Here is a 123,943-nt window from a genome sequence, read left to right as displayed (position 1 = left end):
CTAAATTCAAGCTTTTAACTTAAGGCTTTTCAGAGCCTCATTATTTTAGTCAAGATAAACCGTGGAGAACTGCTTTAATGGTAATTTTATGTTAATTCATGTTTTCCGAAAATAAGATTGTCGTCTGTGCCTGCGACTCTTCTGCTTTGCAAGTCTAACCGTTTCCTGTCCTGTCCCGGAAACCGCCCCACAGCTGACTCAGCTGATGAAACCCTCTTGCGCCCTTTTCTGTTCTCGCCTGTTGGGCCTGAGACTCTGTGCTCTCCTCTGCTTAACACATGTAACAAATTAAGCTGTTAACTGTCATAGATTTTGCTGGTAATCTTCGAAGGAGCCAGGCCAGACCCCTCGCCATTATGGTCCTGTGACTCGCCTGGTGGCTGTCCCTGGACCCCCGTGAGCTTCCCTGTCCAGGGTTGACTGTCCTTGCTGGTGAGGCGAGCGTAGCACTTTTCATCGAGCAGGGTTTATTTATCTGTCCAGGTCGCTGGTCTCCCAGAGCCCTTTTTCATTATCCCTCAGATTTGTTCTCGTTTTCCTCTGTGAAGGTCCTGCCCAAGCTTTGCCACTGGCCACCCTGTCTGCCCATCTGCCTCCTATCTGTGTTTCTCTGCGTGTGTAAGAATAGGTCACAGGGCAGGACTTATTTCGGGTTTTCTCATCCTTACCCAGCCACGGGGACTAATGAGTAAAAGGTCTCTTTGAGCAACAGCCCTTCTAGAAACAACTGTCTTGGATTCCTCCTTAAAATATTAGAAGAATTTTTTTTTTAGTTTTATTTATGCATAAGAAATTTGCTGTGGGATAGATTCCTTTTGACAAATTCCACCTGTCAGAGGCGGCTGATTCCTTTTGTCCGCAGGGAGGGGTGGATTTTCCAAGGCCGTGACTATCCCTCAGACTACTTACTTTCCAGTTAATCATTGGCTGAGTCCTTGGAAATTAACTCTGTGTCATATTTCAGTCAGTATTTCAATGGATTTGATTCCCACTCTGAGAACATGGATGAGACAATAAATTTGTCACTTTTCCCCTCTGATATAGACTGCTTTCCTTTGACAGCTATTTATCATCCTTTGCCACCGTAGGCAGGAGCTTGGTTACTTCAGAAACTTCATCAGAGAAAGAAGACACATGAGCCTTGTTCGTAGACCTTGCTAACACCCACCCACCCACCCACCCACACACACACACACACACACACACACACACACACACACACATTTCCTGGCCTTAAGCTCTGCTCTTCTAGCATTTCTCCAGAAGTAAATGGTCCAAAAGACAGGACAGCTCGCAGACAGTGGGTGCAAGTGCCTCGATTTACCAAGTAAACTGCCTCCACTCAAGATGACTGAAACAGAACTACCCCCAACCCCCGCCCGGCTCAGAGCGACAGACACTGTTGGTGGCAATGTGCTCATTTCCTAGGCCCGTTCCTCCCCACTATGCTAGTCCAGAGTTCTCGATTGTTGGTAGACAGTCCTACACACATGGGACCACCAAGGTAAACTCTGAAAATTACTATTGGCATAAGAGGCAAACTCCTAAAAAGACACAAGCTACTGAAATTAACCCAAGAAGAGATAGAACATCTGAATATATCTATAACAATAATTATATAACTTCTACAGAGAAAAGCCCAAGGCCAGGAGACTTTGTTGGTGAATTCTTCTAAATGTTTACTGACACCATCATTGCTTCACAAATCTCTGCCCGCCCCCCCCCACCAAAATATAAGAGCAGAGAATATTTCTCAGCTCATTCTGTAAGGCCAGTTTTAAACAGACACAGAATCAAAGGCATCACACAAAAAAAGGACAACTATAGACCAGCATCTTTTAGAAATACAGATGCAAAAATCTTTTAACAAGATACTAGGAAACTGAATCCAACAACATTTAAAAAGGATTATGCACAATGACCAAGCGAAATTTATCTCAAGAATCTAAGATTTATTTAGGATAAAAAAAATCAATGCAATATACCATATTAATAGAATAAAGGACAAAACCACATGATCATCTCAATAGCTAAATTGAGAAAAAGCATGTAAGTAATTTATCACCCATTATAAAAATATTCAACATAGTAGAAAGAGGAGAGAATGTCCTCAACCAGAAAAAAGTTCTCAGACAACGATCTACTTAAGGGTGAAAGACTAGACGTTTTCTCCCAAAGTACAGAAGAAAAACAAGGATGTCTGTCTGCTCTTGCAACTTCAGTTCAACATTGCGCTGGATGTTCTAGCCGGGCAGTTGAACAGAAAAAGAAAGGAAAGCATCCATATTCGAAGAAAAGGAAAACTATCTGAATTTGCATATGATGACACCACCCTTATGGCAGAAAGTGAAGAACTAAAAAGCCTCTTGTTGAAAGTGAAAGAGGAGAGTGAAAAAGCTGGCTTAAAGCTCAACATTCAGAAAACTAAGATCATGGCATCTGGTCCCATCACTCCATGGGAAATAGATGGGGAACAGTGGAAACAGTGTCAGACTTTATTTTGAGGGGCTCCAAAATCACTGCAGATGGTGATTGCAGCCATGAAATTAAAAGACACTTACTCCTTGGAAGGAAAGTTATGACCAACCTAGATAGCATATTAAGAAGCAGAGGCATTATTTTGCCAACAAATGTCAGTCTAGTCAAGGCTATGGTTTTTCCAGTAGTCATGTATGGATGTGAGAGTTGGACTAGAAAGAAAGCTGAGCGCTGAAGAATTGATGCTTTTGAACTGTGGTGTTGGAGAAGACTCTTGAGAGCCCCTTGGACTGCAAGGAGATCCAACCAGTCCATCCTAAAGGAGATCAGCCCTGGGTGTTCATTGGAAGGACTGATGTTGAAGCTGAAACTCCAATACTTGGGCCACCTGATGCGAAGAGCTGACTCATTGGAAAAGACCCTGATGCTGGGAAAGATTGAAGGCAGGAGGAGAAGGGGACGACAGAGGATGAGATGGCTGGATGGCATCACCGACTCAATGAACATGGGTTTGGGTGGACTCTGAGAGTTGGTGATGGACAAGAGGCCTGGCGTGCTGTGGTTCATGGGGTTGCAAAGAGTCGGACAAGACTGAGCAACTAAACTGAACCGAACTAAACTCATGTTCTTGTATATAAAATAACGTAAGGAATCCTCTAAGAACTATTACAAATACTAAGTTAGAGTGAGAGTATATAGTCTATTAACATAAAGATCAACTGTATTTCCACACAGTAGCAACGAATATCACAAAAATAGAATTTAGAAAGCAATTCCATTTGCGCATGTACGTGTGCTAAATCGCTTCAGCTCTTTGTGACCATGGGCTATAACCTGCCAGGCTCCTCTGCCCATCAAATTCTCCAGCCAAGAATATGAGAGTGGGTTGCCATGCCCTCCTCCAGGGGACCTTGCTGACCCAGAGGTTGAAGTCATGTCTCTTAAGTCTCCTGCATTGGCAGGTGGGTTGTGCCACCTGGGAAACGCTAATTTTGTAATAGCATAAAAAGAGAATAAGATAGGAACAAATTTAACAAAAGAAGTGCAGGCTTGTGTACTGAAAACTGTAAGTCACTGACAAAGAAATTGAAGAACTAATCAAATGAGGAGGTTCATGGATCAAACACTTTGTATAATAAGGTGTCAATACTGGTCTACAGATTCAATGTAATACCTATAAAAATTCCAACTGGCTTTTCTTTTCCCCAAAATTGACTGGATGAGCCTAAATTCATGTGGAAATGCAGAGGCCCCTAGCAGCTAGAACAATTCAGAAAAAGAAAAACAAGCTTGAGAACTTGCAGCTCCCCTTTTCAGAACTTAGCACAAAACCGCCATAATCAGGACGCAGTGGTTTTCTGTTGGTGAGAACGGAAATCGCTGCATCCACGACGGAAAACAGTGTGAAGGTTCCTTAAGAAACCGAAACCAGGGTTACCATACGATCCCGGGATCCCAGCCCTGGGCACATCAACAGACAAAACCGAAGTTCAAAAGACACGCAGCCCGGGGTTCACTGCAGCACTGTTTGCAACAGGCGAGACACGGAAGCAACTCAAACGCCCACAACAGGTGAGCGGGTAAAGACGCTTCATGCACACAAGCCCGGGCACGCTCAGCTGTGCCTGACTCTTCGGGATCCCATGGACTCTAACCCTCCAGGCTCCTCTGTTCATGGGACCCTCCAGGCGAGCACGCTGCAGTGGGTTGCCATTTCCTTCCCCGGGGACCTTCCCGACCCAGGGGGAAGCTGCGTCTCTCTGCCTCCTGCGCTGGAGGTGGGTTCTTTACCTCTGAGCCGCCAGGCTCCCTGTAGTGACCACACCAGTCTGCATTCCCAGCAACAGTGCAGGAGTCACCCAGTTTATTTTAACCAAAGGTTCACGTCCTGGTCGGGGTGCAGGGTGGGAGGACACCGTCAGGGGATCTGGTACAGGGCCACAGTTTCTCAAGGAGATTTCTTTCTTTCTTCACTCGGTTCAGTAAGTTCTCTCTGCTGTTATGGGGCAGAGGATTTTGTATGCCTTTTTGCCCTTACCTGAAGAGTACAGTAACCTCTCAAGGACCCAGGTCCTTAATCTCAACGTGGAGATCTTTTCTAAGTCTTCCCACTTGGAGTGGAGTCTGGGCTGTGGCCTCTTTCTCCTGCCCTACGCTTAGGCTGGGGACCGGGTGCCAACTAGACAACACTGGAAAAGGCCTCGAGGAGAAGCAGCTGTGTTGGTCTTTGGCATCCGTTGATAGATTTTTAGATTAGGCTTCTGTGTAAAAATTGATCTAGGAGCTCCAGTGACTCTTCAGCTCTGCCGTGTTTTTGAAGTGGTTTTTTTTTTTTTAATGTAGCATTTTTCTTTGTTTTCAGAGAAGGTTTGATTCAAATAGCTCAATTAACAATTACAAGAAGCAGTCTCTCTATTTTCTTCTCTTTGGCCTTGCTTTCTATAGTCCTTGCACATACGGACACTCAGTGTTTCTTAGAATGTGCCATATGAAATATTTTACTTTTATTAGGATCCCCCTTTTCCAGCTTTCTCAGCAATTTTGGGGTCTCACTATTTTTTTCTCCGGGTAGATTCGTATTTTTTTTCCGTTTCTTCACACTAACTTCAGTGGTATTTTGGAAAGAGCAGAAATAAATGCCTGTTTTCTATCTACCATGTTTTATCAGAAGTCCAGTCTAAGTATTAAAACCAATTCCATGAAAGTATTCCGCAACATTGCTATCTGTACCCTTTTCTTTTAATATGTCACTTTACCTTTTGGGTTTTATTTACTGCTATGCTTGTTTTATCTCCTTATCTGTGAATTCCTAAAAGTGGGGGTTATAATACATTCATTTCTCTATTTTACAGTGCCTGAGGTGACAGTCTATCAGATACTGTGATTTCGGTAAGATGTTTGAGAATAAAACACAGTACCCGTGTCTGCAGCGTTTTTTAGGTGATGCTAATAAATGGCACCCACTCCGGTAGTCCTGCCTGGAAAATCCCATGGACGGAGGAGCCTGGTGGGCTGCAGTCCATGGGGTCGCAAAGAGTTGGGCACGACTGAGCGACTTTGCTTTGCTTTCAATCGGGCGCTAATAAACCTTCCTGAGTAAAGGCATTTCTCCTCGCCCTGAGAGAGCAGCCCACTTACAATGAAGAGGGTGGTAACCGCGTAGCACTCGCTAACTTCCCCAGCGTAGCCGCACAGGAAGTCTCGGTCTATGAGGAAGCCGATGACGAGGAGGAAGATGCCCGCGGCGGCGGCCAGGGCGCTCAGCGCGCTCATTATCCGGCTCAGCGTCACCTGAAAGACAGTGGGACCGACGCGGTGGCAGCCCAGCGCGCGGACAGAGCCTGCCACCCCGGCGCCTGCACGTGACCTCTGTGGGCTTCAGGGCCTCGTCCACAGAAAGGAGGGGTCCAGTGGACTGGTCATAACCCTTCCACCCCCGCAAAGCCGTACCTAAGTTGCCCCCATTTAATTGCGGGAAGCAGCCCACAGCGGACAAAAGAGGAGCTAACGGTTAGGGGGTTAGGGGGCAGCCGCACCACCTTGCCTCCCCATGCTCCACTAAACGTCGCGGCCTGTCGACATTTCCACTTCATGATTGTTTAATGAAACAATGATTTCAATGTTTAATAAAAAACCTGATTGTATTTCTTTGCAATTTTTGTTTCCTTCTAAAACTACAAGCCCACAGGTGATGTCCTTTGCTGAAAATAATTGATTGGCCTATGAATTAATATCTCATGTCTTTGCTTCTTTGGGAAAAGTAAAAATACTCTATAACTCACTTGTAAATTAAAAGTTGGCATTCATTAACACTGTATTATTTATTTTGAGATTCTGCTTACAAGGTTGAATTACAGAAAATGGATGAGGAAGTTACCGGAACATTGAAACCTGTCCCCCGCCCCATATGACTGAGTAACGTGGGCAAGTCATTTATTCAGCCTCAGTGTCTAAGAATTTAACTAGATGCCCTAGAAATGGCACTAGTGTTTTATGATTCTGTGAAAAAAGAAGTAAACATCATTGATCGGTGTCAGTACTTGGCAGTTTGTGGAATTATAGTGGCTTAAGGATTTTCCAAATTCATTTGCAAGGCTGGAATGATTTAAAGTTAAAATTCTTTAGAAAAGGGGATATATAACTCACCAGAGTTTCTGTGGTTTTTCTTTCCAGGGCAACTAGAAAGGCTCCAGAATTAACAAACTGTTAAAAAGAATACATATCTTAGTGACGGACACATTGAGCTGATTTAAAGAATTCTCGTGGGTAACAGACCGCTGCCCATTTCTTTCGCATCCCTCCTTCCTTGTTCACACAGTCCCCAAGGCAGCGAGAAGAGCTGATGCCTTCCATGATTGTCCTGAATGTATAGTGGGTGAAATCCGGTCCTAACTATTGGAACATGAGAGATTTTTTTTAACCTTACGGGCTTTTTTTGTTTTCTCATCTGTCTTCCTTTCACAGCTATTGTGGACTCAGCTCTGATACCACGAGAGACTAGTGTCAAATCAGTTTACAGCCAACAAGATTGGATTCCACCATTCTTCCAAGAAACCTCCTTCATACCCGTTTGCGTCCAGCGTGTTCTCTTAGATGAGAACATAGATGGAGTTGCAGCTGATACACTGGAAATTCTGGAAAAATCCTGGTAATTTCCATGGAGGTGAGTCATGCTGTGTATTGTTCTTGTCAATCTGATCTCAACATATCTGTTTTAAAATTCTAGTCCGGTGGACTGGAGCGCCTTCAGCTCCGTCCCGCCACTCTCGCTGTCGGGGCTGGCCTCGGTTCTCCCGTAGTTTAAGCCTCTGCCATGGTTCTCCCTTGGTACGCAGCAAGGCAGCAGTGCCCCTAATGCCCAAACACCCCCACTCCTTTCCTTCCCACCAGGTTAACCGCTCGTCCTTGAACAGTTAGGCAAGCTGCAGATGTCTCTGGAGAACGTGCCCTCTGTTCTGCAGAGTCAGCTAGTGTGTGGAGAAGGCAATGGCACCCCACTCCAGTACTCTTGTCTGGAAAATCCATGGACAGAGGAGCCTGGTAGGCTGCAGTCCATGGGGTCACACAGAGTCAGACATGACTGAGCGACCTTGCTTTCACTTTTCACTTTCCTGCACTGGAGAAGGAAATGGCAACCCACTCCAGTGTTCTTGCCTGGAGAATCCCAGGGACGGGGGAGCCTGGTGGGCTGCCGTCTACGGGGTTGCACAGAGTCGGACACGACTGAAGCGACTTAGCAGCAGCAGCAGTACCCTGTATGCCCTATATCATCACCCATCACACCAGACGATGATTGTCCGACACTCTACTCAGCTGCCTGCCAAGGCAGGAGATGCAGGAGATGGAGGAGACCCAGGTTCAATCCCTGGGCAGGGACGATTCCCTGGAGAAGGAAATGGCAGCACCGCTCCAGTGTTCTTGCCTGGAGACTTCCATGGACAGAGGAGCCTGGCAGGCTACCATCCACGGGGTCGCAAAGAGTGGGACACGACTGAGCGACTGACAGTCACTACTCAGCTGAGACCTTGAGACCAGGGACTGCCGTTTCTCAGAATCCCCAGACGCTGCCAGTTTTCTGATGCTGGAATAAGTGCTAAAATAATGCTTCTTGAATGTGATTAAATGCTGCTGTGCAGCTCAAAGGTACAGCTGAGAAGTCCTAGCTGCTTCTTCACTTCTCTAAAGGGTAACTTGATCTTTCATCTCTGCTTATATAAGCACTTTCTATGCCTCTGTGATATCTATCAACTACTTTGAAATGACCTGTTTCCATGTTTTCTTTCTTGCTAGATGTGGGAGCCCTTTGAAGGAAGGGCTCATGCGTTATTCTTTTCCTTTGCCCCCTCCCCCACCCAGTTTTATTGAGATATAATTGAATTATAGCACTGTATCAGTTTAGGGTATAGAACTTAATGATTTGACTGACATGTATCATGAAAAGATTACCCAATAGGTTTAGTTACCATCCATTCATAATCTCATATAAGTATCAAATAAAGGAACAGAGAAAGCAAAGAAGAAAAAAAGCTCCTTGTGATGAGAACTCTCAGGATCCACCCTCTTAAACTTTTTCCCGTGTATCATACGGCAGTGCTAACCGTGGTCCTGATGCTGTGCATCGCATTTCTGGCACTTTCATATCTCATACTGGAAGTGTGTGCCTTTAGAGCAGATTCGTTCGGCTCCCTGCTCGCCTCTGCCCATCCCCCGACCACTTTCCTGGAGCCCACATATAAGCAAGAGCATCTGGCACTTGTCTTTCTCTGTCTGGCATTTCAATTGGCATAATGCCCTCAACGTTCGTGTGCGTTGTCACAGGTGGCAAGATGTCCTCATTTCCTCACGAACGAGACTGAGTGGTGTTTCCGTGTGTGGCGTAGCACAGCTTCTTTGTTTGTGCACTGATGGACATGTGGGTTGTACCATGACTTGCCTGTTGTAATCGTTGCTGCTATGAACATAGACGTGCAGATACGCTTTTGACCAACTGCTTTTATTTCCTTTGGGTATATTCCTAAAGGTGGGATTTCTGGATCATAAATCTATTTTCCATAATTTTTTGTGAAACCTCTATGCTGTTTTCCATAGTGGAATTGAAGTTGCTTAGTCGTGTCCAACTTTTTGTGACCCTATGGACTGTGGCCCCCCAGGCTCCTCCGTCCATGGGATTTTCCAGGCAAAAATACTGAAATCGGTTGCCATTTCCTACACCAGGGGTCTTCCATATCTGACTTATAATAGTAATTCATTTTGAATGGATAAGTGGACGAATAGTGTCAAGATCCAAGCAAATATTCCCAAAGGAACCTCAAGACCCAATGATGGAATGCAAGTAACTGATGAATTGGGGAAATCATTTCAACAGAGTTGGATTTTATTTTAATTTTTCAAACCATATCATACAACTCAGCGTAGCTCATTTCATTACTAAGAACTCCTTAATATCCCTGTTGGCATGACTTCAAATTGAATTTGACTGACTTATACTCACCAAAACAGAGCTCCAGAATGGATATCCTGAAATAAATATAAAGGGAAACCTTGGGTATGGATCTTCCAAGGTGAAAAGGAGAACAATTCCAAAAGAAAAGTTCATCACTCCAAACAGGATCTGGACAGCCTGCAAATAGAGGAGAACGTCCTGGTGAAAAGCGATCAGCGTGGAGGGCTTCCTGTGTGAGAATTCAGGAGATCTCCTTCTGCTTAAAAGGAAATTGCCCCCATTAATAAATCAGGTAAGGATAGTAGACACTTCTTTATGAGGACAGTAGAAGTTTCTACAGATATTTTCTTGACCCCTCTGTCCAGTGATTGATGAGAGTAAAACGATCTAATTCCCTGCTCCTGAAAAGGTAGTCCATGGATTGGGAACATTAGGATCACCTGGGAATTAGAAGTGCAGACTCTCAGGTCATGTCCTGCACTTACTAAATAGACTGTCCAGGTGAGACTGAGAAGTCGTGTCTTAAGCTCTCCAAGCATCAGGGAAATGCAAATAGAGAGCAGATAGACATCACTTCACACCTGTTAGGATGGCGGTCACAAGAGACAAGGGAACAGTCGCTAGAGTGCACGTTGAGAAGGGGGAGGCCTCATCGTGCACTGCTGGTGGGGATGTATCACTGCAGCAGACAGGATGGGGAGTCCTCAGAAAGTGAAAAATAGTCCTGCTATGTGACCCGGCAATTCCACTCCTGGGTATATGCACAGAGGAAATGCAACCACTATCTCGAAGAGCTATCTGTACTCTCAAGTTAACTGCAACATTATTCACGATAGGCAAGACAGAGAAACAGCCTAAAGGTTCATTGGCAGATGCGTGGATAAAGACACACACACGCACACACAGGAATATTATTCAATCACAAAAAGAAATCCTGCTTTTACAACAACATGGATGGATCTTGTGGGCATTATGCTAAGTGAAGTAAGTCAAAAGAAAAGGCAGATACCACATTATGCCCTCTATATGCTGAATCTAAAAACTTCAAACTCGGGGTTTCCCTGGTGGCTCAGTGGTAAAGAATTCGCCCGCCAATGAAGGAGACGCAGGTCTGATCCCAGGTCCAGGAAGATCCCACGTGCCGAGGACGGTCTGAGCCCGAGCCACAACTATTGATGCTGTCCTCTAGAGCCAGGAAACCACAGCTACCGAGCTGCAGCTGCTGAACCCTGCTCGCCACGACTACAGGGCAGCCCCTGCTCGCCGCAGCTGGAGGAAAGCCCGCCTGGCAATGAGGACCCAGCACAGCCAAAGATAAATAAAATTATTTTTAAAAAACATCAAACTCACAGGAACGGAGAGTAGGATGGTGATTGCTAGGGACTGGGAGGCAGGGGAAATGGGAGATGTTTGTCAAAGGGAACAATGTTTGGTTTTAAGTTCTGGGGATCGAGGGTCCAGCACAGTGACCTTAGGTAGCAGGACAGCATTGTGGACTTAACGGTTGCTGTGAGAGCCAAGCGTTAACGTTCTCGCCACCATCCCCACAAACTGTATGAGGCGAAGGAGTGGTAACTAACCTTACTGTGTGGACGTTTTGCGATACGTCTGTGTATCAGATCATCACATTGTACACCTTAAATTTACACAATGTTATACGTCAACTATGTCTCAGTAAAGCCGGGGGAGAGACCTCAAAGGCTTTGTCATGTAAGTGATAGAGTCTGAAAAACACCTGATTCTAAATCACCATAGCACAGTGAGCTTAGCTGCTCAGTGATGACCTAAGTGAGTGGAAAAGGAGGAAGACCCAGGAGGGAGGGGATACACGTATGGCATATGGCTGATTCACGACGTTATGTTGCACAGCAGAAATTAACACATCCTTGTAAAACAGTTATGCGTGGGTGCTTACTTGCCGAGCTGTGTCCCACTATTTGTGAGCCCATGGACTGTAGCCTGCCAGGTTCCTCTGTCCATGGGATTTTCCAGGCAAGAACACTGGAGTAAAACGCTGTTTCCTGCTCCAGGAGATCAGCCCCGCCCATGTCTCCTCCCTCAGCAGGCAGATTCTTTACCACTGAGTCGCCTGGGAAGCTAATTACACTCCAGTGAACAATAATAAGTCACCACACCAGTCTGGCCTCAAGTAGTGGACAGTCAGAAAACCCTTCTGCTGATGACCAGTCCTCTGAGCCTGTGGAGGTACCATCATCTCCCGGGGCCCAGAGCACCCGCATCTTTTCTACATTTTTCTATTTTTTTTCTCTCTGCCCCACATTTGTGATGCTCTACAACAGAGACATTACTTTGCCAACAAAGGTCCATCTAGTCAAGGCTATGGTTTTTCCAGTGGTCATGTATGGATGTGAGAGTTGGACTGTGAAGAAGGCTGAGTGCTGAAGAATTGATGCTTTTGAATTGAGGTGTTGGAGAAGACTCTTGAGAGTCCCTTGGACTGCAAGGAGATCCAACCAGTCCATTCTGAAAGATATCCGCCCTGGGATTTATTTGGAGGGAATGATGCTAAAGCTGAAACTCCAGTACTTTGGCCACCTCATAGGAAGAGTTGACTCATTGGAAAAGACTCTGATGCTGGGAGGGATTGGGGGCAGGAGGAGAAGGGGACGACAGAGGATGAGATGGCTGGATGGCATCACGGACTCAGTGGACGTGAGTCTGAGTGAGCTCCGGAGTTGGTGATGGACAGGGAGGCCTGGCGTGCTGCGATTCACGGGGTCGCAAAGAGTCGGACACGACTGAGCGACTGAACTGAACCGAACTTACCGACGACACCCAGTAGTGTTTCGGTTGTGGGAATGCTGATTAGAAGGTGTGCAATATGTGAGTCTGCGTCTTCACTGGCTCCCAGTCCGCCTCCTGAGACTCTGAGCGCCCTACTTCCGTGGCAGCACTGTGGGAAAAGGCGCAGTGAGTGGCGCCGTCTTCCTCGCCTCCGGACTCGTGCTCAGCGCTCGCCGAGCACCGCCGCTTGCGTCTCCCGCCGCCGCCTTGCGTTCCGTATGCCAGAACCAAGTTCCCTTTTCTCCCTTTGAACCTTTTCTTCTTTCTGCCGTCTCTTTGTTTCTAGTGTCATCTTTTCCTGAAGCTTAAAGTCATCTTCAGCTCTTCGAATGTCCCTTGACCTCCTGCGATCAGAAAGTAACCAAGCTTTCCTCTTCCTTCTGTTTTCAAAATCATAAATATTTGGCTTTTGCTCTTCCCTTTTTCCCGTCGTCAGCAATGTTGGGGCCCCTGTTTCACGCACCCCAAGTCCCTCCCATGTGTCAGTGAGTATGTGCGAATATTCTCAGCTTGTCTCCATCCGTGGTTGGGAAGTTGATCCCCTGCTCTCTTCCTTCCTTGTCGTGAGCTCTTCCAGCAGGCACACGTCGCCTTCTGCTTCTCGGGGCCTAAATGTTCTCGGGCAGTCACGGCCCCTACAGTGGGAAAGCGTGATATTTGGGGAGTAAGCTCAGCTCAGTGGCTGCTACCGTTCATCTAGACTGTTAATACTGTTCTCTCACTGGCCTTTCTGCACCAGCATCCATTTTCCCTGTTTGACAGTGTCAAAGAGAAGCCCAATCCCATTACTTTTCTCAGTATTGTTTGAAACACAGCAGTCATCAAATTCATTCAGAGAAGTGTTGAAAATGGTGTCCTGCCCCACCCCCTCAAAATTGTCATTAGGTAGTTCTAGAACAACGTATGTATTTTATAAAGCTCCTTAGGTTATTTTATTGATTTTACAGACTGGAAAATAGTAATACTTATCTATGCTATAAAATCTGAGTAAGGGTGGTTTACAGGGTTCCTGGAAATTAGGTCTCCAAATTGCTTTCCTGGTTACTTCTCCTCACCACTTTGTATTTTTGTTTTGTACTTTTTTAACACCATGGTAAAAGGTACGTATAAAATTTACCATAAAAAAATAAATAAAAAAAATAAAATAAAATTTACCATATTTGCCATTTTATTTAAAAGAGTAAGCTTTATTTTTAAAAGTAGTTTTAGAATTACAGAAAAATTGAGTGGAAAATGCAGAGAGTTTCCGTATATCGCCCTGTCCCCTTCCTTCACCTCCTACCCAAATATCGACGTCTCCCACCGGATGGTGGTTTTGTTAAAACTGATGAACCAACATCGACACGTGACTGTCAACCAGAGATCGTCCTTTACACTGGGCTTCAGGATCTGTGTTGTGCTCCAGGGCTTTTGGGGAATGTATGATGTCATGTGTCCACCCTTGGGCTATTGTACACAGTGGTTTTTCCTGCCCTGAAAATCCCCCGTTCTCCACCTCTTCATCCTGCCCTGCTCTCCTCGTCTCCTGGCACCCACTGACGGTTTCGTCTGTGTAGTTGTGCTTTTCCAGGATGGCGTATAGTTGGCATCACGTGATAGCTGGTGCCTCTGCAAGCCGGCTTCCTTTGCTCAGCAGTGTGTGCTTTGGGGCCTCCTTGTCCCTTCGTGGCTTGATGGCTCGTTGCCTTTTCTGCTGAGTGATATTCCACTGTGTGGATGTACCACACTTTACTTATCCATCCTGGTTGTTTCTTACTTTGTCCTTTTTCAATCCTCTCACATCTTTTAAGCCTAGCTTTTTTCCTTCCAGCTCTCCTTTGCCATCCATGAAAGCTGTGCCACCATGAACTTTTGCCCATTATGCTTTCTTCATCTAGAATATTCTACCTCCCTCCTCTCTGCTTTCTGAAATTGCATCACTTCTTCTGTGTTCAGATTTGCCATGATGCTGTCTCATTCCCTTAGCTGGAAGTAACTGTTTCCCCTCTGGGTTCTCCTGCCCCACCACCAACACCATTTATCACTTTTAGTAAATGCGGCATTGAAATGCAGTTATTAACATTTTTATTCTCTTCATTTTAAATTATTCATTTTCTCTCCTCAGTGAGAGAAACTAGACTGTGTGTGTCTTTATAGGCCCTATAATGTTAAACAGAGTTTCCTGCATGCAGTTTAATAACGTGCATTTCAGAAATAATTTTCACTCTTCAGCGGAAGTTTGGAAGTCATTATCTTTGAATAAGTGCTAATGCAGTTTAGACTGATGGCCCCATTCCTCATGTCAGTGGACCATATTTATGTACTAATCTCTTTATTTTTCCTGAAAAAAATATTGATGTATTTCTATTTTCTATTCTATTTTCTATTTCTATTTTCTAAGGATATTGAAAGGATATTTTCTAAGATTTGGGCAATATTATAGCCTCAAACGGCTTCCCTAGTGGTTCAGATGGTAAAGAACCTGCCTGCAGTGCAGGAGACCTGGGCTAAATTCTTAGAGGGAAGATCTCCTGAAGAAGGAAGTGGCCACTCCAGTATTCTTTCCCAGAGAATTGCACGGACGGAGGAGCCTGGTGGGCTATAGTCTACGGAGTCGCAAAGAGTCAGACACAGCTGAGCTACTAACGCTTGCACTTTCATGGCCTCAAATATACCTGAACCCCCACATTGTCTGAAAAGAAGATTGCTAAATAATTGATAATTAATGTTGATGAAGTGGACAGATGGATGGATAGATGAAGACTTACAGTATTAAGGAGATTTTCTGCAAAAAATTTCCACATACACAAATACCATATCACTGTTTTCAGACTGAATTTTGATTTTTCATTGGGAAAATATGAAACTGTGGAACTGAACCACCTGAGATATAGAATTTACTGTGTTGACTTCCATTCAATTTTCTCCTTCCTTTTTTTCTGAACTTGACTGGAAAAAAATCGTACAGGTAGTCAGTTTGGGGATTTTTACTGTGTGACTTTAAAGAGTCCAGGGATCTTGGCTTATTCGTTTAGTGTTTTCCTTTCCATAGAATCTTACACAGGATTGATATAGAAGTGATACACATCTCCTGAATTGAACGAACATAAACTTTGGAACTGGCTCCTACCTTGAAACATGGTGTCACCAACCATAAAGCAAACAAAAGGACAACCTAAAGAATGGGAGGAATCTTTGCAAATGATGCAGCTAACAAAGGCTTAATTTTCAAAACATACAAATAGCTCATACAACGCAACAACAACAAAAAAGCCAGCCCAATCAAAAAATGTACTGAATATAAATAGGTATTTCTCCAAAAAAGACACAGATGGTCAACAGGCACGTGGAAAGATGCTCAGTTACTAAGAAATGAAAAGCTACAAGGAGGTACCACCTCACACTGGTCACAATGACCATCATTAAAAATATATAGAAAAATACATGCTGGAGAGGCTGCGGATACAAGGAAACCTTCCCACACTGTTGAGGGGAGTGGAAAACTGGAGGTTTGTTAGAAAGCTAAAAATGGTATTGTCATATGATCCAGAAATCCAATTCATGAGCATATATCCACACAAAACTGTAATTCAAAACAATACATGTGCTGCAATGTTCTTGAAAAGTGAAAATTGCTCAGTCGTGACTGACTCTTTTTGACCCCATGGACTATACACTCCATGGGATTCTCCAGGCCAGAAGACTGGAGTGGGTAGCCGTTCCCTTCTCCAGGGGATCTTTCCAACCCAGGGATTGAGCCCAGGTCTCCCACTTGCAGGCGGACTCTTTACCAGCTGAGCCGCAGGGAAGCCCAGGAATACTGGAGTGGGTAGCCTATCCCTTTCCTAGTGGACCTTCCCAAGTCAGGAATCGAACTGGGATCTCCTGCATTGCAGGCAGATTCTTTACCAGCTGAGACGCGAGGAAAGCCCTTGCAATGTTCATAGCGGCACTGCTTTCAGTAGGCAAGACATAGAAGCAACCCAAATGTTTTACCAACAGATAGATAGAGAAGATATAGGTCTTCCCTCATAGCTCAGTTGGTAAAGAATTTGCCTGCAATGCAGGAGACCCGGGTTCGACCCCTGGGTCAGGAAGACCCCCTGGAGAAGGAAATGGCAACCCACTCCAGTATTCTTGCCTGGAGAATCCCATGGACAGAGGAGCCTGGCGGGCTGCAGTCCTTGGGGTCTCAAGAGTCGAACACGACTGAGTGACTAAACCACCACCACCGTGGTTGCTATGCACAGTGGAATGTCCTTGAGCTATAAATGGAATGAAACAGTCTCATTTGCAGCAACACTGATGGGCCTAGAGATCATCACTGAGAGAAGTAAGTCAGAAAGAGAAAGGCAGATACCATGCGGTATCATTTAGACGCAGAATCTACAGTATGACTTAAATGAACTCATCAGTCAAACAGAGACACTCAGAGACCCTGTGGCTTCCAGAGGGGAGGGGAGGCGGGGGCAGGGTTGGACTGGGAGTTTAGGGTCGCAGGTGCAAACTATTATGAATAGACAACAAGGTCCTACTCTGTAGCATAGGAAACTGTATTCAGTACCCTGTGATAAATCATACTAGAAAAGGATACGGAAAAGAATGTATATATGACTGAATCACTGCTGCACAGCAGAAATTAGCACAACTTTGTAAATAAACTACACTTCAGTAAAACAGATTTAATAAACATCATTCTACTATATACTATATATATATATATATGTATATATATTTCCCCCTTCTCTTCTTACCCACTGTCTTAGTTCAGGCTTCTTTACCAAAGTACCCTAGACTGAGTGGCTTACAAACAGCAGAAATTTATTCCTCATAGTTCTGAAGACCCAAAGTCTGAGCTCAGATTCCCGGCCTGGTTGGGTTCTAAAGGAGGTCCTCTGCCAGGTCGCAGAGGGCTGCTGTTGAAAGAAAGCTGGCTGGCTTTCTGGCCTCCCCTTCCAAGGGCTCTAATCCCCGATTCATGCAGGCTCCACCAGTGGAAACTAATGACCTCCCGAAAATCCCGTCTCCAAATACCATCACATTAAGATTAGGATTTCAGATATAAATTTGGGGGCTAACAAACATAAGCCTCTAACATACCCTGTGTGGAATTTACATGGGGGAAATCTTACCCCTAAGACTTTCATTCTTGTAGTGAGCAATTTTGGAAAGGGCATGCTCGAGTCATAGGTTGAGCCTGTGGCATCCCTTGACTGAAATTCGGGCATAGTGATGTCTGGAGGAAAGACGAGGAACACGGGACTGTGTGCAGCTCTTGAGCTCATGATGGCGCAGCTGAGATTCTGAAGTGAAACCTAAAGATGGTTTAGCTTCAGCCTAGGTCATGCTCTTCTGTACAAGGCCGTCGGAAGCACCGCCATTGTTGTGCTTTGCCTTGGAATTACAGAACCGCTGAGTCATAGTCATGGAATCTCAGGACTGGTCAAGATCTCCAGAAGGTTAGTGAGTAAAAGGCCCAGGTCTGGGGTTCAGAGATCTGCCCAGTAGACCTGATTCAGTCAGGAACTCACTGTGATCTTGGGCAAGTCATAGCCCCCTCTTGGTTTCAGCCTCCTTATCTGTGCACCTATTAGGTTGGACTAAATGGTCTATAAAGACATTTCAATTCTCAAATAAATGAGTTTTATGGACATGTATTCTAGTTCTCTGTCTTCAAACAGGTAGAAAACAAAACCTCTCAGGCCACAGAATTACTTAGCTACGTCTTGAAGCAGACGTGTCTATTTAGCCTGTCACTTTTGTTTTTTGCCAGCTGAGTTTATTAGCTTCAGCTCAGTTCAATTCAGTTGCTCAGTTGCGTCTGACTCTTTGGGACCCCATAGACTGCAACACACCAGGCTTCCTTGTCTATCACCAACTCCCAGAGCCTGCTCAAACTTATGTCCATCAAGTTGGTGATGCCATCCAACCATCTCATCCTCTGTCATCCCCTTCTCCTCCTGCCTTCAATCTTTCCCAGCATCAGGGTCTTTTCCAATGAGTCAGTTCTTCCAATCAAGTGGCCAAAGTATTGGAGTTTCAGCTTCAACATCAGTCCTTCCAATGAATAGTCAGGGTTGATTTCCTTTAGGATTGACTGCTTTGATTTCTTTGCAATCCAAAGGACTCTCAAGAGTCTTCTCCAACACCACAGTTCAAAAGCATCAGTTCTTCTGCACTCAGCTCTCTTTATGGTCCAACTCTTGCATCTGTAATGACTACTGGAAAAACCATAGCCTTGACTAGACGGACCTTTATTAGCTTAGCTGTGAACAAACCGCTTTAAGACTCAGTGGCTTCAAACAGCCACCATTTGCTATTGCTCACAGTGCTTTGGGTTCTGTTGGGTGAGTCTACTGGCTGGTCCAGCTCAGCTCTCCTCTGTCCGGCTTTCTCATGCGTCTGTGGTTAGCTGGTGGAGGGACCATAGCTAGGTGATTAGTGCGACTTCTGACACATATCTGGGCTTCCCAGGTGGCTCTTGTGGTAAGGAACCCGCCTGCCAATTCAGGAAACAAAAGAGACGCTGGTTTAGTTCCTGGGTTGGCAAGGTCCCCTGGAGGAGGGCATGACAATCCACTCCAGTATTCTTGCCTGGAGAACCCTCTGGACAGAGAAGCCTGGCGGACTACAGTCCATAGGGTCACGAAGAGTCGGACACAACTGAAGCGACTCAGCACACAGGCCCGCGGTCACATATCTGGCAGTTGGTGGACTCTCGCATCTCAGATGCTTTTTGAAAGTCTCCTGAACCATGCGTGCTGATGTCCCGTTGACCGCTGGCATGGAAAACCCAGATTCAAGCGGTAGAAAAGTGCACTCCAGTGTCTGCAGAGAGGAGCTGCTCTCTCAGTGCATGGATGAAGGGGAGGGAAGAACTGTGTTTTATCCATTCTGTGTTGGCATCCTCTGTTTAAATCAGGTCTGCCTACTTTGAAAACGCTGATGGCAGTATCTAGCTGTTTGCCAGTTAGAACACCTTAAAATTCCTTTCTCTGAACCTTCTTTCATTCAATTTTCCATGGACATGGAATCCTAATGGAGACCATCCTCTATGAAAATCCTTTGATGCTGAGTTAGTGTTCTCAAAAGTAAGCAAACTTATTCCAGATACTTTATGATGTACCATCTCATCCTCATCACTCAAGTTTTAGCTTTCCTCTGGAACTTTTCTAGTTTCTCTTTCTCCCCCACCTGCTTCTCTGAGCATCATGATTGGAACATTATAGTACTAGCTATCTGACAAACGTGGAAGTTGAGTTTTATTATGCTTTAATTCATGCCAGTTAATTCTGGAGATATATTGAGTGGAAAACTCAATCGTTAGAGCATAGAAATTTAGAATTAATTCCCAGTCCTTTTATTTACTAGCTATGGCGTCTTGGCAAGTGATATATTAACTTACACATTCATATTAACTCACATGTTCATTAAAATATTTCATTCCTTGTTAAAAATGGAAATACTAATTGTTGCCTTGATAGCTCAGTTGGTAAAGAATCTGCCTGCAATGCAGGAGACCCTGATTCAATACTATGTCTAAGAATACTCCAGTATTCTTAGACTTCCCTGGTGGCTCAGACAGTAAAGAATCCACCTGCAATGAGGGAGACCTGGGTTCGATCCCTGGGTTGGGAAGGTCCCCTGGAGAAGGGAAAGGCTCCCCACTCCAGTATTCTGGCCTGGAGAATTCCATCGACTGTGTATAGACCATGGGGTTGCAAAAAGTCAGACACAACTGAGTGACTTTCACTTTCAGGATAATTGAGAATGAACTATAAAGTACCTGGCATGTAGTGGGTGTTATATAAATTGTAATAAAAACAATAGCAGTAAATGTTGCTTCTGTTATTATTACCACTTTAATCATGGTGGCCAGATGCTTGGTTTTGTGTTACGTTTGCTTTATTTCAGGGCAGGGGAGCCTGGTGGGCTGCCGTCTATGGGGTCACAGAGTCGGACATGACTGAAGTGACTTAGCAGCAGCAGCAGCTTTATTTCCGAAGTTACGTTTGGTTTATTCATAAACTAAATGTCCTATGTGTTTTTATAAGAACATTGGAAATGTCACACGGAATTAGTCCAGAAGTGGCTTTTCTTTTTTTTCCATTTCTAGTTTAGAAGTGACTTTTCTGAATGTTTAAAGCTTGATTATCTTCTCACTCCCAGTGTTGCTCCTGTAAAGTGCTCTAAAATAACTCTTCTGAAAAATAAAATAAAATAAAATAGCTCTTCTGTTGGTTTCAGTATCTGGGTTGTGTGCAGACTGGCTTGTAGATTGACGTCTGTGAGGCAGGGCTGGGTTAGGCAGGGGCTGGACAGAGAGCACGAGAGCAGCTGTCTTACGAGACCTGACCATCCAGGAGTTAACATAGACAGAAATGATTGATGAGTTTGCAGAGAGTTCCGACTCTAATCCATCCTACTTGATAATAGCTTGGACAGACTCTTCTTGACCAGGTAATTTCTTTCCCTTGAGCCAGCCTGTTGTTTTTGCCCCTGCACCTAGTCTTAGCATTTGCCTCCAAGAATTGCTGTTACTGGCTGTTCAAAAAGGAAGCAGAGAAAAAATATTGATAGATCTCTTGAAAATAGAAATGAAAGTCAGAAAGAAAACCTCAGTAGACAGTTTTGATAAGTAGAGAAAATTAACCGGAATGCAGAAGAGAAGAGCAATAAAGAGAAAACAGAAGAAAGAATATAATAATAAGTCTAATTCAGGAGTTTCAATAGCAGTTACAGAAAGAGAAAAAGAGAAAAACCAGGGGTATAAAATATTTTAGAAATTCACATTTGACTACCCAGAAAAATTAATGAAAATAGACCCACATGACTAAATTTCAAAACAGTGGCTACAAATGAAACACCCTTGAAGATTCCAAGAGGAAAGAAAAGTCAAATCACATGTAAAAGATTAGAAATATTAGTATTTGGGTTTTTCAGTAGCAATCCTGGAAATGAGAAGACAACCAGCCTTTAACCATTCAGAAGAGCAATGGTTCTAAACTAGAATTTTACACGCCAACCAAACCATCCAACTATTGAGAGGATATAAATTACAACATTTTCAGACAGGCACAGTCTCCAAACTTCATCACCAGGTGCTGTTTCTGAAAAGGCACTGGGCAACGTGAAAGCAAGCTCATTAGTTATTAGTTATTAAGGAAAATATAAATTAAACCTACAATGAGCTATAACTGCAAATTTAGCAGGATGGTTAAAATAGAAAAGTGACGATACCAAATGCTTGTGACGATGCAGAGAAATAGGATCTCTGATACACAAATGCTGGGGGGAATGTGGAAATGTAAAGCCACTCTGGAAGAGAGTTTGGAAGGGTCTTACATGTACTTACCATGCAACCCAGAAATTGTACTCCTGTACATTTACCCCAGAGAAATGAAACTGTTTTCACTCAGAAATCGGCACCTGAATGTTTCTCACAGCTTTATGCATAAGAGAAAACTAGATTAAACAACCCAAATGTCCTTCAGTAGATGAATGCTTAAACAAAATCTGGTACAACCATACAACCATGCATAGAATGCTACTCAGCAATTAAAGAGAATGAACTATGAACAAAGCTAGAGGAGGTGAAGAAATTCAAGCTGAGCTATTTCAAATCCTGAAAGATGATGCTGTGAAAGTGCTGCACTCAATATGCCAGCAAATTTGGAAAACTCAGCAGTGGCCCCAGGACTAGAAAAGGCCACTTTTCATTCCAATCCCAAGGAAGGACAACGCCAAAGAATGCTCACACTCCCACACAGTTGTACTCATTTCACACACCAGCAAGGTAATGCTCAGAATCCTGCAAGCGAGGCTTCAACAGTACATGAACTGAAAATTTCCAGATGCACAAGCTGGATTTAGAAGGGGCAAAGGAACCAGAGATCAAATTGCCAACAAATGTTGGATCATAGAAAAGTCCAGAGAATTCCAGGAAAGCATCTACCTCGTCTTCATTGCCTGTGCTATGAAGACTTTGACTGTTTGGATCACAACAAACTGCAGAAAATTCTCCAAGAGATGGGAATACCAGACCACCTGACCTGCCTCCTGAGAACACTGTATCCAGGTCAAGAAGCAACAGTTAGAACCAGACATATAACAACAGACTGGCTGAAAATTGGGAAAGGAGTACTTCAAGGCTGTGTATTGTCACCCTGCTTATTTAACCTATATGCAGAGTACATCAGGGGAAATGCCAGGCTGGATGAAGCACAAGCTGGAATCAAGATTGCTGGTAGAAATGCAATTACCTCAGATATGCAGATGACACCATCCTAATGGCAGAAAGCAAAGAGAAACTAGAGAGCCTCTTGGTGAAGATGAAAGAAAATAAATGGCTTAAAATTCAGCATTCAAAAAACTAAGGTCATGGCATCCAGTCCCATCACTTCATGGCAAATAAATGAGAAATAATGGAAACAGTGAGAGACTTTATTTTCTTGGGCTCCAAAATCACTGCAGATGGTGACTGCAGCCATGAAATTAAAAGACACTTGCTCCTTGGAAGAAAAGCTATGACCAACCTAGATAGCATATTCAAAAGCAGAGACATTACTTTGCCAACAAAGGTCCATATAGTGAAAGCTATGGTTTTTCCAGTGGTCAGGTATGGATGTGAGAGTTGGACTATGAAGAAAGCTGAGCGCTGAAGAATTGATGCTTTTGAACTGTGGTGTTGGAGAAGACTCTTGAGAGTCCCTTGGACTGCAAGGAGATCCAACCAGTCCATTCTGAAGGAGATCAGCCCTGGGTGTTCATTGGGCGGAATGATGCTGAAGCTGAAACTCCAGTACTTTGGCCACCTGATGTGAAGAACTGACTCATTGGAAAAGCCCGTGATGCTGGGAAAGATTGAAGGTGGGAGGAGAAGGGACGACAGAGGATGAGATGGCTGGATGGCATCACCTACATGACGGACATGAGTCTGAGCAAGCTCTGGGAGTTGGTGATAGACAGGGAGGCCTGGCGTGCTGTGGTCCATGGGGTCGCAGAGAGTCAGACACGACTGAGTGACTGAACTGAACTGAACTGAAGTACTCTCACTCACACGAATGAATGCAGGGTAAAAGATGACAGGAACTGAATCGTTCGAGTGACTGCAGGGTACCAGCGTCAGCTTCCTGGGTTTGATCTTGCGTCTCATCCACCTAAGATGCAGCCAATTGGATGATACACGTGAAGGGCATGTCACACTCTTATCTTTGCAGCTTCAAAGAATTTTGAATGAGTCTGTAATTACTTCTGTTTCACTTTTCACTTTCATGCATTGGAGAAGGAAATGGCCACCCACTCCAATGGTCTTGCCTGGAGAATCCCAGGGACGGGGGAGCCTGGTGGGCTGCCGTCTATGGGGTTGCTCAGAGTCGGACACGACTGAAGCGACTTAGCAGCAGCAGCAGCACAATTACTTTAAAATGTAAAAAAAAGGAAAACTTTAAAGAGCTTGACTGGTAAAAAATGCGTACTGAAACACGAAATGTAGTGAAGTATGTGTGTGTACTCGTTTTTGTTTCTGTGGTACAAAGTCATCCAGAAAAAAATTTCGTCATAACAGGACAGTCAAGAGATATGTTATATATGGAGAAAGCGGGGGGGGAGTTACTGGAATATATGATTTTGTTTCTTGTTTTTGCTTTCTTAACAAAGGAGGACAGCAAGAGAGAGAAATAAATGAGATATGAAGTGAAAGAGGGTCATGGGAAAAATCCCAAGATGATGAGAAAGCAATCTTGAGATGACAGCCGGGTGCCCGTGACGGAGAGTTAGCAGCCCGAACATCTCCAGTAGAAATTCCTCCAAAATGATGAGACCGGTACAATTCGTAACATGAATCATTGGGTTACAAGGACTTAGAAAAACTAGTGGAGAGTTTGGGGTTGAAAAGCAAGAAGGAAAAGAAAACCCATAATTCTAGGGGGAGAAAAATCACTGTTCAAATTAAAAAACCAGTAAATAGTTCAGCTCTGATGGTATATATTGTCATAAAGATGTAAACAGCATGTCTCTCTGACCAAAACTGCGAGCTTTTTAGAGAGCCCGGGTGATGGAGATGTTCGTGTACGCGTTGGTTGGGATTTGGAAAAAAGTTAAATCTTGATCTTCCATTGTGAGAAGACCAGTGTTTTTCCACTTTTTTACATCAAGGTATTCATAGAACATGATATTTTTCTGGTTCAGGCTGAATTCGAAGTATTTTGAGTTACAAATGGGCCTATTTGTGACTCAAGATAATTTTGTGTGGCTAGCTGATTTTTTAAACCATGTAAATAAATAACTGTGATTATTGAAACCATAAAGAAAAAAGGGTACTTCTAGTGTGACAAGGCAAGTTAATGTATTAGAGGAGGAAATCTTACATCAAAATATAGTGAATTGTTTTCCTTCTCCACTTATCACCCATCAAGGGTGTGATAGAATTATGGCCCCCAAGAAAGGCCCACAGCCTAATTTCCAGGACTATGAGTACAATAAGATATCCCACCCTGAATGTGTTACCCTAAGTGACGGAAGGAGCTTCACAGACAGTTACTGATCTTACTTCACAACAGGGAGATTGTCCTGGATTATGGGCCCAGTGTGATCACAGGACGTCTTAAAAGCAGAAGTAGAAATCTGAGAAGGACTTGACAAACCGCTGCTGGCTTGAAGGGGGAAGGGACCACATGGGCAGAAACGCAAGTGGCTTTTAGGAGCAGAGAGTGGCCCCTGGCGGACAGACAGCAAGGACGCAGGGCCTCGTGCCCGCAGCTGCGAGTCACTGGTTTCCTCCAGGGATAAACGAGCTTGGAAGAAAATCCCAAGCCTCAGAACCACAGACCTGGCCAGAGCTCTGAGTTTAGCTGCCGGAGACCCCGAGCAGGTGCTGCTGTTCTTCAGTCGCTAGGTCGTGTCCGGCTCTGCCACGCTGTGGACAGCAGCACGCCAGGCTCCTCTGTCCTCTATCTCCCAGAATTTGCTCAGATTCATATTGATGGAGTCGCTGATGCTATCTAATCTGATCCTCTGCTGCCGCCTTCTCCTCCCGCCTTCAATCTTTCCCATTATCGGAGTCTTCTCTAATGAATCGGCTCTGCACCAGGTGGCCCAAGTATTGGAGTAAGGAACATAACCTGACTTCTGACCAATGGAACAGAGAGAATAAATTTGTACTGTTTCAGACAGCCGTGTTTGTGGAAATTTGTTGCATGCGCTGTGCTTTGCTTAGTCCCTCAGTCGTGTCTGACTCTTTGTGACCCCATGGACGGTAGCCTGCCAAGCATCTCTGTCCTTGGAGATTCTCCAGGTAGGAATACTGGAGGGGGCTGCCATGCCCTCCTCCAGGGAGTCTTCCCAACCCAGGGATGGAACCCAGGTCTCCTGCATTGTGGGCAGATTCTTTACCATCTGAGCCACCAGGGAAGCACAAGGATCCTGGACTGGGTATCCTCTCCCTTCTCCAGGGGATGGTGATACAAGGGGGTAGCAGTTAGAGTTTTTCCCATTTTGAGCAAGATTTGAAGTATGTTGTTTTTTGTCATTGCTGTTGCCTTAGCAACTCTTATTCAGAATAACTTCTGTGACGAATAATTCCGTCCTTCCTCAGCCTAGAACCATAAACGGTTTCCCTCTGAGGCCATAGTCCAGCTGAATGTTTAGCAATGGGCTTAATGTGTGCAGCTATTTATGGACAATGCTCAGTCCTCTACAGAGCCCAGCCTCTTCTGGGCCCTGGGTTCTCTCCATCTGCCCAGGACAAGAGAGAAAGAAGAGATTGTGAGAATAATGCGGGCCTTTTGGGGTCAAGCCTGGCAGCGGGAGCGTCACCTCGTCAGCACTCCACCGGTGATGGCTGCCTTCCCACCTCCTAGCTCTGGGGTGTTCAGTCTAGCAAATTAGAGTGCACTTCGAACAACCAGCTCGTTTCTCCCGAGGTTTCTTGGCAACTGTGGGTATACAGTAGTAGCATCAGAAAATCAGGTCTTCCCAGTATTACTGCCCCTCCCCCTCAAAAAAAACCCAACATGTTTAAAATAAGGTGGTAAGAAAACCCCTGGATGCCTCTAAGTGAATCGTAAATGCTCTGTTCCCGTCCTCCTTGGGCACCTTGTCTTTATAAACAGCTGCTTCACACACTGACACTCCTTGATTGCCTCCTACACACGTCGGTTCTGTCAACCCTACACCCAGATTCACCGATGGGCTGGCGTCAGTATCTCAGAAAGGGGAAGCAAGGGGGCACCTGACCACTCCAGCGGCTGGCAGAGGGGGAAGCACACCTTTTCCTGAGTGGTTTTTTCATCTTGTTTTTACCCTAAGATTCTTCAGCAGCAGTCCAGCCTGCCCAGCCCCCGGTGGGTCGGTGGGGAGAGGAAGAGCTGGCATTTCTCTGGGTGGCCAGTGGCAACTCTCCAGCCTCCACCTGCCCAAGGACTGGGTTGAATTAGAAAAATGTCAGGTTTTGTTTTTTTTTTAATCGATGTAGAAACTGTTTTCTCCCTAAGACACTTTTTGCAGCTGTTTGCAGTTCGTATATTTTTCTCTACTGCAGAGCTTACACAAAATTGAAGAAGAATGTTAATGTTCAGTTTTTATTATCCTGTGTTTAAAAGGTTTTTTCCCCCCCTGCGGATCTATTTGTTAATAGACCAAAAAAAATTAGTATTCCCAGCCAAAAAAAAGCACACAGCCAGTCTCTCCAGCTCTGTGTATCATTACCCTACTACATGTAATTTCACTCGCCTCTAGGTGAAGGCTCCAAGCTCACGTTTATGTTTTTAAACATAATTTACTGAATCCCTACTAGAAGGATCCTTTGTGCAGAATCCTGTAAAGACATAGATATAGCGCAATCTTGGGGTGTTCATAAGAAAACGAGAGAACTATGAGAGTGTCCGTGATTTCAAAAAAAGAAGAAAGTTGGAGAGATATTCCTGAAATACTATTTTAAACTTCTTGAAATAGAAAAAGGGGAAAAATGCAGACATCAACAAAGGTGGTAAATATTAGTGGGAAAAAGGCTGGTGAATAACCCCACACGTATCAAACACAGTTCAAGGAGAAAGAAGACTGCGAATGTCATCAGGCTTGGAGGATGGAGGGCAACTGCTGGCTTGTGATCAGTTCCCTTTGCCCACTGGGGGTGACACTGTATGTCATGAGGGTAAGAAATTAGCAGCGGCGAGCAGAGGCGCATGACGGCAGCAGAGCTTCGAGCGACTCATGCGTCCGTCATAATTTCTGCTGCGGCTTCTGCGTCTCTGCCCTTCCCTGCTCCTCTTCCCTGTCTCTGGGCGTGTTTTATTCTCTCTCCCTCGTTCACCACGTTCTGTACTCGCTGCCACATCCTACCTCACTAACTGAACAAAGTCCCGCAACAAAGTATCCTCAACATATGTTTAGACTTGGAGGGGGAGTAAGTTAGGTGATGGGAAACAGCAAAACAGGGTCATGGTGGGATTGATTTTTATTCCTTGCCAACTCTTTCGGTCCTTGAGCCCTTAGACAGCCACGTAGACTTCTTTCTGGTTGACTTGCTGAGCTTCTATAATACACAAAGGTGAAGGCAAAACGTGTTAGCACCGTGGAAGAGTAAGCCCATTAAATATTAAGCTGTAAAAAGAATTAGTGATCATAATCTGAGACACCAACCTTGATAACAGAGTTTAAATGTGAATTATTTCTTCATCCCCAGAAAGTTCTGATATAGTGTTAATATTTGTTGTCATTTTATTATAACTAGGGACACATCCTTTGAGTGTTTTGCTTGCCCTTTGTTTTCTGGCGAGTAAAGAAGGTAGTAACCACACCTGTGAACAGAGGTTGGAGATTGCTTTTCCCTGATTTGGTTCCAAAATCAGGAGTCGTGCAGTGTGTAGGGGAGTCTGCACGTTAGCTTGAGTCTTCAGATTGCTGTCTTTCTTTTGGGTCACAGGAGGTGGAAACTAAAGACTGGTCTTCTTTGCATACAGCTGAGCAAGTTGATGTGTCTTGATTCACATCTTGTTCTGAATCTTTACTGGACATGTAGGTGTGATACGTGTCTTGTACTGAGCTTTGGTAGGAGGAACAGTTAGAATCTGGTTTTATGTCTTCTGATTGCAGGTCAGTTGGGCTTTGACTTTTTCCGCAACTCGTGTCCTCTGATTTGATGTCCCTTGTTTGCACAGCATCTGTTTCCATATCTTGTTTTTGACTTCCTGTGGACTGAAGTTCTTGTACCGAGCTTTGGTAGGAGAAACAGTTAAAATCTGACTTTGTGTCTTCTGATTGCAAGTCACTTAGAGTCTGACTTTTTCCACAACTCATGTCCTCTGATTTGATGTCCCTTGTTTGCACAGCATCTGTTTCCATAACTTCTTTCTGGATTCCTGCAGACTGAGGGTCTTGTTGGTCTTTATCTTGGTGCTGACTGTCTTGTAGAACATCCTGGGATTGCTCATCTAGGTCAGGTGGAATAGCGGCATGCAGAGTCTGGGTTTCTTGGAATACAGACCTCTGCTTTCGGGATTCTTTCACTTGCAGATCTTGGGTTTTCCAGGTCTGGGAGTCCCAGTTTTGGGAATGCCGTGTTTCAAGTTGCCATTCTTGTTTTTCCCATTCTTGGTTTTTCCAGTCTTGAGTTCTCCATTCTTGAGACTGTTGGCCTAAAGATTGCCAGATTTGGACTTTCCTGTCTAGAGACTGCCAGTCATGGTACTCCTGGATTTGCATATCCTGATATTGCTGCCTCGGGGGTTCCTCCTCTTGGATCCGCAGGCTCTCAGCTTGCTGGTCTGGGAGCTGCAGTATGGTTTGACTAACCTGGATTTCCTTGTCTATGTACTGCTTTTTTGGAGAGAGCCAGCCTCTGATGTGCTTGTCTAGGGATTTCCTCCTTGGGGGCGGTTGGTCTTGACTGTACATGTCAGGGGCTTTCTGTCTTGCACACGGACAGCCTTTGCTTTGCTGCAGTTGGGAATGCTGCTTTGATGGCCTCCTGCTCTGAAGTTCCTCCCCAGGTTTCCATTCTTCGGTCATTAGCATGACCTCCGATTTAATGTCTTGATATGATAAATGCACAGCTCTCTGTTCTTGAGACTGGACATTGTGTAGCTGAAAATCCAGAGACCGTTGATCTAGGTGTTGCATAGTAGGGGACTGCACAGAAAGTAATGATGTGGCTCCGAACGGTATGGCTTGTAATGGCAGGGCTTGTCTTTGGAAAGGGAGGTCTTGAGCAGGCATGTCTGGGGCCGGTAGGTAGTCAGATAGCATGTCATGGGATTGTGTATTTTGCAGTGATATGCCCTGGGATTGCTTGTCTTGGGATGTAATTCCATGAGATGACGCTTCAGATAGCAAGTCTTGTTCTGGTGAAGTTTCGGCTCTCGAAGCTTGTGATGGCAAGTCTTGCAGCAGTAAACTGTGGACACTTTTTACAGAATAAGATGGAAAAAGTTGGAGTTTTGAGGCTTGGTCTTGCAACAGTGGAGTTTTCTCTTCTGGGGATTGTGTGATAGCAGCGTGTAGGTCTTCATCTTTCAGTGGTTCAGTGTTCATCATGATTTCCGGGGACTCTTCCTCCAGAACGGGAGGCGAATGTTTCGCCTCCACGTCTTCCCCGTAGAGGCTTGCCGTCTGAGGGACATATTTTTGTCGTTCATCTTCCATAAACAGAGAAGATGTGTTGAAACTATCACTGCCTCTCCTGCCTGCATGGTGGAAGGCAAACTGATTTTTTGTGACTCTTAACTTGAAGAATGAGTAGCCTCCAAAGAAAACAGGCTTTATGTTGGTCACTGAATCAGCACTAGTAGACTCTTCTTGTAGCTCAAACTGGATGACAGCATTTTCGTCGGGAACAGACAGTTCACTCTCTTGAGTAGCATCCGAAGGCAAGAAAAACACAATCTATAAAACCAAAGGGTGAGGGAAGCAAGAGAACAGGGTCATCTTTGACGTCATTTTCTCCCTGTAGTCCCAAGTTATTCTTCCTCTCCGCCTCAAGACAGTAGAAAGGAAGGGACATCTACAGGAGGAGCCGGAAAAGAAGCCCAGGACTGCTTTTGCCATCAGCTCTTTAGTTTCGTTTGTTTATATTTACTGTTTTTTAATTTGATTTTTGGCCATGCCACATGGCATGTATGGGGTCTTAGTTCCCTGACCAGGGATAGAACTCACGCCTCCTGATGTGAAGCTTAACCATTGGACCACCAGGGAAGTCCCAACTCACTGCGTTTTTTTTTTTCTTTTATGGACAAATCTTCAGCCTCTATTGTCTCATCTATCGAAGAGGGGAGTTTATTGAGATTGTCTGGATTAGTCTTCCCATGCTTAGGATTTGGCTCAGACGGTAAAGAATCTGCCTGGGGTGCAGAGACCAGAGTTCGATCTCTGGATCAGGAAGCTCCCCTGGAGAAGGGAATGGCTACCCACTCCAATATCCTTGCCTGGAGAATCCCATGGGCAGAGGAGCTACAGTCCAGTGGGCCGCAAAGAAGCAGGACACGACTGAGGGACTAACACTTCCACTTTCCAAGATAATTTAAGTTATCTACTCAATATTCATATATTCAAGTTTATAATGGTTCACTTATCACCTACTGGATGAACTGGACTCTCGAGATCAAACAGTCAAATGTGGGTTTTTACCTGTGATTGTGCTCAGAATTATAGACAGGTCAAGATATAAACGGCTAACGATACAGTCTATCCAATGCTATTACAGAACTAGTTACTATGTGCTTCACGGGAACGCAGAAGACGGGCTAATTCTGAGAGAGCCGGCAGAGTTCACTGAAGAAGAGGCATTGGTCTGCATCTTGACGGATGAACAGAAATTCCTTGGGTATAAAGTAAGATGAAGGGAGAAAGGAACCAAAGTCCAGGGAGCGGGAAGAGTGGATACAAAAACATCAGGCGGGGGTGTAGCAAGCGTGATGGCAGGTGGTGAGCAGTTAGATACTGTCAGCTGGTGTGTAGGTCCTGTGAACAAAATGTGTCCTTTCAGAGCCGTACATTGAAACCTCACTGCCAGGGTGTGGTGTGGAGAGTTAGAATCCGTGGCAGGTGATTAGGTCATGACTGTGAAGCCCTCGTCAATGAGATTTGTGCCCCTGTAAAAGAGCCCCATGATTTGTCCTTTCTTCCATGAGAAGACTGCCAACTGTGAACCAAGAAGCGGGTCCTCACTGGACCCAGGATCTGCTAGCACCCGGATCTTGGCCTTCCCAGCTCCCAGAACTGTGAGGAATACATCTTTATCGCTTAAGCTACCCAGTATTTAGTACGGGGCTTCCCAAGTGGCTCAGTGGTGAAGACCCCACCTGCCAGAGCAGGAGCCAGGCAAGACGCAGGCTTGGTCCCTGGGGCGGGAAGCTCCCCTGGAGGAGGAGATGGCACCCCAGCCCAGAATTCCTGCCTGGAGAGTCCCGTGGACAGGGGAGCCTGGTGGGCTGCAGTCCACAGAATCAGAGTCAGACCTGGAACGAGTGTGGAGCACGCGTGGGTGCGCACACATCTTTTCCACAGCGTCCCAGCCGGGCCAGGACAAAGTCCGTCACCAAGAAGCGGGATCGCTGCTGCCACCAATACCCACACATGCAGAAGCAGATTTGGAACTGGGCAATGAGCAGAAGCCCGGCATCCTGGAATGTGGAGCCCAGTGGGCCTTAGAAAGCGTCACTACAACAAAGCCAGTGGAGGTGATGGAATTCCAGCTGAGCTGTTTCAAATCCTAAAAGATGATGCTGTGAAAGTGCTGCACTCAAGATGCCAGCAAATGTGGAAAACTCAGCAGTGGCCACAGGACTGGAAAAGGTCAGTTTTCATTCCAATCCCAAAGAAAGGCAATGCCAAAGAATGCTCAAACTACTGCACAATTGCACTCATCTCACACGCTAGTAAAGTAATGCTCAAAATTCTACAGGTCAGGCTTCAGCAATATGTGAACCATGAACTCCCTGATGTTCAAGCTGGTTTTAGAAAAGGCAGAGGAACCAGAGTTCAAATTGCCAACATCCCCTGGATCATGGAAAAAGCAAGACAGTTCCAGAAAAACTTCTATTTCTGGTTTATTGACTATGCCAAAGCCTTTGACTGTGTGGATCACAATAAACTGTGGAAAATTCTGAGAGAGATGGGAATACCAGACCACCTGACCTGCCTCTTGAGAAATCTGTATGCACGTCAGGAAGCAACAGTTAGAACTGGACATGGAACAACAGACTGGTTCCAAATAAGAAAAGGAGTACGTCAAGGCTGTATATTGTCACCCTGTTTATTTAACTTCTATGCAGAGGACATCATGAGAAATGCTGGACTGGAAGAAGCACAAGCTGGAATCAAGATTGCCGGGAGAAATATCAATAACCTTAGATATGCAGGTGACACCACCCTAATGGCAGAAAGTGAAGAGGAGCCAAAAAGCCTCTTGATGAAAGTGAAAGAGGAGAGCGAAAAAGTTGGCTTAAAGCTCAACATTCAGAAAACGAAGATCATGGCATCTGGTCCCATCACTTAATGGGAAATAGATGGGGAAACAGTAGAAACAGTGTCAGACTTTATTTTGGGGGGCTCCAAAATCACTGCAGATGGTGACTGCAGCCATGAAATTAAAAGACGCTTACTCCTTGGAAGGAAAGTTATGACCAACCTAGATAGCATGAGACATTACTTTGCAAACCAAGGTCCGTCTAGTCAAGGCTATGGTTTTTCCAGTAGTCATGTATGGATGTGAGAGTTGGACTGTGAAGAAGGCTGAGCGCCGAAGAATTGATGCTTTTGAACTGTGGTGTTGGAGAAGACTCTTGAGAGTCCCTTGGACTGCAAGGAGATCCAACCAGTCCATTCTGAAGGAGATCAGCCCTGGGATTTCTTTGGAAGGAATGATGCTAAAGCTGAAACTCCAGTACTTTGGCCACCTTATGTGAAGAGTTGACTCACTGGAAAAGACTCTGATGCTGGGAGGGATGGGGGCAGGAGAAGAAGGGGACGACAGAGGATGAGATGGCTGGATGGCATCACCGACTCGATGGACATGAGTTTGAGTGAACTCTGGGAATTGGTGATGGACAGGGAGGCCTGGCGTGCTGCAATTCATGGGGTCGCAAAGAGTCAGACATGACTAAGTGACTGAACTGAACTGAATGAGTAGAAGCGGGAAAAGCTTTGAGGGGCATGCTAGAAAAGGCTTATATTATTGTGAATGAACCATTAGGGGCAATTCCAGTGAGAGCCCAGGAGGGAAAAAGGAGAGCTGGGGAGAAAACTTCTGTCTTAGAGAACACCTTAGTAATCCTGAATGAAGTGTTGGTGGAAATACAGATGATAAAGGTCATTCTGATGAGGCCTCAGACAGAGATGAGGAAAACGTCATTGGAAACCAGAAGGTGGTGATCTCGGTATGAAGTGGCTGAGAACCTGGCTGAACTGTGTTTACGTTCTAGCATTCTGTGCGAGATAGAACTTGTGAGCAATGAAGTTTACCTGAAGCTATGTCTAGGTGAAGTGTTGAAGGTGCGGCTTGACTTCTGCTGACAGCTTACAGAACGTGAGAAGAGAAAAATGGTTTAAGGACGGAATTATTAAGCCAGAAGGAAGTGGGACTCTATGGTTGGAAAATTCTCAGTCCATTTGTATTGAAAAAAAAAAATGAGAACATTTAAGAGTAGATCAAGGGGGGACTTCCCTTGTGGTCCAGTAGTTAGGAACCCACCTTCCAATGCCGAGGACACAGGTTTGATCCCTGGTCAGGGAACTAAGATCCGTGTGCCACAGAGCAGCTGGGCCTGTGTGCTCTGAAGCCTGCATGCCGCATCTGGAGAGCCCATGCACCGCAGCTGAAGAATTTCAGGAGCTGCAGCAGAGACCCAGCCAGCAGCCCAGCACGAGAGAGTGGGCCGAGTGACTGATTTGGTGAGGAAAGCATTGTGGCTCAGCGATCGCAGCAGGAGCCAGAAGCGATTCTCCAAGACAACGGAAGAATGGCCCCCAAAGGCGGCCGAGATCACCAAGGCTGCCCTCCCACTGCAGACCCTGAACGCAAGGGCTCCTGAAGAATGGTTTCAAAGGATGGGACCAGCTCACAGGTTCAGGCAGAGGCAGGATGCCCTCACCCCGTGCCTTGAGGTGCAGCCAAGACTGAGAGCTGCTGCAGGCACTGTGCCCAGCAGACCCACAGGGACATGGCTACCGCCCCCTCGGTTTCAAATCACAGAGCCACGGGCGCAGGACCCCAGGCCGGCAGCCACAGGCAGGGGGCTCCGGCGCAGGTGAGCCACAGCGCCCAGGCGGGGAGTGGCCACGGGGTCTCCCTGCTCAGCTGCGGGGCTGAGGTCCTCCAGTGAGCTTGGAAGGCGGCGCGTGAAGCCCAAGAGGACCGCTCTTCACCTCAAGGTCTCAGCTGCCTGCACTGTCAGGCTTGAGGTTTACTCGAGACCTATTGGTCCCTCTTTCCCATTTCCCCCTTTAAGAATGGAGACGTGTATCCCAGGCCCATTCCTTTGCTGGAGTTTGGAAGTTTGGTTTCATAACATGCTTGGTTTCACAGGTTCACAGCTGGAGGGAACTTGCCTCAGGTTAAGCCATAGCTTAACTCTCACCCGTATTTAATTTTAGCTGAGACTTTGGACTTAGACTATAAAGTTGATGCTGTAACAAGAAAGAATTTTGGGGGCTACTAGGATAGAAAGGATGTATTTTTCATATGAAAAGGACATGAATTTGGGAGGGAGCAAGGATGGAAATTAATGACAAATAGATGGGGAAACACTGGAAACAGTGAGAGACTTTATTTTCTTGGGCTCCAAAATCACTGCAGATGGTAACTGCAGCAATGAAATTAAAACATGTTTGCTCTTTGGAAGAAAAGTTATGACCAACCTAGACATCATATTAAAAAGCAGAGACAGTACTTTGCCAACAGAGGTCCATCTAACCAAAGCTATGGCTTTCCCAGGAGTCATGTATGGATGTGAGAGTTGGACTGTCAAGAAACCTGAGCAGTGAAGAATTGATGCTTTTGAACTGTGGTGTTGGAGAAGACTCTTGAGAGTCCCTTGGGCTGTAAGGAGATCCAACCAGTCCATCCTAAAGGAAATCAGTCCCGAATATTCATTGGAAGGACTGATGTTGAAGCTGAAACTCCAATACTTTGGCCACCTGATGCAAAGACCTGACTCATTTGAAAAGACCCTGATGCTGGGGAAGACTGAAGGCGGGAGGAGAAGGGGACGACAGAGGATGAGATGGCTGGATGGCGTCACTGACTATGAGTTTGGGTGAGCTCCGGGAGTTGGCGATGGACAGGAAAGCATGGAGGCTGTGCAGTGCATGGGGTCACAGAGAGTCAGACACGGCTGAGCGACTGAACTGAAGGATGGAAATTAATTAATTTTCATATGTTGAAAATTAATCTCCAATGTGATTATACTTGGAGGTGTGGGCTTCGGGTGATAAATTATATCATGAGAACCATGCTGTCATGAACGGGGTTAACGATCTTATAAAAGAGACATCAGAGGTCTCCCTGGCTCCTTCTGCCATATAAAGTCACAACGAGATGTAAACCAGGAAGCGGGCTCTTACTGGACTCTGAACCTCCTGGAAACTTGATCTTGGACTTACCAGCCTGCAGAGCTCCAAGAAATAAAATTCTGCTGTCACCCAATCTGTTTTTTGTTTATTTTTTTTAATAGAAGCCTAAAAGGGTTAAGACGTTAGTCTAGGAAATTCAGACTTTCCATATAGGCTTCCCTGGCGACTCAGACGGTAAAGAATCTGCCTTCAGCGAAGGGGACTCAGGTTTGATACCTGGGTTGGGAAGATCCCCTGGAGAAGGGAATGGTAACCCACGCCTGTTCTTGCCTGGAGAATTCCATGGACAGAGGAACCTGGCGGGCTTCAGTGCATGTGATCGCAGAGAGTCAGACACGACTGAGCAAGTAACCCTTTCAGTTTCATTACGGACAAGTAAGATCTATTGTCGTTCTTAAACAGCTAAGGGACAGCGTTTGATACAACCTGTAGCCAGCGCTTCCCACTCCTCACAACTTACTTCATTTGAGAGGGGTTGTCATTACAGACCAGCCTTCTGGGTTTCGTCAGCCTGTGCCCTTTTCTGAGGTCATCTGTAGGGCCAGAGAGACTACTGTCTCTATCTGATGAAGCAACTGGACCTCTAAGTGATTAAATGACCTAATCGTGGTCACCCAGTGGATGGACGACAGGCTGAAAATGTGGCTCTCCACACTCTCACATTACCGTTCCCCACTCTTCCAATTTGTTTCCACACCTGCACGTCATCCTCGTTGGAGGGCATTTATGTGAAGACAAATGGTGCTTTAAGGGAGATGTCTAAGTTTTTACTTATTCCCAAACTTCCATTTCATTTGAGTTATAATTCATTCGTCTGTTAAAAGAGCAGTTTGGAGCCATGAATTATAGGTTATCTAGCTTTATTTAAGTGCTATGATTTTAACAAGTTTACTCATCCCTAATGTGGAGAAGGCAATGGCAACCCACTCTGGTACTCTTGCCTGGAAAATCCCATGGACAGAGGAGCCTGGTAGGCTCCAGTCCTTGGGGTCGTGAAGAGTCAGACACGACTGAGCGATTTCACTTTCACTTTTCACTTTCATGCATTGGAGAAGGAAATGGCAACCCACTCCAGTGTTCTTGCCTGGAGAATCTCAGGGACAGCGAAGCCTGGTGGGCTGTGTCTATGGGGTCTCACAGAGTCGGACACGACTGAAGTGACTTAGCAGCAGCAGCAGCATCCCTAATGATAACTGAGATTACCAGGTGCTAAGCAAGGCTCCAAAGTCATGTTAGCTAGTTGTTATGACATCTGTATGAGGTTGTTATCCTTGTTTTATGACTTAAAGAGCTAGGTTCAGAGAGAGAGTTTGAGTGATCCAACCAGTGTCAAGAGCTGTTACCTTGTGAACTTGGATTCATACGCTGAAGTAGAATTGCAGGCCCTGTGCTTTCCTGCCTAACCATGCTAACCTGCGCTTCCTTGCAAGAGCCACTTCAGCTATACCTTACTTCAGAGTGGTTACGACGGAAGACTATAGGAAATGATGCTTTCACGCGCCGTGGTGGGCACGGTGGAGGGCGCAGGAAATATCAAGAGTTCACTTCCTTTTCCTCTTGTTGAGATCAGGGTGCATATTACATAATATCTTTAAATCTTCTGTTGTAGCTTGCATATTGCAGCGCAATTACAAAGCTCTGTTCATAGAATTAAACTGGATAGTTATTCAGTGTGAGCAATTTGTTTTAATATTGCTCCCAGAGTTTTATAATCTTCTGTACTTGTACCAAGAAAAGAGCAATGCATCAGGTATTTGGGCTCAGATAACAAAAGTGTTACATATGAGTTGAAACTTTACATTATACTCATTTATAATAAAAGAGTCTTTGCAAACTAGGGTAAGTTTAGTCCATGAAAACCCTATAGGGTAACATCATATTTAAGGGTAAACTGTAATATTTTTTTACCCTAAGATTGGGAGCAAGGCATGGTTGTGTATGCTCAGCACTCAAAAAAGAAAGGAAAACTGTCCAGGAGGCTCTACACAGTTCAGTAAATCAAGAAAAATAAGGAATAAAATTTGTAAATAAAAGTGTCTTTACTGGGAAAATAGATGTCTATCTGGAAAATTCTAGGAAATCAATAAAAAGCTACTAGAGTTAGTAAGTTTTCTAAGTTCATAGCATATCAATATAGAAAAATAACTGCATTTCTCTTTCTAGGAATGGACATCTGGCAAGTAAAAACTTTAAATTCCATGTAAAATAGCAAGAAAAAACATGGAATACTTAGGGGTGAATTTAACAAAATATGCATAAGATTTATACACTGAAAACCACAAACTGTTGCTCAGAGAAATGAAAGGAGATATAAGAAAATATAAGCATATCACAGACATCGATAAGAAGACTAAATATGATGAGCAAGCAATTTCCTCCAGATCATTTATAGGTTCAATAGAGCTCCAATCAAAATCCCAGGAAGGTTTTTACAGGAACTGATAGTTCCTAAAACAAATACGGAAATCTTGAACAGCTAGAACAGCCAAAAAGTACTTTGAAAAAGAACAAAGAAGACATACACTACTTGATTTTAGGAATTACTCTAGAGGGATCACAGGGAGGAAGGCAGAATAGGAAACTCCTGGAATCTGTCTACTCATCTACGCAGTAATCATACTGGCAGACACTGAAGCAACCGTTTTGAAATTCTGGAGTCTGTTTGAACACGTGAAGCTTCCAAGGGCCTCTGGGCTGCTAAGCTGGCAAGTTACGTCAGTCAGTTTCAGCCTTCAGAGCAGCAGTGACCACTCATCGTCTCTGGGAGACGGCCACCCACGTCCCTGCTGTGACCTGCTGGAGTCAGGATGGGCAATAGGGACCTTGTCTCCCAAACATAGGTTTCCGTGTTTTAATTGTAGGTCAGTGCTTCTCATCACTGAGGTGCAAGTGCCGAGGCTGGATGCCACTGTTTTAATCCATATTGGCTGAGGCAGCTTTGAGGGAAGCTATCCCTATCTTCAACTATTTTTGTTTTGATTTGATGTTCAGAAACAATTATGTATATGTGAGAATGTAGCAGCCCAGCATATAGGCCCGGGAAAAGATGCATGCTGAGAAAAGTCCTGAGGAGCTCTTAAGCTTTCATCTCAGGCTGTTCTCTGGCACAGAGACGCTCTGTGGCAATAAAAACAAACAAGCCCTCTCCCTGAGAAATCCCAGAGGAAAAGGGAGCGTCTGATTTCGAGAGTTCATGCATTATAAGATTCAGATACAAAATAAACCTCAAGGTCTACAATGAAACAGAAAATGCAGTTTACTCAGGGGTGGTGGCTGTTCAGCCACTAAGTCATGTCCGACTCTTGCAACCCTGTGGACTGTGGCCCACCAGGCTCCTCTGCCTGTGGGAGTCTCTAGGCAAGAATACCGGAGTGGGTTGCCAGTTCCTTCTGCAGGGATCTTCCCAACCCAGGGATCAAAGCCCGGCATCCTGCCTTGCAGGTGGATGGACTCCTTACTGACTGAGCTAACTAAATGAGCAGAAACTGTACCTGAGAAAGCCCAGACTTCAGATACACTAGACAAAGACTTCAAAGCAACTCTAAGGCCCTGAAAGAGCTGAAGAAAATCATGTGCAAACACAGCAAAATGATATATGGACAAAATGAAGATATAAATAGATATAAATTATAAAACAGAACCAAAATAATTTCTAGATGTGAGAAACTTAATAAAAATGCACACCAGAGGGGTTCAGAAGTTGATCTGAGCAGGCAGGAGAAACAACCAATGAACCTGAAGATAGGACGATTGAAATTATTGGGTCTGAGGAACAGAAAGAGGAAATAGCTAAGAGAAGCAAACAGCGCCTACGGGACCCGTGAGCTATGAGCAAGCGGACCAACACACGCGTCGCTGAGATCTCGGAAGAGAAAGAGAAAGAGGCAAAAATAATATTCAGAGAAATAGCGACTGAAAATTTACCAAATCTGGTGAAGAATATTTGTCTACAAATCTAAGAAGCTCAATGAACTTCAAACAGGATAAATTCAAAGGGACACACACCAAAGCACATTGCAATTAAACTGTCGAAAGCCAAAGGCGGAGAATCTTTGAAACAGCAAAAGTGCCTCATCACATATGAGGAACCCGCAATTAGATTATTAATTTCTTTCATATGTGAAATAAAGATGCTTTAATAACTTAAGTAAGATTAAGTTGTGTTAGGTGATTATAGCAATAACTAGCATAGTGAACATTCAATAAATGTAAGCTACAGTGGTCATTACAAATACTCTTGGTATCTCTAGGGCTTCCTGGCGGCTTAGAGGGTAAAGCATCTGCTTGCCATCCGGGAGACCTGGGTTCGATCCCTGGGTCGGGAAGATCCCCTGGAGAAAGAAATGGCACCCCACTCCAGTACTCCTCCCTGGAAAATCCCATGGGCAGAGGAGCCTGGTGGGTACAGTCCATGGGGTCACAAAGAGTCGGCCACGGCTGAGTGACGACTCATTACATTGGTATCATTTAAACGGTTTCTTCCTCTCTGTCGAGGGGGTTGTTTCACAGAGCTTTATGGCCCAGGTATAAGCGCCTCATGTTTCAATAATATGAATCCCCTTTTAGTCTTGTTTTTCGTATATTTGGACAGGGAGATAAGGAGTTATGTCTGAACAGACATGACTATGGATAGCAGATAGGGGAATAAAAAGCAACATGGTTTGTCTCCAAGCGTGGAGTGAACCACCAGCTTTAAGTTTTTCCCTCCTTGATCTTCCTAAACTTAGAAATTGTAATTCAGCCCCTGAGAATAGAGCTCTGCTCACTTAATAGGCTAGAGGTCACCTTGACGTGTCCCAGTAGGAATCCATACTCACAAACATCACTGAGCTCACCTCGTTTGAATTTGCCCAGCAGTTGCTTCTAAAGGAGGCGATGGTCACAGCGATGCTGAGCTCTGCTATGCTGATGATCAGTAAGACCGACAAGATTCCCTGTAAATAACGAAGATAAGTATACGGCATTTGGAATGAAAGCCGTACCATTTTAAAGATACAAACCCAGGGCCAGCTACACGGTGTGACCAAGCCTGGGGCCCATGTCTTAGACGCATCTGGAACCGTCAGTGATTGAACGCTTTCATCCCACGTATGTCTTTCTGATAGGCAGGGATAGTGAGCTCCAGTGCCGAAGAGGCCCCACACAGCCGTCTCAGGCGGGTGAGACAGGAGGGGAGAAAAGCGAGAGCAGATACATCCCTTAGTGTCCGTCACTCAGTCCCCGGCAATAGTTGCCGTGCGGGAATATGGGAACCTTGACGCCTCGCGTTCTTTTCTTCCCTAAGGCAGCTGTACAGACACACTGCTAATGTGAAACTTCCCAGTTATTTGTTCACTTCTGTGAACCAAATGGAGCGCACTTTGGGTTTGGCGTAAGTGGCCATTTCGCGCCCTCTGCTTTAAGGTGAAGTTTAGCTGCCTTAAAGCAGGGAGAAGCGGCAGGGAACAGCCAAAAAGTGTAGCCTTTGGGAACAAGAGGAGCTGACTGCAGTTGGGTCCAATGTTACACACTTAACCGTGGACAAGAGTCTGTCTCAATTTTTATTTCCCTGCAACACAGCCAAAAGTGTGAATATTCTCCTTTTTCTTTTTTTTCCCAGAAAACCACAATATATGCAGTGGAAAGGCTACCCACTCCAGTATTCTGGCCTGGAGAATTCCATGGACTGTATAGTTCATGGGGTCGCAAAGAGCTGGACACGACTGAGTGACTTTCACTTTCACTGTGAATTTACCGGCTTCAGCTGGTGAACAAGATGGTCTGACCTTGGTCTTTGTGGAACTTCCATCATTGTAAGGGAGGCAGACAGTGACAAATAATTAGGCAATTATTTGCGTCACTAAATTATGATAACTGCTATGAAAAAACACTGGGGGCAAGGCACTACTATTAATATAACGGGAGACCTGCCCTGGGATGGGAGGAGGTGTGACCGGGAAGGACCCCCTTAAAGACATGATGTTTGAGCTTACAGAATGAGGAGGAGTGCAGCGGGTGGGTGGGAAAAGATAGGTGCTGGGCTGAGGAATATTGGAAGAAAGAAAAAGTAGTCTAGAAAACTAGAAAATTCTGGAGGTGGAGGGGGGTGCAAGCAGTGAGGATAAAGGCCTGGAATAACGCTAGAAAGTTAGGCCAGAGAGACATGTTAGAGTCTTACAAACCTTTTAAAACTTGGGTCTAAATTCTGTGTTTAACAGGAAGCCACGCCTGAAGCGACTTAGCAGCAGCAGCAGCAGCACTGAGCAACTCTGTTCAGGTGTGCATTTTAAGTGACGACTGTAGCTGCAATGTAGACAATGGGCTGGTGTTTGGGGCAGAAGTCAGTCCAAGAGACATGTAAAGCCCACTGTGCCTGGACCTTTTTAGTTTGTTTTCGACCTTTGGGTTGTGTTCAACAAGGGATTGTGGAGTGATGAACATAGGAGGTCTTGGAACAGAGTCTCCTGGATTCTGGATGCAGGGGCTGGCTAATCCTCTGATGTACGTCTCTGCCGGGCAGGAGCAGGGTTCCGTTCATCTGGGGATTTAACCTCAGAAGACAGTTTCTTCCCAGTGTTTGTTAACGTCATGCACGGTGGTGGCCTCCTGGCTACCAGGAAAAGGGATACGGCTAATAATGGAGCGTTACTTTCTTGGTCCAATCAGGATTTTGCCTCTTACATTGTTTTCTGACTTTCCTTAGTAACCGTTTATGAGTCTAATTCTGTAATTTATTTCGGAACATATCAGAGTGTACTAGGCTCACTTTAATGGGTAATCACGAGGGTGAAACGAGACCTTGTATTCAGTAACTGATAGCTGTTTTCCTTCTTTATCGAGGAGACAATTTCCCATGTTCCCACTTCATTTCTCTCCACCCAAGTCAAATCTCATTAGCATTTAAAGACAAAAGCCTTCAATATTTGACTGATTGGAATTGAATGAAAGCCCAAGATTTGCTTAGAGAGTAGAAATAAAGGCCTTTTGGAATTGCTGATAAGCATAAAAATAATGTCATTGAATACTTATCAGATTAATACTTAAAATAGCCCCTGTGGTTTTCTGGTAAAGAAAATATGGTTCATCTCTTGTAACGTGTAAAACTCTCTATATAATGATTTATGTTCTAAAATTATTTTAAAAAACACTTTATTAAGTGCCTTAGACACTTTCTCCAACTATATTTAGCATTAACTGAGCAAACTTTTTCATGCAAAGATGGGCTCGATAAAGGATAGAAATGATGTGGACCTAACAGAAGCAGAAGATATTAAGAAGAGGTGGCAAGAATACACAGAAGAACTGTACAAAAAAGGTCTTCACAATCAAGATAATCATGATGGTGTGATCACTTGTCTAGAGCCAGACATCCTGGAATGTGAAGCCAAGTGGGCCTTAAGGAAGCATCATTACGAACAAAGCTAGTGGAGGTGATGGAATTTCAGTTGAGCTATTTCAGATCCTGAAAGATGATGTTGTGAAAGTGCCACACTCAATATGCCAGCAAATGTGGAAAACTCAGCAGTGGCCACAGGACTGGAAAAGGTCAGTTTTCATTCCAATCCCAAAGAAAGGCAATGCCAAAGAATGCTCAAACTACTGCACAATTGCACTCATCTCACATGCTAGTAAAGTAATGCTCAAAATTCTCCAAGCCAGGCTTCAGCAATACGGGAACCGTGAACTTCCAGATGTTCAAGCTGGTTTTTGAAAAGGCAGAGGAACCAGAGATCAAATTGCCAATATCCGCTGGATCATTGAAAAAGCAAGAGAGTTCCAGAAAAACATCCATTTCTGGTTTATTGACTATGCCAAAGCCTTTGACTGTGTGGATCACAATAAACTGTGGAAAATTCTGAAAGAGATGGGAATACCAGACCACCTGACCTGCCTCTTGAGAAACCTGTATGCAGGTCAGGAAGCAACAGTTAGAACTGGACATGGAACAACAGACTGGTTCCAAATAGGAAAAGGAGTGCGTCAAGGCTGTATATTGTCACCCTGCTTATTTAACTTCTATGCAGAGTACATCATGAGAAATGCTGGACTGGAAGAAACACAAGCTGGAATCAAGATTGCCGGGAGAAATATCAATCACCTCAGATATGCAGATGACACCACCCTTATGGCAGAAAGTGAAGAGGAACTAAAAAGCCTCTTGATGAAAGTCAAAGAGGAGAGTGAAAAAGCTGGCTTAAAGCTCAACATTCAGAAAACTAAGTTCATGGCATCTGGTCCCATCACTTAATGGGAAATAGATGGGGAAACAGTAGAAACAGTGTCAGACTTTATTTTTGGAGCTCCAAAATCACTGCCAATGGTGATTGCAGCCATGAAATTAAAAGACGCTTACTCCTTGGAAGGAAAGTTATGACCAACCTAGATAGTATATTCAAAAGCAGAGACATTACTTTGCCAACAAATGTCCATCTAGTCAAGGCTATGGTTTTTCCAGTAGTCATGTATGGATGTGAGAGTTGGACTATGAAGAAGACTGAGCGCCAAAGAATTGATGCTTTTGACCTGTGGTGTTGGAGAAGACTCTTGAGAGTCCCTTGGACTGCAAGGAGATCCAACCAGTCCATTCTGAAGGAGATCAACCCTGGGATTTCTTTGGAAGGAAGGATGCTAAAGCTGAAACTCCAGTACTTTGGCCACCTCATGTGAAAAGTTGACTCATTGGAAAAGACTCTGATGCTGGGAGGGGTTGGGGGCAGGAGGAGAAGGGGATGACAGAGGATGAGATGGCTGGCTGGCATCACAGACTCGATGGACGTGAGTCTGAGTGAACTCCGGGAGATGGTGATGGACAGGGAGGCCTGGGGTGCTGTGATTCATGGGGTGGCAAAGAGTCGGACACGACTGAGCGACTGAACTGAACTGAGCAAACTTTTTAGACCAGTCTATTCCTTAATGAGACTGATGAGGTAAAATTGAATCCAAGCCCCGTCGATGCTGATAGGACGAGCTGGAGCCTACTGGCCCCTCGCACTGTGCCTAGTCACGCTCTTGTGTAAGTAATCGTCACAGCACACCAGTGGGCGATCTTACTGTCTTCATTTTTCAAATGAGGAAAATGGAGGCTTGGAGAAGACACAATACTAGGCTAAGGTCACAAGCTGATAAGTGAGAAAACCAGGAGTCAAATCTAGACTCTGTGGCTCTTGGGTCTCACTGGCTCTTTTCAACAGTGAGCTCAAATGCTGAGGCAGCCTCGATTATAGGAGCTACGTGTCGACGCATCACGAAGATTGCTCACACAAGTCGATACGGATTCATCGCCCAGAATGAAACCACTTACATTGTAAAGGACTCTGCCTATCACACATATTCCTTCAAGGGAAGGCCCTTGGCAGTACTTGTGTTGGTATCTGTAGCTGATGATGGTGAAAATGATTCCAGCCAGTGAGACCAGGGAGCTGATAACATTCAGGCTCGTGACACCTTGTCCCTGGAAAATAGTTTTAAAAATAACAACAAAATAAATAAACACTTTGAGAGAATTTCCTCGTGCTTTTATCTTTCCAGATAACCCTCGGGAAGGAGTTGCTCCATCAGTATCCTGAATTCATCAAAGTCATAAGCCAGGCCACGTTTTAGAATGAGCCAGCGAGCTAAGAACAGAGAAGGCAATGGCGCCCCACTCCAGTGCTCTTGCCTGGAGAATCCCACGCACAGAGGAGCCTGGTGGGCTGCAGTCCATGGGGTCGCTAAGAGTTGGACACGACTGAGCGAGTTCACTTTCACTTTTCACGTTCATGCATTGGAGAAGGAAATGGCAACCCACTCCCGTGTTCTTGCCTGGAGAATCCCAGGGACCGGGGAGCCTGGGGGGCCGCCATGTATAGGGTCGCACAGAGTCGGACTGACTGAAGCGACTCAGCAGCAGCGGCAGCAGCAGGGAGCTGAGGAAGCAATCCGGGAAAGCAGGGGCGCTCCGTGGTTGTGCATGTTCAGCTGGGTCCGGCTCTTTGCAGCCCCATGGACTGCAGCCCACCAGACTCCTCTGTCCATGGGAGTTTTCCAGGCAATGGTACCGGAATGGGTTGCTATTTCCTACTCCAGGGCATCTTCCTGACCCAGGGATTTAACCTGCGTCTCTTTTGCCTCCTGCAGTGGCAGGCGGATTCTTCACCACCGCGCCATCTAGGAAGCCCCTGGGGTGCTCTGTGGTTAATGCTAGACAAAACGTTCTTTCTATCATAATGTGTCATCTTTCAGAATCTATAAGCAAAACTGTGCGTTAGAGAATAGCTTGGCCTTGTAATTAGAACTGATTTTTCAGACCTAGCGAACTGGGACTCTACACACATCAACAGATCTCTTGTAATTTCCATTTCTGCTTTTACGAGTGAGAGTGGTGTCACCTAACTGTAGGGCACATCTGCTTGTTTATGTGAATAGATATTTCATGTAGGTCAGCTACGTGTCAGGTGCTGCATTAAGCCCGTGATTCACAAAGGTAAACATGGAAGATGAGGTCCTGCCTTCACGTGGCTTACATCACCCCCTTGAGGATTCAAGCTGTAAGCCAGCCAAATCAATAACATCTTTACAGATGGCAACGAACTTGGACTGAGATTTAATGGTTTCCTTCCTTTTGCTCTCACTTTTTGAACCTCCAAGCTATTAAAAGTTCAGAGAGCCCCACCAATTTCCTATTCCCTTTACTTCCTTTTTTTTTTTTTTAGTTTTGTTTTGTTATATAACTCTTGAGTTCCTTTGAAGGAAGAGAGGTGTTATTCATTACCTAATCCCAGTATGAATAGTCCTCTTTTAAAAGAAAAACAGAAAAGTCTCACATCTCAGTTCCGTGGATGGTTACTATGCTCGACTGTGTTACGATGCTGCGGTGGGAAGTGCAGCGACACATTTAGACATTTGCACACCCTGTCCTATCCGGGAGGACTTCTGACTGTCTGCAGTGTAACTTGGAAACACACCTATGATTTTAACGTTTGCCCCAAACACAGATCTTTTTCTGCCCACAGGGATTTTGGCAGAAAATACCCAGAGGCACACGGATATATCGTCTCGTTCAGCCCTAAGTCTTTTAGTCCCTTCAAGGCTCTGTTTTGGCTCCCAGAGGACATTTCATGGACTAACACCTCTAGCTCAACAACCCCTCGGGTGTCTTCTGCTTTACAGTTTACAAAGAGCGTGCACAGCCTTAGTCTCCTCTTGTCCTCATGACAGTTTTACAATGTTGGCAAACCCCCTTTATCCCCACGTCACAGGTGAGTAGGATGCTGGGGTCAGATCGTACACTGCCCAGGTTAGCGCTGCTGTTCCCGTGACGCAGGCCTGCCTTATCCTCGGTACACTCCTCAGCTCCAAAGGGAAGGCAGTGCGGAGAGAAGAATGAGAGCTGAGGCTTCAGCTGCATTGTCTGTATCTGTCTCCACAGGCGGAGAGACGGAGGCCGTCGTCCCGGCTAGAAGCCCCTGTGGTTTGTAGCTCTCTCTAGGGGGTATTGGCAGAGGACCGTAACGAAAGGGTAAAAATGGCTTTGAGAGACGGTCTGCTTCTCCAGGGCCTTAAAAAAATCAGACTGGTTAGAGGGCATGTAAACATTTAAGTTTCATCCTGTCTTATATGTGGTGTCTTATTAAATCCTCAAAATAATCCTTCAGATTTGACATGGCGATGAGTAGTGGCCTGGATTCAGCCCTAGAACAATCAGCATCAGTGCCAGACTCTTTCCTGCGACTTTGGGCAGACCCCAGGGAGAGGGTCTGCCGTCACTGGCGTGTGTGTGTGTGTGCACGTGTGTGTGCGCGTGTCTGTGTGTGCACGTACGTGTGTGCACGTGTGTGTGCGCGCGTGTGCACGTGTGTGTGCACGTGCGTGTCTGTGTGTGCACGCGCGCGTGTGTGTGTGCGTGTGTGTGCACGTGTGTGTACACGCGTGTGTGTCTGTGTGTGCACGTGTGTGTGCGTGTGTGCGCATGTGTGTACGCACGTGTGTGTGTCTGTGTGTGTACACGCGTGTGTGTGCGCGTGTGTCTGTGTGTGTGCACGCGTGCGTGTGTGTGCGTGTGGGTGCATGCGCTCAGTCACTCAGTCACGTCTGACTCCTGTGACCCTATGGACTGCCTGCGAGGTTCCTCTGTCCGTGGGATTTTCCAGGCAAGAATACTGGAGCAGGCTGCCATTTCCTCCTCCAGGGGACCTTCCCGACCCAGGGCTTGAACCCACATCCCCTGCACCGGCAGGCGGATTCTCTACCACTGCGCCACCTGGGGAGCCCGTTGTTGGGGTGGGGGTGTCATAACTGGCACCCTGGGATCGATTTTGGTTACCGTAGGGTTTATACACCTTGACACAATAAATATTTGGAGCCAGATACCGTGTTTTTCTTTTTCTTTTACTGTCCTTTGTATTTTAAAATGTTTAGAAACCTCCCCGGTCTCTACCCACCAGATGACAGCAGTGCTCCTCACCCTACCAGCCCTGCTTGTGACAATCAGAAACGTCCTCAGCGCGGGGCTTCCCTGGCGGTCCAGTGGTTAGGCCTGCACGCTTCCACCACAGGGGGTGTGGGTTCCATCCCTGGTCAGGAACTAGAATCCTGCTCTCTGCGCTTGGCAGCCAGGAAAAAAACAAAAGCGTCTTCAGGCTTTGTCTAATACTCCTGGGGGTGGAGCCGGGGGAGGCACAAAACTACTCCCAGTTAAGCACTGCTGAGCCAGAGGGATGCAGGGTGGTCTTTAGTAAGCAGCCCCTTTGGGTGACTCGGCCAAGGCGATGGCACCCGGGGAAGGGTGCACGGCTCACGCTGCCAGACAGCAGGGGCCTGACCTGCACACTTGGCGCACAAAGACCCTCCTGGAAGGCCCTTTATTACCGGGGCTTCCTGCCCAAAGGTGGTCTAAAGGAAGCAGACAGTTTCGAGCTGCACAGAAGCCTCGCGGCGACTTACCATGCACTTGTCATTGCTGCTGGCTCCTGTGAGGCACCCTGTGACGATGAACTGTGAGGGAGGAGAGAGGAGCGTCAGCAGCGGCCATGGGTTCGACTGCCCTACAGGATGACTTCCTCTGGAGACTGTATCGTAACCGACATGCCTGTGACCCTCCCAGACCCTTCCGCGTCTGGTCTCTTCCGTCAGGAAAGGACACTGGGCCCTGAAGTAAGCCCCACACCGGCTGTGCTTGGCACTCAGCAAGGGCTCTGCCAGAGTAAGGTCCAAAAGGTACCCCCCCGCTGGGCTCCAAAGGAAAGACAGTCTTGGGCTCCGGGCCTGGAACAGTGAAGGTGAGCTCTGTCTGCTCTGAGTGAGTGCGGGGCCTGGAATCTAGTGTTATCTCACCCACTTACTTATACGAAACACAAAGGGCCTAGCTGGCGTTTAGCGGCTCAGTCGTGTCCGACTCTCTGGGACTCCATGGACTGTAGCCCGCCAGGCTCCTCTCTCCACAGGATTCTCCAGGCCAGAATATTGGATGGGTTGCCACTTCTTTCTCCAGGGGATCTTCCCAACCCAGGGATTGAATGAACGTCTCCTAGAGAAGAGGGCATCAGAGGATGAGATGGCTGGATGGCATCACCGGTGCAATGGGTGTGAACTTGGGCAAACTGCAGGAGATAGTGAGGGCCCGGGAGGCCTGGCGTGCCGCAGTCCGTGGGGTCACAAAGAGTCGGACATGACTGGGTGGCTGAACAACAGCAACTTCCGCATTGCAGGTGGAGCCCTTACCACTGAGCTCCCGGGAAGCGCAGAGAGCTTCGAACCACAGAGAAACAATGAGACCCGTGTCCCCCAGGGTGGGGTCCAGTAATGAGAACCTCTGCGATAGGAACTGGTTTTCCACTTTGGGGATATTGGGCCTTGGAGTCAAGGACCTTGAGAAGACATGTAGGGATCGGAATGTCACCTCTGGTACCTCCTTCGGCTTCACCTCCCAGCTCGGCTCACCGATCGGGCTATCTCTACTTCCAGGTCATTCCCGAAGCCGTCCACCTTTATCTTTGCTGCTGCTCAGAGAGTTCTGGAATCCTGCAGCCTCCTCCCAGCTGACTCTCCCAGATCCGCTCGTATCATCCTTGGGCTCATTACCCACTCAGGGGACATAATATCTTAGAGATAACAAGTCTTCAGGTCTTGCTAACCTTGCTCTAGTATTAAAGCTCCACATTCCTTTTATGGCCACAAGGATCGGCCCGACCTGGTTCCAGTCTACATTTTTGGCCTCATTTTATGCCACTGCAAAGACTATTGGCCTCCTTTCTGTTGCTCTTGCCCACATCCAGCCCGCAGCTCATGCTTCACTGTTGCCGAGAGCGAGCTCTCTCTCTGCTTTACGCGGTGAACATCCATGTGCAGGGCACTTCCTTGACCTCCCAGCACAGGCGAGTTTCCCATTAAATCTTCATCTGACACCCGGAACTCCTCAGTGTGTGTAGCACGAGTGTGATAACGTGCCTGCGGAGCTACTGCCACTTTCCATTTATAGCCTACCTGTTAGATGCCGAACCCCGTCTATTTCTAAGGGCAGTTCATCACTTCTCTCAGAGAGGGCCTTGTCCACCAGTAACCTGAGCACCCAGGACCCTCCTGCAGATGTAGGATGGGTGCTCAGTAAATAACTTTTCAGTGAAGAGTGGAGTTTTAAAAAGTAATGTGCCAGACCCTCATTGTCATTCACGTGTGCCGATCACACAGTATCACACTGGGAATGTCCTCTCGCGACGTGGGGAAGTGAGGAGCTGGTCTGCCTGGCTTTCTGGATGTGCGCTTTGAAAGTCATGTCCTGTCTGATGTTATTGACATTTTGGAAATGAAAGCCAGCGGTACTACTAGGTGTCTCAGAAAAGGTGTGGAGTGTTTATGCTCATCAAAAGCGGACAGGGCTTTAACAGAGACAGTTGTCTCATTTCCTCATTCTCTCATCCATCTGGTCACTGAACGATTCATTCATTCACACCTGCTATGCAGCCAGCATGATTCTGAGGTCTGAGAATGTAACAACTATGACGGACAACATTCTTGCCCTCTTGGGACTGCAGGTTTTAATGGCGGAAGCTCTGGGGAGTCTACCCTTGAATATGATGGCATAAGATTAGGAACCAAAGCTGTGGGGATGGGACATATAGCTCTGTACTAGGAATTATGTTTATGATTCTTTTATTAACTGGATGAATGATGTTCATAAAGCTGTCTCTGGGCATAATGAAGCAGTCGAACCATAATAATGTATTAAAATTCTCCTTAAGCTTTGAGAGGCTGTGATTGTGAGTGTTAGCCAGGCAGGTTTAAATTACCACCTACTCCCGAATTCCATTTTCTTATTTGCAAAGGGAAAAGTGGGATATTTGCCCATCTAATCCCCCAGGTTGGTAGCAAGGAGCAAGTGACGTACTATACACTCGAGGGCTGGAAACCTTTTCAACACGGTACACCTACGAGCGGGTATCACCATGAGGGTGGTGGTACTGCCGTGACCCAAATGGAATCACTTCTTTTCCCGCGGAGGGGATTGGCTATCTGGTCTCCTCCGGGCCCACCTGCATGGGGTTCATTGTCTCAGGACTGAGGTCAATTCAAACCAGTCCTTATGGTAATTCCTCCAAAGCTCCTCACAGTACTCACAATCAATGCTCCCCAGAATGGATATCCTGTCAAGAAGACCAGGGGGAATCTCTGGGCAAAGTGGAAGTAGTTCAGTGCAAATATAGCTCCGATGCCGGCAATGATCAGGGCAAGCAGGACCTGCGCAGCCTGTGAAGAGAAGAACGGGCCGCTGAGGCCACGCGCGCCCGGGCTCCCTGGAGCCTCGCAGGCGCCTAGGCATCGCCTCCAGAACGGCGCGCCCCTCCGCCTGCGTGCCTCCCCTCCTGTTTCCCCCCCACTCAGGTGTCCAGGAGGCCCGGCGGCCTTCCTCCCCTCACTCACCTGTGTCCGTGCCCGAATCCTTCCTGCTCACCCTTCCCTGCTGACCGTGTCTCTGGGGTTATCGGTCCGTCTTGCATCTCACGAGTTCGAGCATGTGTCTGACTCTCCCTCTAAATCTGCAGTCCCTGCCTTTTCGGCGCCAGGGACCAGTTTCGTGGAAGACAGTTCTTCCACAGCCGGGCTGGGTAGGGGGTGGGGGGGCGGTGGGGAGTCCGGTTGGGGGATGGTTCTCGAAAGAGGCGTGAAACCTCGGTCCCTCACAGGCGCGGTTCACAGTCGCCCGCACGCTCTGATGCGACTCGAGCGCCGCTGCTGACCTGACAGGGGGTGCCCTGAGCAGGGGGGCTGCTGGCCGCAGATGAAGCTTCGCCTGCCCGCCGGCCCGGGGCTCACTGCCTGCTCTGCGGCCAGTTCCTCGCAGATGACGGGCTGCTACGGACCCCTGCCCTAGACGGCAAGCTTCTCAGGGACGCCGATTCCAAACTACTCACCCTGACATTTTTTCCCCTTCTGTAGAACCAGCCTCCTGTTACCATCCTCACCCCAACACACACACACACACACACACACACACACACACACATATTCCACATTAAATATAGCCTTTGAGAATTATGGCAACCACTCCAGTACTCTTGCCTGGAAAACCCAATGGACAGAGGAGCCTGGTGGGCTACAGTCCATGGGGTCGCAAACAGTCAGACATGACTGAGCAACTTCACTTTCACTTTCTTTTCTTTCTTTCTTTTTTGAGAATTATGGCCTCAGTCTAGCACTCTGAAAGTATATGAAGTTCCCTGAGCTGGAGCAGAGGAGTTGGGGTGAGGTTTTGGCGCCGAAGAATTGATGCTTTTGAACTGTGGTGTTGGAGAAGACTCTTGAGCATCCCTTGGACTACAAGGAGATCCAACCAGTCCATTCTGAAGGAGCTCAGCCCTGGGATTTCTTTGGAAGGAATGATGCTGAAGCTGAAACTCCAGTACTTTGGCCATCTCATGAGAAGAGTTGACTCATTGGAAAAAACTCCAATGCTGAGGGGGATTGGGGGCAAGAGGAGAAGGGGACGACAGAGGATGAGATGGCTGGATGGCATCACTGAATGGATGTGAATCTGAGTGAACTCTGGGAATTGGTGATGGACAGGGAGGCCTGGCGTGCTCCAATTCATGGGGTCGGAAAGAGTCGGACACGACTGAACGACTGAACTGAACTGAACTGAACTATGTCTCACCTCTTGATGCGAAGGCCTGTCCAGAGCCAAGAGTGACCCCGTGGGCCCCTCAGCCTATTAGGGGATGCAGGGAGAGGGGCGGTCCCCAGGGGTCTGCAGCTTTCCTCAGCGCAGAGTGTCTCCATTCCCACTCTGGCGTCTGGGTTCCCCCAGGCCACACCTCTGTGGCCCTGAGTCACAGCTGCCGCCGTAGTGTTCTGATTCTTGCGCTAAGGATGGGGGCTGTGCACACAACTTTGCTCTATTTATGACAGATTGTGTGTGTGTGTGTGTGTGTGTGTGTGTGTATCAACGCTGCAGCTCACTATGAGCTTTGAGGGTGGTTTTGAAAGAGCTCCCAGTGCCTGCAGCAGCAGAAAGGCGATGTTCAACTTCACCTCCAAAGGCTTTCAGCTCTGCGAGAGGTGCTCCCACAGCCCAAGGTCGCTGCTTTAATAAGATATTGAGGAAAGTGGCACCGGTTTCCTCCATCCCCCTTGCTGGGATTCAAAGATGATCACTAGCCCCTCCTGAAACAGGCCAGGGATTTCCTCAGTTAGTGGTCTTATTCGTGACAGTTGAGCATTCTATTTCTCAGAGTTAAATAAGCCCTCAGAAGCATTGCTGAGACAGGAGCAAACCCTGCATGTTTCTAAACAGAACTTTATTTCCCTTGTTGATCAAAAGGTAGGGACGTTCTGTGACAACCTAGAGGAGTGGGAGGGGGTTTCAGGAGGGAGGGGACACGTGTGCACAAAAGGCTGATTCGCGCTGATGTGTGGCAGTGAAAGTGAAAGCAGCGCAGTCGTGTCCGACTTTCCAGCCCCACAGACTATGCACTCCGTGGGAGTCTCCAGGCCAGAACACTGGCGCGGGTAGCCGTTCCCTTCTCCAGGGGATCTTCCCAACCCAGAGATCAAACTCAGGTCTTCTGCATTGCAGGATGTATGGCAGAGGCTGGCACAATATTGTAGAGAAATTATCTTTCAATTAAAAATAAATAAATACTTTGTCAACAAAGGTCTGTCTAGTCAAGGCTATGGTTTTTCCAGTGGTCATGTATGGTTTTCAGAGTTGGACTATAAAGAAAGCTGAGCACCAAAGAATTGATGCTTTTGAACTGCAGTGTTGGAGAAGACTCTTAAGAGTCCCATGGACTGCAAGGCGACCTAACCAGTCCATCCTAAAGGAAATCAGTCCTGAATATTCATTGGAAGGATTGATGCTAAAGCTGAAGCTCCAAAACTTTGGCCACCTGATTCGAAGAGCTGACTCATTTGAAAAGACCCTGATACTGGGAAAGATTGAAGGTGGGAGGAGAAGGGGACAACAGAGGATGAGATGGTTGGATGGCACCACTGACTCAATGGACATGGGTTTGGGCGGACTCCGGGAGTTGGTGATGGACAGGGAGGCCTGGCGAGCTGCGGTTCACGGGGTCGCAAAGAGTCGGACACGACTGAGCGACTGAACTGAACTGAAATAATCTGTAAAATGTAGGGAAGTGGTCCTGTAGGCTGCATGTTAGCTCTTCCACTGAGTATCCGATTATATGTACAAGCTCGTGACTTAGAAGGCTGCAGGGACTTCTCTGATGGTTCACTGGTGAAGACTCTGCCTTGCAATGCAGATCCAGTCCCTGGTCAGGGGATTAAGATCCCACTTGCCGAAGAGCAGCTGAGCCCACGAGCCACAACTAAAGAGTCCGTGCGCCGCAGAAAGATCCGCCTCCTGAAACTAGGACCCAAGGCAGCCAAACAGTGCCAGATAAACGAGTAAACAGACAGGACGTCTCTCTTCTAAAGAGCATAAAAGAGAAGGGTGTATTTTACATGACAGACGAGGGGAAACTGAGGGCATCAATGTCCTTTCTGAAAAGCGTCTCTGCAAACATACTCAGAGAAATAACATAGTCTCCTTAAGAAGACCCATGCGTGGGAATGGACTTACCCCCAAGACTTTGGGCTCTCCCTTCAGGAATTCCAGCAGAGAACTGTGAGGCCCGTAGGGAAGGGCGGTCAGCACAGTCTCATTCGGCTGCACACTGATGACGTGGGTGGATCTTTTGACCTCAGACGACGATTCCATGACTCAGTGGCAAAACTCTATGAAACAAAACGGGTGAGTGACCATTGCAGCCAAAATCATGGTCCGCCCTCAGTCTCACAGGGAGGCCTTGGCAATGAGCCCTCAGCCATCACCCAGCACCAGAACCACAGAACCGCAGTCATTGCGTCACAGAGTCCCAGAATTCTAGAGCACCTTCTTCTTCCGGTGAAGGAGCCAGTTATCCAGAAGACTCGCTTTAGTGTCCACTCGTTTGTAAACAGACGGTCAGCACAAAATACATAGGTGTCCCAGCAAATCCCAGTGCCTATGTCCATGAGCTAGAGAGGAGCTCAGTGATGAAACGCCCACGACGTTCCTGGCAGTGCGGAAGGGGCTCTGTTTAAACATGTATTCACATTGATTCTTTTAACATTTCTACACACTGAAAATGAGGTACAGAAGGTTAAATTGCTCAAGGCCACATGCCGAGGGGCGGGGAAGGAGTCAGATTCTGCCTGTCGTCTCCAAAATCTGCATCAGCCACGCTGCCGCCCTCTTTCGAAAGGAGTTTCCCACTTGTATTGACTAATTGTCTCACTGCTGTTTAACCACATTTCTTTCCAGCGTGAAAATCAGTACATAAAGGTATTGGACCAGACGTAGTTGCCACTTTCATAGAGTATAATTCTAGCTTTCAAAAAGACAGGTAAGATGAAGTCAAGTGAGAGTCTTCCTGGTTAAAGCTATGCAAATGCAATTAAAACAACATAAAATTCTGTATGGAATTTTGCTTTCCGTGTCTGTGTGTGCATGTGTGAAAGTCACTCAGTTGTGTCTGACTCTTTGCAACCCCATGGACTGTAGCCTTCCAGGCGCCTCTGTCTGTGGAATTCTCCAGGCCAGACTACTGGAGTCGGTAGCCATTCGCTTCTCCAGGGGGTCCTCCCAACCCAGAGATCGAAGCCAGGTCTCCCGCACTGCAGGCGGATTCTTCACCATCTGAGCCACCAGGGAAGCCCAATGTAGGGCTGTCGTGAGAATTAAATGAGATAATCTACACAGCACATTTTTTAAGTGTTCGTATTATCACCATTGTAGTGAAGAGCAGATGGATTGTGGGAGAGAAAGGGTGTCTGAATCTAGTGCTGTGCTTAGTTGCTCAGTCGTGTCTGACTCTTTGTGACCCCATGGACTGTAGCCTGCCAGGGTCCTCGTCCACGTGGATTCTCGCTGAAAGGACACTGGATTGGGTTGTCATGCCCTCCACCAGGGATCTTCCCAATCCAGGGATCGAACCCAGGTCTCCCGCATTGCAGGCAGCTTCTTTACCATCTGAGCCACCAGGGAAGCCCCCTTTTTTATTTTAATTTTTAAAAAGTGTTTATTCACTTTCTCACTTTATCTCTGGCTGTGCTGGATCTTTCCTCTGTTGTGGTGAGTGGGAGCGCTCCCTAGCTGCAGTGAACGGGCTTCTCACTGCGATGCTTCTCTTCTTGTGGGGCACCAGCTCTCGAGCCAACAGGCTTCAGCAGCTGTGGCTCCCGGGCTCCGGGGCTGGGGCACGTGGGCTCAGTTGTTCCATGTGGCCCGTGGGATCTTCCTGGATCAGAGATTGAGCTCGTGTCTCCTGCTTTGGCAGGTGGATTCTTTACCACTGAGCCACCAGGGAAGGCCTGCTTTCCGTGTTACTCCTTGCTATTCTTATATTTGTTATGATTTTAACAGTTAAACCATAAAGCAAAAAGTTTCACAAAACCTCCCATAATGTTCAAATATTGCCTTGAGTGTTTCCTAGTTTGTGGCAACCATGTATAGCAGGGTTCCTTAACCTTGACATTGCTGGCATTTGGGGCCTGAAGACTCTTTGCCTTAGAAAGTTGTTCTGTGCATTGTAGCATCTCCCAGGGCTGGAGATCAGAGGATGCCTTCAGCTCCTTGCCTATTCAGCGAGGCTGCTAACTTACTTTAGCAAGGAGACTCTCACTGGAGTTGGCTAAGATCAGAAGGATCAGAGAGTTTGTGATAACGATCTGAGTGTGTGTGACTCAACCAGTGATTTTGGGTTAAGTTTCTGAGGAAGACGCATTTTTAGAAAATCAGGGCTGAGAACTTGGGCGTCTAATATGGATGACAAGTGTCTGCAGTGTCTTCTGGGGCTTGGTTGAAACCTTTCACCCCTTTTCTTACCACAAGTCTCTTAGATCCTCCCTTCAGTGATTCTTGCCTATTGGTTTCCCAAACTGAATGTGGTTATGAAGCAGAAAGTAAGGAGCCAAGACGCACTCCCAAATTTCTGACTTTAGAAACTCAGTGGACGGTCACTCCCGTTCCGAAAGACAACCAGGCTAGGGGTAAGGGTTTGGATGAGAGGTTAGAAATGAAAGGTGAAATGTCCTTACCAATACTCCCATCAGTTTGCAATATTAACCTAGATCATGCTGAATATAATCCTCTAGATATTCTGAAGAAACCTTCTATTAACAGTAGAAAGTAAACAAATAAGAAATAGATCTGGGATAACATACAATTTTATTGTATTGCTTGGCTTATTGGGTAAAAAGAAATCTCAAAGTTTCTCCAGCCCCAGTGTAAAATATTCACACACACACACACACACACACACACACGGAAACATTCTAGTTCACTCTAGTGCACTCAGATCAAGAAAAATAGTATCTCCAGGAACCCATAGGCCTTCTAGGTCCCCTTCCAGTCATTACGTGCAAAGTAACCACTTTCCTAACACTCTCAATTAGTCTTGCTTCTGCTTAAACTGTACCCGTGGACTCATCATCGTGGGACTCATCTGTGTGGCATATAAGCGTGTGTTCACTTGTGTTGGTTTATCATACCCCATTGTTCATGTGTGTTAGTCGCTCAGTTGTATCTTTTGTGACCCCCAGGACTGTAGCCCGCCAGGCTCCTCTGTCCGTGGGATTCTCCAGGCCAGAATGCTGGAGTGGGCTGCCATTCCCTTCTCCAGGGGATCTTCCTGACCCAGGCCCTGAACCTGGGTCTCCTGCGTTGCAAGCGGATCGTTACAGTCTGAGCCCCCGGGAAGCCCACCCGTTGCCTGACGCCGCCGCAGTTGTCATTTCTCTCCTGCTCTTCGGCATTTGGACAGCTTCCTTTGGGGCTGTGATGCGCGTCACTTCTGCAGCCATCTTTGTACGCGTCGTTCTGAAAGCATGCTGTGAATTTCTGCTGCACATCCCCCTCGAGGATAAGGCCTAAGGCCTAGACCAGGCGACCGCATTAGGAACCTCTTTATTGGGTAGTTCATGTTGTTCACGCCAGTACAGTAACAAAGTTAATTATATTTCTATGTGTCTAATTTCTTGTTTGGTCTAGAACTCAGATGGGAGAGCGCCTTCTGGTTAAATTTGATCTTTGAGTTTAGATATTTAAGAATAAAGCTGTTAAATGAGACAGAGAACAGAGGCATGTTTAATTGACAGAAATAGAGCCATAGTATTTTAGAAGTATTTTTTAATTGGAACGTTCTTGGAATCTCTGCTGTTTAAAATGTAAGCAATGCGAGCGTGAAAACACTGCAGAAGCAGGGCCTGCAAAACCGCACGCCTCAGCAGGCTCACACTGGCTCAAGATCGCACCTTCTCTCTTCCTATTCTTTGGTGGAGTTTAGCTGCTTTGCCGCGTTGCGTTGGTCTCTGCTGCTCGGCAGCACAGCACAGCGCGGCACCGGCGTGCACGCCCCGCCTCCGCCACCCGGAGGAGCGGAGTCCCTGTGTGACGCGGCAGCTTCTGGTTAGTCGGCTCACCCGTCGGAATGCGCGTGTGTCGACTCCAGGGCCCCAGTTCTTCCTACTCGACTGGATGAATGCCGGGCTGTTGCAGTAGACCTTTTCCACCAGAAGACAGACGCGTACGCAGCTGCTAAGAGCTCCAGCACCGTGAAGGTGAGCATCACCACCAGGACACCCTGTGAATCGACACAGGAATGGTTGGTGCCCCGACTCTTGTTCAGGAGACAAGACCGCGAGTGAAGACTCGAACAGTGGAGAGAAGACCAGGCGGTGAGGACCGCGCCATCCTCTTTCCTGCTTTTTCTTTTGGGTCTCGGACCAAAGCAGCGAAATGAATAGCAAGGGTTTCCCTCAAGACCTTGGTATTCCACATTCAGAGATGAGAGTCATCCTTCATTCACCTGTGTGTGTGCGAAAGTCGCTCAGTCATGTTCGACTCCTGGGGACCCCAAAGAGTGCGTGGGATTCTCCAGGCCAGAACACTGGAGTGGGGCGTCGTTCCCTCCTCCAGGGGATCTTCCCGCCCCAGGGATCGGACCCAGGTCTCCCGCATTGCAGGCAGATTCTTTACCAGCTGAGCCACCAGGGAGGTCGCTCATTTACCAATAGTTGCTCCTATTTTTTTCTCTTTTGTCTTGAGTGCTTTTGATTGCCACGCCGTTTCTAGGTGTGGGCTTGTTTTTATTAACCCTGCAACAATCTCAGTGCAGTCCTTCAGTCTGAAACCTCACATCTTTCCTGCATTCTGAAAATGCTCGCTTATCTCTCTTGCACCCTCCCTGTCTCCCAGGCCATCCCACTGGAGCTCATAGGAGGCGTGTTGAGCCTTCTCCCTTCACTGCGTCCTCCATGTCTTTTAACTTCTCACTGATATTTTCTGAATTTTTATCTTAGTGTATCGTGTTCAGTGTGGTTTAATCCGACCTATAGGTTGTATCTCCTATTTAACTGATGCTATGTTCTTAATTTCAAATATTTTAATTTTCATTTCTAATCATACTATTTGGCTCTTTTTCAAATCCACTTGTTTTTTTTTGTTGTTGTTGTTGTTGTTCATTGCCATATTCTTTCATTTTGGTTTTAATTCCTTTTTTAATATATTTAATTGTTTAAAATGTAGTTTCATTACAGCATTTTTTCAAATTATGATGTCATCTCTAACTCTCAGGTAACTAAATTTCATGTTTGTCCCATTTTCCACAATCCCTCATTTTTTCCCTTATGTTTTTCAAAATATTTTCATTCTTAGATAACTTCAGTGTGTGGGTGGTGATGGTGAAGGGTTCTTTGGTATGTAGGAGACTCATAACTTGGACTTACAGACATCTCCGTTGAAAAAGACTCTTGAGAGTCCTTTAGATTGAAAACAGTCCATCCTAAAGGAAATCAAGCCTGAACATTCATTGAAAGGACTGTTGTTGAAGGTAAAGCTCCAATAGTTTGGCCACCTGATACAAAGAACTGACTCACCGGAAAAGACTCTGAAGCTGGGAAAGATTGACAGCTTCAAAGGGGACACAGAGGATGAGATGGTTAGATAGCATCACTGACTCAGTGGACATGAATCTGAGCAAACTCCAGGAGACAGTGGAGAACAGAAGAGCTTGGCATGCTGCAGTCCATGAGGCTGCAAAGAGCTGGACATGTGCTAGTGACGGAGCAACAGTGACTCTTGATGGGAGTTGGGTTTGATTCTGATAGTACCTTAGGAGTTTCACAGATCCAGGAACAATTTTAAGGTAGTCATTTTATTCAAAGTTCCTCTATTTTATATGTAATTTTGGATTTGGGTACCCTATCTGCACAAGGCTTGGTGAGATGATTTCATCCTATAAACCTTTATGGAAGAGTTTCTGGAAGCTTCTTGAGATGCAGGACAGAGTGTTTTCCTTGTCTTACTTCTTTTTTTTTTTTTTGGTCTTATTTCTTAAATAGGCTAAATATTTAGTCTCAGCTCCTAACATTTTGCAGGGCACTCGGTGTGAGCTTCCTGCATCCGGCGTGCCTGAAGAACCTCAAATCCTATCATGGGAATTAAAATTCCACGAGCCCAGCCTCCAACACCTATGTTCCTGTCCAGGCCGCCTGGTCTTCTGATCTCTGCTCTGGCTTCACTACCCTACTTAGCTTCTAGGATGTGAGATGACCTTCCTGCCACCCTCCCTTCTTCCCTTCTTCCATCTCTCAGTATGTGTTTTGACCTGTACTTCTGTTACTTTCCCCAGGTAATATAAAGAGAGTGGACTTCGAAGTCCGCCCGGTCTGCCGAGTCGTGGCTTCTCTGATGTTGCAGGAAGCTCTCTTTGGCCCTAGCTACCTGAGCGGGGGAGGCAGTTTGAGATGCGTTTTTGCTGAATTAAGCTCTGATTACCCACGGGGGGAGAACGCCTCTCCTGTTCTCCTTGCTTCGCCTGGCCTCTCCCGTGCACCAGGGTTGTACTGTCTGCTGGGCTTCCTCAAGCTGAGTCCCAGCCAGATGAGTCTGTACCCTTCCACTTCCTCAAGCTCCTGGATCAAAGCAGGTGCTTTTGGCAACCTCTGGGTCCCACAGGCAACCTCACAGAAGGCTGTGCGTTCAGAAATGCACACACATTCTCTGCGATTCAAGAGACAGATCCAAGGGAGTGAGAGAGGTTGCCTTTGTCTCCCAGCTCAGACAAGGAGGAGTCACACAGTGAGTAACCCTTCTCCTAAAAGGCCAGAGCTTATGGCTTCCAAACTCAGAGCCTGCTTATAGAGGGCTGACTAGGCCAAGAGGGCCATAGTCAACAGGTGGCGACCATCAGGTTTGGGGGAATTGTGGCAAGAAGATGGTGCCCAGGGATGCTGGCATTCCTGCTAAGAGTCACATCCCTGGGTAGACTGTCTCTCATTGTCTGCAACCCTGCTGGGCCAGTCTAGTAATTATGTGCTTGGGCTTAAGGTTCAAGTTCCATACCAACTTTCCATATGATGCATTAATCCCAAATCAAATCAAATTCAAATCGAAAGGAAATGTTTCTGTCCGTGTTGGGGGCAGTGGGAATGCCTGTTCAACAAGGGGGCACTTTGAGGGCTAAAGCTATTGAGAATGGGGTATTTATCATTTAAGGAGGATGTTCAAACGGGTCGCCACACACAGCCCTTCTTGATTCCCTGTTTTGACTTCGCACAGCGCTTCACCCGTATTATGCAGCCTGGTGACCAACCTCTTTCAACCATAATTATTGTCTTTCCTGTTTGCTTCCAGACATTCAAACCAACAGGGCTGGAGACTGCTGAAAAGGCAGAAACGTCTGCAAAGCAGGGACACTGAGATGTCACATAACAGGAAGTGCAGTCTACTTACTGTTAGACCGACACTGGTCAGGAGACAGTCCTTAACGTCATAGATCGAGTAATAGTAGGTCGAATAAGGCAGTGAGGATAGGTAATCCCTTCCGGAGTCACACTGCTGGGAGGCCGTCCTCAGGGTTACCAGGCTGCCAGTGAGGAGAATGAAGCCCGCTCCAGCAGCCACAGAGCTCACTGCACTGAAGGTGAGGCTGTTTATGGCCTGGAAGAGAAATTCTTCACTGGGACCTCATCACGGACGCAGCACGTGACGCTGTTCACCCTCCATCTACTGTGCTGCAATGGGAATTCCCTGCGTCTATTTCCCTCCAACCTGTGTGCTCCTTGGGGACACAGACTGAGTTTTATTTACTCTGTAGGCCCTTCTCACTACCTGGTTTGTTACCTCATATAATCAGTAAAAGTTTGTTGAATGAGAAAATGCATGAACAGCTCTTTCTTAGGGGAAGAGGTCCGGCTCCTTGACTCTGCAGGGCCGCCAAGACGGAGGAGGAGCTGCTCAGGCAGCTGCCAGGGGTTCCCTGACTCCCTCAGTGGCGTTAGCATCATTCTTTCGCTCTAAGGGCTTCTGGAATATGGGCTTTGGTCCTCCTGGGAGGACCATTCTATGACTCTCTTCCCATCAAGAAGCAGCTTCAGAGAAAAGGCAGAAACCAGCTGCAGAAGCTGGAATACCCATCTGGAGGCGGATCAGACCAATGAGAACCACAGCCGTCACGCCCTCTCCTGGGGCGTATTCTCCATCTTGGGGAAACGGGCTTCCACAGGGTACGATTCCTCCGCAAAGATGAGCCAGGCTTGGTGTCAGGCTCCCCGCGCACACTCTCCTCTGTTTTAACATCACAGTGGGATACCGGCTGTTGGGAGGATGGTTGCCCTGTCCCCTTATCTCTTGTCCCCGTAGCTGCAGGCCTTTGTGTGCTGAGTCCCTGGAGGAAGAGCAGCCTGAACAGGCAGAGTCTTGGCCTAGAGTCGCCGAGTGTAGGCAGTGGAGCCCACGCACCGTCTTGGGTCCCGCCCGTGAGCCACATTGCGTCAGCTCATCCCGGTTGTGGCTTGCCTTCTCAGTGAATTCAGGGCACTTGGGAAACCAGCTCTGAGAGCTACATGTTTCTCTTCCACATGCTATAGGCGAGCAAACTGGGGGCTGGAGAAGGAAGGAACTCTTTGAAGCGCACCGAAGTGTCAGCGACAGAGCTCTGGCCCTGTCCAAGGCTGTGAACTCTTCATTTTTCTGTCCACTGGTTGTGGGGTTAAGACGTTTAGCCTCAAGCATCAGGAGCTTATTCTGGCCTCATTCACCGTCTGATGTGCCCTCACCCATAGCTAACCAGACTGTGGATCTTCCTGAGTCAGGATGTGGCTTCTCCCTAGGTCATCTTTGTGGGTGTGTGGCTGTGGGAAGAGGAGCTTGCTATGGAGAGGATCAAAGACCTCAGCGCTTGCCTCCCCTCGCCCCCTCCTGACCTTGTCAGCAAAGTGGCTGCAGTCTGACGGCTGTTTCTAAGGGGTTGGAGGAGATGGCCACAGGACCTAAGCCCACACACCTCTGCCTCTAGAAAAGGATCTCCCTGTCCTAGAAAGGATCTCTAGGCTCTAGCAAGATGGTTGTCTGTCCCCTTCAGGGCCAAGATAGCAAGTTGTAAAGAGCCCGTGGTATATTCAAAATTTTCTACCGTTTAACCAAATGAGGTAAACCTCCTACAAGCTTAGAATATGATGTTGGAGGTCTCTTTAGGGCGAAGAGCACTAGTCTAGGAGGAAAGAGCCCAAATTCCCTCCGAAGAGTTAACCCTGAAGTTTCTTTTATTCCTGTCAGCTAAGAATCGATGGTTCTCATACTTACAAACGTCTCACTTGACTTTTTTCCAGAGATAATTGAGAGGGTTCCAGTAATGGCAAACTGCTCAAAAAAGAGAGAAATGATCAGTTCAGTTGACTTACAGAAATGTGACCACCATGTTACTCTCAGGCAATCAATGCGTGTGTGAGTTGCTCAGTCGTGTCCAACTCCTTGTGACCCCATGGACTATAACTCCCCAGGCTCATCTGCCCATGGAACTTCCCAAGCAAGAATACTGGAGTGAGTTGCCAGTTCCTGCTCCGGGGGATCTTCCTGACCAGGAATCAAGCCTGCATCTCTTGTGTCTTCTGCATTGGCAGGAAGATTCTTTACCACTGAGCCACCTGGGAAGCCCCAGCTCAATCAATCCATCATGTCAATTCGTTGGGATCCATATGGATAGAGACCCCTGATTTTCGCCCCCAGGATGCCTCCACTGACTCTGAAGAATCGGCAGGGTGCCCAGAGGAGCTGAATTTATGTAAGTGAAATCACCAGGAGCTGAGGAGGCCTGGGAAGGAGCTACACATGGAGGGAGGTGAGTGCTGCTGATGACGAGGTGGAAAGAGAAGAGACTGAGGAGGACCGTGACCTGAGGGCTCAGAAGGACAGGGGCAGCCACCTAATGCACGCAGGAGACAGGCCCCGCCAGCACAGAGTGCAGAAACACATGGGATCGAGCCGCTGCTGTCAAGAGCCTGAGTTAGGCTGGGAGTTGAAGAAAATGGGAAGGCCAGATGTGAAGGGTCTTTTAAAGCCCCCTAAGTCCGCACTTGATCCCAGTGGTATTAAGGGTCCAGTTGGTGGAGGGATAATGTTCTGAGAAGCTGAAACATGGGTTAAGCTTGTGGTTTAAACTTGGGATCGGGTGGTCACAGACAAAGACAGTCAAGCGTGAGTCAATTCTAGCTTTCATTAGAGAATGTAGGCGCCCAGACTGTAGGTTAGATAGAAGAGTCAAGGACAAACAGTGCTCTGGGGGCAGAAGCAGGGCTCCCCTGCCTCGATGCATGGTTTGTCCACACGAGGACTATCCCCACAGAGGAGGCGCCGTGGTAAAAGTCTGTCTGCCCAGAACGCGCCTTTTTCTCCTCTGTCAGAATGCTGCAAAGAAGTGGCCTTTTGTGGGGAGGTCCCGGCTAACCTCCAAGGAAAAGTGTCTGCTGGGCCCTTTTCCATGAGCCACTACGTGGAAGGCCTCAAAAAAACTTTCTACCAGGTGCTCCGGATTGCCTCTGACAATGTGGCAAGAGTACCCCTGGTTCCCATGAATCTTACCATTGTTAGTTTAATCCTCTGCAGATCTGTGGCATCCACCAGCGGTGCTCATTTTATTTAAGAAAAAATGAGCTTTTCACTTTCTGCCGACAGGTGGATTACTCTTAAACTGGAGGGATTCCAAGGGCCTCACCACAGGGCCAAAGAAGGGTGTGAAAGCCTTCCACTTTCTGGAAGTATGCCCTGAGGCCATGTAAGAAATGCATGCCCACGGTGTCACCATTCGGCCTCCTGCCCCAGCCAGCCACTCCCTGGGAGGCTCACACAGCATGGCCAAGACCCTCTGCCACTTTCCCTGAACTAGAGGCACGTGATGTGCGACAGCAACAGAGGGAAGGTGGCAGAACTCAGTCTTCTCCTGCTTCTTGGGATTGAGTCTTTCCATGGCTTAGCACCCAGTTGGCATTTATAAAGCATATCCCTTCTTGGAGACCCCACTACTCACACACAGAGCTCCTAAAAATGGGTACCCAGACATCAGAATGGTGGAAATTGCTGGGCTGAGCTGGGGAGAACTGGGAGCATAAACCAAAATGACCCCCAAACTTGAAATCACCAGGAAACACAGGATCTGGACGGTCTGAAAGAAATAAGAGGGAAAAGTGTGAAAAATTTCAGAGAGCACTGTGAACAGATGAGAGCTATCCCTGCATGCATGCTGCGAATTCTAAAGCGCGCAGAGCATACGTCACCATCTGTCATCAAAGGAGCTCGGGGGTGTTACAAGGTGCCAGTGTTAGAGAGAGTCGTATATAGCTAAACTCTCCTATTTCTGATAGAATTATTAACCAAGCAAATCAGGGAGTGATATATGCATTTTTAACTTTGTTTTGCAAAAGGTAGTTTACAGGCTTTTGTTTGGTTTGGTTTCGTCTAGGGCAAATAGATAGGGAAAAATTTTCTAGACAACGGTCCAGTTAGATGGCTATAGAAAGCAAATTTATCACGGGAATGTTAATAAAAGGCTCAGTTTCAGTTGAAGTAAAGTAGAGCAGAGAGTCTTTACTGCCATAATTCATCTTACTTGTCTTCGAATTTTAATAATTATTAATACTTTTTAATGACACCAGTGGTGGTGACAATAGTCTGTATTTGTTGGACACTTTCTACGTTTTAGCTCTAGATAAGAAAAATGAGGCACGAGAGTTAAAATAACTTGCAAAAACCCATGCCAATGGCCAAAGGGAAGAACTAGGTGTTTAGCCCTATTCATCCGATAGGGAGCTTCGCTCACTTTGCTCACTGTTTAATATTTATTAAACACTGTTTTAATATTTATTGACTGTCCCAGACATCAGGGGAATAAAGCAAGTGAAAATCGCTGTCACCTGATGTGTATCACATCCTTTGCTGATGAATTCCTCGGAAATCAAAATGAGTTAAGGGCAAAGCATTAGGAAATGCGCCCTCAGAAGTACTAAGGGTGTGAGACAAACTATGTACGGCATCGTCGGCTCCTTTTACCAACCTTGCCTGCCACTCTCAGTGAAAAGGTCAGACCACTGCACACTTTTGAGCAAGGATAGCACATGCTCTAATTCACGGTTTTAAAAGATCATCCGTCTGCTGAGTTGAGAGTAGATCGTAAGGAAATAGAGCAGGGGCGTGAATAAAGAGGGCTTTTCCATAATTCGTATGGGAGATGATGCCAGCCTGGAGGAAGATGTGGGTAACAGAGGCGGTGAGGAGTTCCGTCACTGGGTTCTGGATGCGCTGTGGAGATTAAACGTATCGGGCTTGCTGATGGTGTGGATGTGGATTATGAAAAGGGGATGAAGGGTGCCTCCAAGGGTCTCGGCGTGAGTATCTGAAGTGGTGGTGTCAACACTGGCTTAAATTGGGCAGTACTGTATAGGGGTGGGCTTGGGGGTGGAAGATCAGGACGTCAGCCTGGGGCAGACTAGGGTGAGGTGTCGAGCAGATATCCAAGTGGAGATGCACAGCGACTTTTGGATATGTGAGTCTTAAGTTGGGAGAAGAGATCTTGGAGACAGATACAGCCTTTTTGTCCCAAGTTTTAAGTAAAGATAATATTTAAACCCCTATTACCAGATGAGTTCTCCATTGTAACAGGTATGGAAAGAGAATGGAGTCAAGGGCTGAGCTGTAGAGAACCCCAAATTTAGGATCAGCAAAATAGAAACATAAAAAGCAAGACCCAGAAGGAAGGAGGAAACCCAGAAGGACTGATGTCCAAGAATACAAAGTGAAACTCGCTCAGTCGTGTGTGACTCTTTGTGACCCCATGGACTATACAGTCCATGGAATTCTCCAGCCCAGAATATTGGAGTGGATAGCCTTTCCCTTCACCAAGGGATCTTCCCGACCCAGGGATCGAGCCCAGGTCTCCCACATTGCAGGTGGATTCTTTACCAGCTGAGCCACACAGGAAACCCAACAAGACTGGAGTGGGTAGCCTGTCCCTTCTCCAGCTGATCTTCTGACCCAGGAACTGAACTGCGGTCTCCTGCGTTGCTGGCAAATTCTTTACCAACTGAGCTATCAGGGAAGCCCATCCAAGAATAAATACAGTATCTCAGGTAGGAGAGAATGATCAGCTGCTCCAGACCTTTCATTAGTTTGAGAAAATCAACACCAAAGACCTGGGAATTGGGTTAGCAGCGTGGAGCAAAGGGGACAGACACCACCAGATATGTCTCAAGAGAGATTAGAGACACTGGCTTCCCATCACTAGGAAGTGCTCCTGGGAATGCAAGGGGAGAAGGGGGCATTAGCTGGAGGGTGTGTGAAGTTAAAAGTATTTGTTTTTGCTTTTTGTTTGTTTGTTTTCAAGATGGGGAGAAATTGCAGTAAGATTCTGCCCTCATGGAATTGATAAGAAAATTTTCAGAGAATTTCTGGAGCAAGTGATAAGGGTTGGGATCTACTGCCCCCAGAGAGGAATATCTTAACTAGAAGGTGGGCATTTATTTTATTTTTAGCAATGGGGAGGAGATAAAGAACATATGGGCACAGATGCGGATAATGATAGATGTGTAGCAGCTTGCAGACTTTCTCACCAGAGAGGCTCAGTTTTCTTGGCCTTTTAGGAAGCGAGGTGATCAATGGAAAAGGAAGACTCTGGAGGTTTGGGGGGCGGGGGAGGGAAAGCATCTATGAAGTGGCTTTCTGGGGTCATAGGAAAGGGGACAGATGAAATAAATGTCATGCACATTTCAGGCAGCTTTGACAGTCCATTTGGGCTCAGAGTCATAACTAAGAGGTGATGTGTATGTGCGCATGTGAGTGTGTGTGTGTTTTCAGGCATGTGAGTGTGTGTATGTTTTCAGGCATGAATTCAAGTACAGATTAGGCAAATGGGGCAGCATTAGAGTTAAAACAATGTCATAGGTTTTTTCCTGGAGAGTGTGCTATAAGGATATGAGGATGAGGTTGTTGAGGGCATCACAAGAGAGAGAACTAAGGGGGTCATGGCTAGGAGAGGAAGGCTCTGTGAAGAAGGGTTATTATCAGTAAGTTTCAGCAAGGTTAAACAAAGAATCAATGGAAGTCGGAGGGAATGACCTTGAGAGATTAGAATTTGTGGCTGTAGTATGAGATTCTTGAAAAATAGATAATGATTGTGAAAGGTTGTTGCTGAGCCATGAAAGACACCAGGATTCTTGGCCTCCAGAGGAGAGGAATTTGATCAGGGCCCAGAGATGAGGTTGATCGCTCAGAGCTTTTGTGTGATAAAGATTTATTAAAGTATAAAAGTGATAGAGAAAGCTTCTGACATAGACATCAGAAGGGGACAGAAAGAGTGCCCCCTGCTAGGTTTTAGCAAGAAGTTATATACCTATTAGCAGGTTGCTAATTAGAGAAAGGACATGTCTCAAAACTCAGAGAGCGGCACCAGGCTGCTCACCCACAACATGCATTCTGAGATAACATTGGCACCAGGTGAGTCATCCCAGGACATAAGACAATTGACATGAATCTTGAAGAAAGGCAGGTTTCCAAGCATATACATAGTCTCATTAACATAAGTGAAAGAGGAGAGCGAAAAAGTTGGCCTAAAGCTCAACTTCAGAAAACAAAGATCATGGCATCCGGTCCCATCACTTCATGGAAAATAGATGGAGAAACAGTGGAAACAGTGTCAGACTTTATTTTTTTGGGCTCCAAAATCACTGCAGATGATGACTGCAGCCATGAAATTAAAAGATGCTTACTCCGTGGAAGGAAAGTTATGACCAACCTAGATAGCATATTCAAAAGCAGAGACATTACTTTGCCGACTAAGGTCCGTCTAGTCAAGGCTATGGTTTTTCCTGTGTTCATATATGGATGTGAGAGTTGGGCTATGAAGAAGGCTGAGCGCCAAAGAATTGATGCTTTTGACCTGTGGTGTTGGAGAAGACTCTTGAGAGTCCCTTGGACTGCAAGGAGATCCAACCAGTCCATTCTGAAGGAGATCAGCTGTGGGATTTGTTTGGAAGGAATGATGCTAAAGCTGAAGCTCCAGTACTTTGGCCACTTCATGTGAAGAGTTGACTTATTGGAAAAGACTCTGATGCTGGGAGGGATTGGGGGCAGGAGGAGAAGGGGACGACAGAGGATGAGATGGCTGGATGGCATCACGGACTCGATGGACGTGAGTCTGAGTGAACTCCGGGAGATGGTGATGGACAGGGAGGCCTGGCGTGCTGCCATTCATGGGGTCACAGAGATTCGGACACGACTGAGCGGCTGCACTGAGCTGAGCTGAACTGAAGAGAACGTTTCCAAGAGTAAAGCATGCTGGTTTGCTGAGCCCTGATCCGTTCTGAGTCTTCGGAAGAATCAACTTGAAGAAAGACAGAGTCTAAGGTGAATACACAGTCCATTAACATAGCTTAAGAAAGACATTTCCATAAGGAAAACCACACTGGCTAGCTCTAGGTTTGAGAAAACCAAAGTTCAGGTGGAACCAGGTGCGTCATTGCAACACAGAAGTTTAAAAGAAACCTCCTTTTAAATTTGTACGGAGGAGGGAAAAAAACCTTGCATTTGTAGCTTGTTCTCTCCTGCTGCTTGAGAGAGAGACAGTCGGCTGATGCTTGCAGCCTGCTTCCTCCGTTTGGGGCCCAGAGGTTTCCTGCCTGTTACCTTCTCAGCTGGTTTCCTGCTCTCAGTGTTGATGAGGTACAGGGTGTGACCCAGGGGATGTTTGTCTAAGGACGGCTAGACAAGATCCTTGGGGAGAAGAGGTCAGGGAACTAAGCGGGCACAGCCCTGGGAAAGGTCACAAACACGAACATTGAAATAGCAATGGCTTATGACCGAAACTCTACTGTGTGGAGCGGCAGCGACGGAACAGTCAAAATCTTAAAGGGAAAGAGTGAGTTAGCTGGGAGAGTGAAAGAAGTGGGAGCTCACTGAAGTTTGTCTTTGTCTCTCCAATTCCTTCAAGGAATATGGGGATGGGGCTCAAAAAAAAAAAAAAAAAAACAACTCTTAAGTGTAGAGTTTGCTGATTAACTCAAGTGAGTAAAATAGTAGCTGGCACATTGGAGGTGCTCAATAAAAGACAGGTGAATGTATGAATGAAAAACATATCTCTTCTTGATGTCTCCTATTGATTGCTGAAGCAAAGGGTGGAATGTGTTTGTGATTCTAGGCTACCTGTAGGCTGCACGGGCAAAACAAGAAGGAGAAAGGCAAGTCAGCTCAGAACCAGCTATTGAAAGACGTAAATTAAGAGAGTGACTATTGTTAAATGATAGTAGAATACTAAACATTAAGTGGTGTTATTTTCAAGCAATGTATTCATCAGACAGTTGTCCTAAAGACGATCATGTTTCAGACTTTTCAGTATATCATTTACTGTTATTTTCTAAGACGCTGATTTTTCTTAGGTTTTTTTAAACTAAACTCAAACTTCTTAAAATTTTATTCTATCAACTCTTAATTATTCCTAATATTAGAATTACCTTTAACAAATGCCTTTCGAAGTTCATGACTGCCTACAATTGCTTGAAATAATTGTTCTCTTCCAGTGTTGAAAACACAGCTAACATTTCAAAAATATCTTTTTTGGGTGAGAGACTGAAATTAGGATTTTTCAATTAATAAATGAAAAGGACAATTGCATTGTCTTTTGTTAAAAGTTGGAGTGAATAACCCACCAGGATGACATGAGATTCTAGAGTAGAAGTTTATAGAAATGAGAGGAAAAGACGGATCTAGAAGTCTCCACGAGAAGCTGGGAAGAAGTTGCCTTCATTTCCATGCCTGGTAGTGAGTGTGTCAGTGGAAACTGTGCCCTTGGGAACAAGATTTCTGCTTGCACAAGCCCTCAGAAGAGGCTCTGAGAAAAAAACTGAGGGATAAAGAATACAGCGCTGTTGTGCTGTGTGTGAGCTGCGTGGGCGCAGTCACTGGGCGAGTCTGACTGTTTTGCAACCCCGCGGACTGCAGCCTGCCAGGCTCCTCTGTCCATGGAATTTTCTAGGCAAGAGTACTGGAGTGGGTTGCCATTTCCTTCTCCAGAGAATCCTCCCCACCCAGGGATCAACCCGTGTGTCTTGCATCTCCTGCACTGACAGGGCTGCCTGGGAAGCGCCATAACGCTGTCAGTTCAGTTCAGCCACTCAGTCGTGTCCGACTCTTTATGACCCCGTGAACTGCAGCACGCCAGGCCTCCCTGTCCATCACCAGCTCCCGGAGTTCACTCAGACTCATGTCCATCAAGTTGGTGATGCCATCCAGCCATCTCATCCTCTGTCGTTCCCTTCTATAATGCTGTTAACTAACCCTGAATTCTGATTTTTGGCAGATTTCCAAATCTGGGGATGAGTGGGAGTTAGGTCTCTAAAGGTGATATTAAGGAGCACGTGGGAATTCAGTCCTGAATATGAAGGGTGGTGACCTAGGACACCTGGCGTCTCATAGTTCCTCCCGTGAACAGGAGAAAATGAGCAGTGAGATTGCTCCGGATTGTCTCATTTCAAAATGTTTAAGAAATATGCTCAAAATAAAATCAAGTTGAAACATACTGAGTAATATCAAATGGTTAAATCCTAAGTCTCTACTATACTAATGATAAATTATAAGAGGATTTATCGTATAGATTTCTGGTGGAAAAGATCTAATGGTTTCCGTTAGTTTACAAAAGAGCCTGAGGAAGATGTAGCCTTCCTATAAAGCTCCATTTCATGTCCCAATAAGCCTGGAGTCAGGGGGGTAAAAAGAAAGAGTCTCCCAGGTCCATTGTAGATTGTGGTCTGGATACATTCATAATATTTTTCCCAGGGTTCCCCCTGTAAGGAGATGGACTTACTCCAAGAACTGTGGCTTCTTTTGGCAGACCTTTTGGCAGGTCATCTTCTTTCTGGTAGACCTGTCCAGGCTTCTCGCTTTTGGAAATAACGACGCCCTTTGGAGTGAAGGCATCAAAGGCTCGGTCAGTCATGAGCTTGAGCGGTGATGGCATTGGTGCTGGTGATGCTGGAAAGAGAAGTGAACCCAGTTGGGACCCAAGGTTTGACTTAAAGATAGGAAACCAGACTTTGCGGGAGCTTAAGATTCTTCCCCATTGTCCAAGAGGTGACCTGTCCTTTAGGAACCAAACTGAGCACGGGGAGCAGGGGAAGTGTTGGCCGGTAGCAAGCCTGCCGCGGTGCTTTCACTGTGGACAGGAAGCATGTCGCGGGGAGAGAGCTGGAGCACTTTGAGGAGTAGCACGGTGCGGAGGCAAATAGTCCGCAAGGAGCTCGCTTCGCACCCGCTTCACTCTCCTTCCAGCCACCCCTGCTCTCACCCCTCTTCCTTACCCCTCTGAACCCCGGCTGCACCGTGGAACATTCCCAGCCACACCGCCCGGTATGGTGTGGCCAGACCTCGCAGCAACCAGGGGGCAGATCCAGGCCCTCTGCCGTGGAAGCACAGAGTCGGAACCACCAGGGTCCCCCTCCCCCGTATTGTAACTTTGTGCTCCATCTATCCTTCCCAGTCTTCCGTCATAGTCTTATTTTCTTTCCTTTAAGATGTTGATCAATCCTATTCCACATCCTTTTCAGCAAATGACTTATCTCACCTAGAACGGGGGGGTCCCAGGTGGTGCTGGTGGTAAGAAATCTGTGCATTCAATCGCTGGGTAGGGATGATCCCCTGGAGGAGAAATTGGCACCCCATCCAGCTGTTCTTGCCAGAAAGAAATCCCATGAACAGAGGAGCCTGGTGAGCTACATATAGTCCACAGGGTCTTGAAGAGCCAGACAGGACAGCGGCAGCAGCGCCTAGAACAACCCCCTTGTCTCTATTAGTTTAGTAATTGTCAATATGAACACTTTTAGTTAATTCCCGCTGAATTCTAGGCACTGGGCCTTATAACAACTTAGATGTTATTAAATCCACTTCATACATTTAGAAACTTAGGGATAGTAAGTTCAAGCGGTTTTCATTAAATGAGAGTGTCATGCAAAGTATGCCATCGTATAGCCAGCATAACTAGTGCAAGCTTGTATTCACATAGCAGGAGTGTCTGCACCGAGGCCGTCTGACCTGTGATTTTCCTCTCAGCACCACATTCATCCGATCTTTCCCTTTCTTTCATCCTAACACTGGCAGCTTCCGTGTGGACTCAAGGAGAGAGCTGTCTGCTGTCCACCAGCTCAGCAGGACTGCTGCCCCTGGGGTGCTCCCAGATCTGTTCTCCGAACAACATTCTCTTTCTTTCAGGTCACACTTTGAATAAAGTCCCATGATTATCTGCTGGCGCCGCTCTTAGGAACCATTCTCTCAAGGTTCATTCATATTGACACAGAGTGCAGAATTTCCTTCTTTTTTAAGACTGTTCTTAGGGAAGGCTAAGTGTAGTAAGCCGGTCACAGAGGACAAAAACTGCATGATTCAACTTATATACAGTATCTAAAATAGTCAGACTCATAAAAGCCAGGACTAGAATGGAACGGCGGTTTCCAGGAAATGAGGAGTTGATGTAAAATATGTACAAAGTTTCAGTTATGCAAGATAAGCTCTGGAGATCTGCTGTACAACATCTTGCCTATAGATAACAATACTCTATTGTGCATTTAAAATTCTCTTACAAAGAGCTCATGTTCTATGCTCTTGCCACAATAAAAATTAAAAAATAAAATTCGAAAGAAATAAAAAACAATTGACCTTCAACTTAAAGATTTTTTTTAAAAAGTCTTTGTGGTTGTGGATTCCTTCCCATATTTGTCAGCTCTCGTAGCCAAGGGCTGTAGTCTCTGCTTGGCTCTAAGCCTGAGACTAGGGCTGGAATCCGTTGGTGCCTCTGCCTCACTGTACTCTCATATACCATGTATGTTTATTATCTGTTACCACTTAACCCTTTAGTTTTATATAGGTGTACCGTTGATTTATAATGTTGCATTCGTTTCGGGTGTAGGCTGCTGGAGACTCCTGGACACTCACAGGCAAGCCTGGGCCAGTCTCCCGTGGGGTCGCTGCTCCTTCCTCCTGAGTCCTGGTGCACAAGGTTCTGTTTGTGCCCTCCAAGAGTCTGTTTCCAAGTCCTGTCTAAGTCCTGTTGGCTCTGTGTTGGGGTTAATGGTGACCTCCTCCAAGAGGGTTTAGGCCACACCCAGGTCTGATGCATCCAGAGCCCCTGCCCCGTGGCAGGCCACTGCTGACCCGGACCTGCGCAGAAGACACTCAGACACAGTTCTGGTTCAGTCCCATCACTTCATGGCAAATAGATGGGGAAACAGTGGAAACAGTGACAGACTTTATTTTCTTGGGCTCCAAAATCACTGCAGATGGTGACTGCAGCCATGAAATTAAAAGACGCTTGCTCCTTGGTAAAAAAGCGATGGCAAACCTAGGCAGCATATTAAAAGCAGAGACATTACTTTGCCAACAAACGTCCATACAGTCAAAGCTATGGTTTTCCAGTGGTCATGTATGGATGTGGGAGTTGGACTACAAAGAAGGCTGAGCGCCAAAGAATTGCTGCTTTTGAACTGTGGTGTTGGAGAAGACTCTTGAGAGTCCCTTGGACTGTGAGGAGATCCAAACAGTCCATCCTGAAGGCAGCTAGTCCTGAATGCTCATGGGAAGGACCGATGCTGAGGCTGAGCCTCCAGCACTGCGCTGCGCTTAGCCGCTCAGTCGTGTCTGACTCTGCGGCCCCACGGACTGCAGCCCGCCAGGCTCCTCTGCCCATGGGATTCTCCAGGCCAGAACACTGGAGTGGGTTGCCATGCCCTGCTCCAGGGGGTCTTCCCAAAGCAGGGCTGGAACCCAGGTCTCCCGCGTTGCAGGCCGATTCTTTACCAGCTGAGCCGCCTGGGACGCCCATTATGAACAATTACCATTATGAGCAATGCCACAGTGAATATCTTTGCCCCTCTGTGGTGCCACATCTATTCAATTACCTTCTGAGAGTAATATTTAGAAGTGTTTTTAAGGAGTTTAAGGCTACACTACCTGAATTTTGACACATACGGCTGGTTTTTAGGAAGAATTCTGTATCACCAAGATTCCTTATGACTTTGCAAGAAGGCTCCAGACTGGACGCCATTGTCTCCAAGCTCCACTGTCTGAGAGAGCTCCTTTTTCCTTCCACATTCATCAAGGGGAGATAAAGATATGGTAGCTCCCAACTTTGCAAAACACTTCTAAAACCCCAACTTTGAAGACAAGTCACCACTTGGAGGCCACCTGCTCTGCAACGAGCAATTTTCTCTCTTACAGAATTAGAACAGAGCAGTGGGGCTCGGTGCTGAGGGTTCCATCTAACTGCACAGTGTTCATTGAGAGCATGTTCTGTATAAGACTGACACACCAGGAAATGCAGAGAATTATAGAAAATCATCCCCTCAACATCTTGAAGGAAACCTAAGGATCATTTCACTCCATTCTCTGATTTGGAAAGTAAATAAACAGAAACCTGCGAAGTCTTAGCAAGCCAAGTAGGGGGTCAGAGACAGAACGAGAATCCTATTCCTGGCTGCCCACTTAAAGGACGGTCCTCGCCCTGCAAATTCATGATCCAAGTCAAAAGAAAAAGTGAAAGTGTTAGTTGCTCAGTTGTGTCCAATTCATTGCGACCCCATGGACTGCAGCCTTCCAGGCTCATCTCTCCATTGAACTCCCCAGGCAAGAATATGGAGTAGGTTGCCATTCCCTTCTCCAGAGGAGCTTCCCGACTAGGAACCCAGGTCTCCTGCATGACAGGTGGATTCTTTACCATCCAAGCCACCTGGGAAGCCCAAACCACAGTGCCTACCTGCTCCTGCAGCCCAGTCCTGTGTGCTGTGGCTGGCGCGGCAGCTCTGCCGGAGGAGCTCAGCCAGAACCTCCCACTGCTGTTCCTGCTACAGCGACCTTGCTCCTCTGCCCTCCCACTTCTGACACTTCCCATCCCTTCTTCAGAACGGCAGTACTTCCAATTACACAAGAAATGATTTGCTCTATTTACAGACAATCGATGTGTGAAAAATACTTCTCCTTCCTCTTTCTGAATTTCAAGGTCTGGGAAATAACACAAAGGAGAAGTAACAGATAAGAGAAAGAGCTTGTGGATATGGGTGAGATGCATACCCCAGTTAGAATCCATTTCCCTTTTCCTTGGGTACATTCAGCTGACTCCTTTAAGCCTGAGTTTTCTTATCTGCTAAACTTTGGCCACCTGCTGTGAAGAGCTGACTCAGTTGAAAAGACCCTGATGCTGGGAAAGGTTGAAGGCAGGAGGAGAAGGGGACGACAGAGGATGGGATGGTTAGATGGCATCACTGACTCAATGGACATGAGTTTGAATAAACTCTGGGAGTTGGTGATGGACAGGGAGGGCTGGTATGCTGCAATCCATGGGGTCGCAAAGAGTAGGACATGACTGAGTGACTGAACTGAAGTGAAATGAAGCTTGTTGTTTAGCCATTAAATCATGTCCAACTCTTTTGCAACCCCATGAACTGTAGCCCACCAGGCTCCTCTGTCCATGGGATTTCCCAGGCAATAGTACTGGAGTGGGTTGCCATTTCCTTCTCCAGGGGATCTTCCAGACCCAGGAATTGAACCTGTGTCCCCTGCATTGCAGGCAGATTCTTTACCACTGAGCCGCCTGGGAAGGTAGACAATAATAATGTGGGTGCTGCTACTGCTGCTGCTAAGTCGCTTCAGTCGTGTCCGACTCTGTGCGACCCCATAGACGGCAGCCCCCCAGGCTCCTGTCCCTGGGATTCTCCAGGCAAGAACACTGGAGTGGGTTGCCATTTCCTTCTCCAATGCATGAAAGTGAAAAGGGAAAGTGAAGTCGCTCAGTCGTGTCCGACTGTTAGTGACCCCATGGACTGCAGCCCACCGGGCTCCTCCATCCATGGGATTTTCCAGGCAAGAGTACTGGAGTGGGACGCTAGTTCCACTCTATGGCTGTTGGGAAAATTAGAGGGAAAGGACAGAAAGAGTTTACAGAATGTAGGCATTCCATAACTTGTGATAATAACGATATTAACTTTGAACTTGGGAGAACTGATATATTTCCCCATTGTCCTGGCTGCTGGCAAAGTGAAAGTGACCTACGGCATCTCTCACTGCCCACTTGTTGCTTCCTCTGGCTGTCTCTTCATTTCCTGGCTTCATATCTTCCTAAGTTCAGGCTCAGAAAAGTGCAGGCACATCTCAGGAAGCAGGTCAGTAGACTGGAGTCAAAGACAAAGCCATCAGGGCTGAAAGCAAGCTCATTTTCCAGGAGGTGTGCATTGCCAGCGGCGTCCCCGGTTGCTCAGTGGGTAAAGAATCCACTCGCAATGTGGGCACCTGGGTTTGATCCCCAGGTTGGGAAGATCCCCTGGAGGAGGGCATGGCAAGCTGCTCCAGTCTTCTTACCTGGAGATTCCCATGGACAGAGGAGCCTGGGGGGCTGCAGCCCATGGGGTCCCAGAGTCGGACACGACTGAGAGACGGACACACGTGCCTTGCTGGGGACATTGTTGCCGCTTTCACCTCCTTTTAAGGCTGCTTGGAGAACAGGAAGGGAGAGGTTAGGGTGACTCTGGGACACGCAGCCGGTGACCACAGCTGAAAGGGGGACATGCTTCACGCTTTTCAACTTCCCCAGGGCTGACAAGGCTGTGCCCGAGAGAGGAAGAGGTCTCAGCCAGGAGGGCTGTAGGAAACTTGTACAATGCTTGGGGAAAATTTTAGTCCAATTTTTTAATCACTTTAGTCCATTTTTTAAAATCACTCCAAAGCAGGTGATACTGCTGAGGGAACTCAGCCTAGATCCCAGGTCAGGCTGGTGAAGAAGAACAAGTCTTGGCTTTGGTGACAGTCTGCCATTTTGTCAGCGTGGTCTTCATCCCCATGACCCGTGTCCTCTTCATCTAAGAAAACCCTCACGGCCCAGGCCTCTCTCCAGGTCTGTGATCTGCTTTGAGTGATTTGCCAAAGAAGAATCTCAGTCATCTGGGATACTCTCATCCTCCTTCGGGTCTAAGTAGGAGTTTATAGGAAGGTCAGTTGACTATCTCGTCAGTTTCCTCATATATTAAATGAGAGTACAGAGTCTCCAGGGCTTGTACGATTGCCGTCCATAAAGCCACGTTCACCCCTTCGTCTGTCTGTTGTCTCCGGCTGCGCTGAGCGCAAGCTGTGGGCGCAAGCTGTTTCTGGAGGCAGCTCGCGGGGCTCTCTTGTTGCGGCATCTCTAGTCGCGGTCTGTGGGCTCTGGAGTGGCGGTTGTGGCTCACAGGCTTAGCTGCTCCGTGGCAGGTGGAATCTTTCCCGACCAGGAATCGAATCCAGGCCCACTGCTTTGGTAGGTAGACTCCTAAGCTTTAGACTGCCAGGGAAGTCCTGTAAAGTCACATGTAAAGTGCCCAGCATCGAATCCGACATAGAGTAACACTGAGAAAAATCTGTGTTCCGTGTCCAGTATCTTGTCCCACCCCCTTTGTAGAAAAGCGTATTTTATCCCTAGATTGATCTCTGGTCTCTATGGGGAATTTTTTTTTTCATACTTACTCTCTGATTCTCTTCTGCATTGACTGGGACATACTCAGTCCTTTCAACGTTTCCTGGTGCTCTGCGCTGGCAAGCACCTCCTGGTGTTAAGTTTGCTCTAAGCTTGCAGCCTAGGGCTGGACACGACTGAGCAACTGAGCTGACTGCCTAGGGATTTACCAGTTTCCCACTCACCCCCTCCCTCTAACCGGCAGTGAACCTAGTAAAGCTGCCGTGCATCTCAGACTTCTACTGACCTTGAACGTAGGTGACTGAGATTTGTTTTCTCTCTAGAAATAGGGAATGCAGAGCCTACTGTCCAGGAGTGATTCCTCGGGGCATAGTTCACTGACCTCTTTGCAGTCTGACTTCGGTTACTGTCTCTGGGTGTGTGCTAAGTCGTTTCAGTCTTGTCCGACACTCTGCGACCCCATGGATTCTAGCCCAGCAGGCTCCTCTGTCCGTGGGATTCTCTAGGCAAGAAGACTGGAGTGGGGTGCCAGGCCTTATCCAGGGGATCTTCCCCACCCAGGGACTGAACTTGAGTCTCTTACGTCTCCTGCGTTGGCAGACGGGCTCTTTACCGGTCGCACCGCCTGGGAAGCCCGGATATTGACGCTCCTCATGGGTTTTCCTCTGCTGCTGCTTAGAATCTCACATCATGACGGCAGAAGGAAAGCTGAAAGGATCTTTACCCCAGCCTCACATTGGGAGATTTTTTTTCTCCTGACTATTAGCCTAAGTTATATCAGATACGTAACTTACTACCAGGTGTGCGGCAGTTTGTGGAGTCTAAATTTGAGTTCAGGTGATCAGATGTCAGGGGCCAAACTCTAACTAGTCTGCTGTGCCCTCACTGCTGGGAACTTGCTTTCCCGATCCTCTTTCTTACATGTATATCTTTATTAGGCACTGTATTTCTTTTTTAATTTTTATTTTATGTTGACGTATGGTTGATTAACAATGTTTGTTAGTGTCAGGTGAACAGCAAAGTGCCTCAGTGACACCCAGGCACACACCTGTTCTCTCTGATTCTTTTCTCATTTAGGCCACTACAGAGTATTCAGTAGAGCTCCCTGTGGAGGTCCTTGTTGGCTATCTGTCTTAAATACAGTAGCGTGTATATCTTGACTTGGACAGCTGAACTCAGTTCTTTTGTGAAAACTTTCCTTCCGAGTGAGATGTGAACAAATTGTTATTTGGTAATGGCCTGGATCAACACAGCCTCTGGGACTGTGCATCCACTGGTGCAAAATGGACAAAGGGTGAGATTGCCCCCGATGGCGACAAGGCTGAGCACCTGTATCTTTGTCCACTCGAGGCCGGACAGAACGGTGGCGGGAAAACCACGGAAGCTGGAGTCTCACTTCACACCTCTCTCAGCAGCTCTGTCAGGCCATGGAACTTCACAGAAAATCTTCCTGAAGAGGTGTAGGGACACAGTAACCCTTCCAAGAAATTTCCAAATGGAGAAATAATGGACCTTGCTTTTCATGCAACTCACTGTTTTTGAGTGCCTTTTCTGTGCCAGGCTGTGTTCTACAAATTGAATGTTTGTGCTCCCCCAATTTATATGGTATTAGGAGGTGGAAGTTTTGGAAGGCCATCGGTTTTAAACAAAGCGATTAGTGTCCTTATAAACAAGAAGAGGCCAGAACCCTCTATCTCTCTGCCGTCGGAAGACTCAAGAAGCTGGCACCTGCAAACCCAGAGGAGAGCTCTCTCCAGACACCAAGCCTGCCGGCACCCTGACCTTGCACCTCCCAGTGTCCAGAGGTGTGGGAAACCTACACCTCTTGTTAATAGCACACTGTCTGTGGCATTTGAGAATGACTGGGTGCATCAATGGACTGAAACTGACAAAATCACCTGCCTTTGAAGATTTAGTTGAAAATGTGAAAAGTTATGAAATGAAACATTGAAGACTTAATAAGTCTACTTCCTAAGTATTTTCTTAAACAAGCTAGTAGCAGTGAATAGATATGGGGCCCTTTTGCCATCACTTTGCAGATAATTATTAAAATACACTTGGAAGAATTTTATCTTTCATTTTTAAATATACGACACCTGTGTTATGTCAGATTTTAATGGTTTTTTAAAGCCCAAAATTTGTTTGTCAGTGTTTCCCATCATTTTGGCTAGCAATTAATTTTGAGTATAAAAGGTAAATATCTCTAGGAAATAAAGCTGAGTATGTCTCATTACAACTGATTCAACCTCCTGAAGCCGATAAATGATGATCAACTATGCACAACAGGACTTGTTCTAGGGGACTCGCATTTCCCACCATAGTTTTACTCTTCAGCCTCTTTACCCGGCATCAGTTCAGTTCAGTCGCTCAGTCGTGTCCAACTCCTTGCGACCCCATGAATTGCAGCACGCCAGGCCTCCCTGTCCATCACCAACTCCCGGAGTTCACTCAGACTCACATCCATCGAGTCAGTGATGCCATCCAGCCACCTCTGCATAAACAGGATGAAATGTCCTTCTTAGGCCCAGTTGACAAACTCCTGACTTCCCCTTCGCTGAGTAATGAATTTCCTCTCTGGTTTGTTTCCTCTCTGGGCACGTGTATAAACACACAAACTCAGCTTCATCTATTTCTTTATTGTGGGTGCCCTGTAGTGATATTTATTTGACTTTTTAACACACATGTCAAATCTTATTAGATAACAGGATTAAAATGTTTTGAGGCTTCTGATTCCACGTGTGATTTGAGATTTTCAGTATTGATTAAGGGTCTCCTGCACTGCAGGCCAATTTTTTTTTTTTTTTTTTTTTCACCATCTGAGCCACCAAGGAAAAGTGGGCAAATTTTTAAAGACATTGTTATGAAATGTCACCTTCATTTTAAGTAAGTAATATTCAGACAAAATCACTTCACCTCTAACCAATTATAATCACATTTATTCTTGTCATTTGTCAGCTAGGTGTAGTGCTACAGATATTTATTTACTTAAAATACAATGATTTTTTCATTTAAATTACATTTATTTGTGGTTACCTTTTATTGTTAAAAAAAAAAAACTGCATAAAAATGTGCCATGGTGGTATTTGGTTTATTTTTAAATGTATGTATTTAAATAGAGAAAATGGGTTACTTAAAGTAAGTAAATAATATTATAACTGGTTCAAAATTATGGCTCTTTAAGTATGGAATTTAGGGGTAGAACACTTTTTCTAAGACAGAACCCTTGAAAAATCCCATTTTATTTTTAAGGAGTATCACACAGTGTTAAGGAATTTAATAGCTGAATTCCTAAAGCATGAATATAGGCAATATGAAGAACAGAAAAATAATATACTGCTTTCTCTCCTATTTAGGTTTTCAGAATCTTTGCAACTTATAATTCAATAAGCTGGGCTCACAAAATCCAAAGAAAACAACCTCATTCTTTCCCTACAACTGTCCTTCATAAACACCCTCAGTGTGGTAGTTCCCTTCAGCTTTCTGTTTAAAATCTAAGATAAGTTACTGTCAGCAAGTGGAGAATTCTTGTCACTTCAGCATTAAAATGTACTATCTTATGCAAGAATAGAAGCTCGGCTATTTACAGGGAAGTTGGAGCTGCTTGAGACAGCAGTCCCATCAGAGGAGGAGGAGAGCGTGGTTTTGTTTTTAAGCATCGTCTCTAGCTTGCTGAGAGGACTTTCCGGTCCTTGCAGAGGGCAGGGTGGGAGGAGGACAGCTGGGGGCAGGAAATGTCTCCTGGGCTGCTGCTTCCCCAGCTCGCTGTCCAGCTGGTAGAGCTGGTGGCTTCGTGGCTCCGCTGCTGAGATTCCTTTTATTCTAATCCACGTACTCAGAGCTCACAACTCCTCCCACACCCCACCCTGAGTGTCCATCAGCCTTTTCCAGGCTCCTTCTCTTCGAGGTCTTCTCCTCCTGATGTCCTTTTGAGGCAAGGTCTAAGACCACCCAGGTGCTGTCTCTCTCCAGTGGCTTACCTGTAGCGGGAGGCTCTCCCACGACGACCTTCCTCTCCTGCTCAGTGGAGGCAGACAGCCCCTGGGGTGGCTCTGACGACTCCTGCCTCTGGGCGTTCGGGCCCTTTGGTGAAAGCTTCCCCTTGACTATGGACCGCAAGACCCGTGACTTGCTCTGAGTAAGTACAGCATGGCGAAGGGGTCGAGATGCGCGCGTGGGCGAGATGCGCGCGTGGGAGTGCCTTGTGATAGTACAGAGCACTGCAGTACCTGCCTTCCTGGTTTATTTTTATTTTTTAATCCTTTATTATTCTTAAATAATTATTTAATTAATAGTTTTAAAGTTATCTTTATTTCTTAGTTTATCTTTGAGTGTGCCGAGTCTTCGTGGCTGTGCCCCAGCCTCCGCTCGTGGCAGCTGATGGGGATCCTCACTCGTTGCGGCTCTCCGTCTTCTCACTGTGCTAAAGTCTCCTGTTGCAGTTGCCGCGGCTTGGGGGCTCAGTTGCCCTATGGCGTCTGGAACTTTCCAGACCAGGGGTCCGACCCAGTCACCTGCATTAGTACGCAGTTTCTTAACCCCTGAACCCCAAGAGGAGCCCTCTGGGGTCGCTTTCTCTCCACGGCCAGCTCTGAGGAAGCAGGCAGCCATGCTGGGGACCTCCACATAGCAGGGAACTGGGGAAGCCTTTAGGTGTTGAGGGCGGCCTTCGCCAACAGCCTGCATAGACCACCAGCTAACACCCAGCAGGAACACGGGGCCCTTGGTCCTAGAGCTACAAGGAATTGGATTCTGTCAACAACAGAGGAAGCTTGAGCATGAATCCGTCTCCAGCCGAGCCTCAGTTGAGATCGAAACCTTGCCAACACCTTGTCTGCAGCCTTGTGAGACCTAGACACATAGGAGCCTGCCAAGCCACAGCCAGTTTCTTGTGCTGTTTCAAACCTCTGAGGCTGTGGCAATGGGTCCTGTAGCGATAGGAACAGACGTTGGCCATCAGAGTTAGAAGCCCCGGCCGGGGCCGGTTTTGGTTCTTCCCAGTGGGCTAGACTCAAGTCTACGGTGACGATCGTGGTCCCACTGCAGCCTGTCTCACTGAGCTTAGCCTTGAGGAGGGGTAAAGCCCCACAGAACTCCAGTAAGTTTCTTCCAATGGAATTCTGCAGCAAAGTTTTCAAATGATATGTGTGTGTGTGTGCTAAGTCGCTTCAGTGGTGTCTGACTCTGCGGCCCCATGGACTGCGGCCCGCCAGGCTCCTCTGTCCATGGGATTCTGCAGGCAAGAACACTGGAGTGGGCTGCCATGCCCTCCTCCAGGGGATCTTCCCGACCCAGGGATCCAACCTGGTCTCCTGTCTCTCCTCATTTGGCAGGCGGGTTCTTTACCACTAGCTCCACGTGGGAAGCCCTTTCAAATTATAGACTGTTATGACATTCTCTTGGTTCTTTCTCAGTCTTCAAATTTATTTTCTGAGCAAGTTGAGAAAACCACCTGGCTATTCTTTTGTAGTTTTTTCTTGGGTGAATGCATAAATTCATGTTGTAAATTGGGGGTGATTGTCAGTGGCAAGAACGGGGTGATGGAGGTGGCCTGTCCAGGTGCCACCTGGAAGAACACGGTCTGGAGAAGCTTTCAAACAATGACTGAACTGTCATCTACCCTTTATCATTTATGTGTAAGCAATTCTAAATACTGATAATAAAATACTGCTCCAGAAAAGTCTAATCGGAAAATGGCCTGTTCCCGGGGCACACCCTTCCCACTGCCTGTCTTTGGCATGACGCTGTGCTATCTGCTGTCTCTGGGTCTCAAGTGAACTGGACAGAGCGTCCTTCCTGCTCAAGTCCCCGCCCCCGGATGGACGATCAGTCCCCAGCTTCACAGTGCCTTCCCGGGCTGGATCAGAGAAAACGGCCCTTCCTTTGCTGCCATCTGCTGGGCCGTAGTTGCAAAACTCAATGGGTGGGGCCTCTTAGATCAGTGTATTGTTCCACCTGCACCCTGATTTGTGATGGTACTGTGTGTGTGTGTGTGTGTGTGTGCATGTATGCCCGTGTGCATGACACAAATGTGTTCATGCGGCTGTCAGAAAGCAGACGGAACATTTATTGTTATCTAAGATCGAAAGCGGCTTCCTCAGTGGCTCAGTGGTAAAGAATCCACCTGCCAATGCAGGAGACATGGGTTCAATTCCGGGTGGGGAAGATCCCCTGGAGAAGGAAATGGCAACCCACGCCAGTATTCCTGCCTGGGAAATCCATGGACAGAGGAGCCTGGTGGACATGACTTAGCGCCTAAACAAGATGAAAAGAACCAAGACGCACACTTCCCAGCATATACAGGAACTCCCCTATGGATGAGCTCCGTTCCGAGAGCACTCTCAGGAGTACAATTTGTTCACAAGTCCAACGAGGTGAGCCTTGGCACCCAAAACACAGTCGGCTGCGTAGTGCGGTGACAGAAAGCGAGAGTGGACGTCGCTCAGTCCTGTCTGACTCTTTGTGACCCCACGGACTAGTCCATGGGATTCTCCAGGCCAGAGTACTGGAGTGGGTAGTGTTTCCCTTCTCCAGGGGATCTTCCCAACCCAGGAACCGAACCAGGGTCTCCCGCATTGCAGGTAGATTCTTCACCAGCTAAGCTATCGGGGAAGATCCTGATATATACTACTGTATGGTAATGAATTTATAATACTTTTCTCACAAACAATACATGGAAAACAAACACAGAAATAAAACGTTTAACCTTGCCATAGAGTACCTTGGAAATTACAACAGTACAGAAAACTACAGCTGGCACGCGGGGGCTGGCATCCAGCGAACCGGCGGGAAGCGTCACTGACGCAGGAGGGAGACGAGGGGGGAGAAGGCAGAGCTGAAGGGTGGGCAGCAGCAGGAGTCGGGGGGCGAGCTGCAAGCGTGTTCACGCCTGACCTTGACGGCACGTGTCCTGGTTCCTCGCGGGATGCAATTCCATGTCTACCTCTTGAGAAGAACTATCCAGGGCTGCGGGGGTCTCTCTTCCCTGTCTTAGATAACGCGATTGCATTCGGCGTGGCTGCGGCAGCCTTCGTGCACCACTCTACGTTCAGGTCCTGAGCCTCGTAAACCAACGGTGCCTCCTCCAACAGAACTGACTTCGTGACTGGACGTGTGAACACATGTGCTCACCTTGTACAGGTCCGCGATGTGAAGGTTCGTGTGTAGGGGGCTCACTGTACTGCTTTTCCTTTGCTTGGTCTTGCAGGAGTTATACCAGAAACTCCCTTGAGTGGGGCTGGTTAGGGCATAGTGGAGAGGGCTAAGTTCTTTGGAGAAAATGAAGGAGTCAGGCGGCGGAAGCAGGGAACTAGGTTTGCCATCTAGGAACAAGGCAGCAAACATGGCGGAAGGGGAGGGAAGGGCGACGAGAGCTCGGTGAAACGCCTGCCAGGCACTGTTCCAAGGGGTCCGTGTTTTCTCATCCTTTCCACATGGCCGCTCTTCAGCGGTAAGTCGTGTCTGACTCTTTGCCGCCCCATGGACTGCAGCACGCCAGGCTTCTCTGTCCTCCACTGTCTCTAGGAGTCTGCTCAAACTCATGCCCATTGAGTCAGGGATGCCATCCAAACATCTCATCCTCTGTTGTCCCCTTCTCCTCCTGCTCTCAATTTCCCCCAGTATTAGGACTTTTTCCAGTGAGGTGGCTCTTCACATCAGGAAGCCAAAGTATTGGAGCTTCAGCATCAGTCCTTCCGATGAATATTCAAGGTTGATTTCCTTTAGCGTTTTATGCTTTGATCTCTTTGCTGTCCAAGGGACTCTCAAGAGTCTTCTCCAGCACCACAGTTCAAAGCATCCTGTGTTGTTCAAGAATGATCTATATATTCAAAGAAAAAGGAACACAATCTCAAAGAGACATCTTCATTTCCATGTTTATTAAAGCATAATTCACAAAGCTAATGTATGGAAACAAGCTAAGTATCCACCCAGATGAATGGATAAAAATATAAGAAAAATACACATATATATCTGAGAAAAGAGGCAGTGACATTGACTCATTAAACGCATGGTTATTTTATTTACTGTCTCCTATTGTTTATAAAGAGCTAGTTAGATCAGTTTTGAGTTCTTGGAAAAAATAAGAACATGATTCTTATATATATAAGATTACAAGATCCTGGTACGCTCCAAGTGTGGTTCTTCCGTTACCACGGGGATAGGTTTTCTGAAACACTTTCCTGTTGCTCTGTTGGTGGCGTCAAACCTCTTGTCAACGGTGTAGGAGATGCTGTCTCCATTGTGTGAGGATTTGATGGCAGAATGAACACACCCTGTGGAAACAACAGAAACGCCATAGGTGAGTCAACCAAATAACCTCAGGGCTTCTCTTTCCTATCTACACAGTCTCATCATTAGTAGAGCCAATGCTTTCTTCTCTGAATTCAGTCTTGAGGTCTATTTAGTTTGTTAGGGGCCAAATCCCAGCTATGACAAGCTCAGCGAGGTACACTAAGCCCAGGACCTGAATTATGTTGCCTTAACAGAACATTCCTTGACCAAATTAGGAAGACTTCCCATACACACCAACCAGAAAGAGACAGGACATGCGCTCATCCTGCCTGGCCAATCATGTAACGCCAGCTACTCCTATAACTGAGACAAAGAGCTGCCTTTGTATAAGCCACCATACTCCTTTGTTCAGGGCTCTTGTCGGATTCCACTGTGCTGGAAGAGACTTGGGCCCTAGCGTGCTAGAAATAAACTCCCTTCTTGCCTTTGCATTACTGTGGTGGACTTGCTCTCTCGGTCAGTTTGGAGATACGGGCTCGCTGTATAACAAGTTGAGTCTCTCAAGTATTGCTTAGATCAGGCTAGAGTGGAGAAGAACCTCTGGTGATGGCTTTGGCATGAGATGCAGCCGCTGCTGCTGTGGGCTTCCAGGTGGACCCATGTTACACATGGACGGTGATGCCCAACACGCTGGGTAAAGAGGAGCATCGCTGGAGAACGCAGAGCGCCTCTTCCAAGCCAGGATGGTGCTCACGCTATGGCAGCAACACACCCAAATCCCTGATCTGCTTGCCGTGACCACAGCGCTGCGAAAGCCTACTGACCCAGGATGGCAGGAATCATCGGAAGCTAAGGCAAATGCTGGTCCTTCTGCCACAAACTCAGTGTGAGCTGGAGTGTTTGAGGGGGAGGGAGGGGGACCAGAATGGGACAAAGCCACTGCCCCCCGGGGTGCACACTCCCCAGCTCTGTCCCCAGCGGGTTAGTGGGGGCAACGCTTCCCACTGTGAAATGACTCAAGGAGCAGAAGGAAGCCCAGGCTCAGATGTCACGATAAGAGCGCAACAAAGAGTCTGTTCCCGTGTGCAGACGCTTCACTTCATGAAAATGAAATGCTTCACGTAACAAAATCACGAAATCGTTAGAAATTGCTGAGAAACACTGCCTTCTAGGGTCTTAAAATGCAAAAGTTCACTCACAAACTTGACATAATTAGTCAGTCTCTCTTCTATGAGGAAACGCTGTGGGGTTGAAGGTTGAGGTGCAGCGTGGAAGCCCCAAAAGGAAGTAAAGATGAGCAGAGTGCTGTAGGAAAGGAGCAGAAAATGCTCTCACCAGACGATTACTGATTTGCCGTTTGACTTCAGGCAGACCAGATCTACACCTGGGCTTTTGGGTAAGGAAATTAAGGAACATGTCTTGGGGCTTTAATGCCCATCTTCTCCCAGTGGAGCCCCTAATCCTTGGGAGTAATACTTTCCCTGCCTCTCCTAGTGCCTGCGTGCTCCCTCCTACCATTCCCTAACCCTCACGATCTCACATTCTGCTCAGCAGTCAGGAGGAGCTGAGCAGGTCTCAAGATAAGAGCGGTGTGCCCGCGCTGACAGAGGAGTCTGAAACCCTGACTTTCTTCAGAGGCCCAGGGAAGGGTCCTCTCATCAGATCACGGAGTAACATCTGGCAGTCTCCAGGACCTCTGCACTGTGAACTATTCTCCAATCTGGACCAAGAGGGGATGCCCTTTGAGGTACCAAGGATGGAGAAAAACAGCCTTTCTTTATCTATCGTGGTCAGCAGAATTCTAAGATAACCCCGAGTGACCCATGCCCCTGTATGACGCCCTCCTCTTGAGTTCCAGGTGGGACCTGTGTATAGGATGGGCTATCCCTCCTGTGAGTAGGTTACTCACCAGTTGCTTTTGAGTTGATCAAAAGTGGCATGTTCCTGGATTAGCTTGACCCAATCACGTGAACTCTTTAGAAGAGCCTTAAAACTTCAGAGACGTTAGCTCTCCTGCTGTCTCAAAGTAGAAGTAAGTTTTCCTGATTCTATTGTGGAGAGGAAATCAATTCTGTTACATGAACTTGGAGAGGAGCTACCCCACATCCAAGGTCAGGGGCGGCAGCCAAGAGGAGCTGCCCCATGTCCAAGGTAACGAGCAGCAGCTGCGCTTTGCTAGAGCAGCAAAGCTGCTGGACGTGAAGAGATACCCCACATCCAAGGTAAGAGAAACCCAGGTGAGACGGTAGGTGTTGCGAGAGGCATCAGAGGGCAGACAGACTAACACCACAATCACAACCAACTAGCCAATCTGATCGCACGGGCCACAGCCTTGTCTAACTCAATGAAACTAAGCCATGCCGGGTGGGGCAACCTAAGACAGATGGGTCATGGTGGAGAGGTCTGACAGAATGTGGTCACTGGAGAAGGGAATGGCAAACCACTTCAGTATTCTTGCCCTGAGAACCCCATGAACAGCATGAAAAGGCAAAATGGTAGGATACTGAAAGAGGAACTCCCCAACAGTAGGTGCCCAATATGCTACTGGAGATCAGTGGAGAAATAACTCCAGAAAGAATGAAGGGATGGAGCCAAAGCAAAACCAACACCCAGTAGTGGATGGGACTGGTGATAGAAGCAAGGTCCGATGCTGTAAAGAGCAATATTGCATAGGAACCTGGAATGTTAGGTCCATGAATCAAGGTGAATTGGAAGTGGTCAAACAGGAGATGGCAAGAATGAACATTGACATTCTAGAAATCAGCAAACTAAGATGGACAGGAATGGGTGAATTTAATTCAGATGACCATTATATCTACTACTGTGGGCAGGAATCCCTCAGAAGAAATGGAGTAGCCATCATGGTCAACAAGAGAGTCCAAAATGCCATACTTGAGTGCAATCTCAAAAATGACAGAATGATCTCTGTTCTTTTCCATTCAATATCATAGTAATCCAAGTCTATGCCCCGACCAGTAACGCTGAAGAAGCTGAACAGTTCTATGAAGACCTAGGAGACCTTCTAGAACTAACACCAAAAAAAGATGTCCTTTTCATTATAGGGGACTGGAATGCAAAAGTAGGAAGTCAAGAAACACCTGGAGTAACAGGCAAATTTGGCCCTGGCACACAGAATAAAGCAGGGCAAAGGCTAATAGAGTTCTGCAAGAGAACACACTGGTCATAACAAACATCCTCTTCCAACAACACAAGAGAAGACGCTACACATGGACATCACCAGATGGCCAACACCGAAATCAGATTGATTATATCCTTTGCAGCCAAAGATGGAGAAGCTCTATACAGTCAGAAAAAGCAAGACCAGGAGCTCATTGTGGCTCAGATCATGAACTCCTTATTACCAAATTCAGACTCAAATTGAAGAAAGTAGGGAAAACCACTAGACCATTCAGGTATGACCTAAATCAAATCCCTTATGACTATACAGTGGAAGTGAGAAACAGATTTAAGGGACTAGATCTGATAGAGTGCCTGATGAACTTTGTGACATTGTACAGGAGATAGGAATCAAGACTATCCTTAAGAAAAATGCAAAAAAGCAAAATGGCTGTCTGAGGAGGCCTTACAAACAGCTGTGAAAACAAGAGAAGTGAAAAGCAAAGGAGAAAAGGAAAGATGTAAGTATCTGAATGCAGAGTTCCAAAGAATAGCAAGAAGAGATAAGAAAGCCTTCCTCAGCGATAGTGATCAGTGCAAAGAAATAGAGGAAAAGAACAGAATGGGAAAGACTAGAGATCTCTTCAAGAAAACTAGAGATACCAAGGAACATTTCATGCAAAGATGGGCTCGATAAAGGACAGAAATGGTAGGGACCTAACAGAAGCAGAAGACATTAAGAAGAGGTGGCAAGAATACACAGAAGAACTGTACAAAAAAGAACTTCACAACCAAGATAATCATGATGATGTGATCACTCACCTAGAGCCAGACATCCTGGAATATGAAGCCAAGTGGGCCTTAGGAAGCATCACTATGAACAAAGCTAGTGGAGGTGATGGAATTCCAGTTGAGCTGTTTCAAATCCTGAAAGATGATGCTGTGAAAGTGCTGCACTCAAGATGCCAGCAAATGTGGAAAACTCAGCAGTGGCCACAGGACTGGAAAAGGTCAGTTTTCATTCCAATCCCAAAGAAAGGCAATGCCAAAGAATGCTCAAACTACCACACAATTGCACTCATCTCACACACTAGTAAAGTAGTGCTCAAAATTCTCCAAGCCAGGCTTCAGCAATATGGGAACCGTGAACTTCCAGATGTTCAAGCTGGTTTTAGAAAAGGCAGAGGAACCAGAGATCAAATTGCCAACATCCCCTGGATCACTGAAAAAGCAAGAGAGTTCCAGAAAAACATCGATTTCTGGTTTATTGACTATGCCAAAGCCTTTGATTGTGTGGATCACAACAAACTGTGGAAAATTCTGAAAGAGATGGGAATACCAGACCACCTGACCTGCCTCTTGAGAAACCTGTATGCAGGTCAGGAAGCAACAGTTAGAACTGGACATGGAACAACAGACTGGTTCCAAATAGGAAAAGGAGTGCGTCAAGGCTGTATATTGTCACCCTGCTTATTTAACTTCTATGCAGAGTACATCATGAGAAATGCTGGGCTGGAAGAAGCACAAGCTGGAATTAAGATTGCCAGGAGAAATATAAATAACCTCAGATATGCAGATGACACCACCCTTATGGCAGAAAGTGAAGAGGAACTAAAAAGCCTCTTGATGAAAGTGAAAGAGGAGAGTGAAAAAGTTGGCTTAAAGCTCAACATTCAGAAAATGAAAATCATGGCATCTGGTCCCATCATTTCATGGGAAATAGATGGGGAAACAGTGGAAATAGTGTCAGACTTTATCTTTGGGGGCTCCAAAATTATTGCAGATGGTGACTGCAGCCATGAAATTAAAAGATGCTTACTCCTTGGAAGGAAACTTATGACCAACCTAGATAGCATATTGAAAAGCAGCGACATTACTTAGCCAACAAAGGTCCGTCTAGTCAAGGCTATGGTTTTTCCTGTGGTCATGTATGGATGTGAGAGTTGGACTGTGAAGAAAGCTGAGCACTGAAGAATTGATGCTTTTGAACTGTGGTGTTGGAGAAGACTCTTGAGGGTCCCTTGGACTGCAAGGACATCCAACCAGTCCATTCTAAAGGAGATCAGCCCTTTGGAAGGAATCATGTTAAAGCTGAAGCTCCAGTACTTTGGCCACCTCATGCGAAGAGTTGACTCATTGGAAAAGACTCTGATGCTGGGAGGGATTGGGGGCGGGAGGAGAAGGGGATGACCGAGGATGAGATGGCTGGATGGCATCACGGACTCGATGGACGTGAGTCTGAGTGAACTCCGGGAGATGGTGATGGACAGGGAGGCCTGGCGTGCTGCGATTCATGGGGTCGCAAAGAGTCGGACACAACTGAGTGACTGAACTGAGCTGAACTGAGCTTCTACAATTTGCTTCTGGGTGTATTTCATGCAGCGCTTCCCAGTTGGCACTAATGGCAAAGAACCTGCCTGCCAATGCAAGAGATAGAAAAGATGCAGTTTCAATCCCTGGGTTGGGAAGATCCCCTGGAGGAGGGCATGGCAACGCACTCCAGTATTCTTGCCTGGAGAATCCCATGGCTAGAGGAGCCTGGTGGGCTACAGTCCATAAGGGTCACAAAGAGGTCACATCATTCGTGTCTGATTCTGTGCGACCCCATAGACGGCAGCCCCCCAGGCTCCTGCCCCTGGGATTCTTCATTAAGACAGCACATTTCCTGTGGCGTTCAGATTCTAAACAGTCTCTGCTCCTCCGTGCTGGTCAGCATAACACTATGCAGGGATTCCCAGACAGAAGTTGTTTGCAAGACGTAAGCTGAGCCCTGTTGACGGTTTGTGGAGGGGCCGAGGTTTTTCCAGTGGAGGGATGCACTCATGTCGCACAGGTGCTGACTACCAACAGCCTGCCACACTCTTGTACGTGTAAATTCACCTCAGTGGTCTAAACCAAGCTGAAAGCGCGAAAACGGTGCTCTGTTTTATTAGTGCTTGATAAGTAGAGCTGTACATCATAGAATGAGAATTATTTGTGAAAAAAATTTTAATATTCATTTATTATTTGGCTGTGCTGGGTCTCAGCACGCATGCAGGATCTTCCGTTGCAGCTTGTGGGGTCTAGCTCTCTTAGCAGGGACTGAACCCGATCCCTGCATTGGGAGCGGGGTATTTTAACCTCTGGACCACCAGGGAAGTCCTGGGGAGAATTTTTTCTAAGACAGTTTTTAAAGAGAGAGGTTTGATTAGCTTTTGTCCCAGGAGTTTAGAATGAACGTTGCTGTCCCAGATGTCTTGCTGGACCATACATCAAATAGCATTAAACAGCTCTGATTGCAGCTGCTGTCCCAGTCACAAGCTTAGTAATTACGATCACCAGCCATCCGAACTGTCTAAAAGCAGGGAATGTGAAGCAGGAAGTTCAGCTGGGGCTTTTTGGTCCAAAGTGCTCATTGTCAGGTGGAAAAACTGAGGTCCTCAAAGGGAAAAGACTGACCCGTAGCAAAACAAATAGGAGTCAGGACTAACTTGTAAAATGCAACTCACAGTTCAGGTTCCTTTTAACTTTATCGCACCATTTATTGGCAAGAAGGCCAGTGATTGTGGCTCTAGTCCATTTTCTGTTTGTGGGGTTGTTTACAGATTGTCCCATTTGATCAAGCATTATTTAAAATGTGGACTCCAGAAACTGTTCTTGGTCCTTAGCATCACTGAATTGATATTTTGATTCCCAATTATCCCTGATCAATCTCCTCCCCACTGTACACACACACACACACACACACACACACAGATACACACACACATACACACACGCAGATAAGAAATCAAGTTAAATGATTCTGATTTATTGAACAAATACTAGTGATTAAGGATATATCAAGGAGATCAAAAATACACTGATAATACATGATTATCCATTGCATCTTGGGGTAAAGTGATTATGAAGCAGGCTGGATGGATACATGTACATTAGGCAATCTCAATAGAGAGAATAACCTTTAAGTTGATGTTTTAAAAAAGACAAATTGAGACACTAAATATGTGAAGAGCATTCCCGTTGCATTCTCAGTGTATGCCCAGAGTAGGCGCATGATAAAGGGCAGGAAGGTAAGGAACAACTATCAGAATGACCTTAAGACAAAAGAAAAAGTGTGGTGTATATAGAGATATACAGTCAATATGGGGTTGAATATTAACTGAGTGGAGGAAAGAGCAGGGTAAAATATTATACAATAAAGAGGTAGACCAGAGTCACTGCTGGAGGTCCTGGTGGGCCAGGTTTGGATGTGAACATATTTTCCTTGAAAGTATGTGATTATATCTATGAATGATTAAGAACAGTGAATCAGGTTGGCAAGCTACGCAGTAAAAGAGTATATTTTTAAGCTGCTGTCAAGTTTGGGGAAACAAATCTTAATTTCAGAAAAAATGAAAATGGGAAATCTAGGCTCCTAAGGCCAGAGAAGCATGAAAGCTGGCGTCAGCATTGGCTGCATGGTTACGTGGTCTCCTTCATAGCCTGGGGAAGTTAACACCTACTTACCAGTTTTTAATTTTGGCAATCCAAATAAATTAAATGTACTTAATTATTTCACTAATTAATTTGTGAATAATACCCCCAGCTGATTCCTTCAGTCTCTCCCCAGGACTCTCCTATCGAGATTTAGGCTAAAAGTGTGAACTGTTTTTGGGTTCTCTTTAAAAAAGTCAAAGCATGCTCGTCTGGACAGCTTTGTTCTCCTTTGCCATCTTCTGCTCACAGTCCAGTCTCTCCTGGCACCACACGTGCCCCGACATCTCTCTACCTGTTTCTGCAAGTGTCTTGCTATCTCATGCCTCACCACAGCCCTGTTCTGAGTTTCTCTGCACCTTCTTCGTTCATTCACTATTGCTGTTTTCTCTGTCCCATCTCTACATCTTACGTGGATTTATCCCTATTTACGTGATTTGTCTCTTCCTCGAGTCAGCAGACACTATCTCTGACAGTTACTTATTCTTTGTCTAACCTCTGTCTACTTTGGGCTACCTGTTGGCTGCAGCTTCACAGTGCATTTTCCTGCCTAATTCTCTTATTTTCTGCCCTAGGTATTTTCTCTCCTTCCCCCCACCCCCATCCCACCACCTGGTGATGTGTATGTCCCCACTGATTACAGGCATGTAAAGGCTAACTTGGCTTTGCTTTTATCTCAATATAATTCTCTTAGAGTGTTAATTTTCTTCATTTAATACTGATCTCTCTTACAAGAATACTAAACCTCTGTCACCAAAATCCATCCTTACCAGCACTCTGCCCTGAGTACTACCAGGCAATCTGAAACTGCATTTCCCTTCAATCTCCTAAAATGACAATCCCAAACTGAACTTAGTCTGGGTCTGTCTGCACTCCTCACGTGTCAGTCTGTATTTCTCACTTCCTGTTACTTTAACGTTACCCGATGCTTTGATCGTAGATTCGAATGCAGAAGATAGTAAGCAACCGGTTGCCTCTCTGATTTCATTTTTTTTTTGTAATTTTTTTTCAGTATTGTTAAGTAAAATAAAGTAAAAATAAAAATTCTAAAAAAAAATTACAAAAAAAATTGGTTTCATTCTTTAATTCAGCTCATTAGTGGGAAGACCAATAACTCTTTCTTCATTTTTTAGGAACTATCATTTCTCTTCATTTCCACTGACTTCATTTTAGCTCAGGTCTTAATTGATTCTTCTTTCATTTCAGATTCTTCATTAAGTGATTTTTCCTTTATGGTTTACAGCTCACCAGATACAGTGAGTAACTTAATAAAACTCCCTACTGTTTATTCATCAGTCTGCAAACAATTCTGAGCAATATTGTATCAGTGAATGTGCTGCTGATTCAGGCAAAATATAGATTTTTATGAGATTTTTTGTCTCTGAAAAAATATATTATCATTGAGGGGACATAAAATATTTGCCTATAGAAAATCATATAGAGTGTAAGGTGTGTGTGTGTGTGTATGTATGTGTTTGATTCGAAAAACATCATCTAGAGAGAGAAGCAATCAACTAGAAAAACTTAAAGAATCAGATGGGATTTAAGATAGACTTCACAGAAAGGAGAGACTCAACCGAAAATGGAAAGGAGGAAAGAACGTTTCAACCCCGGATGCTGACAAGAGGCGGTCAAGCAGGACGCATGTTAAAGAGAAAGTTGAAGCGGGACCAGGAAGTGGGACTTTCACGATAAAATGGACTTAGATTTTGTATCATTAGAGACTGCTGAGACTCGGAGGTTTCTATGTGTGAGCATGAATGAATATCCATGATTAATACGAATGAATGGATTCCACAGTAATTTCTTTTTAGAGCACTTTTAATTCATACTGTGGCGCTTGCTTTGGCAGCACATAGACCAATTTATCCTGTGTTCGCACGTGTTTCTACACACACTTTTAGAGCTGGCAGGTAAATTAAGGTAAATTATTCCTAATATCTTAATGTCAGAGATGAAAAAACCCTGATTAAGTAAAACGTTTAAGGATTTGCCACAGCTCACTCGATAAGTAAGCAATAGGCCTGGTACTCCAGTGCTCTTTATAAGATCAGCAATCCTTCTAACACGCTGTGTTGTTTAGTTCATATAAGAACAAACACGATGAGAAAATATTTATTGCTAATTTGATATGTTTCCACCAAAATGGTTAATACATGCCTAAAGAATATTCACATGTCCGTCTAGCAAAGTCTTTCTGACTCTATTCTTAATTCACGTCAGTTTGGTCATCGTCTCCGAACTTCCTCCTTTCCTGTGTGACTTCTGACTCGACCTGGTGACACGCCTTCTCTGAATCTTCGCCCCTGCACCCCACACGCCCACGCTGAGCACCCAGCGTGGGTGGAAAACTGGAATGCACAATGTGAAGGAGACAAGTGTGACCAGTCTCACTCAGCTGGTTCTCACTATGAGTTTGCTGAATGGACTTTGCCCTCAAGGTGCTTGCAGTGGAAAAGGGGTCACAGATCACACACATCTGCAGCTCTAAAAAAGGCTAAGAGCAAATATCATCAAACTGTTAAGCTGAACTCAGCTCTCAGCCAGTCTTCCTCTTGTCTTCCCTATTGGCAGTTATGCTTACTAATTACAGGTGGACATCCCAGAAGGGATGGGCGTGACACAGTGGCAGAAAACAAGAAACACAGGAGTCTATCTCATCTACAAATGGGAGGGGGTGGATTTAGGCGAACAGAGACAACAAAAGTAGAACATTGCCATCTGGAGAATAACCCATAATATAAACTTGTCAAGTCATAGAAAAAATTGAAATGTTGTGACACAACATGCAAATGAATGGATTCCACAGTAATTTCAGTAATGTTGTTACACAAATCTCTGTTGTTACACAGAGATCATGGCTTCCTAAGCTTTTTGCTGTGAATCAGAATGTTCTGGACACATGACTCTTACGAATCAGCAGGAGAAGCTGTCTCCTCTCTTTCTTCCAACTCACTGTAAATCGGTGAATATATATTTACTTCTTCATAAAGACGATCTTCTGGAATCTGATGAGTTGAGGGGAAAAAAACATTATCAATCACCAAGAATTTGCCATTAGAATACTTGTGTAAGAGGCATATCTCATCTTTTTTTGTATCTCACAGCCTGCCATTACACTGTGATATTTTAGCCACCTGATGTAACGAGCTGACTCGTTGGAAAGACCGTGATGCTGAGAAAGACTGAAGGCAGGAGGAGAAGGTGATGACAAAGGATGAGATGGTTGGATGGCATCACCCACTCAACGGACACAAGTCTGAGTAAGCTCCAGGAGATGGTGAAGGACAGGGAACCCTGGCGTGCTGCAGGTATATCTCTTATCTTATCTCTGAAGGAAAGTGATCAGAAAAGGCAGGCAGACTTGAATGCTTCAGGCAAGTGGAAAGATGGAGGGAGTGTGTTTTACCTGGAAGATCTGAGTAAATGTATATGCATCAGGTATTTCTAACTCTCATTCGTCACAGGTATAAAACTGGGGAAGACACCTGGAAGCGCAGTTGGTAGTCATGACTCAGAGAGGAAACAAAAGATAGGCTTCAGAGCACGTGGGGAGATGAGATCCCAGAACAAGAGGGCAGGGACAAATTTTTAAAAGCCCAGATATTTAAATGATTCCAACATTCTACCTGAATATTTGTCTCTTCTGCTCAACATAACGCTTAATACTTTGAAGCAGCTACATTTCCTAAAATGATGAAGATCTTACTTTCCCAAACTTCAGCCAAAGGAATTATATGAATACTATGACGTTTGTGAATGGAAAATTTGATTCAAAACATGAGATTTGGTTCCCATTTCTTCACACCCTCTCCAGCATGTATTGTTTGTTGACTTTTAATGATGGCCATTCTGACTGGTGGGAGATGAAACCTCATTGTGGTTTTGATTTGCATTTCTCTAATAATGAGTGAGGTTAAAATAAATTAATTCATTCAAAATATGAGATTCGGAAACCAAAATACTGAAACTTGGAGAAATGGAATATTGAAACTGGAAGCAATGTTTCAGGAAACCCAGGCCATACTTTTAAGCAACAACGCCCAAGTTCTTTATCATTTAGGATTTACTATCAGGCCTCCACTTACCTGATTCCCTTCAATTATTTCACCAATTCCATAAGCTATGAGTGACACAGCGCTGCCAAAGCCCAGGATGGTGAGAAGCAGGATTATCGCCACAACCTCCTGTTGAGCAACAGCCAACAACAACCGAGAGGACAAGTGGAGTCACAGGGCAGGAAAGCGCGCTCCCTTACAGCAGCCCCTGCTCTCATCACCCACGCCCACTCAGCACATGGCCAGTTCCTACAGAATGACACGCGCGAACACCAGGAGGTGGTTACTCAAAGCCCCTGGCACCGCCCTAGCGGGATTCAGGTCGAGGTGGGGAAAGAGGCTGGCACGACCCTGGGCACGAGCCTCCAGCACACTGCATCACGTGATGCAGTGGCAGAAAAGGGTGGTGTTCATAGACAGGGAAAGAAGGCATCCCGCTTAGATCAGGACCGGGATCTCAGCCTTCGCGTGAGCGATACGCACGGTGGAGAAGCAGGCCAGGGAGCAGTAGTCATTCTCATAGACCTCCTTGCAGCGGTAGACGTAAGTGGAGCTCTGCTTGAGGTTACTGATGAGGACGCCGACGCCTGTCCCCGCGGCTACGCTGCTAACCGCATTTGCTCCCAGGCATCCTCGGATCTGACGGCAAAGAGGAACATTTAGACTGGGTCCCGCACCTGCCGCAGTGTTCAATCGACCTACCTGCATTTCAGGGCTGGATACATCCAATAAACTCCTCACTTATGCCAAGAGAAAACAGTGAAGTCACTCAGTCGTGTCCAACTCTTTGCGACCCCATGGACTGTAGCCCACCAGGCCCCCCTGTCTTTCACTGTCTCCCAGAGTGTGCTCAGAGTCATGTCCACTGAGTCTAACCATCTTGTCCTCTGTCCTCCCCTTCTCCTCCTGCCTTCAATCTTTCCCAGCACTAGGGTTTTGTCTAATGAGTGGGCTCTCCACATCAGGTGGCCAGAGCTTCAGCTTCAGCATCAGTCCTTCCAATGAATTATTCAGGGTTGATTTCCTTTAGGAAATGGAGAAGGAAATGGCAACCCACTCCGGTATTCTTGCCTGGAGAATCCCATGGACAGAGGAGCTTGGTGGGCTACAGTCCACGGGTCACAAAGAGTCGGACACGACTGAGCAACTTCACTTTCACTTTCCTTTAGGATGGACTGGTTTGATCTCTGAGCTGTCCAGTGGACTCTCAAGAGTCTTCTCCAACACCACAGTTCAAAAGCATCAATTCTTCAGAGCTCAGCCTCCTTTATGATCCAACTCTCACATCTGACATGACTACTGGGAAAACCAAAGCTTTGACTAGACAAACGATACTCATAGCCTCTCATCAATAGACTCCTCAACTGGAAACGAATCATTTGTTGGATCACAGGATGATAGTGTGAGGACATAGCTGGTGTGAGGGTATTTTTTCAACAAGTATCAAATTAATACATTCATTGTTTTCAAGTGATACAATTGTTATTTTAATGATTACATGTTTAGTGACTATATCCAAGACAAAAGTGGATTGGAAGAAAATCACATATCCACATTCACTCAGAAGACATAACAGCACGTCTCCTTCAAGACTCTTAAAATTAAATTTTTCTTACCTTCTCAAGGATAAAGACAGAATGCAACTCACCAGATATGCTGAAGGTTTCCTTTCAGACATGATTGACAAAATTCCAGAAATAGCAAACTGTTCCAAAGGAAGAAGGGGAAAAATGCTCAGTGAACATTAAGATATTAGGAATAGTTTACCTTAATCTACCTGCCAGCTCTAAAAGTGTGTGTAGAAACACATGCGAACACAGGATAAATCAGTCTGTGTCAGCGGTTCTTCTCTGTGTTTCTTCCATCTTCACCTTCCACATAGAAGGTGAAGTTGTGGGCATTCTATAAGGTGTCCTTAAATCCATTTTGTTTTTTAGTTTTATTATTTTATTTTTCTAATTTCCTATAGAAAGCTTCTCAAAATTAAATGTCCATGTGAATGATCTTGTTAAAATGCAAACTGTAAGTCCTAGACGTGGTCTGAGATTCTCCGTCTGTGCCAGGCTGCCAGGTCATGCTGACTCTGAGAGTGCATGGGTCCCCACTAAGTGCTGTGAAGCCCAGCAGCCCCTGGGGCATGACTCTGCTATAACACGACTCGCATTTTATTTGATCGTTTGCTCGAATGAACATCTTGTGTGTTACAGTGTCAGTCCCTCTGGGCAAGAAACATGTGTCTGTCTCCGGAGTCTGCCATCTATCTTGTCGACATATAGCCGTTATGAAAATACACATGGGGAAGGGTTTAGTGAAATTATCAACCAGGAGCACATATTCAAAACATTTCATAGATTCAGATTGTATGGCGAGTTGAGAGACATCCAATGAACTAAATGATCGGAATGAAAAGACAGTAAGGAAGTTTCAAATTAGGTACGGCAAAAGTTTAGGGAGAGTTTTGAACAAGTGACCTGAGACCTGCGTATTTAGCAGAGGGCCAAGCCAGTGCAGTATTTTTAGGGTTAAAATACATCCTCGTGAATGAAAATGTTGACGCAGAAAGCAACAGGGATTAATCAGAAAAAAGCATGCTGAGTGCGAGAAGCTAGGTGTCAAAGAGAAGATGGTGTTATCATTCATTTATATAAAACTCCAGAAAATGCAAACTAATCTGTAGTGACAGAAAGCAAGTGGCTGCCTGAGGATGGTAGGACAGGGCTTGAGGGACGGGTCACCGAGGGGAACAGGGAATTTTGGGCCATGATGAGTATCTTCATTATATTGATGTGGAAAGGTTCTCATGCGTCATCAAAGTTGATCACATTATCCACCTTAAATAGGTGCTGTTTATTATACATCAGTTATATTTCAATAAAAACTATAATTTTTATGAGCTCATTCAGCCATCTAGTTTCCAACTAGTACAATGACGGAAAGAGATTCAGTGAGAAAGTACCTAACAGAGTTTCTAGGGCTCTGTCGAAGCTCATCAAATGTCAGCCTTTCAACAATCTCTCCCCACTACCTTTGCTAAGATAGCTCTACTGGTGAATGGTGTTACGCAAATTTTTCTCAAGTTGGATTCTGAAAGTTTAGGTTCGATTCTTACTAGTTAAATGCCCCTTGAGCAATACATAAACATGTATTAGCTAATTTAACCCAAGGTGCTTTGTAAACTGTAAATATGCCTCTATATCTCTCTATATAACCATATTCACATTAGAATACACTCATATATTATCAACACTTGTTAGAATAAACAATTGTTAGATCCGATCTGGGTAAAAGAAAAGCCACATGCAGTATTATTTCAGACAACTGTAGGCGTATACTCACAAATAGGGCTCCCCAGAACGGGTAGCCAGCTTTAAATGATGAAAAAAAGTATTCAGTAAGCTCTGAATCATTGATCTTGGAGCTCACAATTATTCCAAAATAAAGGTATATCAAACCAATCAGAATTTGTGTTACCTGTGGAAAAATGCATAGATTTTGTGAAATCAGAAGGTATTTTTCTAAGATTACATCAATTTCCTTATAATTGAGGCCAAATGTGAGAAATTGCTTTGGTGTCTTGGGCAGTCCTCAAAAGGATCCAAATGCAGTATTTTCCAGTATCATCTGGCCACTCTAAGAATTTACACTTGGCACGACCTCATCATGCAAGCACAGCCATCTCCTGTGCCTTTATTCACATACTCAAGGTGGGCAGCAATCATGGCTCCTTCTGTCTATGAGAAGACAAAGATTGTAAATCATTCACAGAATGATATTGGTCCATTGGCAACTGGCCAGAGCTGGCAGACCCTGTTTGCTGGTCTGGCCCTAGTCTTCACGAGGAAATGCTTCTTTCTACCCAACAGGGTGCCTGGAGGTGGTGGATCAGTTGCTAAGTCGTGTCCGACCCTGGTAACCCCATGGACTTCAGTCCACCAGGATCTTCTGGTGAGATTTCCCAGGTAAGAATACTGGAGCGGGCTGCCATTTCCCTCTCCAGGGAGTCTTCCCATCCAGGGACTGAATCCAGGCCTCCTGCACTGCAGGCAGATTCTTTGCCACCTGAGCCACTGTCGGGACTCTGCCTAACAGTGTGCGGTGAGTGTCAATAATTTTCTACTAGGTTTTCCCCCCATGAGTCTGAGTAGGGAAGCTATGTTGATGCCACCAAATACTCTTTCTTAGAGCCAGTCTTTAGTCTAGTTGAGGTTGGAGGAGCCTCACTCACCCCCAGGAATTCCAGCTCTCTCTTCAAAACAGTCAGCCACGTTTGGCGTGGTGCGGTTGGGGCAGGCTTTTCCAGTAAGACGCTTTCCTGGAGAGACACTTCTGCAAGTTCAATTTCAGATGCACTGCGGAGTTCACACAGAAATGCGGCTGTGAGAAAACCCTCTAAGTCTCCATGCAAAGATTGCAACTGAGAGAAAGGAGAGTTTTGCTTATTTTTCAAAATAATTCTGTAATTAAAATCTTCACCGTAAAAGTACAGGAAACTCGGAGGCTCAGAGGGTCCAAGTTAGTGGCCAGGATCACTATCTGATCATGGTTAGATGGAACAAAACCCAGACCAAGCCTTCTTATTCTTGTGCTTCTGTGTACTTAATCACTCAGGCATGTCCGATTCTTTGCAACCCCAAGGACTGCAATGTAGCCCACCAGGCTCCTCTGTCCATGGAATTCTCTAGGCAAGAATATGGAGAGGGTAGTCATTCCCCTCTCCAGGTGACCTTCCCGACCCAGAGATCAAACCCAGGTCTCCTGATCGCAAGTGGATGTTCTACCATCTGAGCCAGCAGGGAAGCAGGGAAGCCCCTTCTCATTCTTAATCCAGAGCTGTTAACAGGTTCTTCCCCAGTAATCCATGCTGGTGAGTAAAAGTAAGAACTGCCAAACATGCTTACCTGCACATCTCTCAGTCTTTTTAACATAGAAATGGATCTGAAAAGACGTTCAGTGACACAGTCAACTTCACGGGCATAAAGGAGTGACTTTGAAAGCTCTGTTGGTCTCTGTTCCTATTTTCATCCTTAGAGGAGGCTCACTGGCAACACTATGTCTTCCCAGGCATTGGTATACTTAGCATTTTACAATGGCTTTCAGTCTGTTGCTGATTTCTGAAGCTCTGCCTTCAGTTTCTCCTCAAACCTTTAAAAGGAAGTTTTAATGTGTGTTGGGCTTCCCTGGTGGCTCAGACGGGAAAGAATCCGCCTGCGATTCAGGAAACCTGGGTTTGATCCTTGGGTCGGGAAGATCTCCTGGAGGAGGGCATGGCAACCCACTGCAGTGTTCTTGCCTGGAGAATTCCATGGACAGAGGAGCCTGGCGGGCTGCAGCCCATGGGGTTGCAAAGAGTCGGACAGACTGAGCGACTAACACACATCCCATATGTGCTGATCTTCGGTATCCAGAGGGAGACTAAACTATTCACACCTCCACCGGATTTCACCCTGCGAACATTTCCCTCTAAACAGGGGGGCAGGATCCGCAGCTTGAGAGTCACAGAGAGTCACACATCAGACACAGAGGCAAGGGGGTACGAAGCCCCTACTTCAAGCCTGGAATATGAGCCTCTTTTGTTAGAAAACTTCAGCTGTTCCCAACCTACAGGCTAAATAAAAACCTTCTTCTCCCATTGACCAGAGAGAACTACTGGGAAAGTATAGCAAATAACTGCTTTATACTCGGTATTTTCAATAAGCCCAGTGGGCCCACGCCCAAGTTCACGACCTGGCATCGCCCCAGCACTGTGGCTGTCTCCAGTTCGTTAAGTGATGGGGAGTAGAAACAACTAACAGCTTGCGCCTACCTGGCGGGCTCCCGTGGAGTGGGGAGAGCGAGCTCTGCCCTGCTCCTGCCTTCCGCCTCCATTGTCTCGCTAGCAGAGCTCTCCGGGGATGAAGGGCAATGTCACAAGCCCTGGTGGGCTCCCTCTCAGAGTCTCTGGACGGTCAGCGAAGAGGGGTGACTCATGACGTGGGTAACTGTCTTCACACTTTTAGACACTGGCCAGAGAGATAAGTTTCCTGGCTGATTACGATCAACAGGGCTTTTCTTGTTATCATAAAGAACAAAATTGAATGGGCTACTGAATTGGGATGAGTGTGAGTTGGGGAGACTTGAGACTCTTGGAGGACAATTCTTTCTGAAATCAGCAGGATTTACAAAACCCCAAAATGAGAGGGTTTAGTTGGAATTGCGAAGGTGAGAGAGAACTGCAGGGCAAAAAGAGACTGTGCTTCTCTCCTGGTGTTTCCTCTGCTTGTGACCCAGGTCAGCCGTCCCTATGTCGGAGTCCTCCAGTTGTCTTCAGAGGACGGGGCTGCACAGGTGGTCCAAGGCTGAAGCACTGTTTGCAAACAGGAGTGTTTCTGATACCTTTCTCCAGACTCTTTCATGTCGCTGCAAGCGGCGTTCTTTCACTCTTTTTATGGCCGAGTAGCATCCCATCGTGTGTGTGTGCCACAGCTCCTTTATCCAGTCATCTGTCGGTGGGTGTTTAGGCTGCTCCCACGTTCTGGATATTGTAAACAGTGCTGAAATGAACATTAGGGGGCATGTATCTTGTCAAATTATGATTTTCTCCAGATATATGCCCAGGAGTGGGATTGTTGGATCAGAAGGTGGCTCTATTTTTAGTTTAAATAGAGCCTCGGGATTTTTCATTCGCTCACATCTCCCTTAGAGAAGTTACACCATATTTGCTAGAAAAGACCTCAAAGAAATGTCTCCTTATGGCGCTTTCTGGAAGCGGTCTATAATACCTCATTGTGTTTGCAGAGAATAGTCAGAAACTAAACTTGAGGTTTAGAGAGGAAAGAGACTGAGGATGGTCTTTGGTGTTTGGACACAAGCCTATTTTGTGAGAATTTTCAATAGAAACTTGCAAAATGCAAATCAGTAGCTGAGATGCATCTTGTGAGTTTCAACGAGTTTCACACCCCAGCTTTCGCCAGCTCCTTCCTGGGCTGAGATGCTTATCATCTTCTGTGTCCTCACTTTGGGTCTTTGTATAAACACACTCCTCGATCTTTCGCAACAGTAGACACTGAAACATACACCAAAGTGCCTTTTTTTTGGTGTGGGCAAACTTATCAAGATGAGTTTTGACCATGCCTCTGCCTGAAGGAGGAGATAACAGTGCCGGCATTCCTCCCACGGCAGGCGTTTCCTCCTCCTGGAGCACATCTGCCCACACTGTTCACCCACTCATCATCCGGCTTCCTCTTTGACAAGCAACGTTTCTTCTCTTTGATATACACTGGGTTTATTTCCCCAAACTCCAAAGAAATTTGCTTTCAGATCCCATCTGGCCAATTGTTTCCTCAAACTGAATGTTCAGGTCACTTAAATGTGCACGCATTTACATGTTGCGAATTGAAAATTGCTATCTCTTCAGGGTATTTTCTGAAACTCCCAAAGGAATCCCAGTCTTTCTCTCTCTCTGACACACACACACACACTCACACACACACACACACACACACAGACACACAGTCTAGAGCAAACAAGCATGGAGGTCAGAGAGCAAATTTCTTCCTCTTTTCAATGTTATAGCAGTTATCCACGCCAATTCAACGAGAGAAAAAAGTGTGAGGATAGATGCTGAGCTTTTTTATAATTTTATTTATTTTTGGCTCTGCTGGGTCTCTGATGCTTAGGGGCTCCTCTGCAGCTGCGGTGCGTGGGTCGGTCACTGCAGTGGCGTCTCTTGTTGCAGCATGGCACTTGTGCTTCTGCAGTTGTGGTCTGTGGGCTATTTGTGGCTCACAGGCTCTAGAGCACAGCCTCAGTAGTTGTGAAACATGGGCTTAGTTGCTCTGTGGCACGTGGGATTGTCCCAGACCAGGGATCAAACAGTGTCTCCTACACTGGCAGGTGGATTCCTTACCATTGAGCTGCCAGGCAGGCCCTATACTGATCTTCAAAAGAGAAATGAAATTGCTTTCACTTGTAGATGTAAATAAGAGCAAGATGTAAAGATGAACAAGATAAAGGAAAACATTATATAGTTAAAAAGAAGACCTGATTGAAGAAAAGAGACCTGATTAAAAAAAAGACCTAATTAAAAAGATCTTATTAAAATAAGACCTGAAGAGCAAAATATAAATGATACCATTTAATATATTAATATTAATACTATTTCAATTCCCACAAATTGGTCTATGATTTTTAAATCAAAGTTGCAAAATATTTCAGAGCTTTATATAGGAAAAGCAGAATTAATGAAAAATGACAATAAAAATGTTACTGCAAATACCTTTCCTTTCCCTGAAGTCTATTCACCAATGGTTTGGTTCACTGTATCAGACTCCTGACCACCCTTCTTCTCTTTACTCCTTCCAAACCACTCTGCCTTGCAACTGCGATGACAGTCCTAAATTCCAAGTACATGACCTGACCTGTTCATTGTGTGGGTAAATATTTAATAGCTTGCTTTCTAGGGTTGGAGGGTGGAACTTGGCCCTGGACAGTAAGGAATCCACCTGCAACGCAGGGTCTTCAGTCCCTGGGTCGGGAAGATCCCCTGGAAGAGGGCGTGGCAACCTTCTCCAGTGTTCTTGGCTAGAGAATGCCATGGACAGAGGAGCCTGGCGGGCCTCAGTCCACTGGATTGCAAACAGGCAGACATGACTGAACGCCTAAGCACGCACGTGGTATAAACAGTTTCACCACAGCCTGCTTCAAGCTAACAAACTTATGTTCAGTCATCCTCACTGAAAATTAAAGTCACCACTCTCAAGGCAATCTAAGCCAGTCCGACAGCACCGTCTGTTTCTTTCAGGCAAGGCTTTCCTGGGGCCCGAGGCCGCAGAGGGGAGTGAGAACGGAGGTCCCTGCCTGCTCACACCCTGAGGAAGGGGCACGCTCATTCCTTACTCGGGCTGGAGGTAGCCTGGAGAGATGCTTGGGGGTTTGGCCCCCCTTAGACGGTGCTGTGTGCGGGGGCACACACACTACCTTGCTTGCTGTTCTGTCTCATCTTCTGCGAGGCATACACGTCCCTCTCCAAACTGAGGTCTCGCCATCTGCCCCTCACGCATCAAAGTCAGACACACTAAAGCCTCTGGGGTGCTCCCTGAATATCCCCAATTCTCTCCTGCTTAGAGGCTTTTGCATATGTCCGGCTTCTTCCTTTTCCCCTTCATCATGCTAACTTGCAATCATCTTTAGGATCTCAGTTTAGGGGACTTCCCTGGAGGCCCAGTGGCCAACACTCCACACTCCCAATGCAAGGGACCTGGGAACTAGATCCCATGAGCCAAGACTTCCTGTGCCACAGCTAAAGATCTCATGTGCTGTAATGAATACCCAGTGCAACCAAATAAATAAACAAATAAAATTGCTAATGTTCTTGAAAAAAAAATCTCAGTTTAGGAGAAAAGTCTTCTCCCCAAAATTGTTATTTTCATCTCTTTAACCTGGTTTAGAAACTCTTTCTATGAGCTTCCAAAGATTCCTACACTCTTCCGATCACAGCCCTTATTGCTCCACGTTATAACGATATGTTCCTGTGGGCCTGAATCTCCCACAAAGAGCAACCAGAGAACAGAGACTGGCTCACTGGCTACTGCATGCAGAGCGCACGGCACGCAGTAGGCACTTTCTGAATAGCTGTTCAACGGATTGAAAAAGAAACAAATTATATTTAATGCGCATGTATGCATTTCTTCATAGATTACGTATATTTTACATATATGTATCATCTGGAGAGGCGAGAATTGTTAGTAGAGAAAACTACAGAAAAATCTTTGCATGTATGGCAAACAGGGAGCTAAGAGAACCTTATAGGTGTGAATTTATGGACACCGTGGATGGCTCAAGAGAGGGAAATTAATTCATAAAGCAGAAATATAAGTCTGTCAGCGGTAGATATACAAATCAGGAGCCAGAGATATCAAAAAGAACAGCAAATTGCTACCTGAGAAGATGGTTGTGGATGTCACTGGAGGGGATGGGAGGAGCCACATGGAAGCGTGAGGGTTTCTGCCGTCTTTAATGCACACCCATCTGACCACCATCTCACCTCAGCCTTACCAGCACAAAAAGACCACCAGCAGCAGCAGCAGCATTATCAGACAGCTGTGATTCTATTTTCACATCTGCTTTATTTCTACTTACTCTGCATAACAATGAATTAGTTGGTACTGTAATACCTATTTTACAGATGAGAAAAAAATAGATTAAGTTCACACAGACAGTATCAGAATTTGCGCTCAGGTTTGGAAGAGTCTAAAGCTTTAATTCTTTCTTCTCTGCATTACAGATTCTCACTGTCCTTTGAAGGACAAATATTGATTTTGCTCTCAAAGACCCCCATCTAAGGCATCATTTTTGTATCTGGACATGTGTGAATTTCAGCAGTTCACTGAAAAAAAGGCTTCAAGACTTGACCCTCCTACCTCAAATACAGTAAAAATTTATCTTAATGTTATTTTGGTTATTTTTTGGACAGTTTTTGCAATGTTGGTGTCAACTAAAGTCAAGAAGCATTTTTCTGTAATGGGAAATGTCTCACTTATTTTTCCTTCTCACCGGGGTTGGAAGTTGGAGTTTAGAAAGAATACATGAAATAAGGAGTATTCTCTCTGCCTTTTTTAAACCTTAGAAGACAATGAAGCAGGCAGGTAAGAAGAAAGAGAACTGATTTCTGGGAACAATTTTAGCGTGGTGATCATAGCAGGTACAAAAGAAAGGGTGCCTAGGGAAGCACATTTGTCCTTCTATCCCAGGACTTATGAGGGAGTTTACAGTCAGGACAGAAAGGATTGAGCCCTAGTTTCTCTCGATGGGCACCACGATGGCAGAGACGTGGTTCACAGTCTCGTGTTCTCTGGAGGTCCTGGATGGAGCACTGACTCACTGGAGATTCAAGACTGAATTTCCTTGCTTTCATTTGGAGGCATTCTTGATTCCCCAGGATTAGAAAGGGAGGAAATTGCCTGGAAAATAAAACAACATCAAACTCCAGGAACAGGATCAACACGGCCCTCTCCTTCCAATTATCATCATGATCAACGCCAACAATACTCATTCACTGATTATCACTGCGCTCAAATATTGTATACAGAGTCCTTATAGCAAGCATTAAAAATGAACAAAAACAGCATATGTCTGGCTGAGTCCTTTTGTTGTTCACCTGAAACTAATCACAATATTGTTAACTGGCTATATGCCAACACAAAATACAAAGTGTAAAGAAAAAAAATGGACAAGGACATCTTCAGTTTAAAATTAAGATAGCCCAAATCCAGAAAGAATTTGTGGGTTTTCCTGGAAGTATAACTAGAAAGTGACAAGTTTAAAAAATAATAATTTAATTCTATCCGTGTGAAAAATGTATGCTCCTATTTAGGAATGATACGCCCAAGAAGGAATTAATATCCAACATATATAAATAGCTCATACAACTCAACATCAAAAGAAAAGAAAATTCAGAAATGGGCAGAAGAACTGTGTAGACATTTTTCCAAACAGGAAAAACAAATGACCAACAGGTACATGGAAAGATACTCAACGTCACTAATCCTCAGGGACATGCGAATCCTAACCACAACTAGATACCACCTCATGCCTGTCGGAATGACTGTTATCAAAAAGTCTCCAAGTAAGACGTGGGTGAGGATGTGGAGAAAGGGGAACCCTCCTACAGCCTCCGCTGTCGATGGGAAGGTAACTCGGTACAGCCACCGCGGAAACCAGTATGGAGGTTTCTCAAAGAAATAAAACAGACCCACCATGACTGAGCAGTTCTGCTCCTGCGTATACAGCCCCCAAAACCCCAAATGCTAACTCAAAGAGATACACGCACTTTAACGTCCACAGTAGCATCATTTACAGTCGCCAAGAAATGGAAGCAACACACGTGTCCATCAACAGATGAACGGAGAAAGAACACAGAGCTACATCCCTAGAGATACAGGCACATCCGTAGACATTCACATTCAGTATAGACGCATTCACCGGAAATACCAGCAAACCACGAAAAGGAACAAAAGGGTGCCGTTTCGCAGCAGCATGGATGGACTGGGAAGACACTGTGCTGAGCGAGAGAAGCTAGACAGAGGCGGATAAATGCTGCACGATATCACTCATGCGGACTCTAGAAAATGCAACAAGCAAATGAAAATAGTAAAAAAAGAAGCAGACTCACAGATGTAGAGAACAAACTGGTGGTTATCAGTGGGGAGGGAAGGGCAGGTTATATAGAGGGGAAGGAGGGGAGGGAGGGGAGGGCAGGTTATATAGAGGGGAGGGAGGGGAGGGAGGGGAGGGAGGGGAAGGAGAGGAGGGAGGGGAGGGCAGGTTATATAGAGGGGAAGGAGGGGAGGGAGGGGAGGGCAGGTTATATAGAGGGGAGGGAGGGGAGGGAGGGGAGGGAGGGGAGGGAGGGGAGGGCAGGTTATATAGAGGGGAGGGAGGGGAGGGAGGGGAAGGAGAGGAGGGAGGGGAGGGCAGGTTATATAGAGGGGAAGGAGGGGAGGGAGGGGAGGGCAGGTTATATAGAGGGGAGGGAGGGGAGGGAGGGGAGGGCAGGTTATATAGAGGGGAGGGAGGGGAGGGAGGGGAAGGGGAGGAGGGAGGGGAGGGCAGGTTATATAGAGGGGAAGGAGGGGAGGGAGGGGAAGGAGGGGAGGGAGGGGAAGGAGGGGAGGGAGGGGAAGGAGGGGAGGGAGGGGAAGGAGGGGAGGGAGGGGAAGGGGAGGAGGGAGGGGAGGGCAGGTTATATAGAGGGGAAGGAGGGGAGGGAGGGGAAGGAGGGGAGGGAGGGGAAGGAGGGGAGGGAGGGGAAGGAGGGGAGGGAGGGGAAGGAGGGGAGGGAGGGGAGGGCAGGTTATATAGAGGGGAGGGAGGGGAGGGAGGGGAAGGAGGGGAGGGAGGGGAAGGAGGGGAGGGAGGGGAGGGCAGGTTATATAGAGGGGAAGGAGGGGAGGGAGGGGAGGGCAGGTTATATAGAGGGGAGGGAGGGGAGGGAGGGGAAGGAGGGGAGGGAGGGGAAGGAGGGGAAGGAGGGGAGGGAGGGGAAGGAGGGGAGGGAGGGGAGGGCAGGTTATATAGAGGGGAAGGAGGGGAGGGCAGGTTATACAAAGGTGAGGAAGGGGAGGGAGGGGAGGGCAGGTTATATAGAGGTGAGGGAGTGGGAGGTACCAACTATTGGGTATAATACAGGCTCAAAGATGAATTACACAGCTCAGGGAATATAGCCAACATTTTGCAATAATTATAAAACGAATGTCATCTTTAAACATTGTATAAAAAGTAAAAATTAATTTTTTAAATGCTCTTAAAGATGAAATACACTGCTTCCTCTTGTATTTTTAGGTTAGAATTCTTTTCCAACCTTCATGCCAAGTCTAACATTTGTACGAGCTATAACTCCAGGAACCCCACAAGTCGTTATCGTATGAAAGTTTCTATCCAGTTCCAAAAGTCAGGGACAATCTTAAACCCTAGAGGGAAGGTGCAGATCATGTGAATTTTAAGTCATTTAAACAAACCCACCTTTCTTAAATGGCAGCAGTTTGCTTTGAGCCACAGGGCTATGACAGAGCAGGCTATGCACAATTCCAGCAAGGTGAGGACCAGCATCAGTGATATGAGACCCTAGAGGGTATGATGCCACAGATTAGATCCAGTAGAAACGCTCAGAGGAGACAGAAAGGCCAGCAGGAAACCAAACTATAACCCCTACCCTCCATAAAACAAGGCAGAGTGAGGCACAGTTAGATTTAATACACAGCCACACACCAACACACTACATGAGACACAAGGCCCATCTAAAAGCCTGTAAACCTTTTTCCTGGAAAGAGAGACACAGGTGCTTCTGTATCAACCTATGTGAAACAGCTATAGCGGGGAAAGTGCTGACATTACCATTAACATCCACCAGCTGGAATAGCAGTAAACCCGGGAGACGCATAGGCAGCTTAGGAAAAGGGGCAAAAGGGACCCTTTCATCAGCTCTTTACTTGTGCTTCCTAGAGGTTTAGGCATTAACAGTATGCCTACAAACTAAAGTAGTAAGCTGAAGAGTGAAACGCAAAATTACTGGCTCCTTCTACATCGGTGAGGCACCTAGAAGAAACAAATGCTAATCCCTCTGGAGAGAAACGCTTCCAAAACACACACACACACAAAATCAAACCCATATAAATGCAAACTGAGATTATTAAAAATATAATGGAGAACATTAGGACTCAGACTCCCATGAGTAGCATCAGCAAACAGGAAGATTAAGCCAGTAAAAAACAGTTCACAAATCATGGGAAAATAAACAATTTGGAGGAAAATATTAATTTCTCAGTTGACTGTAGTAGAGGGAGAACACGTAAACACAAGCCAAAAAAAACACTTTGGAAAGGCTATTAAAGATTTTCCCTTTTAAAATACCACACTCAGATAAATTCAAAAGAAAAGCCGTTCAAAGCTTCAGTGAGTCACTATTTGAAAATCCCAGACCACAGAGAAAACTGTAAATCTCCCAAGTTAGTTTCATTACGAAAACTGTGAAATCAAACTTTTTAAATGTAATCTCTCTGGAGAATGTAACAGTATCAGTAGCAGTGTGTGCTGCATGCTAATTCGCTTCAGTCCTGTCTGAATCTTTGCAACCCCATGGACTGTAGCCCACTAGGCTCCTCTGTTCATGGGATTCTCTAGGCAAGAACACTGGAGTGAGTTGCCATGCCCTCCTCCAGGGGATCTTCCCCACCCAGGGATCAAACCTGCATCTCATATCTCCTGCATTGACTGGTGGGTTCTTTACCACAGGTACCGCCTGGGAAGCCCATTAGCAGTAGCAGCAGTATGTAATAATAATCTAATACAGTATGCATTGTGTTAATTACTTATCAAATATTAATTTACATAATCTTTACATATAATAATTTAGTCTATTACTATCCTCATTTCAGTGATGATAAAATTGAAACACAAAGAGGTTATCTTATTTGCTCCTTCAAAGCAAAGCTACTAAGTGGTAGAACCAAGATTCAAATCAAGGCAGCAGGGTGCCTGATATATTAGTTCCTCTGTACTTTGGATTGTTGAAGTACTTCATAATTATACATAATTTTTAAGACATACGTTTGAAGAGGCTTCCATGTAAATGCACAAGGCAGGTGGCTGGGAAGACTGACAGTCCTTGAGTAATGGGTCATTAGCAAATAAATTCATTGAGAGAAAAACAATCCCGACCACTGCGACGGAGGCACTGGCAGAGTGCATCCCCAAACTGCTCTCCAGCTGCAAGAGAAGAAAAGGTCATCACTTCATACAGGCAGCGCATGCTGCGTTCCTAGGGCTCCAGTTCATCTAGGTGAGCAGCCACGGAAAGGGCTTTACACGCCCAGCTACAGCCTAGTCCTAGAGAAACATCAGTGAACCAAAACGCTCCACCCCAAGACTCAGGGTCTCGGCTGGACTCACCCACCTCTACTCTCCTACCGCTAATGGGTGAGCTGTTTCTGCTCCTGTGATCACAGAGAAAGAGGGCGAATGGCCACTTACCAGTGTTTTTGTGGGTTTTTTCCCGGCTAAGAGAGATAAAATTCCCGAAACAAGAAACTGTTCGAAAATAGGAAGTGAAGCAGAGAAAGGAATATGTAGTCTTAATTAGCAGATAACGACCAGCAATTGTACAAAACTTCTCAAATTCACCTTCTAGAACACAAAATTACACTTGATTCTACTCATTATTTAATACAAGTACAATCTTAAATGACTTTAAATTTTGCATAAGTGTGTAAGACTTTCATTTTGCTTTGTATCTGGCCTTTTACAGGTTATATGGATATGCCCAGTTTGACATATAACAATACACATATTCAATGTAATATAATTATCTTTATGCTTGGGTTTACATTAAATATAAATAATATTCACTTATATTTAATATCATTCTCATATTCTTACCCAAGCTTCAGACAATGTGTTTCATTTATTGGACTAGGTGTTCTAAAAATCTTTTATACATCTAAATGTCTATATGGACATACAAATGTCTATTTTGACATAATATTAGTTCCACGAGTCTAATTTTGATAAATGGGATTCTTTACATGTTCATGGCATTCTCAAAACTCCAGTGCATTCTTTGCCTCAAAAATCTCACATTTACCAAGCCACTCCTAAAACGTGAGGGAAAAGTTGCCCAAGTACATTCCTAGTAGCGGCAGCTAAGAAATGATAATCAGTCAGTGGAATTTGACTACTCACAAATATAGCCCCCCATGTGGAATAACCTGTGTAAACAACCGAGAAAAAGAAGTAACTGGAGGGATGGGACAAGTTTTGTACGGAATGCATGAAGCCACCCAGAGCCAGAATTACTGCTCCATTCAGGATCTGGACCGCCTGCAAAAGGAGGGAAAAAGAGAAAGCGTGAATGACCACGTGCTGGCCCACACTGGGGAGAGGTCGCTTTACTTAATTTTTTTCTTTCCCATCGCGGTTTACTGCAGGATATTGAATATAGTCCCTCTGCTCAATAGTGGGACCATGTTTACCCACCCTACACGCATATTAACGTCACAGTTTGCGTCTGCTCACCCCGGCTCCCAGCTCACCCCTCCCCGCCCCCCACCCCTTGTCAATCACGAGTCTATCTGTATCCGCTTCTGTTTCCTAGTAGGCTCATTGGCGTCATGGTTTAGACTCCACACATAAGTGACATCATATGGTACTTGGAGAAGAGATCACTTTAATTTTCCTCAAAAAGGAGATATCAGTGCTTGAAATGGTCAAAAATCAAGCCTAGATTAACGGGGCGAGGGTCTGCTCTGGAAGGCTTGTGTCCCTGCGATGCCCACTGATTCCGACGGCAGCGCTCATCGTCCCCTCTGCCGCCGCACCGAGTCCATCCTCACAGACTCCCTTCGGAAAAGCACAGAGTGAAGGAGACACGGCTGAGCACAGCCTGGCCCACTGGCCTCCCCGCCTGCCTCGGGCCGCAGCTCGGCGAAGCCCGTTCTCCAGCCGCGACAGGGTGTCTCCCACCGGGAGGTTATGCCTCCGCGTGTCTCCTCTTCAGGGGCAAAATATGCCCCCGTCTTCTTAAACCACATGACCGATCCAGCGATGAGTAACTCAGAAATCCCCATGGAGACATAAACAAGGTTTCCCATGGGATGGTCATCGCCTTCCCTCTTGAAGAAGTGTACCAACGGAGCCTGACTTACCCCGAGGACTTGCAGCACCTCCGGGTGGTTCTGCGACCGGGGGTCGGCGGAGCGGCCCCCCGCCGCCGCTTCCCCGGGGCGCCCGGGGGCCTCACCCGCGCGGGCTGCCCGCAGCTCTGCACCATCAGCTTCCTGGGAGGCCATCTGGGGTCTCGATGGCTGTCAGAGGAAAGAAACCCAAAATGTTGATGCTTTCCCTTTTATTGCTAACTAATAATGGCTTTTTGTTTCCACCGCAACGAAAGGGTTCCACTTTGTCTAGATATCAAAACAACCCTCCACCAACGGGGCAGAGGTTTTACACCGCTTACTCCCTTTTGATGTTGGAGTAGCAGGCATCGTCAGACCACTATACGAGGCCTGGGAACAGCCCCTCACTCTGTAGCAGTGCAGACGGCCCCTTTCTCTCTTTTACGTGCACGCATATACTATGCGGTCCTCTTCAGTCCTGGACATCCACGTTCTAGACGGAGCACCGATCTCTCATGGGCGGAGGATAACATTAGTCACATTCTAAGATAACAACACGTGTCATTTGTTGAATATTCACAGCTATGTGCCAAGCACCGTCTACTTTCTGTGAATTTATTAACATACTTAATCCTGCCAACAACTTCGTGGTACAATACTATTATCCCTATTTTAAAAATGAGAAAACTGAGGCATAGACAGCTTACACAGCTTTCTCAAACTAATACAGCTTGTGAGTTCAGATTCTACTTGGGATATCTACTTTAATGTTCAACATTTTTTAAGTCATTGATTTACATAGCGATATATGGAATAAATCACAATGGAGAGAGTTTAAGTACCATGGGGAAGCCAGGTATAAATCCAGATTTGACCACTTCCTAGTTGTATGACCTAGTAGTGGGAATCTCAGTTTTAGCAACTCTAAAATGGACATAATTTTAATTTCATATTAACATTGCAAAGTCCAGGCTAAGAAAAATATCCAATAGGTCTCCACTTTAGATAGAATATTCGACTTGCTAACATGTACGTGCTGTGGCTCCCCACATGGCGCAGTGGTGGAGTCTACCTGCCAGTGCGAGAGGCTCAGGACATGTGGGCTTGATCAGGTCAGGAAGATCCCCTGGAGTAGGAGACGACAACCCCCTCCAGTGCTTGCTTGAAAACTCCCATAGACAGAGGAGCCTGGCGCGTTGTATTCCCTGGGGTTGCCAAGGGTTGGACACAGCTGATCACAAACACGCACAAGGCAAGTGTGTCTGCATCTGTGTGTGTCCATGAGTACATTTTCCCGAAGAAATAGCTGCGTGATTGTGTCCAGCACTTTCTCACTATGGCATCAGAGTAGCAGTCAAATTCTAAGGGGAGGCATCCTCATAGTTAAATGTTCAGCAACTGAACAAAAGACCCTGAAGACATTCTGAGCATCCCACTGGCTGGCAACTTTGACAGACAACAAGAAAAGTGGGCTTTCTGTGGAGAGGGAATCTGTTTTCTTAATTAACTTTCATTGGAGTAGAGTTGCTTTGCAATGCTGTTAGTTTCTGCTGTACAGCACAGAGAATCAGCTATTTGTGGACATATACCCCCTCTTTTCTGATTTCCTTCACCACAGAGCACTGAGTTCCCTGGGCTAAAAGTAGATTCTTATTAGCTATCTCTTTGCAAAACATTTACAGAGACACAGACGCAGAGAACAAACACATGGACACCCAGGAGAGCGGATCTGTAGTATTTACCTTGGAGGCTTCAGACCTTGGTTGAATTATTTTCTCTTAAGCCCACCTCATTACAAGCAGGAGACACTCAATAAAGATCGCTTATGGTACCCTTCCCGGAAAACAGTAGCCTCTTTTAACTCAGGCTTGATGCAAGATTTTGCCTTACACCACACTTTAAAGGAGTCAGTGCCAATATTTTGCTGGTGGCCTGTGGAGCGTGCAAACCACATCTGGGTCTGTGGCCCCTCGGGTTTCACTGTGCTTTCCTGAAGGGTAACTGTTGATTAGGTCACTGGTGTCAGGAGTAACTGTCTTCCAGCTTTGAGATGTTGCTTAATACGTTAATAGAACCAGAAATACCGGCAGAAACATGGGAAGATGGATGGGAAGGCTTGAGGACTGGAGGTAGAAGTTATTTGCATAGTAAGAAGAGACATCACCGACTCAGTGGACATGAATTTGAGCAAACTCTGGGAGATGGTGAAGGACAGAGAAGCCTGGCGTGCTGTGGTCCATGGGGTCTCAGAGTTGGACATGGCTTAGCAACTGAACAAGAGCCAAAATCAGATTATAAGAGCAGTGTTGATGGTGGAGGTGATTCAATACTTAACCCCACAAGGGGACTGCAAATAGAAAATATAAGGGAGACCCGCAAGGTAACGATTACTCAAGAAAGTAGGTTTGCTTAACCACAGAACCAAGCGGGTTTGCTTGGCAACAAAACCCTGAAACAGAACCCTAAGACGTGCCCCAAACACTAAAGCAGTGGTGGCAGAGGCCCACACCCTGCCCCAGTGAGCTCGGCAAGTTAAGGGTCCCGAGGACAAGCTCCCTGCACACATAAAAAACAATAATGTATGGAAAGGCGGCGTTCCAAAGCGACAGAGGCTCACTGTACCGAGACCTGAAATAATTTCCCCACGGTGCCACGACCGTCCTAGCCTGAACATGTAGGGACAAGGAAAGGCCGCGGCCCAGCCTGGAGGGGGAGCCGTCGGTGCAAGTGTGGCGTTGACTCAGGAATGAGGAAGAGAGAGGCTCTTTTGCCCTCTCCATGTGCCCTTTGATGATAAAACTGTAGCCCATTCAAGTTCTCAGGGGGCAGCCCCCTGTCGCTCACCTGCTTTCAGCCTCATACGCATCCTATTCTAATAAACCACTTCTTATCTATCACTTTGGGCTCGCTGAATTCTGTGTTGAGACAGAAAGCACTAGAGCTCTTCGGAGGCCCCTCAAAACGCCACGGAGCAGTTTCAGTGTCTGGAGTGGGGAGGGTGGTCGTGCTCATCCTCACATTCAATTCACGCAGGCTTAGAACGGTTAATTAGTTCACAAACATAGAAGTGAAGTGGATGCCGATTGTACTTGAAATGCATTTAAGGAATACTAGGTAGCAGACACTGTTCCCAGTGCTCCACATGGATCCACTCGTTTCCTTCTCACAAGGCCTGGGTGTTCCGGGTTACCATTAACCCAGTTTTATACGGAAGAATGGCACAGAAGGGGGCTTGAGGTGTGCGTTCGACCCCCGGGTCGGGCACCACACCCCAGTGTGCTGGCCTGGAGAATCCCCGTGGATGGAGGAGCCTGGCGGGCTACAGTCCGTGGGGTCGCAAAAAGAGTCAGACATGGCTGAGCGACTCAACAGCCGAAAACTGGCACAGAAATGTCAGCCAGCTTTCCCAGCAGCCCACGGGAACCAGTCGAACTACGCGCAGAACTCAGGCTCTGGGTCTAGTGAGGTCATGGTCCTGCCTGTTCTCCCTGTGGGACTTTGCTTTCACCTCCTTTCCCTTTCAGAGGTGTCCCCGTTTAGAAGACAGATTGTCACCCTAAATGAACAAATGTCCTGACACCGGTGATGGGAAGATTAGAGCAAAGAGAGAGGGCGGAAGGGAAGATTCCAAACACGATCCCTAGGGAGGTCCCAGGACCCGAGGGGACGGTGCAGGACTGATCCCCGGGTCGGGGCAGGAAGGCCTGCGAGAAAGAGAAAGCTCACAGCCACCTAGGCGAGGTCCTGGTTCTAGAAACCGGAGCCAAGTGGGGAGTGGGTCACAGGTAAGAGCAAGAGGGCCTGATGCCATGACCGAGGGGACAGCTTGGGAAGGGGCTTGCAACCCTGGGATACAGGGTATAATGCGAACGGGGACCCCCACTGGGAAAGCGCGCTGTACAGGAGCTCTGCGGCCAGGGCTGTGAGAGGCAGAGCACTCCCTGCCACGGTGGCAAGCCAAGGGTGTCAGCCTCCGCTGACAGCGAGCCGGGAGGCCCGAGGGCACGCAGGCCCGGGAAACCCAGGATGGTGGCCCCAGACAGGTGAGGGGCACTCCGAAGCGATGCTTGTAGTGAGCCCAGACTCTTGCACCTTCTCACACGTGGGAAAGCACCAAGTGCCTTGACTTGACATATCTGGCTCTCCTTTAATTAACACCCGTCTTCGGGCGTGCAGACGACTGCCCCTGCTGCAGAACTTCTGTGTAACGTGGCTTCCCCTCCCCGCTTGCCTCCTTGGAGCAGTTCTCTCAGGGTTTCTTGGGACACTGCCTCTCAGGCTTGAAGTCCTAAATATTCCCATCAAACAGAACATGACCCTCAACTTTTAGGCTGTGAGTATTTTTCAAGTTGCCAGCTGCCAGTGGAGGCTGGAGCAGCAGTTCTGAAGGAAATCCCTGGGCCGAAGGAAGGGACTGAACATCGAGAAGACCAAACGGGAATCGTAAAGAAATGCGAAGCGATGGCAGGAAAAGCTGTGGCCTCCCTGCCTCGGATTAACCAGGGCCACTGCGAATGGAATACTGAAGCAAAAAGAAGGAGCAGAAAGCGCCGGGAAGGAGGGAAAGGAAGAGTCATGAGGAAGCAAACTCCCAAAAGCGGTTCCTTCCATGCACTTGTTTAAATTCGGAGCTGTAGAAAGAGCTCAGAAAGGAAGTTACGTAAACAGTGGGAGCTCGGTTATCTCACCTGTGCGTTTCAGACCCTAGTGCCCACCTCAGAGAACAGTGATCAGGATTAGAGACAGAATGCACACAGAGGTCTTAGCAACTAAGCTCTTCATGTGCACACAAAATAACTGATGAAAATGAGAACTTCTTCACCTCCTTAGAGAGAAGGACTACGGGAAACTGCTTCCCAAAGAAGATTCATAGAGATTTCTTCCCCTGGGGTACAACTTCCCCTAAGTACAAGAGGAAGTGTTTTCAAGGAGGCTGGCTGGATTTTGGTGCTGAAGTATCATAATAAATAAACAAGTTCAAAATTCAAGTTGCTAATTTCCGAAATGAAAAAATAAATCTTTATGTGAGTAAAGCCAAGACTCTAGTTGTTCATTTACAAGGGACCATAGCAGACTGTTTGGAAATAGGTGTATTTCTCAAGGCTTATTTGCCTTAATCCAGTTGCTTAATAGCAACACTTGCATTGTTGGTTTTACCCCTATACCCACCCATGGTGAGGTGTGCACATACTTATAAAATTATGCTCTTCTGGAGACAGTACTTCCATGTTATCTTAACACCTCTGTAAACTCTCCTTGAGAAAAATAATCAGTTAACCATCTAAGGCCTCTGACTTTTGGAATCTGTTAAATGTGTTTGCTTCTAATTTATAATTCCGCAAGTTTTTAAGGCATTGCTTGGAAACCGTGCCTTTCTAGAAGTGACATTATTTAGTATAATTTTAAGACAATGAAAGGCTTCCCAGGTGGCTCAGTGGCAAAGAATCAACCTGCCAAAAGAAACTAACCTAAATGAACTTCAGGTTCATGTGAACTGGGAAATATTCAGCATTAAATATCTAGTATTAATGTCTGCTTGTTGATCTAACTAATATAGACATGTCTAAGAGTCATTAACATTAAGCATTACGCCTAGGTTTAATATAACACATCTGTTACAAAGTTTTCAGCAAGGAAAGTAACTTGAGTGAAGAAACTTCTAAGAAAAGAAAAGGTAAATGAGATAGGAGATTTCAGATAAACTCTATTAAGAATAATTTTGGGGAATAATGATAATTTGGGAATGTCTGATATGCTTTAGGAATGTCTGTCTAAAATAGTCTCTCCACATTTGGGTACCTTGAATTTCTAGGGTTGTGCTAAGCCAAGTGTTGAAAGTTTATTGAATAGATGGGTCATTTCCAAATAAAATAAGATTCACAATGACCTTCAACCCTATCTGACTGAGTGTTCTAAACCCTTTTGATATTTATTGACAAATCTTATTAAATCAAATTCTAATGAAGCACTTTTGACTTATAGCTGACTTCGGGGTGCTTCAGAGGACCCCTGATTGGGTTCATTTGGTATATGGAATTACATGGGAAGTACTGTCAAATGAGTGATGGATCTCAGGTTATGCTATACGGCAAATGTTGCTAATATAGATATCCTAGAAATTACATAGAATTCTTAAAATTCTTGTATGTCCTGGTATTCTAATGAGAAACCAGATGGCTTCACAAAGATTAATAAAAGGACTGAATAAACTGGTGAGTATGCTTATAACTTTTAGGGTTTCTATCTGAAAAAATTAGGGGTCTGAATCAGTTTCCAGGTGGAAGGAAAATTTCTATCTTACATCCATATAATATCCAATATTATACTAGACAGAAGTGGTTAGATTTGACAAAATTCAACATCCTTTCATGATAAAAACTCAATCATTAGACAAGAAAGGAACGTGTGTGTGCGTGTGTGTGCGTGTGTGTGCGTGTGTGTGCGTGTGTGCGCGTGTGTGCGTGTGTGCGTGTGTGCGTGTGTGCGTGTGCGTGTGTGCGTGTGCGTGTGTGCGTGTGCGCGTGTGTGCGTGTGCGCGTGTGTGCGTGTGTGCGCGTGTGCGCGTGTGTGCGCGTGTGCGCGTGTGTGTGTGTGCGCGTGTGCGCGTGTGTGCGTGTGCGCGTGTGTGCGTGTGTGTGCGTGTGTGCGTGTGTGTGCGCGTGTGCGCGTGTGTGCGTGTGCGCGTGTGTGCGTGTGTGTGCGTGTGTGCGTGTGTGTGCATGTGTGCGTGTGTGTGCATGTGTGCGCATGTGTGCATGTGTGCGTATGTGTGTGCATGTGTGCGTGTACGTGTGTGTGTGCGTGCGTGTGTGTGTGTGTGCGTGGCTTCCCAGGCGGCTCAGTGGTAAAGAATCCGCCTGCCGATGCAGAAGCTGCAGGCCACACACACACACACACGTTTACACCAAAGGTAGGGTCCCATCATGTAAACAACTACACACAACATTTTACTGGCAGTAAGATAGCAGCACTTTAAAAGAAATCCAAATGAAAAATACCTTGGCAAAATCTATTTTCACAAGGATATTGCATCCAAAATGTACATTCAATAAGCAGTTGACACACAGGAAACCATACTCAATACTGCAGTGATCTGTATGGGAAACGAATCTAAAAACCAGAGGATGTATGTATGTGGACAACTGATTCTCTCTGTGGTACAGAAGAAAGTAACACAACACTGTAAATCAACTCAGATAAAAAATAAATAAATGAATTTTAAAGTGGAAGTGAATAACTGATGGCACATGTCACCCTTGTAACTGATACAAGAACTGCCCTAAAATCAGAGTGACCTTTGTTATTGTATTGGTAGACTCTCTCTTTTAGGAAAAAGAAGACAGCATCAGAAATGGTGATAAATATTCACCTATTTTAGCAAATTGCTCTAAAGTGGCAGGATGATTCCACGTTGTCCACTTCAATTATTTCAAGTGTGGAAGAGTCGTGTCAGAAATAAAGGAAAATAAGACCTTCAATTTCAGTTAAGGAGGTGGTTACTTAAATTCTAGACTATAAATCTAATTTCCTTCTTTAATAATAAAATACTTTTAGGACTCGACTTTACTGAATAATAAAAAGAAAGCCCCCTCAAGTTAAAGTATCCTCCAGGGAATTAACATGTTAAATGTTAGTCTCTGGCACATTCACAGAGACTATACACTCATGTAGATTCCTATTTTTTATTAAAAAAATAGATTTAGAAAATATTTATTAGAAGTTTATATCAATTAAATCCTATTATTATCACTGAAGACCTATTGCTGAAACTACTCTGTAAAACTAAAAATTTTAAATGGGTAATAGAATTATCTAATAGTTAAACATTAAATTAATAAGACATCCCTAAAATTGTCCAAAAAATATAACTTCACTGAATCAGGACCTTCACCGAATTAGGAGTTTTAGTGACCAGATATCTAAGGAAAGGTT

The 123,943-nt window shown here is 46.1% G+C and overlaps 4 protein-coding genes and 3 long non-coding RNA genes across 16 annotated transcripts; 2 read left to right on the top strand and 5 right to left on the bottom strand.

The window, feature by feature from the left end:
* Nucleotides 1-3,798: 3,798 nt before the first annotated feature.
* LOC138420274 (membrane-spanning 4-domains subfamily A member 6D-like) lies at nt 3,799-54,958 on the bottom strand. Its single transcript, XM_069553376.1, has 9 exons — nt 54,804-54,958; nt 51,341-51,469; nt 48,671-48,721; nt 45,051-45,200; nt 40,606-40,704; nt 9,470-9,598; nt 6,625-6,681; nt 5,617-5,769; nt 3,799-3,858 (listed from the first exon to the last, which is right to left on the bottom strand). Exons 1-9 carry the CDS (start codon nt 54,939-54,941, stop codon nt 3,799-3,801), a joined length of 966 nt encoding a protein of 321 aa, XP_069409477.1. The 5' UTR covers nt 54,942-54,958.
* A 3,416-nt stretch (nt 54,959-58,374) lies between these two features.
* Nucleotides 58,375-76,690, bottom strand: LOC138420112 (membrane-spanning 4-domains subfamily A member 7-like). Of its 6 annotated transcripts, none has more exons than XM_069553274.1 (7): nt 74,446-74,913; nt 73,144-73,345; nt 72,388-72,554; nt 65,569-65,703; nt 63,849-63,905; nt 61,998-62,204; nt 58,375-59,070 (listed from the first exon to the last, which is right to left on the bottom strand). In XM_069553274.1, exons 2-7 carry the CDS (start codon nt 73,190-73,192, stop codon nt 59,056-59,058), a joined length of 630 nt encoding a protein of 209 aa, XP_069409375.1. In that variant the 5' UTR covers nt 73,193-73,345; nt 74,446-74,913; the 3' UTR covers nt 58,375-59,055. The 6 variants fall into 6 exon arrangements, with proteins under 6 accessions (XP_069409375.1, XP_069409372.1, XP_069409371.1 ...); XM_069553271.1 differs by having other exon boundaries at nt 58,375-58,845; XM_069553270.1 differs by having other exon boundaries at nt 58,375-58,845; nt 74,508-74,913.
* Nucleotides 58,706-62,423, top strand: LOC138420113 (uncharacterized). Its single transcript, XR_011249192.1, has 2 exons — nt 58,706-61,343; nt 61,899-62,423. It is a non-coding gene; the product is annotated as an uncharacterized lncRNA (long non-coding RNA).
* Nucleotides 76,691-79,954: 3,264 nt separating the features above from the next.
* LOC138420110 (uncharacterized) lies at nt 79,955-83,115 on the bottom strand. Its single transcript, XR_011249191.1, has 2 exons — nt 82,986-83,115; nt 79,955-81,499 (listed from the first exon to the last, which is right to left on the bottom strand). It is a non-coding gene; the product is annotated as an uncharacterized lncRNA (long non-coding RNA).
* On the top strand, nt 82,629-109,969 carry LOC138420109 (uncharacterized). Of its 2 annotated transcripts, XR_011445955.1 has the most exons (5): nt 82,632-83,143; nt 96,016-96,065; nt 97,917-98,120; nt 102,731-102,826; nt 109,129-109,969. It is a non-coding gene; the product is annotated as an uncharacterized lncRNA (long non-coding RNA). The 2 variants fall into 2 exon arrangements; XR_011249190.1 differs by lacking the exon at nt 96,016-96,065 and having other exon boundaries at nt 82,629-83,143.
* MS4A2 (membrane spanning 4-domains A2) lies at nt 94,124-107,238 on the bottom strand. 4 transcript variants are annotated; one of them, XM_069553266.1, is made up of 9 exons: nt 107,122-107,238; nt 104,671-104,866; nt 103,766-104,009; nt 103,093-103,216; nt 102,204-102,338; nt 100,516-100,572; nt 99,351-99,506; nt 98,898-98,996; nt 94,124-97,817 (listed from the first exon to the last, which is right to left on the bottom strand). In XM_069553266.1, exons 3-9 carry the CDS (start codon nt 103,771-103,773, stop codon nt 97,719-97,721), a joined length of 678 nt encoding a protein of 225 aa, XP_069409367.1. In that variant the 5' UTR covers nt 103,774-104,009; nt 104,671-104,866; nt 107,122-107,238; the 3' UTR covers nt 94,124-97,718. The 4 variants fall into 4 exon arrangements, with proteins under 4 accessions (XP_069409367.1, XP_069409366.1, XP_069409364.1 ...); XM_069553265.1 differs by having other exon boundaries at nt 104,671-105,397; nt 107,122-107,215; XM_069553263.1 differs by lacking the exon at nt 103,766-104,009 and having other exon boundaries at nt 104,671-105,397; nt 107,122-107,228.
* MS4A3 (membrane spanning 4-domains A3) lies at nt 108,951-117,906 on the bottom strand. The gene is made up of 7 exons (XM_069553267.1): nt 117,754-117,906; nt 116,042-116,200; nt 115,080-115,217; nt 114,372-114,428; nt 113,949-114,107; nt 112,365-112,466; nt 108,951-109,804 (listed from the first exon to the last, which is right to left on the bottom strand). The coding sequence occupies exons 2-7, from the start codon at nt 116,183-116,185 to the stop codon at nt 109,733-109,735; spliced, it is 672 nt and encodes a 223-aa protein (XP_069409368.1). The 5' UTR covers nt 116,186-116,200; nt 117,754-117,906; the 3' UTR covers nt 108,951-109,732.
* Between the last annotated feature and the right edge of the window lie 6,037 nt (nt 117,907-123,943).

The sequence above is a fragment of the Ovis canadensis genome, chromosome 15 (genome assembly GCF_042477335.2).
Source record: "Ovis canadensis isolate MfBH-ARS-UI-01 breed Bighorn chromosome 15, ARS-UI_OviCan_v2, whole genome shotgun sequence".
Classification (NCBI taxonomy): domain Eukaryota; kingdom Metazoa; phylum Chordata; class Mammalia; order Artiodactyla; family Bovidae; genus Ovis; species Ovis canadensis.
This window is presented reverse-complemented; position numbering and strand designations above follow the sequence as displayed.

What these genes read in the sequence shown, in the direction of transcription:
- MS4A3 (XM_069553267.1), bottom strand. Translation starts at nt 116,185, where the DNA reads ATGGCCTCCCAGGAAGCTGATGGTGCAGAGCTGCGGGCAGCCCGCGCG. An exon ending in AAAAACCCACAAAAACACTG is followed by an intron (nt 114,108 to 114,371) that starts GTAAGTGGCCAT and finishes CTTCTCTTGCAG; the next exon opens with CTGGAGAGCAGTTTGGGGAT. An exon ending in ACATGGAAGCCTCTTCAAAC is followed by an intron (nt 112,467 to 113,948) that starts GTATGTCTTAAA and finishes CATACCCTCTAG; the next exon opens with GGTCTCATATCACTGATGCT.
- MS4A2 (XM_069553263.1), bottom strand. Translation starts at nt 104,732, where the DNA reads ATGGAGGCGGAAGGCAGGAGCAGGGCAGAGCTCGCTCTCCCCACTCCA. An exon ending in ACTCCACGGGAGCCCGCCAG is followed by an intron (nt 103,217 to 104,670) that starts GTAGGCGCAAGC and finishes TGAACTCCGCAG; the next exon opens with TGCATCTGAAATTGAACTTG. An exon ending in GAGAGCTGGAATTCCTGGGG is followed by an intron (nt 102,339 to 103,092) that starts GTGAGTGAGGCT and finishes ATTTTTCCACAG; the next exon opens with GTAACACAAATTCTGATTGG.
- LOC138420112 (XM_069553273.1), bottom strand. Translation starts at nt 74,691, where the DNA reads ATGCATCAGACCTGGGTGTGGCCTAAACCCTCTTGGAGGAGGTCACCA. An exon ending in AAGAAGCCACAGTTCTTGGA is followed by an intron (nt 65,704 to 72,387) that starts GTAAGTCCATCT and finishes TATTTCTTTCAG; the next exon opens with ACCGTCCAGATCCTGTGTTT. An exon ending in TGACCAGTGTCGGTCTAACA is followed by an intron (nt 58,846 to 61,997) that starts GTAAGTAGACTG and finishes GTCGATTCACAG; the next exon opens with GGTGTCCTGGTGGTGATGCT.
- LOC138420274 (XM_069553376.1), bottom strand. Translation starts at nt 54,941, where the DNA reads ATGGAATCGTCGTCTGAGGTCAAAAGATCCACCCACGTCATCAGTGTG. An exon ending in GCAGCAATGACAAGTGCATG is followed by an intron (nt 45,201 to 48,670) that starts GTAAGTCGCCGC and finishes ACTATTTTCCAG; the next exon opens with GGACAAGGTGTCACGAGCCT. An exon ending in CGGTTACCACCCTCTTCATT is followed by an intron (nt 3,859 to 5,616) that starts GTAAGTGGGCTG and finishes TCGTGGATGCAG; the next exon opens with CGATTTCCGTTCTCACCAAC.